This window comes from Harpia harpyja, chromosome 4 (genome assembly GCF_026419915.1).
Source record: "Harpia harpyja isolate bHarHar1 chromosome 4, bHarHar1 primary haplotype, whole genome shotgun sequence".
Taxonomy (NCBI): Eukaryota; Metazoa; Chordata; class Aves; order Accipitriformes; family Accipitridae; genus Harpia; species Harpia harpyja.
Window position 1 is genome coordinate 44,990,618 of NC_068943.1, and position 142,941 is coordinate 45,133,558.

At 39.9% G+C, this 142,941-nt stretch overlaps 7 protein-coding genes across 10 annotated transcripts in view; 6 read left to right on the plus strand and 1 right to left on the minus strand.

Annotated features, from left to right (window-relative positions):
• Positions 1-7,048, plus strand: part of LOC128141094 (NF-kappa-B inhibitor zeta-like) — an 11,732-nt gene extending 4,684 nt beyond the window's left edge. Inside the window, exons 5-12 of one of the 2 annotated variants that reach the window (XM_052785652.1) lie at positions 1-108; positions 1,962-2,067; positions 2,353-2,499; positions 2,710-2,770; positions 3,010-3,176; positions 3,258-3,368; positions 4,443-4,554; positions 4,876-7,048. The exon at positions 1-108 is cut by the window's left edge and continues 551 nt beyond it. In XM_052785652.1, the coding sequence (XP_052641612.1) occupies positions 1-108; positions 1,962-2,067; positions 2,353-2,499; positions 2,710-2,770; positions 3,010-3,176; positions 3,258-3,368; positions 4,443-4,554; positions 4,876-4,886 (823 nt within the window). In that variant the 3' untranslated portion in view covers positions 4,887-7,048. Of the gene's footprint in view, positions 109-1,961; positions 2,068-2,352; positions 2,500-2,709; positions 2,771-3,009; positions 3,177-3,257; positions 3,369-4,442 lie in introns of both variants that reach the window. The other variant, XM_052785651.1, reaches the window with a different exon arrangement.
• Positions 7,049-18,441: 11,393 nt separating this feature from the next.
• On the plus strand, positions 18,442-20,371 carry LOC128141480 (uncharacterized). The gene is made up of 4 exons (XM_052786217.1): positions 18,442-18,597; positions 19,025-19,248; positions 19,622-19,786; positions 20,023-20,371. The coding sequence occupies exons 1-4, from the start codon at positions 18,456-18,458 to the stop codon at positions 20,263-20,265; spliced, it is 774 nt and encodes a 257-aa protein (XP_052642177.1). The 5' UTR covers positions 18,442-18,455; the 3' UTR covers positions 20,266-20,371.
• Positions 20,372-20,981: 610 nt separating this feature from the next.
• Positions 20,982-53,176, plus strand: LOC128141605 (uncharacterized). The gene is made up of 37 exons (XM_052786560.1): positions 20,982-21,454; positions 22,412-22,580; positions 23,567-23,729; positions 24,064-24,252; positions 25,189-25,378; positions 25,559-25,698; positions 26,472-26,609; positions 27,417-27,637; positions 28,206-28,363; positions 29,198-29,425; positions 30,009-30,347; positions 31,056-31,454; positions 31,751-31,921; positions 32,422-32,579; positions 33,046-33,186; positions 33,671-33,809; positions 34,107-34,297; positions 35,388-35,513; positions 36,721-36,898; positions 39,086-39,236; positions 39,495-39,627; positions 40,040-40,297; positions 41,612-41,752; positions 42,062-42,310; positions 42,622-42,813; positions 43,302-43,469; positions 43,644-43,787; positions 44,094-44,312; positions 44,766-44,976; positions 46,139-46,225; positions 47,011-47,133; positions 47,636-47,787; positions 48,494-48,580; positions 49,249-49,395; positions 50,416-50,610; positions 52,191-52,315; positions 52,676-53,176. The coding sequence occupies exons 1-37, from the start codon at positions 21,397-21,399 to the stop codon at positions 52,905-52,907; spliced, it is 6,510 nt and encodes a 2,169-aa protein (XP_052642520.1). The 5' UTR covers positions 20,982-21,396; the 3' UTR covers positions 52,908-53,176.
• Positions 53,177-55,751: 2,575 nt separating this feature from the next.
• Positions 55,752-57,364, minus strand: BTG4 (BTG anti-proliferation factor 4). Its single transcript, XM_052785902.1, has 4 exons — positions 57,192-57,364; positions 56,455-56,592; positions 56,085-56,280; positions 55,752-55,928 (listed from the first exon to the last, which is right to left on the minus strand). The coding sequence occupies exons 1-4, from the start codon at positions 57,362-57,364 to the stop codon at positions 55,752-55,754; spliced, it is 684 nt and encodes a 227-aa protein (XP_052641862.1).
• Positions 57,365-67,190: 9,826 nt separating this feature from the next.
• On the plus strand, positions 67,191-78,591 carry HOATZ (HOATZ cilia and flagella associated protein). Its single transcript, XM_052785666.1, has 6 exons — positions 67,191-67,530; positions 67,939-67,977; positions 68,278-68,363; positions 72,212-72,271; positions 74,994-75,046; positions 78,374-78,591. The coding sequence occupies exons 1-6, from the start codon at positions 67,335-67,337 to the stop codon at positions 78,432-78,434; spliced, it is 495 nt and encodes a 164-aa protein (XP_052641626.1). The 5' UTR covers positions 67,191-67,334; the 3' UTR covers positions 78,435-78,591.
• A 2,526-nt stretch (positions 78,592-81,117) lies between these two features.
• On the plus strand, positions 81,118-89,937 carry LAYN (layilin). 3 transcript variants are annotated; one of them, XM_052786561.1, is made up of 8 exons: positions 81,121-81,597; positions 82,919-82,942; positions 84,111-84,408; positions 86,700-86,857; positions 87,227-87,265; positions 87,635-87,718; positions 88,456-88,558; positions 89,284-89,937. In XM_052786561.1, exons 1-8 carry the CDS (start codon positions 81,531-81,533, stop codon positions 89,639-89,641), a joined length of 1,131 nt encoding a protein of 376 aa, XP_052642521.1. In that variant the 5' UTR covers positions 81,121-81,530; the 3' UTR covers positions 89,642-89,937. The 3 variants fall into 3 exon arrangements, with proteins under 3 accessions (XP_052642523.1, XP_052642521.1, XP_052642522.1); XM_052786563.1 differs by lacking the exon at positions 87,227-87,265 and having other exon boundaries at positions 81,118-81,597; XM_052786562.1 differs by lacking the exon at positions 82,919-82,942.
• Positions 89,938-98,054: 8,117 nt separating this feature from the next.
• SIK2 (salt inducible kinase 2) overlaps positions 98,055-142,941 on the plus strand; it is a 63,499-nt gene continuing 18,612 nt past the window's right edge. The window contains 7 exon segments of the mRNA XM_052786564.1: positions 98,055-98,078; positions 98,080-98,205; positions 108,706-108,822; positions 111,959-112,022; positions 126,814-126,975; positions 140,328-140,452; positions 142,606-142,729. Of these exon segments, the coding sequence (XP_052642524.1) occupies positions 98,055-98,078; positions 98,080-98,205; positions 108,706-108,822; positions 111,959-112,022; positions 126,814-126,975; positions 140,328-140,452; positions 142,606-142,729 (742 nt within the window).

Genomic DNA, 142,941 nt, shown 5'->3' on the forward strand with positions numbered 1-142,941 from the left:
GGATCTCTCTGCCATCTCTTTCTTCCAGTTCCAACTACACAGGGAAGAAAGTTTACTGAGAAATATCCCAGCGGATAAGCTGCTTGCACCTGACGAAAACGGCAACAGGTCTCCAATTTTTCTATTGAAATATATTGACTTCTATTTCCTGGGGCATCAGTTGTCCTGAGGCTTTGCTCTAACTTCAACTGCTAGTTTTGGGCACACCTGTAGCAAAGGCTTCCTTGCTCAATGGGAAGCTCAAACTTGCCTCAGTACACACTGTTTTAGGCAGATAGTAAAAACAGAAAGATTCCATATTTGCAGTAGTATTGCCAAAATACAGCTGACATCAGGACAAATTCAGAGCGTTAACAATATTAAAGACTGAGTTGTATATGTAGGTATTCACAAGAAAATTAAAATCAAGCAAAACAAGTAATTGCTATGGAAAAAAAAAAAAAAGATATGCAAAAGATCTTTACCATGCTGCAGACACTCTCAGGATAATTACTTGTATTATTAGTTGGTAATAAAAATGGGTGGGAGGATTACACCAAAACATACATACGCTGCTAGTCTAGAGCACAGACTTCCAAAGAACTAGGAGTGGCTGTTTTGTTAGAAATGAAATGAAAACAAAGGGTTTACAGATCCCATTTTCCCTAGAATGGCATGCTTATAGAGAAAATAGTTGTTTATAAAAAAAAATATTAAAATCTCTTATTAGGTTCCATACAGTTCAGCAAGTTTGGGGAAGCTGGTATCAAGTCAGATCGACAGAAAGCGTGACATAACTGAAAAACTGTCCTAGTCTTCGTGGGAAAGAGATTAATTCCTGTTCATATAGACAATCCTGTTCCCAATTTAAAGTATTTATAACCCGTGCAAGGAAAGCTAAACACAGCACTAGCCTCTTCCACAAGGTACCATGTTCCATTCAGAATATTGATTTTCAGTGCAATAATAAAATTACAGGCTTCACTTTTCAGCAATAACTGTAACAGAGTTACAATAAGCCACCCACTACCATATTTCCTGCGTATTTTTAAACAATACAGAAAAAATTCTCACACATGAACAAAATTAATTGCAATTAAGAAATTAAGACATTTCTACTACCATGTTTGTGTAAAATTCACAAGCTAAAATTTCCAGCAGGCCGCTTACCTCTATGAAGTATTTAATCATCAGATTACATGCTCAAAAGAACATACAAAGGCAGGACTACACATCAAATAAGGTAACTCTGAGTCTTACTGAATGGTGAACAATATTAGTTACCGTGTCAAAAAAAAAAAAAACAAAAAAAAAGAAAAGAAAGAAAGAACAGAAACAGCAATAAGTGTCAGAGTTGTTCAGACATCTTTAAGGATATCATGCTACAAAACAAGGGGTAAATAAATAAATAAAATCAATGCCTGCATCAATTTTGCCTCCAGGAGAAAAGGAAGACATGACCAAATTTACAAGGAAAAAAAAAAAGTCTTTTTCAGGATGAAATTCAGGAGAAACACTTGTACTAGTTTGAGTACTTCAGTGAGACTGAATAGACAGAAGAAATTGAGCTCTCTTCCTCCACAGGACTGAATTACAATTTGGAAATACTTCTTTTCTTTTAAGTGCAAGAGGAGGGTTTCCCTTCTCTAGATTTTTAGGTATCATACAGTCTTTTTCCTCTACTGAAGGACTCTCTAAAAAAGGAGGAGGAAATAGATTGTTAGCAAAAAGGAATCATGGAATAGCTTGTGGAGAGGAGAGGAATGGCATAATAGCAAGAAGGGAGGACCAAGAAATCCTGGCAAAATCAGCAACTCTATTATTAATATAGAGACTAAATAAATTAAACGCTTAAATATCCCAAGATTTCAGCATTTGTGAACCTCAACATTTCATGCTTTAAAATACATTCTCACTGTTACTTTTGAGTATTTTAACCACTGCTTTGTCTTCTAATTGTTTAAAACTGTGTTCTATTTCAGGCTGCTGCACAAGGCTGTTGCTCAGGGAAGAAGAGCTCTGACTTACGCACTTGCACAGAGATTTGCATCCCTAAATAAGATCAACGAGAAGGATGCAGAGAAACGGGTAGGATGCTAAATTGCCAAGAATAGGGTCATTTCCTATCACATGCAAACATCTTTCAAACCCCAGTCAAGCACCAAGCATGCTTTCAGACAAGGTGTGGCTACTGTCCTTGCAAAGAGGGGAAAACAGGAACAGGAAGAAAGTGATTTGCATAGAGCAAGTTATTAGCACAACTGGCAACAGAACCCAGAGTCCCAACTCTCCACTTCATTCTCTAACAAGCACTGTTGTTTTAAAACTATTTTTGCCTTTCACAACGAGTTTCTCCCATTCTTCTCTTCTTAGACTGCATTACATCTTGCTGCAGAAAAGAACCAACATCTGATGGTGAGTGACCTGATATCCCTAGGAGCTAATGTCAATGAACAAGACAGTTTGGGGAAAACGCCACTCCACCTGTGTGCAGAGAATGGATATTTGAGAGTTTTAGAGGTAAGCTGGCCATTTATGTTGTACAAAGACATGTGCAAGGGTAGAGCAAAGACAACAAATGCATCTTCTTTTGTTTAAAATATACAAGGGTTTTCCGCACATGAAAATTAGCTTTGGTCTGATGTGGTTAAAGTAAGATGGAGTTAGGGGAGGAGGGGGTATTTTGGCACTGCCAAAAATCAGCACTTATCTCAATCTTCTCCATTTCAGGTTTTGAAAAACTGCAAAAACAATGGCATGCATGTGGAAGTGAATCTGACTGACCACTACGGTAAGAGGAAAAACTTAACCACATAGCTGTTTAGTGTAGACTCCAAAAGTTTCAGACTACAGATTTAATCTAGGCCAAAGAATGTTCCATTTCATGTTTAAAACTAAAAGGTCTAGAAGGAGAGCCAATCAGTCTTAATAGGACACCTCCTTAGGATTAGCGAAGTGTGGGATGGTTGACTCCAGCAAGGTGTTCAAGCACTGGATTTGTTTGACTTCTCTGTGGTTTGTTCTGTCCAGGTTTAACACCGCTACACTGTGCTGCTCTTGCCCACACTGTTTTAGTTACAGAATCTCAAAAAACTGACATCGATACTGACATGGGAAGGTTTCTCAGACTACGCAAAGATCAAATTCTTGAGGGAATTAACTGCTTATTACAAATGGGAGGAAAGCCTGAGTTGCAGGTGAGGACCAGCAGCAGGCTGTTTACTGTGGCCTTAGGTTTTGCTATTCTTTGCAATCACAGGTTTCACTGTCATTTACAGGTACTAAATTCATGTCAAATTACCACTGCCTCTTTAAAAATTGAGGAGAACACAGAACTCATGTGTTTGCTTCAGACTCACAAACCTAAAGGACAGAACATTCTTCAAGAGGTAACTCTCTATAGCTACTTTTACACAGGGTCTAGCATTCATATCCAAGAAACTAAATGCAGTAACGTGAGCTGTACCATCTTGTAAACACAGTATATGATGCTCACAGCCTTGCCCTATCTTGCATAGGACGGAAAATCCCCTCTTCAGGCAAAAAAGCAGTGCCTGAGCTCTTACCACACTTGGTCCCATCCCCGCTCTAGGGACTGCTATATTTACTAGTTTAGAACAGTCCAGTTACATGCAGGGGCTGCCAGCATACTGCTCACAACTGTCCCCATTCCAAACTCCTCCTAGCAACAATGCCTTCATTTCCAACATTTTACAGCACACCAAGACAGATGGAGGTATCTCGGAAGCAACACCAGGGCTTCCTCTGCTGATAAAGGAATGCTGCAGGCCCAAGTATTGCCACTATATTCAGTTACCTTCAGCAGCTTCTTGATGTCCCGTAGCACACACATTCAACACCAAAAACTACCTTACTGGGCCAAAAGATAACCAGATTTTCCAGTGGATACCAGCATCTCTTGCTAAATTTTTGGTGCAGGAAACAAGACACCAACACTGAAAAGCAGAAGCTTGAGTGCATAACAGAGTACTAAGTTTCTAGTGTGAAATTCTGCTCTATTAAAATAATGCAATATCCGCCACAGATTCCAGTATTCTTGTCCAAGATTGAGCAAATATTCAGTGCTTAAATGTTACAGCCCTTTTACCTTTTCTATGGTCTTTTTTGACTCTGTCAGGTAAGAGTTTCCACCAGTGTACATGTACAGAAACCAATAATATAATAAGACTTCAATTAGAAATACAAATTTAAAGCCATTTTTCAAGTCATTTAGGAACCTGTCTTCTTAACAGTTATGCTCTGTAGGAGATAAAACACAGGAAAAAAATAATTTCAATGCAGCTTATTACTGACTGAACTGTTAAGCATGCCACCTTCTCCAATTTTATGGTAAGGGGAAGAATCTAGACTTTGCATCTCAAAACAAGAACAAGTTCTTGACACAAAGCCTGCATCACTGTTAATGCTGGAAATTTACTGTTCTGGTTTCTTCACCTGTATAGAGTTACAGTTTGTTGGATGTTCCGAGAAGAATGCCCAGTCCCTCATCACCAGATAGATTTTCTGAACTTTTTTCCATGTCATCTTCGGACCTCTTTGACATCACTCTTAAAGGTATTTTGTGGTAGGAAATTAATTTTACCTAGTCAGGGTCTTTGTAACTCAACAGCTGTAACATAGTAGCTAGCTCCAGTACCTTCCCTGCATTGCTATATAACAATTAATCATCAGTTCATGTGGAACTAATGGAAAAATGCCCAATGACTTATAATAGATTTTGGATTAACTCCAGAGTTTTGCACAGAATCTCTTCTGCTTGCAGAACTCCTTACTCATCCAAAACCAGGTAGAAAATAAGGCAATAAATATGTGGCACTAGAAGGAACACTTAGCACATAGATTGAACTGAATATTTGTTGGTTTATTGCCTTCCAGGGAAATGCTGATAAGGGTCATTATCTGCATCTCACGGTCTGTGTGCTGCAACTGTTGCTGAAGAATAGACAGAGAACAGACAGTAAAAGTCTTCAAATGTATTATAGCTTGAACTGACTGTTGAAAATACCTCCTCAGTACCCAGAATTAGAGAGTAAACTAATAAATGTGGAAAACCCTCAAGCTAGGTTTCAACAGTATTAGGTGTTCAGTGTTATATGCTCTGGTAAATGAATAGGTCTTAATTTTCTCACAAAGCTGAGCACTTGGACTTCTCTTTTGAAGTCCGTTTGAGTTGTAGGTGTTCTACATTTTGAAGTTCTGACAATTTTTTAATGCAGGTGCCTAGCTTAAGAAAAAAAATCCTTAAACTTTAGCCTCTTAGAGCCTAGTCTTGAGGGTACCAGTGTAAGATTAGTCTCTACAGTCCGAACTTAATGTTCAGAAGTGTTGAAAATTTCAGACAATATGTAATTTTAAACATGAGCTATGGAAACTCAGAATCTGATGGGCTATATTGAATACTTTCTGCAGTCTGGCTCTGAGTTTGTCCAAGGCTGGAGTTGTCACACTTCAAGGCAGTCCTATTGGAAAAAAAAAAAAATCCCTCCAAAATAAAACATACCCCCACACTGTTACTGAGCATGTTTTTTCAACAAAAATCGAGCTCTTTATTTATGCAATCAGAATTTGCCACCAGTAATGGGCTGTAGGTGAAGTCTGGGACAGAAAGTGTTTTGAATCAGTTCCTTTCACTCTGGGTGATCTAACAGAGGAACAGACCTTTATAAAATTTAAGTATATAACAACACTTTACAAGGATCATTTTTTTTATACTAAGCAATTTTGCAAGTTAGAAGGATAACAAGGAGCTTATTATGTTCTGTGCTGCCAGATATCCAAGTATTCAGTAGAATTCCTATAAGTTAGATAATTATTGTCCAAAAAAAAAAAAAATTCTCTTCCCAGACTTAGTATCATTTTATTTTAACTTCTGATTGTGAATTAGCTGGTTTCTATGAAACTTCCTTGTTTGCTACATATGGAGCAATCTACATTTACATAACCTACAAAATGACTGATCCAGCAATCAACACACGTACTGAAGTAAATGGGAGATTTTTCACGTGTAACAATTGCAGGATCCAGTGTTAAGTACTCAGCATGTTTGGGGAATATTTTTTTAATGAACTCTTTGCATTTTCTTCTTGTAAAAATGGTTGCTTTCCTCTTATTGGATATCCTTAAGTGTTAAGCTCCAAGAGCTCTGTTGCACAACATGAATTAAGTTTTATTGAAAAATGTCAGTGTTTAAGTTAATTCCAACTGCGATTTGGGTCATATCCTATGTGTCTTATGCCCTTAACAGCTAAATAGTACTCTTCTGTATTTTCTCTGAATGAGACATGATAATTCAAAATTTTTAATTATTTTATAAAATTAAAAAAAAAAATTGTTATTCACATGATGAGTTGTATAACACTATGGAATATTCATCCACCTCCTTCCATAGGCATCCCTCACACTTTAATCATGTGAAGTCTTTTCTTTTCCCTTTTTGTCCCAGGTTTTACTTGGAAATACAAATATTTTCCTCTCTGATGATTTTTCTCTGTCCCCCCCATCACCACTCATTCTTCCTTCATGTTTGCATTTTAACTCACATCTGTTCTCACAGAACTTTTTATTCATTTGAAGAGAATTAATCTTCTAGGTTACTCAGCTTCCATTCATGTGATTTAAGGATCAGATCCAACACCCACTGAAATTAAAGACTCCTTATTTTCAGTGAATACTGACCAAGAAATTCTGCATCACATACAGAACCAAGAATGAAGCAGTATGGTGAACTAATAGAGAAGTGTATCAATAAGCATTCTCAGTGAAGAAAAATTAATTGCTTACAGGATCTCTTTAAAAAAAAAAAGTGTAGAAAACTATCATATAAGAATACAATATTAATCAAGTTTTTAGTCACATGGAAACCATTCAGATGAAAGGACAGGAACCTTAAGCTATTAATACGTATCTTTTATTCAATATACTCAAAGCTGAACTACCTTGTAAAGTATATTCTACAACAGTTATACATTAATTGCATTGACATTAGTAGGTACGTTTTACATTGTTTCATTGTTCCTTCCTGTCAATAAATACATTATTTCATGCAGTATGTAACATTGCTTTTTATGTACTGGTATAGCCATACTACCCTCACAACAGAAGTGACTATCATGAAATGAACAAATTAAGCAGACTTTAAAAGCTGACAAGTACGTAAGGGGTTTTTGTTGTTGTTTTGTTTTTTAAGAGTACAGTGGTGCCTGTGCAGAAGCACCAGCATTACCACAAAAAGGTGTGTGGGAAGGTGATTTATTTAAAAAAATTTTTAAAACCCAAACACCTCCTCCTTTTGAAGGCACATTCATCAACCCACTACCTCTAACTAGGAGCTAGACAGCTATTCTTTCAATGAACTATAAAACTAATTCTCAACATTTTTTCAGCACTAAAATTTTTCCCTACAACTAACTAATCTCAGACTAGAAAAAATAATCCATGGACCTAAAGAGATTAAGTAATATAAAAGAGTTCACTGAAAAAGCTGTGGCTTTTCAGCCATTCACTGTGGCAAACTGCAACAAACTATTCCATACCAAAAGATAAGAGGGCTTCGAATAGGAATTACCCTCCATAAAAGTAACTTGCATTTCTACAGCAAGATTTTTTTCTAACAATTTTTTTCTTTTTGCAAGAAAAGAGACCTGTTAGCATTTAGATAGAGGCTTTGCAAGCACTGCATATTCCCTGCTCCTAGTGTGATTGCTACTGCAAGTGATACAACAGCTCTTTACAGACAATTGTTCTCAACAGCTGGGCTGAAAAAAAAAAAATTCAAGTGAGTTCTGGGGAGAGGTTTTCTAGCCCAGTATAAGATAACAATTTGGGCAGGGTGGCACTGAAATTAACTCTGACCTGTATGTACAGTACTAGATAGGCCCAGTGATCTTGATGGTTCAGATTAAAGGCTTTTGTTTCGCTTCTCATCATGAAAGGAAAACCTCCCCTGGAAAGGCAGCTCTTTAACCTAGGCCCGTTACTAATTCAGGACTGTCTCAAAGAACAGGATAGCATTTACTGAATCATTAGCTTTACTTCCATCAGCCCCCCACACACTCTACAAGTCTGCCCACAGATCTTTTCAGACAGTCCCAGCTCAAACCTGCTCAGTTAGCAGCAGTAATAGGATCTTAGCAGAAGGTTTTACAATACTCAAAATTAACTCAATAGCTTTGCCCACAACAGTCTTTAAACTGAAGTTTTGAATACATACACATGAACACCAGCCTACTGTTCTGGAAGTACTCCTGTGTTCCCATGAAATCCTTTCACATTAATTATAGAAACTGGCTTCCATGTTCAGTCCTGTTTTTGACAAGATTTCAGATCACTGAAGTCCAAGGAGCAACCTCTTGACCTCAAGACATGTCCTGTGCACACAGGTTACTACCATGCCTGTAGTGGAGGGAGAGGAGTTACCATTCTGCACTTGCAGCAGGGCATGGCAGAAGCATCCCCGGCACAAAATCCATCTAGCACAGAGCAGAGGTCAGACCTATTCTAAGCTGCATTGACGTTATTAGTCTTGCTCAAAACTCGCTACCCCTGGGCCCTTTTCAAAAGCAGCAGCCACAGCAGCATAAGGTTCAAGGCGCACAGCTAGACTGTGGCATGCCTGGGACCAAGTGCTGTGCTTCTGACACCCAAGTACCAGTTATGGTAACCAGGCTAGTATTTGTGGTATGACTCCTACAGCTAATTCTTTTTAAACCAGATCACATGTGCTCCCACAGGCTATAGTCATGCCTTTGAACTGCAGCACAGGCCATACTTAGAGAAGGTGCTTTCCTTCTTTACCTCATTTCTCGCCCCATATTACAAAATGAGTGCCGTTCACTGGCTTACGTGGTTACTTAGGTTCCCTGCTCCTTTGAAGATATATGAGCATTGGCATGCATGATTATTTTTAAGAGCAGCGTAAAAGCTTTGCAACTGAATTAGTAGCAATTCAACAAATAAAAATAAAAATAAATAAATAGATCAGATCCAGCACTTCCAGCAGTCCTCGGGGATGCTCCTCATCAGAAAAGAGGAAACTCACAAGATATCTGTTGCAGATTTGTAATGGCTTGAAGAAGGCCCTGGCAAGGATGTAAGCTTTACTTTCCTAGCAGGGCTGTCTGATGGACACTGCATATATTTGTGATCAGTGATAGTCACAAGGCCACAGACCCTGTACATAAAGTGAATGACAAAGTAACTGTGGTCTTCAATGGATGTACAGAATCCTAAAGTATTCATGCCAGTTTTCTAGGCTTTCCTCACTAAGTCTTTCCATTCAGAGTTGTGTGAAAATAAGTATCAGAGCCCTAAAAACTGAAGTTACCCAGAAGACAAGTTGCAAGTTCCAGCCAGGGGATGAACAAATATATCTGTTAAAACAGCTTGAGGCAAAGGAACAGGAACTCTATCCTAGATGTTACCTCACTAGGACTTTGGCTGAGTATTAGATCTTTCTCCTACAAAAACAACATCTTAAGTTTGTAGAGGGAAACAGGACATTGTCAGAGATGCTTAGATACTGCTATTATAGTCACAAGTACAGCAAGTCCTGAGAACAAAAGCCTTCAATGCTAAGTTATTGAGCTCTACTGAACAGCTTTTCTGGTGCACACAGATGTATTTCCACTAGCTTTCAGAAGTTATCAGTAACACAACTACTTAGTATAGTCTACTCCAAAACGCTGTGAAAAACAAAGTACAAACATTGCCACTTAGCAGCCCATCTGTATATATGAAACACACACAAAATAAATTGCAGAGGTGACAAACAACATTGCAAAAGATTAAAAGATTAGGGAAGATATTCTATGGATTAACAAGAAACTGCATGACAGACACACAGAAGCTCTTCCAGGCATTACATAAATTGAAAGAGTAGAATCATAGAATCATTTCGGTTGGAAAAGACCTTCAAGATCATCGAGTCCAACCATTAACCATGCCCCCTAAACCATGCCCTGGAGTACCCTGTCCACTCGCTTTTTGATTACCTCCAGGGATGGTGACTCAACCACTTCCCTGGGCAGCCCATTCCAATGTTTGACAACCCTCTCAGTAAAAAAATTTTTCCTAATATCTAACCTAAATCTCCCTTGCCTCAACTTGAGGCCATTTCCTCTTGTCCTATCTCCAGACACCTGACAGAAGAGACCAACACCCACCTCACTACAACCCCCTTTCAGGTAGTTGTAGAGAGCGATAAGGTCTCCCCTCAACCGCCTCTTTTCTAGACTGAACAACCCCAGATCCCTCAGCCGCTCCTCATAAGACTTGTGCTCAAGGCCCCTCACCAACTTGGTTGCTCTCCTCTGGACACGCTCTAGCAGCTCAATGTCTTTCCTGTAGTGAGGGGCCCAAAACTGAACACAGTACTCGAGGTGCGGCCTCACCAGTGCCCAGTACAGGGGAACAACCACCTCCCTGTTCCTGCTGGCCACACTGTTTCTGATACAGGCTAGGATGCGATTGGCCTTCTTGGCCACCTGGGCACACTGCTGGCTCACATTCAGCCAGCTGTCAACCAGCACCCCCAGGTCTTTCTCTGCCGGGCAGCTTTCCAGCCACTCTTCCCCAAGCCTGTAGCGCTGCATGGGGTTGCCGTGACCGAAGTGCAGGACCCAGCACTTGGCCTTGTTAAACTTCATACGATTGGCCTCAGCCCATCAATCCAGCCTGTCCAGATCTCTTTGTAGAGCCTCCCTACCCTCAAGCAGATCGACCCTGCCTCCCAACTTGGTGTCGTCTGCAAACTTGTAGAAACAACACAAGAATGAAAGCAGAGAGATTCCAGCCCAGATTTTCAGTGGCATAATATTCTGCAGGCATGAAGACAGCCTCTTACAGACTGTTAACTATGGAAGGTGTCTTAAGCAAACAGCTCCTCTGGGAGCTCCTTTCAGTAGCTCATAATGGCCAAAATGCTCCAGCGTTGTCCTTTCCCACTACTTATGCCAAATGGAACAACAGGACAAAATTCTTTTTGGCAGAATGGTATCCTAATCTGGAGGGATCCGACAGCTTTCCAACCCTGTCACCCCAGCCTGGTACCACACCAAGACTGACCACAGCAGAAAATCCACCTCCCGTTTTGTCTTTATTCTCAAAATGTGTTCTTGAAATCACACTTTGCTGCATATCCACAATTATTGTATCAAAGACTCCCTAAGGCTGCTGGATTTTGCTTAAACAAGCTGTCATCTCCCAGATCCCAAAAAACTTAACTGAGAAGCATATGAACTGTTGCCCACTAAAACAGATAATGTTAAACAGAGAACAATACCATGACTGTAAGTAAAACACATACAAGAAAATAAATTACATTAAAAAAATTCCTTCTAACACACAAACAAAAATTCAATCTTTTAGATGAGGAACCAAGAAAAGAGTCAGGGGAAGGCTGAACACTGAAGAAAACCCTCCACAGGTCTTTTGAGAATATGTATCAACAGCTGCCATTCAAGAATAAACATTGACATTTCCTCTACACCACTCTGCATCCCATTTCCCATAACTCCACATCTCTCTCCACGTCATGACAACAAGGTTGAATTGCAAGCAGAGCTGGAGGAGCCAAGTTTCTGAGCCAAGCAAGAGGGAGAGGCTGAGCTCTTGGCTGATTCAGATTCTTTTAGAACAGTCTCACCCATCAAGTTTTATTTTTCCTGCTTTCTTTGTGGCTAGAGAAACTTGGAAACCAAATGATTCAGTTTGAAACAAGACATGTTTCTGCAGCTGTGCTGAACAGGACAGATGAAATAAATTTAGAGAATGGAGTCACACTAACTGAAAAATTGAGTGTCTTGGGCACTTTGAAGAGGGATCATGGTGGGGAGAGGTAAGAAAGGGAAAGAGGACAGGACATTGGCTCCCACTCAACCTGGACAGCAGAGCTCTCAAGCTGTAGCAATCACTATGACCCAGACTGCCCCAGCCACATATGCACACAAGCCAGGAGCTGCAGTTCAGTTGCTGCACACTTCATCAATCTGTTTACCCAGAAGTTTCACTTGCCCTGAGGATAAGCATGCTAAGTAGCTTAGCATGTGGAAGTTGCAGGATCAGCCCTAAACAAGCCCCTTCTCTCTTGAGACAGTCTAAGTAGGCTGGAGTTTCAGGCATCCCTATCTGCCCTGGTTACTTACATCCATGAGGAGCTGGTCACATGGCACCTGTGCCCCAAAGTAGCACATCATCATTTTCCTGTCTTTTTTCCCCATCCCTCATTCTATATGGTTTCTAGGAAGAGGAAAGTTTAAACTGAGGTTACCAGGATATGTTTTTCCTGAAGAAAGATGGTGAGGAGAAGGGGGTTCTTGTTGACCTTCCTGCAATGCCCAGGAAACAATGCTTATTCCTTCTTCCCTGGGTTTCCAGGTTACAGTATTTTATTTGTCATCTGCTTTGAAGCCACTTCACCTTTACTTCAGTGGCACAGTTTGGGGGTTCACTTGGCTTAGCAGCAAGAGTTTAGGCTCCAGTGGATACAACATCACTTCTCAGGTATAAAAACCCAAGAAGATTTTAACCAGTTGATATCAGGAAGGCCCCAGGCACTGCTCTGCTCCATGTTTGGCCATACTTCACTGCTACACCCATGAGAAGCCTGTCTGGATAGGTCCCAGCTCTTAATTATCTCTATTTGTTGTCTCTATCTATCATCACTAGCCAAATAAGTTTACAGAAGTCTCATTTTTTTCAAACATAACAAGGTCTCCAAACACAAATACTGAAATGCATATGGTGTGATAAGTACATGCAGAAATCATAACACCATTACCTCAGTAACCAGAGGGTTACTGTGTAACCCAGAATACTCACTTCAGATCTAAAGCAAAGCATGCAGCATGAATTAATACAACAATCTAGCGGCAAATTTTAAATATTAAGATTGGCTTGGTTTTGCTTTGTTTTAAATAAAACCTTCTGGATCCCTTTGCTACTGATGAGTAACCAGTTTTTGAATTGTTCACAATTACCTCTAGAAAGGTATTCACAGCTAATTGGTCGCTAGCGGCACAGAAACACAAAATAACCTGCCTTCAAAGGTCTACACAAAGGCCCAAAAGGACTTCCATTCTCACAAACCCTGAGACTTAACAAAGCATTTTAGAGTTCACCAAGCACAGCCCCCTTAAAACTTCTGTTTTCATTTTCTTCACCAGACTCTTATGCATCTCTTTCTGCTCCTTCCATAAAGCTTCTTTAGAGAGCAGGACTAAAAGGTATGTTTACACCTCTGCTCAGGCTGTGATGAAATCACATTTCAATTAAGCAAGAAATATCTGCCTGCTAAAAAGACTCTAGGAAACACCAGTGAACAGAAATTAATCTACTAGGACTTTAAGTAGTCGGACAGTTTCTGATTTCATTTTCTAATGTTTCCAGGTGTACATGTTTTGACTCCTAGTTAACATGACCTTTCCCTTTCACTGGAATTATTACTCACACACAATGGCAATCCCTTTTCTGATGTGAAAAAAGATAAGCTTCTGCAGAACCCAGCAGTTCTTCGAGTTCACAGCCAAATAGAGTGTTTGCTAAGGTGAAGCACGTACACTATTAGAGTCCATCCTGATGACATTTATGTATGTAATAGAGGTCATTTTAATACTGGATTTTTATTTTCTATGTTCACAACAGCCTACTTCCAAAAAAATACTTGTCTATTGTAAAACAAAAAACTCAGCTCTTACAGATTAAGTAAAACTTTAGTTTTTAATTCTCTGAGGAAGCGAGAGCCATGCACTGATATGTTCCCCACATTACCTCCTCTTCCAGAATCAGAGCTGAGCTGCAGAGGTGTTAATTTATGTCCTCCAAGGTTTTAATCTATCTAGCTATAAAACATTGCTATTGCAAAAATACAACTACAAAGTCAAAGCAAAAAAAACTAGCAACTTCCAGTCTCTGCATTGTCCCTTGGACCTGAAAAAAAATCTGAGGTGTCTTTGGCCTCTATCCTCATTTGTTTAGATTTAAATTATGATTCAGCTGACTTTTCAGTATTATCTTAGAATAACCTGTCTTCAGGTTTCTCTGTTTTCCAACACAACAATCAAATCCCAAGTGCCAGAAGCCTTATGCTCATTTGATTCCTCAAAAAGAACAAACTAGAAGAGCAGTAAACAGTGAAGAATAAAGAAATACATCAGAGAAGGCATGGAAAGAGGAAGGAAAATAAAACGAGAATCTTTCACATGTTGGATCACTTTCACCACTCCAATTTAATGGGTGGTGTTTGTTTTTCTGACGATGACAAATAACCCTGCAAAGCTCCAGGTTGTGCTGTCCCATGCTTGTATTTTATGCGGAGAAAGATTCCCTCTTCTTTTGCAGGGATTGAGTACATTTCAGACCAAAAAAAAAAAACCACCCAAAACCACCAAACAAAAAAACAAAATGCACCCAACCCCACCCCCCCACCGAAACAAAGAAAACCCAAGCACAGGAAAAAAAATACACATTGTATGTTGCAATTCCTACTTCTTCAAATAGGCAGTAGGGCTGCAGGAACGAGTTGTTAGTCTTTTGATTTTTTTCTCAGATTGAGGGCATAAAACTAACTTCAGCCTCCCCTCCCAATTCAGCCAACTGTGAAACAAAGGGAGCACAAGGAATACTCCAAGTTTGTCATAATGTCCTCACCCTGGAGCAAGGTGGAAGGGTTCAAGGTAAGTTGCAGTTTTTAGAGTAGTAAGTCCTCTGAGAGTCACTGTGGGTAATGCCACCTAAAATTACCATCAAAATTACCTTGGCTTTGTGCCAACTGTCACAGCCCAGCCTTTCACTGGAAGTCTTTAAAACTATTTCAGCATTTGCATAAGCTTCTCTTCAGAAAACTCATATGGTTGTAAACCAAACATTATCTAAAAGTAACTGGCCTTCTTTAGCAGAGTCAAAGGTTACTGTAAACATTATCTGGAGAATAAAGTTTATGTGGAAAAAATAATAACATGATATAACTATGAGGTAGGTTGGTCAAATATTTGCAGAAGGACATACACCACCTGTGGCTATGTGAAAACAGCCTTCCCTTTGTTTAGAAACCTTTATTCAATTTTACAGAGAAATAAGACCAAAATTTTGCTTGACTGCCTTACTCACTATAGGCCTTACAAACATATTGGCACCTACTTATTCAGATACAGTGTAATTAAAATAACAAATAATTCTCAAACTCCAATGCCCAGGAAGAAAAATACCTAACAATAATGTGCAGTTTGTAACATGAATCTGGTGTAGCATAGACTGAAAACACCAGTGATTAAGTTCGGGGGGGCAGGGGGGGCAGGTGGAAATAGCACTCCTTACCAAAATAATTACACAAGTTAAAAACCCGTATGTGCATCAGGGATGCTTTTACAAGTTCCATAGAAGAGAAGAACAGCAGGAGACAGCTTTGCTCTCTTCAGGAGCTGTTTGAGAAGGCGTGAAATCTCCAATTTCTGTGCTCAATAATATGGTGCTTTTAGAGGTTATTTATCCAATAGCTTGCTCATTTTTCCATCTTCTTTAAAAATTAAATAGAAAAACTGGAGTTTGTTGTACTTGCCCTCCCCCTCTTTTTTCTGTCCTTTTGCCGGACTGAAAAGTTAAGATAGGTAATGACTAAAGGGTCACCATGTCAGCCAGGCCTTTGAGAATGACTCAGGCACTAGTTCTTGGTCTTGATTACAGTCACGAAACTTTTTGTTGGATATTAAACTCCAGTCCCTGCCAGGAACGGGGTTGACACACACAGCAACATTGTATATCAATTTTGTGGAAAAAGGAGGTTGTGTATCTGCTCACAACAGCAAGCAATCACTAACCTAAGACTTGACAGGGAAAATTTTATCACAAGCTATTTCTTTATTCTAGGCCCATCGCCACTGGACACTGGTTTGTGTAGCAAATGGCAGTCAGATACATGACTATAAAATACTTCCTATACGAAGGGAAGCTACTAACTTCCTCTCATATTCTTTGCCTACAAAACCTAACGCCTCGGGGAAATCTCTGGGGTCATTTCCACAATGCTATGCATGCTGCATTCCCAAAGGCTGAACTCTATCAGACCCAGGACTGGGAGGCTTGCCCGGCCTAATCTTTCCATTGGGGGGGGATTCCAGCACCAGAATTTCTAGATGTACAGTGGAATCCAGAGCCTCATAGCAGCTGGCTGAAATACAGATGCACTGCTGGAGGGAAGGAGCTGAATACAACCACAGAACTACTCACTGCTTTCTCTAGACTATGACATTAGCAGCTGCACAGCTCCAGCTGAACAGAGCAACTAGATTAGGCAGTCATTCCTCTATGATCTCCCTTTTGCTCTCTTCCCTCTGCTCACAGATACTGACTGGCAGCAAGGCACTAGCTTATGAGGTAGTAACTTTATGAGATGTGGATTGAAACCTGTCTGGGAGAGAAAGGAATTGAAAGTATATTTCTGTGTGAGTGTTTCAGCTCCATGGATGTTAGCTGGCAGATGGCTCTGGCTTTATCTGTAATACACCACATCACCCCCACCCCCCCCCAAAAAAAAACCCCAAAAACCAAACCCAAACAAACAAAAAAACACCACCAACGACAAAGAAGAAGAAATGGCTGCCCTTAATTTGCAATTACCAGAATTTACTAGGTGTGCTCTGAGACTAGACACCAAAGCAAAACCCTGCAGGGGACAGGAGAATAGGCAGAATCAACAGCTAGTTCCTGCATTCCAATCTGTTTTAGGCAGGACCTATGCACAGAATTTCTCCAATGGAGGCAATTCCAGGCATGCTCAGAGACACAGATCTCTATGCTTGGGGAATGCAAACTCAAACAGGGAGGTGAGTTTAGGCACTTCCAGCATTAGACAGCCACCAAGTGGGAATGTTTTGGATTGTAATTTAAAGCGCAGGTAACTCAGATCTAAATCCTACTTTAGGAACCAAACTGTTTTAGTGTTTTGCACTTTCCCCTATAAAGCACAACCTTTGGCTAGGGACTCCAGCCATTACTGCATATATATTAAAAAAAAAAAAAAAAAAAGGTATACCAACTAACCCTTCACTGTAAAATCAGAGATTTGCCAAAGGGGCACCAACAATTTCTGACAACCTGCATATCGCCACTTAAGATGCAGTCCTAACTTTTGCAAAAAGATAAATAAACACCTCCTCTCTCTGAACACCCCTCTCTTTCTTCCCAGGCTGACTAGCCAGAGGAATAATGACTGACATTGAAAATACATCTAGAAACCACTGATTTATTGTGTCCCTAGAAAGTCCACCCAACTACAGCTCTTTGAATTAATAGTTGCGTGAAAGTTCTTTAAGAAACCTATGTGCATTTACTAGTGCCACAGGAGGTACAGAGAATAGCAATGGGAAAGGTCATCCAGAAACACTCTTGATCACATACTTCACAAGAAAACAGAAGTCTCTGCCAGATATACGACACACCCTTCATGACATGTGCAGGTAGGGGACTGGGATAGCTGCCTTTTATTACAGGGGCAAAGGTTTCAGAAGTGCCTCAAATGCCCAGCAACATAAGACGTGACGTTAACTCCCTTTACCCACATCTCATTACGCTTTCTCACCTGACCGAGAAGTTTATCACTTCCTTGTCCACATCGAGAAGAGCGCAAGGCATTTTATGCGCAACTGAAAGAGAAGGAAGCACCCCAGCTCTTTTGCTGGTGCCTAGCCCAAGGCAGCGGCTGCTGGGTGCCGGGGACCGCAGGGCTGCAGAGCCGGCGGCGGCTTCCCCGGCCCTGACGAGAAGCCCGGCTGCCCTCTGCCGTGGGAAGAGGTGCTCGGCTGCCAGGACAAGAGCCTTGCTCTGCTGGGGAGCGAGTTTAGAAGCACTTGCTGGGTTTTCCACCTTTAAAACCCCCGAAGAACGGAAAAAGCGGAGAGCGTTCAAAAGCAGGTCCCCGAACTGCATTCAAGGATCTGCCGCAGGTCTTGAAAGACGGAGGGGACAAAACAGCCATGAATAATTACAGTTGCTACAGTAAACACCGAGAAGACACAAATTGCTTAACAGTTTTTTTGTTTTATGCTCGTCACAAACTATACAGCCTATCCCCAACATAAAACCTAGCATATCCCATACTAACAGATGATCCCTTGTGGTAACTTAAACTTGGAAAAATCATAGCTGCTGTAGGGACCCTGAAAACTTCAGATTACAAGGTACAGTAGCAAATTGTCTATAGTTATAAATAAGCACTTATCTGTGCTACAACAGTAATATTTCATATGTAAATTCTTTAGACTGGACAGAGTACAGGTTCTGTTATATGACCTGTAGGGGAGTACAATAGGCTCAAGTAACTTCCATGAATATTTTACACTGATACATTAGCATGTTTTAACTTTCACTGGCCATTAAATATTCAGTGGCTGAAAGGAAAGCTCTCCTTATGCATGTCTGATACTTACCCACATTTGGCAATTCAAACTGTTCAGTGTGATAGAGAAATGGCCCTCTTCCTCTTCATTTTCTATATTTTTTCAAGCTTGCCTTGTGACAATGGGGAACTACAACTTCAAAAAGATGAGGACTGTCCAAGTGGAATTTACTGCAAAAGAAGAGAACAGAATGTGACAATTTGTCCAGCAGGTATTTGTAGATAATTTACCACAGATTATTAGCTTCTTTAGAATGTTTCTCAAACACATACTGCTCAATAAAAATGGAGTCAGACTTTAATTTTGCTGAATGCTACAGGACCCCTTAGGTAATCAATTGGGCTTGCTGAAATTCATATCGTAAAAGCTAAGTAAGCTTAAACAGCAAGTAGAGAGCATTCAATTTTATTCTAATAAGATTTGCTTATCAGAGGACTTCCTTTCTGTACTGCATGGTAAAATAATATGGAAATGAGAGAATATTTTTGTTGAAGCAGGATTCATTTAACTGATTTGAGTGTTATGACATAAATAAGCTTCAATATTTAAACTGGAAAGACACTAACTCATCCATCTACATAATACAGCTGCATTATACAAGAAAAATTGACAAGAATTTTTGTTGTTGTTGTTCAAAGGCTTTTTCTGCCCTGAAGGAAGCATCACACCAGTTCCGTGTCCCCCAGGAACTTTTCGTTCAGAAGGAGCAGCATTGATATCACACAGCTGCTTGACATGCCCAGTGGATTTCTTTAATCCCATGCCTGGCCAAAAAGCATGTCTTCCATGTGGCTCAGAGGCAGTGCAGCCTGCAGAAGGGCAAGAGACATGCATCTGTCTTGGGAAAGGTCAGGTGTTTCAGGTACAGGAGCAGTCCCGGTGAAAGCTGTTCAGTCTTTACACACATCAATATTATTTCACACTTTCTTCTTCATTCTCTCTACCTCAGCTGCACTGCCCTATTCAGTCTCTCTCTTTAGCATTGACAGCCTTCAGTCCTACACCTCATTTCCAACTACACAGACCACAGGGAGGGGGACGGGGACACCAGATCTATAGATGTTCTGAGTTTCTTCAATCCTCCCCCTTTGCTGGAAGGTAAAGGGTATGTGTATGGACATCAAGTTCCATCTGACCTTGGTCAGATAAGGTGCAATGCTTAATGCAGCAAGGTACAGAACAGTATTTGCATGAGACTATAGGTTCCTAAACAAATACCTGTTTTTTTCTTGCAGCCCCGTGACGCTCGCTGCACATGCCCTCCAGGTTATTGGACATCCTTAGGTGATGGAAGACACTGTGTTAGACAAGCATATGATATTTGTCGAGATTCAGCCTCCCGAAATCAGGAAGGACAGTGTTTAACCAAGAAAGAATGGGTTCATTATTGCTCGGAGAAGGTATTTCAATTTTTGCATAAGTTAAATCCAAAGACCATGCAGAAACTGCCCTAAAAGCAAACTCCCAAGCTCTTCCTTCAGAAGGCACAGACAGCATGGCAAGCGTTATTAGTGTTTTCACAGGAGGTTTTGCCTTTTCTTCAGCCTGAAATAGAAAGCCCAGATTTCCCTGCTCACTTAAGGAACACCTGGACATTACTTGTACTGCTATTTAATTCCTTTTTTTCCTCCCACAGGTTTGTACTGTCCCCAGAGATTATCAAGGCTATGACAAGGGTCTTGGCCTCTGCATTTGTCAAACTGACAGTCTGGAAAGTGTGTGTAATTCTCAGTGTAAAAGACAACAAAGAGATACTCTGCAGGTCACTTGTGCAGAGAAAAATGCTCAGCTTTTTATCACTTACAGAAATGGGAACAAGGTAAAAGCTGCGGTTATTTTCACAATCTACCTATTTTTGCTAGGCTTTCTAGACTTTTAGTAGTCTTAACCAAAGAACACCCTCATCCCTTTTTTCTTAGGAAATTATAGAAAGCAACAAACAAAACACCCAGGCACTATTGTATTATATGCATAGTGTATTTTTGTACCTGCTCTTATATTACAACTGTGTGAAAAATTAATGTAAAAAAATTTCTGAACTCTTTTTCTACTAGACTGCTGTTTTCTTAGAAGAATTAAGAACAGTTCTACTAAGACCATATTTCTCTTTAAAAGGCATCTGCACTTCAGAACAAAGCAAATATACCCATCCAACATACATCGTGAAAATGAGTGGTAAGGGAAAGAATAACAAGAGCTATAGTATTATTTGGGTATTAAATGGCTTTTATACATAACAAGCCTTCCCATGGTATTTATAACACAAACAATAAGAAATCTTGATGCTTATATCCTGATAGCATGCAGCAATACAAATTCATCACTCCATGCAAAATTCATCTCACTCAATCCCAGAACATTCATCTGAAATCTGCATATTTCCAGTATTACAGGAAAGGACAGATATTCAGAGATTTCTTCCCATTCCCTAAATTATGATAAACTGAGATGAAGAGTATCTTTGCCTGTCAAAGGACTCCCTTCTCAGGTCCTTTATCTGTACAGATTTTCTCTTGGGCTTCAGATTTTAATGTGTTTTTACCAAGTAGAATTAGAAGTAGATACATTTTTTTCCCCAGGATTCCAGAACCAAGCCATAGGCCAAGAGCACTATTTGCACAAACGTGAAAATTTAGTAATAACAATAGGATAGAATCATTTGCCCGTGGTACCTTTGCACTGTTTCCTTGACTTCAGCCAAGTTAAACCAGTTGCTACTTAAGGAACAGGTCTTGCAACACCAAACAAACCCTAAAGGCTTTGAGTAAGGCCCAAGCATTTTAAAGCACTGCCCTAGAATAAGAGGAATGTACTAAAAAGTATACCATTTGGGTTTAGATTTTGTAAGTCTTACTTGGGGTCTTTGGTGAGCGGATATTCTATAAACTAGAAGGAAAAGCAAAGTCCAACATACTGAAAACCAGAAGTGACCAATGTTTTTTATACAACTTCAGGGAAAGGATTTTTAGGGGTGTATAATCCTGACCCGCAACTATTTCACAACTTCATCATGCTAAATGAAGCTTCATCACACCACAAAAATAGGCCTTCTTCAGCAACAGCTCCAGGTAAGTTCTCCTGTAAAGCTCCAAAGCATGTATTTACTACAGCTTCTCTAACACTTAATTGTGCTCTGTCATATCAACCATATCCAGTGCTAACCTAAATAGGAAATAACAAGAGTTAAATCAAACAGACCTCACCATGTTCAAATTCCTGGAGAAGCTGTTCACACTGAGCATAGTGAAGTCAGACAAAAAGCTTTACCTTCTCTACAACCACAAAGTCAGAACCTCTACAATCACAGTCCAAACTCACTGGTCAACAGAATACTTCCCTCGAGCCCCCTGCCTTTTCCTCAGGGGCAATGAGGAACAACTGTGTGGGCAACTATTGAATGCCTCCACCTGGGTGTGCACATGACCTGGCACACAGCCTGCTAACACTGCTACCACCATCATGTCCACAGGTATGCAGGGAGCACAGAGCCCAGGAGCAACTACCAGAGCTGAACTTCCCTCATTTCCTCCCACATCTCTCCTTTTGCTTAGTAGTCCTGATCTGCAGTCTAGCTCCATTCTTCAGTTCTAATTTACACCATCCTCTCCTCAGCTTTGGGCATGTCAGATCACTTACTATTCCTTCCACCTGCATTCCTCTTGGAGAGCAGGACTCAAGTCCTCCTTTAGTGTCTGCAGAGATACCCTCAAATCTATAGGCATAAAGGGACAGATCCCTTATAAAGGCTGCTGATTTTGCAAGAAGTGCTGCTGCTTTACCAGATGCACCTCACCAGAGCTGTTGCAAAAAGACAAGAAAATGTGATGCACAATTATTCAATGTCAGGAAAATGCCAGTGGCATGTTTGCATGCTGTCTTGACAGTAAACCTTATTCTAGAAACCAAATGTGCATGTATAAAGCTTAGTCATAAAAATGAAAAGGAAATGCTATATCCTGCAGTTGTTCTGTAGAGAGAAAATGATCAGTAATGATCCAAACCTAATGAGGTCTGTGCTTTTACAGTTAAGGCTGGCCATGAGGAACGCAGGCCTTCCCGGGTACAAAGCCTGAGACCTTCAAACTCCACATCAAAAATCATATTTACTGGCATCTTAAATCCTACCACGTGCATTAATGTTAATGTTACCATCATGTTCATTGTCTCCAAGGAGCACTACCCAGTTTATGATGTGTAAGTACAAATGCTGAATGTAGAAGAACTTAGCTAATGCACTTTTACTTAAGCTAGGAAACAAGGCTGAAGCTTTCACTTTTTTCAACATAGAATTAAGGGAAAACATGACTAGGAAAAGTAGAAATCTCATTATTAAACATACTTCAGTGTCTTTTTGACAGAGAAGACATTGTGGCACAGTAGGAAACAACATGTAAGTTGTTAAGAGAATAACATTCACTTATTAAAATAAGCAAAATTAAATATATACACACCGTTCCTGATGTCTTGCTGATGCTATTTCTGACCTGTGTTCACACTCTTTGCAACTTGACTTCTCACTGACTTATGCTGTATAGTCCCTCTAGCTGACCTTAAGTTCTCTTTCCTTTCTTGTAGTTATTGAGTTTTAGGATCTTAATGGAGCTAAGGTTTAGGTTTTGGTAAACTAGCCCAAATGGGAACAAGTAGTTCCTACTGCACTGAAAGCCTTAGGAGCTCTCCCTTTGTGGCTTTTATTTGTGTGGGTGGTTTTGTGGGTTTCTTCCCCTATGGCCTGTTTTTATTTCATCTCTGCCATTCATCCAGTTTCAAAGCATACAAATAAAACCAGGGACAGGTAATCAATAATAAAAACTACACGTGCTTTCCATGTTCTCCATGTTGACATCTGTGGTGATTAAACACCTATAAGGGGTCCAGTGAATATTTCTTCACTGCTAAATAAACGTCCATGCTGCTTAGGGTTAATTCCTGCTACTTCACATTTGTTTTGGAGAGAGCTAATTGGAGCAACCCAAAACAAAGCAGGGGGTGAGTAAACAGTGGAGCTGTGTGGGCAATTAGAGGTTGTGCCTAAACTCACACTGATCCTCAGTTATTTAGTGGTGTTGATGAATCTTGAGTGACAACTATGCCTTAGTAAATCTCTGCTGTAATTATGAGCCTACACAAAAAAAAAAATGGGTAATGACAAGAACTGACTTTTGTACTTTTGCTTCTAGAAACAACCTGTACAACACAAATGCTGAATTTGACTGGGGAGACCTTCGAAGCCTCAGAGAGCAAGTAAGAGAGGCCTCCCAAAAATTCTTCTTCTTCCTTTTCCAGTTCCAGCACCCTGGTACCTACGTGCTACAGCTGAGTAGCAACAGGCACAAAAGAATGGTTTGTATCAAGGAATTCTGTCTTTGCGTTTATAATGTCCCTCTTAGTAAAGCATTTCATGTTCCATATGAATGTTTGGAAACACAGGAAATTTTAAAAATAATAGTGAGCATCTTTTCATTTTTTACATGATACTGTACAGGTGAGTACAGCAATAAATATGTGAGTTTGCATGCATGTGTGCTATGTGTATGAGTTGAAAATGGTGCAACTGCTGCAAAGCTTTGACTGAGTGTAACAGACAAAATAACACTTTGTATTTAAATCAGCATGCATATTTAAAGCAGATGCAATATATGTGACTGGCCTTTCTATTTATGCTCATTTCATTAAGTATGTTAGGGTCATGCCACTTGGAGGACAGTGTTATGAAGAGGGACCATTCTTCCCCACAACACCCAGATATGCTGTACAGGTGGGCATTGCAAAAAACCGAGACCTCCTACTGAAACCTGACTGGACAGCAATTACTGGAGTAATCACAGGACTTCTCATATTGCTTATTGCCTCTGTGGTATTGGCAGTAAGTAACAGTTACACAAAACTTGTTTTTAAAGGATATTACAAGATTTTGGGCAATGAACCTGCAAGCTCTCTATTCCCTTAGGCATCACCTATAAAGCTGAAAATTTCTAATTGTAAATTGTAACTCAACCTCATGTTTTATATATGGGGTAAAATTCATCCCTATGAATTGATCTAGCACCACCAAAGCCCCAGTATATTTACCTGTTACATAGGCCACTTTGAGACCCTCAAGGTATAGGTGAATTTAATTCCTATTTTCTGATTCATTAGATCAAACCATAATAAATTTCTTCACAACCCACATCTCTTTGGGAAGGAATGAGATCATCAATGAGAGGATAATTATTTTTTCTTTAATGTCTGACCAAGCCTGCCTCAAAATAAAGAAGACATAGATAAGTCCTGGAAAGCTATTATGAAGAACTGTCAGTCATGAACAAGTTTCTCCAATGGTCATTCATGTGACATTCAGTTTTGTACTCCTTATTCAGACAAAAGTCCCAGTAACCACAGCATACCTGAGATCAGATGTACTCTTTCGCAATTAAAAACCAAGATGGTCCTTCAGACTGTTAATCCCCCAGACAGCCATTCCTTTATGTTTCTAGGATGTTCTGAAATCAACCGGCTTTTTCTGTAACCAGACTACAGAGGTAACAATAGAAAATGTGATTTATTCATCCAGCAGGTCCAAACAACAGATAACTATACTTCCCTCCCCTTGGTTTCAGCCTTATCTGCTGGGATTGCTATTCTTCTGTTTTAGAACAGATTACTTTAATGAGGTACTTAGAAAACAGACCCTCAGGGTCTTTGCCTAACAGGTGATGATGCATTCTGCTCGTTGAGTGAATAAGGTGTGAATCACATTAATACAACATGTCAAAATAAGAAAAGGAACTTATTTGTTTAATTTTGTTGTATTTTGCAGCTTCTTTGTCAGGGACTTAGCTGGTCGCAGAAAGGCACTACCTGCCCTCCATTTCGAAGGCAGCAGCTGAAGTATAATCTGGACAGCTATTCCTCCAATGTATCAACAGTCTTTTCCATTAAAAAATGTCACCCCTCACTGCAGAACAAAGGCAGTATGGATGATGACTCTTGCAGCACTGGTGGAACAGGTCAGATAACAAAAAGGCTAAACAACAGTGGGTCTACCTGGTTACTTGCATATAATGGAGCCAGAATCCCATGTTTAGCAATGTGCAATGGCTGCTAAGTTCAGTGATTTACACGCATCCTTTGTTCAAAAAACAGTCTTAAATGAAAAAAAAACTAATAAATGAATATCCATGTTTCAGCCTGCTTCCTGAAAAGGGGTAATGTTTGGGAGCCTGAAGAACAGATTGACCTTGAATCATTTAATACCAATGTTTTCTTTGAACTTTTGCTGAGACAGTCACTATCTGTTACAACCAAACTGGGCCATTTCAAAGAAGAGGTAAATTGTGTTATGGGTCTACTCATATTTATGTAGAAAGAGCCTAAAACATGTAACTTTGTCTGTTACCATTGTTTCATTAGCCTTTGGTTATTAGGTACATGCTTTATTCAAATTTTCATCTTATTAGAACATGAAACACAAATATGTACCCATATTCTTAAGCATGTTGTTTATACCATGTAACATAGTAGGAAGAGTAGTGACCTTAAGGCAGAACATTTTGGTTTTCTTATGGTTCAGAACTGAACTGATATAATTTTTGGAAAGTGACTTCATCTCTCAGCCTCAACTTTTCACCTGTAAAATGAAAATAATATGGATTTCCTAGTCAAACACTTGAGAGCTGCAGATTAAATTGAGGAGAAATATAAATGAATAAATGAATACACAGTAACACAGATATGGAGCCTCATTCTGTTATTTGAATTTTATAATAATCTCTCAGCTGAAGTCAATGGGATAGCATTTCACAGCCCTAATGATAAATCTATCTGTAATACTCATCTAACTTCATTTGTGGTTTAAAGGACAGTAAAGGGAGCTGGCACTGCAGCACACAGTTAACAGATGAGTAGCGTGGAGAAATCATCAAACCCTAATCTGAGACAAGCTAGCATTAATGTGTTTTGTACTGAAAACTCGGATACCAGCATGTGTTTTAATTACATAGAGGCATCTATTTTGAAGAGAGACTTCACCATCTACAAACCATCTCTTACAGTCCTAATATATAATTTTTTTTCTTTCTTTTTTTTTTTTTTGGACCTCAGGTGAAAAATATATATTGCAAGCTTACGAGTGAAATATCTTCACTGAAAAACCTTTGGATAAAGACACTGAGTATCCCAGAAGAGATGGAGGCTTATGAGAGCACAATGACAGAGGCTTACTTAAAAGCAAAACAGCAGGTAGAGCCCAGTTCAGCAACATTTACACATGGAGCAACAAATGAAATTCTCAGTACTCTCTTTTCATAATTATAGGCATGGTCATGTAAAACCTCATTTTTGGAATTGTAGACATTTCATAGGCTGCAAAACAATTAACATTGTAATGTCTGTGAGCAACAGGCTACACTGGGCCTTTAAAGCATTTAAAGTTGCTGTTACTGCTTCGTGCTAACACAGAAACATATCTCTGAAAGATTACTCATTTTTTTTCTTCTCTTTTCATCATCTGATACATCCATGCATCCCATCTCTTCTTCTGGGAGCTCTTGTCTCTCTGCTTCAGTAGCAGAGGTTTCAGCTTTGAAAACAACATAAATTGCATGTTTGAGCATGTGTTGCAACTTCTTTTTCCACATTAGAACTGTACTTGTTTACATTGTTACAGAAGTTCTAAGAACGACAGATTTCATGTCTTGAAAACAGAAATATACTCATTGTTTCACTTGGGAAAATGTGTATGCTACACAGTAAGGAGTTGCAAAAGCTAATTCTTTCTTATGGACTTAACATCACTTGTTAAAAGGATACCCCTAAGTTATTAGCTTACTCAGATCTGGATGCGTGCTGATCACTGATGTACTAGATAATTGTAATTCAGCATATTAGAGCTGTCAGCATGTGTATGCTCAAATTCAAATGAACACATCAAAATTATTTTAAATTTCTAATCTTTGCCATTTTAATAAAGGGCAGAAAAGTTGCTATCTCTGTTTACATTTGGATTAAACAAACAGAAGAGATGTTTGGATTTTATATTCCACCTAGGCAGAAGAAGAGATGCAGCAAAGGAAACAGTTGGCTGCTGAATATGAGGAAAGTGTGAACAAACAGATGCACTTATTACAGCATGATCTGAAATGTCAGGAAGAGCATTGTGTCATGTTCAATTCTGCCTTGAGAGAGGTGGTGAGATTGGCAGAGATGCTGACAAATAAAGTGGCTTGTAAAGAAAACCAAACAACACTGTCTCAGCCAGACTGTGCAAGGTAATAAACATACTGCAAAATTCTGCTACAACTTTCTTTTTGCTAGCTAGAAAGCATTTGTGGCAAGCAATTAGGTTGGCTTGTGGTTGGCAGTACATATACCTGGAAGCTGAAAACTGATTCTTGATCCAGAAGGTCAGATGATACAGATCATAATTTTCATGTTTATGTAAAGCAAGCCTAGAAAATCTCAGACAGACACATGAACTCTGAAGAGACTCCCATCATAATCTCAGGGACAACAATATTTTGAGCGTCCTTTCTCATGCTACCAACTGATTTGGCTCTGGGATATCACACAAGTTCTAGACAGTGTGCCATCCATGCTCTGACGTGTCTTATCACTGTCAGAATCAGAATGATGTCATTAACAAGAAAACAGAGAAACAGGAAAGTGATCTTTTTTACTGCATTAGCCAAAGCAAATACTCATCAAGCTCTCTAATTGCCAAAGTGCAGATATCATTTGCATGTCCATCAAAATTCTTCCTTTACTGCTCCGTTTACATTGTTTTACCTTATCTTCAGATGTTGAGTAGAGTAACCATCTTTATCTCTTGAATTCCAGCCTGTTAGCCCAGATAGAGGCTGCAAGCAGCAAGATGTCAAGCATAATAATAAAGGAGAGTCACCGCCTCAAAGCATGGGGAGTACTGGGTGAAGGAACAGGAGCTCACCTTCTTAACAAAGCTAAAACCAGGATACTTACCAAGGAAGAGCTAGTGGGTAACTACAACCTCTAGAAATTTGTTTGAAAATTGTTAGTGTGTAAGGAAGTGTAGGCAGGCCGGTGTAGCATAAGTCACAAAATATACAAAATATAGGTCACAAAAATAGCTAGGTCACGAAAGAGCTAATAGCAAAGTCAAAAGAGACTGTACATAGAAAACTATGTCCTCACTGAGTTCCCACTAACAACTTGTGCATTAAGGGGTTGTTACAAAAGCAAAGTCAACAGTAGAACTCTTCTACATTGCTTCTTAGGAAGAATGTCAGATTTGCACTCATCAGGATCTTTGACTGGGTACTTGCTAATTATCTGCTAGCAACAGAGAGGGAAATGAACTCTTCTGTAGGCAAGTCTCAATTAGTTCAATTGATTTGCTCCTATGTGTTTGTCTGCTTTCTAATATTGTTGCACGTGTTTTGGTATGACAAAATGTAAAAGGTACCCTGACACCAAGACACCTCTTGCTTTCCCCCTTCTAAAGGGAACAGAAGTAAAAAAAGGACAATGAAACTGACCTTGGATGTTTAAATGAACGTTGCAGACTGAGGCAATGAAATCTAAACTCCTGAAAGAACATTCATGAAACATCAGTCTCCTCACTGTTATGAAACTCATGCAGACATGGTAGAGAGATAATCAAATTGCCACGTACTATAGACTTTTCCCCACAGTCATCTTCTGTAAAAGGCAGTAGAAAGATTAGTTTATTCTCACCCCATCTCTGCCCTTGCATACGATTTCTGAAAAACTAGCAACCCCCCACCCTCCTTCTGCAAGGCCTACAGGCTGTTTCTTCTCCCCCACCCCTGTCTATTGTAAACTGCTCTTAGACTCAAATGGCACTGCCCGAGCACCTGATGTTGTCTGCGTGGATCCTGTCACTGGATTGTTAACTCCCTACCCACACTGCACCATGCTGCTGACCAGTCAGTGCCCTGGGCCGGTACCTAGCAATCATTTTCTGCATCCTGAGACTGGAAAGGTACTTCACGTAGCTGGTAACGTTGGTTATGATCCCATCAGATCTAGGCTGGTCTGTGCTGTTGATTCTGCTTCAGGTAAGTGCCACAATGCAATGATCAATTGATCCATCTGTCTATTTGTGCAGTACAGTTATAGTGGAGGTACTGGTTAAAACAAACCAAACCAAACAAACAAACAAACAAAACCCTTCAACTTGCTGTACTCGCATGTACTTTTGCCATAAGAAAACCTAAAGAAAATCTGAGAAAACTTCTCATTAGCATGACACTAGAAGATAGTGGTGTTCAGCTTGATATAAGACTTGCTGTGGATAAGATGTATTAGATGTTACAAGGCTTGTATACAAGGAAGCGTTGAGGTATTCCTCATTTCTGACAGATTTCAGCCCCTCTGTTCATTAAACTATAAAAACCATTATATCTTGAGAAACTTGCAACTTTAAGGGAATGGCCAAAGCAAAAATTAAATTTAAAAAAACCCATACAATTGTCAGAAAGGGCTTACATGCATTCATTTAATTCTGGACCTAAAGACAGCAAACCTTTACTATCAGCATCCTCTGAAAGCTCCATAGTCTCCATTCTGAGCTCTAAGGTTTCCTTGCCATTAGCATTAGTTCGCATAACCATGTTAAATTTCTTCCGGTTCTACATGTAGGTGCTAAGCGTCATAAGCCTGAAGTGCCCATATTTCCCTACATTCCTTACCCAGTTTGTCCCAACACTGGCCTACCCGTGAAGACAAAACTTCCAGTCCTGTGTCCTGAAAAAATGTTTGGTATGGGAGGACTCATGCTAGATCCGGTGACAGAAATAGAAGTTCCAGTGCTTGGCGTTACAATCCATCCTCACAGCGGGCAAAAGCTGACTGTTGGTGGGACATACCTTAACCCTCTTACTGGCATGTTGACACCTCTGGAGATTGGGGGTCCTATGACTGAGCCAGAGGGAGGCAAGATTGTTCCAATACTTGGAGTCGGTTTGGATAGTAACACTGGTAGGTGAATGCTCTTCATGATAAGTTTGGTTCATTTAACCTGCCCCTGACTGATTTGAGGCACAGACCAGAATGAGCCTAAAAAGTTTATGTTCACCTCACACCTTTGCCTTTTCCTGTCGAGCCAACTGTGAAGCAGTTGTGCAACTTAGCTTTTACAGACAGTAATTCTTCTCTTTTCTATAGTTTTATTTTACAATTTATCACTTCAAAGGTCGATAAAACTATCTATTGAAACTGTGAGAGACATCTGAGGTCATTATTCATTAACTATGACACAAACTACTGAAGTTGATTTGACTCTTAAAGATGGTCCAATTGCTCTACTAAAATATTAAAAGTAGTATGAAATGCATTATTTAGAGGCTTGGGGGGGGTTGAAGTTCTAGATTTTTAAGAAGCATTTTCACATACCTATATTCTTTATGACTCAAGTTAGAAGATATACTAGACCCAAAAAAAGGAGTGGGGACCTTAATCTTCTTCTAAAGCAGAAACTAGGAGACCTATTTAAGAACATTTTTTGTGAGCCAAATTATTTTATAAACAACCTCAAACCTCCCCCCACTCCATGTGTCCTATTAGACCTATTTCTGCTTCCATTGAAGTAAATGATCATTGTGCCTTTTTCTGAATGGGAAGGACTGGACCAGAATGATGAGTTGCCAGGTGATATTCTGAATCTCATTTCCCATTCCTTGACTGCAGGAGAAGTTATACCTCTAGGTGGGCTGGTGGATCCTTCCAGAAACCTAATGCTTCTTGGAGATTCCTTCACCGAACCTCTGAGTGGGAAAACAGCGCGGGTACATGGAGCTCACCTTCGGCAAGATGAGGTGCTGCCCCACAGTGGAGGTTACCAAGCAGTGTTGGAAGCTGAATGGCTGGTATCGCAAACCGATGTGGTGAATGCTCTAAAGCAGTTTAAGGCATCAGTTTTGGAAGATACCTGTCTAGCAGCAGACAGATTAGCAGCACTAAAGGCTTCAGTAGAAGATATGAAGAAATCTTTCACCACTAGGTTTTATCATGCAATACATTGCTTGCAAAGCCTGGAGAAAAAACGGGAAATAGCTTCAAGTCTCAAGAGTAACGGTGGTAAACTGGGTAGGTATAAACCAACCAGCCTATTTTAAGGAGTAAACAGGTGTCATTACACTGAAGGCTACAGCTATGCACACATTTCCATCACAGGATTTGGCCAAGACATCAGCACTTCAAACTTCTAGGAAGTTTTTTGTCAAAATAGCCACTCTAGCAAATAGTATGATGAACTCAGCCAGGTATTATTTGGAAGCTGTAGCAGAAATAACAACATTGTAAGACTCTGAAAGTGAAAGCAGTTCTTTTCATCACAAAACTATTTAATGATTTATGTTTCTCATCTTTTTTGAACAAACTAGGTATGATCAAATATCCTGGCACAGAGATGTGGATCCCTGCAGTGTTTGGAATGAAAATCCCAGATCCTGGTGGGTCCAGTTTGATGGTGCCAATTCTGGGAATAGACTGTGACTGGAACACTAGGCAGCCTTCCCCTCTCGCAGGAACAATGGAAGACAGAAACGGAAAAGGTAGAGTAGGAAATTCAATTGGGTGATATAAACAATAAAGAGACAAGAACATGTTATTTTCAGAGTGAGAAAATCACCCTACCAAAACAGACAGGTTTCTACCTCAACACTGAATGGAAAATACCAATTTTCATGGTGCATACATTCAAAACAAGCAACACCAGAATAACGGTGAAGAAGAGCTAGGACTGAGACCAAATCATACTGTGGCTTTCAACCCTTCAAAAATCTACTGTACTCTTTAGGAGAACTATTCTGATGTTCTTCTCAGTGATGGGGCCATAAATAGATGCTATGTGAAGGTGTAGCTCTGCAGTGCCTTGGTCCAACACTTGGTACATAGCATTTACAGCTCAGGAAAATTCAGTTTGTTTTTCATTAGGCAACTTGAAAACATTGTCATTTCCTTTTGAATTTTAATAAAAACTGCTTACTAGGGCTGCAGCTGGAAGTAATTATCTAAATTCTAAGCATTATACTTAGTTTTTCTTTATCCACAGGCCTTGTCCCCATCACTATTGGTGCCAGAACCATAAGTCCAATTACAGGTGAAATTGGGCCTGTTATAGGTGCTCAAACCAACCCCTGGACACACAATGTAATTCCTACTGTTCAGTCTCTTGGAGTTTTACCAAGAAGAGCTACAGATCCAGATCTGGTAATTAGAGCTCCAGCAAACTATCTGTACTTATGGGTTTGACATCTGTGCAAAATTCTTTGCTGATGCTTTTCCGCTACTGAAAGGAAATTTCAACTTTCTATGCCCCACAAGTAGTATTCTCTTACAGTGCAAGATGAGCTGAAATATATGTATGTCATTTTACTTACCTCTCCTCTTTTCATTACCTGCTTTTTCTGTCCCTTCTATCTGTATCTTCTTCTGCTGATCTTTGTACCTTCTATTTCATATCCTTCCCCTACCCTGAAACACACATTGCACTCGGACATGAATTATAACACGCACAGATGTAGGACTGCAAAGCATTCATCCCCTGTGGCAGCAAAGTTGTATATATGCTGTCAAAAGCATTGAATGGAGATTTCATCACTAGCTTCAATGAAGTTTATAATCTTCCTTCAGTTTCCTGCAAATCTGAGCTATTATGTCTGTCATTGTTTTACAGCTGGACTTTCTAGAAAAGGAAATAAATTCAAAGCATATATACTGGCATTGCAGAAGAAAAAAGGAAGAAGGGCTTCTTAAAAATCTGATCTCTCTAATTCTTCATGTCCTTGATGCTGCAAAAGAGGGGAAGGCACAGAAGGTATGGTGCATTCTTTTTACAGCTGGCTTCAGGAAAGTTCTTTAAAAATTCCTTAAGGAATATATGTTCACACATATCAAATTCAAATATCACTGATGCTGCACCCAGGATGGTGGTGTTCTGAGTGCAAGTCACTCACCACCCCAGTACGGTGCAAACCAAAAATGTAGATGGAGATGTTGTGACTTCAGTGCAATCATTCCCAGTATAAGGGAATGGTGTCAGGTGTCCTAACAGAATAACCAACAGTTCAAATTCAGCATCTGTCTATACACAGCAAGGACAACACAATTCATAGCGGTATCAGTAACAGGGGGTTTGCAATCAGTTTCTACACAATCAGAATAATTAAAAGGCTAGGAAAAAGCAGTAATCAAATGAGCCTCTTGCTCTCATCTGTCAGAAGAAAGAGTATCACAACAGGTCAGTATCTCACAAGTTTGCATATTATCTAAAACTCCTTCTCCTCTTCCATTTCTTACAGATAAAATACAAGGAAAAAGTAAAAGACATTGAGGAAATGTGCCATTTTCTTAAAGGGTCCTCTCTGCAGGAAGCTGAGAGACGAACCTCAAAATATTTCAGTAGCCAGATGGCCACCGAACTATCCTTACTATTCAAAGGTACAAAAGGGTAGCTACAACCAGAAGAGAGGGAGGCAGAGTCATACATCATTTTCTGTGATGTTTGCTACCTCTGACAGGTTAGCTTAAGCCTTACAAACTACTTATGTCCTCCTGAGGCAAGACAATACAAAGGTAGGATCTGAAAATTGGGCTGTTCTAAAAGATAAAGAATGTAGATGTGGTGAAGCACATTGAGAAGGCATATTACTTCAGATTTGCTCTCTGAATTTCCAGTAGATTATCAGATGGGTGCTACTGCTAATATTTGCTACTGCTAATATTTGCTGTTTACAGCTGACAGAGATGAAAAAGAACAGGAAATACAGGTTCTGTTGGAGATCAGAAAGGCACTGGAGAAGCTGATGGAGTTCATCGAAAAGATGCAACTAGAAGAAGAACGAGTATACATGCAGCTGATAGAGAGAGAAAAGCAAAGGAGCCACATCTCAAGTATTGAGACAGTAACAAACTTGAAGCTCAGAAAGGTGAGGTCCCTGCTGGGTTGGGCTGAACATCCATGGTTTCAGTCCACAGAACACTCTGGTCTACCTTTGAGAGGCACTGTAAAATGTTCCAGGAACTGCTATTTATAAAGAGTTTTCCCTTTCCCACCTGGCCTTCTCTCAATCCCAATCAGAAAAAAAGAAATTAAAAAAAAAGTAGAAAGACAGACATCAACAACAACAACAAAAAGAAATGGTGAAAACCCCAGTCATCCTAGACACCCATCACTCAGATATTTAATGATAGACTTTTGGCAACAACAATGTCTCATTGAACTGTGTAATTGAAGCTGGATTTCATTAAGGAAAGAATTCCAACAGAATTGTAGAACAGCAGTGGCTGAGCTAGGAACGGACACAGGCTGGACTTTGGAGTTAGAGAAGACACCTGACAAAAATGCTATGCTTTCCTTTATTTTCCTGAGTGGAGAAGATTCTCCTTATATCAGGAGCCGAGCAGTCATTGACAGAGAATAAATGCAACCTACCATATAAAATCACAGCTGTTAAAGCTGGAACAGATCTAGGAGATCAGAAAGTATCATTCTGCCAAAAAGCAGTTCATATCCCCTGTAGGGCTGGATCCAGGTGCGATCCAGATAGGGTATTTCCATAGCTGAATTTCTCTTCCTACACTCTTCTTTCTTGCAGGGAATGCTAAGAAAGATCTAAAGATTTATAAGACTCCCACACAGGTAAATCCATATTCAGCCCTTGAAAACATCATCAGTGCTTCTCATCAGTAAATAACTGTTACCTAGTACTACAGAGAATGCATCTATTTTTGTCCAAGCAATACCAGCTGAAGTAAACACAAAGCTTTTTACTGACTGAACAGACGTCAAATAGAGTTTATTGAAATATATTGCCAGGAAGCTTTTTTTTGGCCCTCATAATTTGCAGTTTTCATGACTGTTCTTTAAGGGCTACCTAGACACTAGTGCTCTAGAGCTGTTACAGTTACACTGGCTCTGTAGCTAGTGACTTGCCAGATTATGTGTAAGAAAGCAAATGAAAGCCAGGAGTTGCAATTCATTTGAAGCGGGCTTACATTTTGTATCATTTCTTCCAGGTCATACTTGCCCTAGCCTCTGAGTCTCAGGAATGTATACTGAAACAACAAGCTAGTGTGGAGACTGCATACACCAAACTGGAATATTTGAGGGACTTGTCAAATATCCAGATGCAGCAGGCAAAGGTACCAACTTCACTTTAAGGCAAATAAAAAGCAATCATGTTACTTACTTTCTAACAAAAGCATAAGCAGTTGCCATGTTCTGAGAATATCTATCCAAGAATACTGCTGCAAGAAATCAGAGCCCTGTAAAATAACAAAAAACGTAAATAAGAATTGTAGAAGTTGATTTATAAAGTACATATCAAAGACTTTGACACCTGGAAATTCAATTAAATTTCACTTCAAAAGGCAGTTTTTCAACAGCAGTGCTAGAAAAAGTTAGAATAGAATAGAATAGCATAGTTCACTCAGAAGGGACCTACAACAATCATCTAGTGCAATTGTGAAATTGTCAGTTTGTCTATTTGCAAAGAGATTTTAAACAGCGGGACACCTGAAGTTCTGTACTTCCTAGGGAAGAAGCAAGATATTAGACACAGCACAACTCCTGCAAACATTTTTTTCTGGATGCAAAATGATTTTCAAAAATGCATGAGTGCAGAGGATGAGAAGTCCTCCTCTCTTAAAGGGACCTTTCAAATCCCATAATCTATAATGTCTCAAGAACTGTAGATCCAAACCCTTTTGACAAGAGAGTCAGTGAATCTTTCCATTAATTCAATGGTCTCAGGATCTGATCCTTACTCTTTGCATTAACTGGTTTCCACATTCCATTCTGGACTAGTTACAATAAAAAGATTAAAATGAATGCACTTTCCTAATCCTCTTCCCCTTTCTTCGGTGTCCTTCCTTTAAAGTTCCCTGGGAGGTGTTTCTGTCCTCCTCTTCTGCTCTTCCATTCCCATGAGACTATCACTATTAACTAAATTTCAGTTTATTAGTCCAAATGAGGATTATTAGACCACAATGTTGAACAGAAAACATTTTATCACATGTACGGCACTTACAAATGGATTCCAGAGAAACTGAGGACATTATATACAAGCAATGCAGTTCAAATCATATCTTACAACTTTTACACCAGCTTGAAGGATGTGGAAAAATCTGACTGGACAGCTGTGGGACCATAACCATTGCAAAAGGCTTTTAAGTTGCTGAGGCAAAGTGCCGTAGCATTTTATTGAGTCACTGGACAATTTGCATAGGATGGGTATGAACTGACAATATAAGGTTTTCATGAGAAGGCAAAGAATGCCAGGATGCTTTTTTCAATGATATTTCTGACAAGCATGAAATGGCCTTTGTCTGCTTTGTGTTGCTGTTTCAGATGCTTTTCTCTGGGTCACAACAGTGTTTTGAAAACTATCAGACAACCAAATTTTATGGCATTAATGGGATCTCACATAGTACATACAAGATCATCCAACAAAACCTGATCCCACTACTCAAGTCTACGGTTCAGATGCTGGAGGAAAATAGCAATAGTGTATCACCTGAGACATCAGGTAAGAGAGAAGAAAAAGGTACTGTCAGTTACCTTATTTTATTCTGGCCTTGAAAAACACCTTGTTGGAACCTTTCAACTTTGAAAATCTAGAAATAGATTCTCCCATCTGACAGCTGAAAATTAGACTTTGGTTCCATTTTTTAAGAATTAAAGATCTCCTGGGACTTAATGAATAAGTCCTTTATCATTTGCATAAACTTTCTGCAGGGTGGGATCAGCCCTGAAGTAATTTCTAAGGCTCGAAGTTTCTCTTGCCAGGCCTCACAAAAGTTAATGTATATTTTGCAAAACAGCTATTGTCTTTCTCCACATTTAGAGTGTTCCTATAGGTATAAATGCAACTTCATTAGACTAAGTAGTTATAAGCTGAAAGGCAGCTAACATTCAAAGGGAAGACTGAGAAAAGGGTGACACAGAATTTGACTTCTTGCATTTTCTATGCATCAGAGTTGAGCTGGTTTACCTGGAAAACTTAAGTATGATGCTTTAATCTTTGGAAATAAAAAAATGCATTGTGTTTATGCACCAGAACTAGTTCCATGTTTTTAGTCCTGCAAAATGGAAAATCTAACCTCAGTTTGACAACAGAAAATGCAGTAGAAACCTGGAAATCAATAGCAAAGCTTTTACTTCCCCTGCTGAAAATATTAAAAGTGTAGATTACATTGTGACCAGGCTTTTAGTTACATACAGATCTGCCTGCCATATATGAGCAAATGGAGGTGAAAAATACAAGTTGTTCAACTGCTGAAGAAATTTTAGTATGAAAAACATGGAGTTATTATGAAGTATGCTTTTCTGAAACCCTAGAAACAAAAAGCACAGTGGAATTTCCAGGGAAGTTCCTTTGATGGTGTTCCAGCAAAAGTACTACTTGCAAAAAAATGCATTTCCTTCTTCATTCTGAACAGGCACAGTCTTTGCTAGGGCAACTATCTGTACAGCTGGAGTTTGAATCATTAGTGCTTCAAAGATCTTTTCATACAGGATCTCTTCATTACTATCAGATCTAGTGGTGATGTAACTCAGAAGACTGCTGTCTTCATGGAAATACACAGTGGATAAACACAAATTCGGCATGCATACTGCCAGTGGAAATATGCACAATGGAAATGGGGTATTTGTTTTTAAGCATATAGCCTTGTATCGCTGTCAGGTACTTCAGAGAATCAGGAATTAAGTAACAGTAGTTTCATGATGCTGCTACTACTTTTTCCATTTTTCTGTCACCTCTGGTTCCTTTAGAAATTGTTGTTGAATTTAGCTAAATTGAGAAGCCTGCAGATTTGTCAGCACTTTAGTGGCTATTTAAGCAGCAGGACTGCATTAAAATAATTGATTTTACACAGAATTAAATGGTCTTTTTTTTTTTGAGGCAGTATTGCTGTTCATTTCAGTAACGGTATTTTAGCTCCTGCAACTTGACTATTTCCAGCATAACTAAGGGTGGCATTATCATTATAATATTTCCAGTACAAGAAGATTTATGAAATCATCAGTTTTATTTTAACTCCAGTAGACTAGCATTGGTGATTACTAACAAAAATTAAATTAACCAGAATAAAGAGATGTGCACTTTCAACCTTTTTTCCTCTAAAATAATCCCCTGTAAAATTCCTACGTCAACTGCAGGCACCTCTTAATTTATCTGTCTGCAGCAAAACGTTAATTGGTGGGTATGCCCTTATGTTTTTTTCTATCTACTCATTTATGCTTGGGGCAGATTCTACAGTGGAAATGACTGTCTGGATAAGCAGCAAGAAGATTCTATCAAGTTAAAATTTATCTGCTGTTGAAGTTTATTTGCAGCTGAAAAGGAACAAGTGGTATAAACCAGGTTTGCTTTCTCAATAAGCAATATAAGCACTTTCAGAATTCTCATATCCAGATCAAGATGACTCTCAAGGAATTATTGATAAAACACACTTCTTTGTTAAAAATATAATCCTGTTCTGGTAAAACACTCTTTTGTGGAAATGTAACTGGAATGGACTGATAAATGACTTTTTGAAAGGTCATTTGGTTTCCTTCCAGCCAGGAACACTGCTACTTTAACTATTGAATGCTGTAGAGTTAAGGGGGGGGGGGGGTGGGGTGTGAATCCTAAGTAGTGTGTAACAGGGTTTGACTGTACCTGAAATTAATGATTCAGCAATAAATACATTCTCTCATGTTTCTTCTACAGGCTACTCATCAAGGAGCACTTTAAATGCTCATTCAGAGGCATTAAGAGCTGAAGCAAGTCAGGAAACCGCTTCAGCTTCCATAGTATCACCTGTTCTGCCCACTTCACATTCAGAAAGGATCAGCCACATACAACAAGAAATCCATACAAGGTAAGAAATCCTTGTTCTGCCTTGTTTAATTGCCTCTGCATTTTTAGTTACAAAAATATCTTCTTTGCAAGTTTGGAAGGTTTTCTCCCCAGAAGGCTTATATTTGGGGTTTGTGTGTGGCTCAACAGAAGATACCTGTTACAGTCTACTGCTTGTTCTCCTGAATATGTATGTATGAACATGACAAGTGCCTCAGTAATGACTATATAAAAAGTAGCAATCTATCTTCACTCCTGTCTCATGGATATCTGGTTGTAGGTTTTTCTTTGAGAAGCATGCTTGTGAACTGGCACATCTGGAACTGTCCCTACTGACAGAAGAAATAAACGCTATCTTTTCCTTTTATGAATCATCCAAGGCTAAGGAAAAGGAATACCATAAAGGAAATTGGGTAAGGCTGGCATTGTGTCATCTTAGAGTTCTCAGCTGATACATAGGAAAAGCAAGTTTTCTGTTTCCTTTTTGAATTCCTTTCAATTTTCCCACATCATTTCAGAAAGGGAAATTGAAGCAAAAAGGATTTTATTAAAGAAGAAAGAAATCTTCTATTCTGACTACTGCAAAGTAAAACAGAAACTAAACTAGTTTTCCTTTCTTAATGTTAAGGCACAAGAAGCAGTGACCTTATCTTCAGTAACTCTTGAGTATTTAATCCCAGAGTAAATCAGGCTACTTATGTTACTTAAATGAACATGGACATCTAGTTTCTGGCTATGTTTTTTAGATCTCGGGCTCAGTATGACTCAATTCTCATTCCTTTGATGCTCCTGATCATGAAGATGTTTCAGTTGGTATGTCTATAGTTTCAGGGGATGAAAACCAGTAAAGGAACAGAAGCAACCACCACAAAAAATTCACTTCTGAAAGAACTGTCAGAACACCACCACCACACTGAACAAGCCCTCCGTCAGAAACAACTGGAAGAAATCAAGCCTTCAGGCCTCATCCCAGAGTTAACAGTGCCCAAACAGACCCTACATTTTCTGGAAGAAATTCCAGATCAGTTGTCAATTTGTCTTCTTGGCTTACAAATCCCAGATTCTAACTTCATTGAACAGCAAGTGAGTTTAAGGCATTTTCCTTATGCTACTCCTGCTATTTTCACCTCAGTGCTTTGTAAGAATGAATGTAATCTTCACTGGGTGATACAAACATACACCCTAGCTTTAGGCATTACATGGGTGGCTGTATTATCAGAGCAGCTACAGGCGTAACTTAAATGTTTCAGGTTTCCCTGTACTGGACTATATATTTTACTGCCTCAGTAGAGGTGGCAAAGCACTTTCTTTATCAAAGAAAACCAACTCTAAGTTTTAAACTGTCATTACACAAGAAAAAGTAGTAAGTGACATTACCAGTATGAAGGGGTTTTTGTTTGTTTTGGTTTTGTTTTTTTTTTTTAAAAAGCCTGCTTACTGTTTTTACTGCCCATGTTTATTTCTTTTGCTCACATGCCTAAATGTAGTTTTTCTTTTCTCTTCACAACCTGTCTTTTGGATTTCGGTGCTTTAATGGTCCTCATTCTGTCCTCCAGTATCTGAGGATTTTATTAGATAGGATGAATCTACAACTATAACATGCTGGTTTTCCTCTAGCGTGTCCTGGGTTTTGCTGGAGCGTAACGCTAACAGACAACCACTGAGGCTTTGAAAGTAGAAAAGCTCCCTCTTCTAAGAGCAATTTTTCCACAAAATATTTTGAGTTAACATCTCCTTTACACTCGTTCACTTTTTAGAAGGGCCCACTGCCATTTCTGCAATCTGAGTGCCCACCAATAGTGGGGCCTTTTAGCTCTTACCACTCCACATACCCACAGATCTCATGCTACTGTCTGACAGGAAAACGTTGCTAGAGAAAGCTTAAAAGGTGTTTAGGCAAGTTGTAGAAAGTACTTCTGTTGTGGGTAAATTCCACCTCTGAGATAACCTTGTTTATACAGGCAGCTTTTAATATGGCAGGGAGTCATTCTACAGTCAGATTATATAAATATGTTCTGGGAGCAGATGTCTGCCTATCTCTCATTAAGCTAATGCCAAACTTTTTAATCCATTTCCTGATTTCACCTAACTTTGCAGGGGCATAGAGGAGTTGGAAAATAAAGCACTTACAAATTTTATGAAAACAAACAGGCAGGTAGAGGATAAATGCAGACTTTACAAACCCCTCTGAGGAAAAACTGCAGTGTGACTCCATGCCTTACTAGGTAGGAAAAGCTTCCCTTGGAACCTCTATAATCTTAGAGAAAAGACTAGTCCAAACTGACTTGCCCTTCCCATTACAATTCTGTAGGAAATTGGACTTCACTAGTTCTGGTGACCACAGAGCTATTTGTTGGTGTAGAAAATCCCTACTCTTTATTCTCTTTTGTTTAATAGAAACTACATTCTTGGGAAGTCAAGCATTCACCAGACTCTCTAACTCAAATACTACAAGTTTCAGCAGTGAAGATAGTAAAGCTGGAAGCTCTGAGGCAAGCATGTCTATACAGAGTCCTGGATCTCTACAGCAACCTTCAGGTAGAGGCATTTCATGCTTTTCATGCCTCCCCTCCCTGCATGAGCCTCATGGTAATTTACAAAACCTGTAAACATACAGATGCCCATCCTGACTGACAACCTACAGGATGTGCAGGGCACACAAGCTGGGGCATATGTGCAAACACATGGCAAAGTGCAGTTACGGTAGCCTCCTACACAGGTCAAGCCAGCAGAACCCCACTATCAAAAGTCCTGCCAATTATGTCCACTACAAACCCAACGCTGGAAACAAGTTCACTTCTATAAACAAAATTCATTTGCTCATATCACTGTGCTTACCTCCTTCAGATTCTGACTTGCCCAGAAGCTGTGACAAGGATTCTGAACAGTTTTGACTACAAAAATACTGGTGAAGAAGTAGCCCGAGAGGTCGCCCAGACTAGAGAGAAACAGCAAGTAGCAAGAGCAGTGGCCTTTCTTCACAAGCATCATCAGGAAGGGGATTTGCTTAAAGGTTTAAAGGAAGAATCAGAAGCTGAGCTGAGAAACATGCAGGCACAATTTAGACTGGAACTTCAAACACAGACAGAGGAAAAGGTACATTAGCTAAAGCATTGGTATTGTGATTTGCTAACAGCTATACAGAGGGACAAGACTTTAGTGAAATGTCTGGCCATGTTATTTTAGGTTCAGCAATGTTTTATGTGGTTGACAACTATTTGACTCATGCTGTCAAGGGAAACTTTTAGAAGTCCCTTTTAAAATTGATGGGTTCCGTTGTTCTTCGGGGTAGTTAATTTTTTCCCCTCTGGATTCCTGTTTCAAAGCCTGCAGTGAGAATTAGAATACTTCCATACTTTCACAAGTCTACAAGTAATCTGTAAGACTCTGTAATGTTTTCTTGCCAGATGCAAGCCAAAGAAATGCAAGTCATCCAGGAGACCGAAGGAAAGAAGTTAGGGAATCTTGTGGCATATTTCATCCTATCTCAGAGACACCTGCGGCAAACAGTCATTATGCTACAAGATTGCTACAAGCTCAAGAAGATTGCCTTGAGGTCCCAAAAGGAGGGCACAGGCCTGGAACAACTTGTTGTAGAAGTAAAATTCTCTTGATAGTTTGGTTTAGAATCTGGAACTCCTCCAGTGTGTTGTTACAAAACTTTAAAGTTTACAAACTTCTCAGGAATTGTGCCTGTTTATAGCAATGGGACAGCTAACTCCAGATAACAGTATATTATAGTGTTTGGGGTTTTTTATGCCAAAAAGAATTGAAAATATCTTGAGCTTAGCTACTAAAGATCAGACACTTCAGATCCATTTCTTAACATAGACTTACTTAAGGCTCCTTTGACCACCTTAAATTTATTTTATATAGTTGCATTTTGTTATTTGGATATTTATAAACAACAACAATAAAGGATGTATAGGACTGCAAAATACTGTTACCTAGCTTCCACTAACTTTGATGGCACTTTCAAACACTCTGACTCTTAAATCTATTCTCAATGTATTGCACGGAAAGTAAGATAACCAAAGAAGTTTCACACATTTCATGTTATATTTCACATGACAATTCTACCTTTCAGGAATTATTGATTGATGATGACACAAGGGACATTTCACATCTCCTGAAGGACAACACAGAGTATATATTTTTAGTGCTGGAATTTATACAAAGTCTAAGATTGTTACAACTGAGGGAGACACAGTTTAAGGAAATAGTCAGAAGCCTAAAAGGCTGCATCCAGGAAAAGGTAAAACTAAAAATATATTACCTAGCAATTTTATTCAGAAAATGCTAAATAATCTGCATTGCTATTGTTACTGCGCAAAGGACTCTGTTCTCCAAATATTGCTCTTTCCAGAACAATACCAGGATCTTGTGGTTTGTTGTTTTGTTTTGTTTTTTTCTTATATACGTTCTGTAGTTTGTGGATGAAGCTAACATCACAGCCAATGAACTGAAAAAATTCAGAGAGCAGAAAATGAGAAGGCTGGAGGAACAGCTGAAACTCTTCCTGGAAGATAAAACAACAAAGAAGAATATTTCAAGTAATCTTGATCCATTGCAGGTTAGAAAACAGCAAATCCCAAAAGTTTTCTAATTGAACAGGCTTTATCAAATGCACAGTACATAAGATTAATGGTATAAAGCTAATGAGACCATGAGTGCAGCTATATTGTGTGGTTTATGTCCTGTACTATGAGATTCACAACAGACATACAAAGAAAATGTTTGAATGTATAGATTAGGAATGCAATACTTTAAGCAGCTGGAAGGGGATAGGAGAAGCACAGCTTTCAGAAGTAGGCTATTCCCCAAGTAAAAGTAAAAGGGAACAAAGAAAAAGAGCTTAACAGAGTTTTCTTCTTTGCAGAAGAAAAATGCCACCTTGAAAACAGAAGAAACAACAGAAAAAAGACAAGACCTCTGGCAGACTTTCCAAGAGAAGCATCTGGACCTCAAAGAATCTCACATATGGCAAATATCAGATGAAAGAGCAAAGCTGCAGGATCATCTGCTCTGTGGAGAACAGGAAAGCAGGATGAAGCCCACAGGGTTTGATTCTACAGCATACATTGAGCAGCATAATAGGGTACTGTGTGACCACCTCCCTTCACACAACCCCCCTCCAGCTTTTTGCCAGGGGGGAGGGGTTTGCTATTTTCTGATGTTCAGACTTACTGAAAGATTGAGAGGACTGGTACTTCAGAAATGCCATATCTAGTACAGACTGCTAATCATTATAGAGCCTGAGAAATTTAACAGCGGAAAGCATGCTAAGCAGCTAGTGTCTGCCCTAAACAAAGTATGTACTGCCAGAAAATGTCACTCCATAAGGTGACGGTCTGCTGGAGATCTCTGTATTTGCTGCTTAATATTTTTTTCTGGCAATTGAGTAATGCGAGGGAGCAGAAGTTTCTAAAATACAGACCCTAAGTTTATGCAAGGGGAGGAGTAAAGAAAAGGTCACATAGAACCAAATGCAAAATTTCCATTGTGCTTTTTATAGGTACTTACTTTTACATGTCCTTACTTTTCCTTGTAGTACTTGATGAAAGAATGCAGTGAAACAAAAGCTTTCTTAGGAAAGGATTTTCATCCAGATTTGAAGAAGGTAAGAATGAGACCAGAAGAAGAAAAAAAAGAAAAAGAGATGCAGCAAAACAACAGTCCTCTATCATCTATCACCAAGTCTTTCTGGGTTCCAGGGATACATCATAAGGCAGATGACCAGCTCCTATTGTTCTTGACTAAGAGTAAGTCTGGTTTGTCATAGGAAATTCAAGTGACCTATGATTCTTTTTCGATACGGATGCATTGCCTGGGGTGCACATTAATGCTCTGGAAATGGAATGAACAGGGAAGTGATGGGGTGGAACTCAGACTATAGTTAAAGCACAAGATGAGGAAGACTGATGCAATTCTGAAGAAAAAAAAAAGTCAGTCTCATTCTCCCAACTAACCATCAGCAGGAGAACATCTAAAGCACTCCTAGAAACCGAGTAAACAAGCAGGAAGATTTTAGGTTAAAAGTGCATTTTTCAGCTCAGAAAATGTCAGTTTTCCACCCTTTCAAGTAAAGGGTATTACCAAAATTCAGATGTAAAACTGGATACTTACATGGGTGCTTGCCTTTTCTACGACATACATAAACATCATCTAGGTAAGATATTTAATTTTATTCATCTGCAGAGCTGAGCTTATTCCATCCTTAGGGTTAGCAGGTCTGTACAGGTTTGCTTGTGACATCAGCAGCTACTTGATAAGTAGCAGAATTTCCTCTTCTTTGGACTGAAAAGATTTCATCGGGATCAGGTGAACTATTACATGTGATCAATTGCTTAATGTTTCAGAGTCTTTTCCAGAACATTCTCTATGAAGTAAAGAACTGTTCATTTACGCATTAGCTTGATGAAGTGGGATAGCACAATCCTGGAATTGAACTAGACACAAAGAAATAAAGCAAAAGAAAACTTAATTTGAAACAGCGCTCTCTGAAAGAGATGAAAAAGAATTCCTTCATGCAGCAAAAATGGAATTAGAGAGCACACACCAAGTGCATCGAGCAGCCCAGTTGGCCTTGTTGCTCTTTTATCACCCCGTAAGCAATTCCCAGAGCTTCCTGAACAGCAAACAGTACAAGAGTCATGCAATTATCAGAATGCCAGAGAAGGATTTCCTTATCTAGCCCCTTAGAGAAATTCCAATGCACTTCTGTATTTTTAAACCTCTTCCCAAAATTAGACATTTAGTCAAAAAGTACAACTTCTATTCCTGACATTTGATTTTTAAATTGATGTCTTAGGCCCAAATACTATGTAGAAAAGTCAAGGTTAGCTTATGGAACAACAAGAGGAATGGACACAAACCTCTCCGGAATTATTTGCTGTCATTAATTAGTATATACTGTTCTCACAGATATCAAGGTGCTGAAGCAGGCAGAACACCTGATGGTATCCAGAATCATTCTTCTGAATCCACAGTTTACAACACCTTCACTGTATGGTAAAAACTTTAAGTCACTTTATTGACTACTGCCCCACAAACAGAGCTGCATAAAATGGTCTCACAAGAGGCTTCTTTTCCTGCCAACTACCTCTTTTTTGTCTGCTTAACAACAAAATACATGAGCCACGTGATATCTGCATAAGTAACTTGCCTACGGCTGTGAATTATCAATGATGTAGTCCTTATAATAAACCAAATATTGGGCTTAGAGCACTTAAACAGGTAAATGTTGTATTCATTAGGTGGAAAAAAACCTCCTACCAATTCTGATGAGATACGGAATTTGACACTTTGATAGAAAATCACTATTTATAGAGTTAAGGGCAGCTAGAAAATTTTTTCTCATCAATAAAAATGCATTAGTGACAAAGACAACTTTGTTAGGAAAAATTTCGAGAAGTATTCTTTAAGCAGTCCAAACAAGAAGTGTGGGAACAAGAAGTGGTTGGACTTGGGGTTTATTTGTTCAGTTTGGGGTTTTTTGTTTTAATTTAACATACCGTTCTTCCTGTTTAAACAGAATTCTACGTAATATTTGAGATATATGAAAAAGGAGAAAACTAGTGAATTGGATAATGTAAAGAGTTTTGGAGGGAAAGATTATCCAATTCTCTGCAACATTAACATCTTTGCCCAGACTTCAATGTCGTGCTCCAAACAGCAAAACTATCTGTTTCACCTTACTTGTCTACATAATTCCAATGTGTGAAATGTTTGCTCAGAAAAATATGGTAAGAGATGGATTGTTTAAGAAAGCAATATCTCCATATTTGTTTACACAGGTGGTGATAAAGCTAAGTGTATAAAAACATCTTTTCTTCTTGGTCTTCTGAAAGACGTGAATGATGAGCTCCAAAGTCATGCAGTGGCAGCTGGACTACTAGAAAGCCAAAGGCTGGACAAAAGTAAATCTTACCTCCATTCTTCCTTATATGAAAGTCAGAATTTGAGTGTAATGTGAAGATTTCTGTTTCATCATTCAAGTAGCTGTTCGTTGTTTTTATTGTGATAAGATTTTGCTGGACAGACATCATAAAGTTACTCTCCTCTTTGGAGGAAGTGCTCTACCAGTGAGGGAGAAAGACTTCGAATGCAGAATCACCCCTGAGTTTGCTGCTGATCAGCTCTGAGGCACACATAAGTACTGTCACTTTTCTAGGCCTTAGTTATCAGAAATTTCACTAGGAAAAGTGAAGTTTTGGGCATTGCCTAACGGTATCAAGCACTTTATGACTCTTAAAAGAATTCATAATGCATCAGAAGGGCTTCATTTTATACTGAACAATGATAATATATTATGAGTTGAGAAATGCAGTATATTAGACACTTGTATTGCATTCTTACCTCTTGGACAACAAAATCAAAATAGAAACCAATTAGTCTAATGAAATGCTACTCTTCTTGCAGAAACAGCAAGTACTTCTCAGGGTATACAGGATGCCTTGATGACCCAAGAAGGAGAACTAACAGTAGTTGATCCCACAACCCTTTCTACAAGAGAGTTTGTCATATATCAGTATGGCATCTCCATCCTACAGTTTCTCAGATTTCACATTGATGTAAGTTTTTAAGATACTGATATTTAGTAATTAGTGCTTCCAAAAGACAGTTATCAAAAAAAATTCTTCAGCCAACAGGCTGCAAAGTGTCTACCAAATATAAGGTAAGATCAAGCAGAGAATGACCAGTGTGCAAACATCAGGTATTGAATTCCATTTGTGTTTTCACCACAATGGTGTAGGACTGTTTTGAAGTCAAACCTCTGTCCCACAAGATCCACAGTCAATTCTTATATTTGTTGTGGCATCTTTCTTGATCACATCACTTAATTCTTGCATTACCTAATCCCTGCATACTGCATAATATTGTGTTAAAACCTATTTCTTTTATAACTTGGAGCAAGGATTCTCTCATTTTCTTTGTACAGTTCTTAGCACACTATGGCTTTAGTCTAGGTAAACTCTCCAGGGTCTTTCATAATAACGGTATCAAATAATAATAAAAATCATGGTGACTACAGCCAGAGATCCAGGGCTGGAGTACACTTTCATTTACTTAATTAGAAAACTGGCAAGATGAACTACTATGATTTGCTAAGGTTTTTTTAAACAGTTTCCATTTTCATGTGGTATTTGTTGGCTCTGTGTACCCACTGCAAATCAAAGCTGACATTTAAATGAACTTATATCCCATTAATCCCTCTTACTTTGCAGATTTGATGTGCATACACACTTTTTACAGAAGCATTTTTCCTTCTCTTTGCAGGCTCCAGAAATTAATCTGTGTGTTGCCTCCAGTGTACCTCTTAGTAATGCCACAGGCAATGCCTTCAGAAACTCTTTCTTTTATCAGGTTTGTCAACTTCACATCTAGTCAGCCTATGCAATATTTTCATATCCATCAATTTGTGGGACTAAGAAATAAAATGCAAAAATGTTTCATACTTTTCAATGATATAAGAAATCCTGAAATGTTAATGGCATATTCAGATATATCTGGAGCATAAACTTAACAGAGCACTCTAGGATACTGAGTTTGAATATGTTAATGTGAGGGTCATACCCAAAGCATGTTTAATAAATCAGGTCTGGTTACCCAGTTTCTCATGTCCCAGTTCTACTACTTCCATTTCTTCCAAATTCTCTATAGGTCATTTTTATAGAAGTCAGCAGTGTATCAGCATTTTAGTTGCTATAATTAAATTACAGAATCTGACTATTTAGTATTATTTATTTCTAAAACTCTGGGATGTTGAGAAAGAAGTTTTCTGAGGTTCATTATATGTAAATATAAAACTGCCTAAAAACACAGAATGCAAGAATGCTTTGGATTCACATCATAGGGTATTAAGAGAAGTCTTATGACAATGCTGCTGCTCTGTATATTCAGATATTCCCCAGCACTCTGATTTAAATCTTTTAACTTTCCTAAAATTGAGACGAACCATTGGAAGAGTTGCATCAGCTGAGCTGACTACAGCTGTGCTCTTGTCTCAGCTCTGGATATTTGTTCTTTCTCAGAATTCAAAGAACAAACTATTCATTTTAAGGGATTGCCTGAGCTCTGCTGGAAGTTTCCTTCTCCTCCTCGTGCACTGCTTAGCTCATATCACTGCTGCTGACTTCAACCACGACACCAATCCACTCTTTCTGAGGCTTTTTTATCAGGTACCTCAATATGTTCCAAATGTAATTACATTATAGCAACATTCATAAAAAATTACCATTTTAAAGGGGAGGGGGTAACAGGTTTGTACAACTTCCGATAATAAAAATCAAAAGGAGAGATTAAATAAGATAGTTAACTATTACCTGGACTGCCATTACAGTTACACAGTGACTGTTCACAGAAAGATTCACAGTCAACATTCACAGAACACTGCTTCACCCTAGGTGAAGGCAGCGAGATGGCAGAAAAATCCACCATATCATGTATTAACATCCTGCCTGCATACAAACAACACTAACTCAGAAATACCCATTTGTTCTACCAACAGCTAAGGAGATAAAACCAGACAACTACATTCTAACCACCAGTTGGCAAGTACATGGGAGAATCAAACAGAAAATGCTCTTTCATAATCATAGTCCTGACTCAGAGAACACAGTTATACCAGACACAGAGCTGTTGAGAAAGAAAAATGAAACTGCATTGTTCTTCCCATAACACCTCAATGTGATGCAATCCTTTCCATTCAGCCTTCAATAAAGTGCACTTATGTGTTGCAGGGGATACCCATCATCATCTCATTTTCCCTAAAGGTATTCCCAATGTACACACAGTGATTTTAGTCCCCTACCGAATGCTACCCTTTATGAAAGATGGTTCTCCTCATGAGTGACAAGAACTATCAGCATTGTCTAGAAACCAACACAACACAAATATCCCAAACAGGATTCCGCTCATGCATGGCACCATGTTCTCATCCTAGTTCCATCTTTAACAGCCACATATTAACCACATTATGCAGCATATTTGTGGTCTGTATCAAATCCCCATGAGACTAGTGAAGTTATTTTTTCAGAAGAAACAGGCTTCCAGAAGTGAAAAATCTGTCTTGATACCCTACTATTATCTGATATCATCCCCCCCCAATATCTCTATTCAGTGGTTAACTGTAAAGAATTGTTTGACTGTGTCCAGGTTTTCCAAACAGTTTTGGTTTTGTTTTGGGTTTTTTTTCCTAGGCACTAAAGGCTTGTCTTAGTGAAACATTCTCTCTCAGACTCCAGTTGTCAACAGTTCTCCAGGGTGATAAATCTTATGGGATAAGTCAGATGTTGCTAAAGGAAGAACCATTCTGCAAGGAGGAAATAAATCTCATCTCCCAACTTTTTGAGGTGAAAGTGAAAAACCTCACAGACATGGAAGGCTTTGAGAAGGTAATAAGAAAGATCATGAGACCTGGTCTGGTTGAAAGCTCGCCATCCCTGTTTTCTTACTTTATTACAAAATGGCAATTTAAACTGGCTTATAGATGCCTGCCTCTCCAAATCATTGCTTGGTAAGGTCAGACTCCTGTGGGATGTCAGTAGAAGCTCTATACATAATTTCAATTTCTGAGTTTAAAAGTACTCCTGATGTATTGGAAAGGCTCAGCATTGGCTTTCTGCAAAGAGATGTTCATAAGCCATGTAGGCAAAAACCTATTCAGCCATCCCTTGAGTATCCAGATCTAGGATTAACTATCCCGTCTGCATGATAGTAAAACTATTGTGATGCAAACTAGAGCTGGTGAAGAGAAGGGCCATTTGTACCATCAGAAACAGATGTACACTTAAACATCCTCAGGGATACAGATAAGCACAAGCAGTTTGAGCTATTTGCATGTAAGCCAGCTCAGCCGGGATCCAGAGGGGAGACTGCTGCCATTCAGGGGAACATCAACAAGCTGGAGAAATGGGCTGACAGCAGCCTCATGAAGTTCAACAAGGGGAAGTGCAAAGTCCTGCACCTTGGAAGGAACAGCCCCATGCACCAATAGATGCTGGAGGCTGCCCAGCTGGAAAGTACATTTGTGCCCTTGCTGAAAAGGTGACTAACAGTATCCTGGGCTGCATTAGGCAAATTATTGCCAGAAGGTCAAGGGAGGTAGTCTTTCCACTCTACTAAACACTAGTGAGGCCACCGCTGGAATACTGTATCCAGTTCTGGGCTCCCCAGCACAAAAGTAAAATGGACTTACTGGAGAGAGTTGAACAAAGTGCCACAAAGACTAGAGCATCTCACCTGTGAGGAAAGGCTAAGAGACCTGGGATGGTTTAACCTAGAGAAGACTCAGGGAGAATCCCATCAATATATATAAACACCTGCAGGGTAAGTATAAAGAAGATGGAGCCAGGCTCTTTTTCAGCAGTTCCCAGTGACGGGACAAGAGACAATGGACACAAACTGAAACACAGAATATTCAGTCTGAACACGTTTTTACTGTTAGGGTGAGTAAGCACTGGAAGAGGTTGCCCAGAAAGGTTGTGGATCCTCCCTCCTTGGACACATTCAAAAGCCGTCTGGACACAGTCCTGGGCAACAGGCTCTAGGCAGCTCTGTTTAAGCAGGGGGGTTGGAAAAAATTACCTCCAGAGGTGTCTCCACCCTCAACCATTCTGTGATTCTGTAGGAGGCCATAACTACTGTTTTAAGTATGCTAAGAAACCTTTTGCTTGCTTTAATATTTTAAGAGCACACATCCTGAAGACAAAAGTGTGCAAGGGTTGAAGTGGGCTCCCATATCTTCAGCTATAGACACCCAGCAAATATAAATGCATTCAAATCTAAAAGCTATACAAGCAGCTTTGGTTGTCATCTGAAAAACCTTACATCAGGAAAAATTATTTAGCTTCATAGAAATCATTAAGACAGCATAAAAAGCAGTACCATGAAAAAAGTATTTAAGGAGTCTATAAAAAGTCTTTTAAAGTTAACATTGATCTCCACTTCTGTGCTTATTGTATAACACATGAAGAACAACCTCTTGCTCCATAAGAAATCTGAGGAACTACTAAATGACAAGTTGCTTGTGAAGAAAAAAGAGCATTTCCTTTGTGCCTCGAGCAGCTATGAAAAGGGCAGCTTTGGATGGAGGACATGGTAAGAATGATTTGACAGCAGGTATTATTAACTGTTGTATTAAGACAGCAACAACTGAACAATTTGGGGGGGTTGATACAAAGCAAATCATGACAGCTCTCCATCATGACTTCACTTTTATACTACAAAGCCAATCTCCGTAACCTTCAATACCTAGGCACAGATCAGATTTGATGCCAGGGTATGTCACAGAAAGACTGATTACTTCTCTGTAAGCTACCATCACATTCTCAGTAACAGAGAAGTTAGGTTCCAGTGAAATATGTCTTTCTGGTTTGCTCTTATGAAGAGTCTATGTGTTTTACTTTAACAGTGGTATTTCTACTGTCTGATTTTAAGCATTCCTTTCCATTTTTTTAGCTTTGAAGAGGAAACCTGCGCTTACTTGTCCCTTTCAGAACTTGAGGATAAAGTGGATGTGTTAACTGAAGAGCTGGTACACATCATAGAGGATGAACACCAGTTTTTAAACAGTAAAGGCAATGAAGACTTGCTTTTTTACTACCTTGAAATAAGTAGTTTGGAGAAAGACTGTTTGGTAAAACAAATAAATGCATTAGAAGAGAAAATAGCCCTAGGCAGAAAGTTGTAGTGGTACTCAAAAGACGACTTGGTGCTTTGGTTCTAACTTGGTCCTCTGCGTTTGTCCTCAGGCTTTAAGCCACAGTAAATCTTGTATTTTTATTTTAACTATAGTGTATTTTTCCCCTTCATACAGCTCATTAAATTAGGAGTGAAAGCAATGTAGTAATTTAAGTGACAAGACTTTAAGTGACTGGTGTTTCTGGCTATATCCAAGCGGTCAAAAGACAAACATTGTTGCAAAAGCTTAGACTCAGAGTTTTCAGGAACAGAAGCAAAATACAAAATCAATCATAAGCCTGCTTAGCATTAAAAAAAAATAAATTTCTAAAACTAATATATCACTCCACTACATGTTCTGAAGCCTCTGCAGACAACTGATTTTTACACTTTTCTTCTGACTTTGAGACTGTGAAAGCTACAGATATAATCAACCCAAGTAACGGTATCTACATGATTACACATCAAGAGTGAGAAATTATCTCTGCCACTGAAAGTGACTTGCCCAGGCCAGACAGCCTTTACTTGTTCTGAAGTCACCATATTTCATCTCCTCTGTAGTACTACCTATACAGGCATGCAGGTCCTGAACTGTTAAAGACTAGCCCTGCTCTTAAACTGAGAGAGACAGTGTTTCCTCCTCTCAAATTCAAGACCCAAACCCTGAAACATTCAGTATTTGCTGATCAATGAAACATCACCTCTTCTCTGCCACCACAGCCTCTGGTTTAGGTAAAAAGCAAGTGGAGAAAGAGCAGAGTCACCTAAGATCCTTCCTTCCCCACCAGTACAAGAATTCACAGAGGCATGGGACAAGATTCAAATTATTTCATGAGTCACTGAATACCCTCAATACTAATGCCATTACCTCATTTTACATCAAATATTCAACACTGAGAAGTGGTTGGATTATTACAACTTCACAAATTATGTATCCGTTCTATTCTCTCAGAATTGCTTAATCAATTGTTCACACCTTCACCCCCATACACAGATGCTTATTTTGATCTTGCTAGGAAAAAAGCCCACTACTGATTACAATAAATGGATTAAACTGCTAGAGTGCAAGTTCTACTATCAAAGCTGCAAGAATTAGTTGGAAACACTGCTTTTGACTTACAGTAATGAAGAAGCCTCTCCTCACATCTTATTTACTCTGTTTAATCAACACCTCACAGACTGTAATATTCATAGATTAAAAACAGTCTTTAAAATGACATCTTCTAAAAAGGAAATTGGCTCTAGTTATAGGAAGTGCAAGATTTTTACTTTGTGCACGAGTGATCTACCAAACCCTATTAATACCAAGTTTATTGCAAAATTCTTGTACAAAAGTACACGTGACTGATGTGGGTTTGTTCTGAAGAAATATGGACCAAATCATGGTGAAGCATGACTGAGACATAACTCTGAGAATAGTTGATTACAGCCTTTGGCTTCCTTTTGATTATTCCCATCCACATCATATTTGAAAAGTAGGTTAGGATACAGTTTATTGAGCACCTATGGCTTGACAGAGCAAATGGTACCTTTTCACACCTACTATGAGATTTTAGCTAAAATCTATACTATAGTTTTAATTCTTTCTCTTTGGATTCACTTCTGCAGGTAGCCCTCCAGTCTTGAACAGTTGTCTGCTTTTACAGGACAAACAATGCTTCCCCTTCAGGGCTATTTTTAGCAGGTTTTTTCCATCATTGCTTATTAGGTAGTAATAGCTGGACTGCAGCAAGTAGAAATGGCTGCAGTAAGTGACAACCATAGGTATTTACATGAGCTACTAAGTTTTGACAAACTAGTTTGTTCAGCATTTTGACCAGATTAACCAGCAAGACAGGACCTATTGATATCACTTCTGTAACCCTTATGCCCCACAGTTTAATCAGCAGGCAGTGATGGAGTAGGTGACAAGTAGAGTCAGTAGGAAGATAACTTTGCTCTGTTGACTTGCAGTGTATGTTGATGGTGACTGTCCGAGACCACATTTTTTACTCAGTACTGGAAACAATATCCCAAAGCATGGTTTTGAAGCCCAGTAGTATTCCAGTGAGTCCTTTTCCACTGAAAGGGGAGTCTCCATCTGTCTGGAGTTCTGGACTATCTAAAAGACAATTTGACTCAAGTTGTCCAGAGCTATAAGAAAAGCTTTCTATGGACCACAGTATTGCAAACTGACAGGCTAGACATCATTAGAGATAACAGCTCCATCATCCTACAAGGTAATATGTTATCTTACAGCTGTGGAAAGCTACACCACCATGTATTTGCCCCTCTCCTGCCCATGAGGCTGTGTTCTTCTGACAGGTAAGCTATAGTCTAGAGGCAAAAGCCTAGGTGGAGCCACAAGGTAGTCTTTCACAGCTGCATATACCAAAGCTTCACTCAAGGGGGAGCATAGAGGTGATTCTGCTTGTGATATATAGATATTTTGCTCACAATGCAACTGCCCTTGCTACCTTTGCCAGAAGGAAGCAGACTATCATTCAAAGCAACTTGGAGGATGTTTTTATCTTCCTTGACTTGCTTGTGTTTTCACCAAAAAGCTTTTTAACTCCCTTCAGGGCACTGATAGCAGATCAGATGGCTTTTTAAAAAAAAATGAGTAGGTTTATTGATATATGCATTTCCTTTTTAACTTACAAGTAGAGTCTCACATTAGTTTTCAATCTTATGTTAACATTAATAAAACATTTAAAAGGTTATATAATAAAACCCCAAAGTTTCAGATGTACAAAGTAAGAGATAGGGATTAGACAGTAAGTGCTTTCTGTTTTTATGAAACTTTGTAGTGCCAGCCTTCATCCCATACCATAGCTCAGTGTTTCAACAGCCTATAACAGGTGCAGCCACAGATCTACCGCTTGGTATTGATCCAGTGGTATCTATCAACACGCGGTCCTGTGAAAGCAGCTGTTGGCCTGTAGACTTTGTAACCCCTGTGCTGGGCATAGTATGAGCCATCAGTCATATAGGTCTTCCTATGAAGATACTGAGACCAGGGCTGTATGGGTGCCTTGCAGTAGTCACTGAACTAAACAGCAAGAAATGAGATAATGTTAAAATGTGTTCGGGAAAGAGGGGAGATTAGTCTGGCCATCAGCTGAGTCTGTTGCATTCCTTCATGAGGGAACCTAGAGGGCAGATGCCAGCTCTTACTGAAAGCCACATACCATTACCACATGCTTACCTGGTAGACACTGTTAGGATTGCTGACAGTAGGGATAGCTTTCGGCTCCTTGTAGAAGCTCTCTTCATCTGAGGAAATGCCAGAATGATAGTCTAGTGCTGCTCTGTCAACAGCATAACTGATCTGCTGAGGAAGCTCTGGGTTCTCCTCTCCTTCAAAGTGCGCAATTGTGAAGGGCCGGTTCTTCTCACCATATCTGAAAGTGACTGTATTTGTGTAATGCATCTCTGCACTAGCAGTGTGGACATCTGTTAGTAGTCAGCTGACACTAGTAAGTATGCCCTCAGACACTAAGACTCTAGTAACAGGCTTAGAGTTGAAGAAGTTTGTCCAGGGCACTTGACATATTAGCCACAGCTTCTCAACTCACCTGCAACACACCTCAAATGGATCAACCCATAGTGTCATCTCTTTTGGCAAACCAAGTTTATTAAAGTCCACATTACTCTCCACACAAGCTTGCTCCAGCAGTGGATCTCTTGTCTGATGTTTGTTTATCCTTATACACCTAGGTAAGAACGAAGTACAGGTGGATTTAAGATTTCACTGCAACTTTGCAAGTTCTGCTCATACAAAAGTACACTTAAGTTCAGTATTTTCTCTCAACACATTTAGCCTGTTGATGCAAGGTCTGACTTATAACCCCAACCACCAAGTTAGCCTAGCAAACTGATTTATAAACCCACATGAGATTTTGTTTGTTTTAACCACATAATGCAGCAACTTACTTCAGTAATGTAAGAGAATTGAAAGCAGTTACAACAATTCCACGAGTCAGTTTAAGACCACTTGAATTCTGCATTCAAGTCAGTCAAGTCAGAGGGCTACCCAAGATACTTCGGGCATGTTATCTTAAGATTTCCACCTCAGCTCTCTAGTCAAACCTACACAGGCACACACTGTGAAACCACTTCCAAAATAGGTGCATTTTTACCAGTTAATAACACTTCTTCCCTCAAGCTTAATGGATAGCTAAGTGGTTCTCTTTCAATTTTGTGTCACTTATTTCCAATTTAAGGGCTCCAGGCACTGAAATGGCACTCACTGCATCTTGAATATCATGCAAAGGCTCCATTCCCCCTCCCCCTCTACTGAGGGTCCTCTTACCTGAAGGCTTGTCCTCTGGATGGATTGTCCAAGTACCAGTGATTCTTATACTTTTCAAACAGTATTGTTGTCAGCTTAGCTGCAAATTTCTCAATTTTATGCTTGCTCAGCTTGTCTTCCCTTTTCACTAGCCTTGTGATGAAGAAGACTGTGGCAGCAATTTCATCTTTCATTTTAAATTGAAGTGCACAAGGTGCTTTAGCTGTTGGATAGTCATCAGTAGAGATGAGACACTACACTAGAGAGATTTAATAACATTAAGGTACTATCAAGTTCCAAGGATAGAGATTGTAAAACCTGCATAAGCCATGACAGATAGAGCCTAGACAAGCCCAACTGCCAAACAACTGATAAATTTAGTTTTGGGTAGTGAAACCAATTTAATGCATTACTAGAAGGCACTGACACTAAGCAAGTTAACAGAGTATAAAAAAAAAGAGTTTAGAAGATAGTACTTGTTATATATTACAGTCAACAACCAGCAGTTCTTACAATTACATAGTTCTTTTATATACAACGAAGACCACAAACACTACCTTCTCAGACCAGAGTTGTTGAAAACCTGAGATAGGCTTTATAAACAGCTTCAAACAGCCACCAAGGAAACAGATCTAATGCTACAACAGCCTTTATCACTTATATAAGAGAAAAAACAACACCCAAACCCTACCTCACACTTCCTCTAGTATAGCTTGCTTAAGGCCTATATAGAGGAGGAAATCATGCGTCTCTGACGAATGTAACAATATTCAGGTGTGCACCATTAGACTAGCTAACTACTAGTTTCAAAGCTATTTCCAGTTTGTTTGGTTTTATTCCAATACCAGCTCCTTCTTTTAGGGTATATTTAATTGATTCAGTACTATATTCTGTTGTATCCATCAGTCTATCTCATAAACATCTGTGAAATATTTGAGATATTTGCCATGAGAAAAATAGTACTAGACTTATTAATTAATTACTAAAATTGCACTTGACTGCTTCTAGTAGACTTTACACAACACAGTTAATTTCCTTATGAAGCCCTCACATTTGGTATTCTTTATTTTGAAAATTGCATGACTCTGTATTTATCATAACATTAGTCATGTATTTATAAATGTTCACATTGTTAGTATAGCTTTATTTTATTTTTGAGGCATTTCGTACAGAGCGTGAATGGCTCTGTTAAAGAGTTCATACACAAGCAGTTTCTCAAATGTGAGTGCTTCATTGTTTAAAACTTCAGGCAATAATTAGCTGGGGCACATTCAGAGAACAGCTGATATGTTTTTTTTTCCCTTTGCTGTCTCAGGAAGTTGTGCCTCCAGTGTCAGATATCAGGAACTGTCAAGACAAAAGAACAAATTAAGGTAAAAAGAGCTGAGTTTTTAAACTGGCTCTTAATTTGACTGTAGATGTTGCAGCCAAGCAATTCAAGTGCTTACATTTCAGTCTTGTGGATAGATTGTGATACAAGACAGGGGATAAGAAAAATAAAGCATGAAGGCACAATTTTTTAAAGTACACATATTTACATAAGTGTACCCTAAACCATGAATTTCTGGCTATTTCTGGATTTCTTTTCTCCTCCACTCACCTAGTTAGTTCCTTGCTCTTTAGTCTCCTTCTGCATCATAAAAAAAAAAGACTTACCAAGTACAAACTCTGGTTTTAAGGAATGAGTAAAAAATTACAAAAGAAAGGTGTCTTAGCTTTCTTTTTCTCACATATCAAAATACTTCCTTAATGAATGGGGACCTTTCAATAACCACTCAAATGAAAGAAAAATCAAAGTCTGAGATAGATAATGAATCTTCAGAAAAAACATTCAGCAGTGCCAGGACTTGAGATTTAATATAGTACACCAGTATTTTGACCACAAGACTATCCTTATCTTGTGCTCTGCACTGCACTTGGTTGCTTGTGATGACACATAAGGATTTTGTTCCATACACAAGCCATGAATCATTCCTTCCCTTTCACATATAGCATGAGGGCAATGGTAGCCTCTTCTCTGCTTTTTGGAGAATGATGTAGGACAGCAGGAAACCACTGCTACGCGTTGCTGGGAAGAATTTCCACACATTTTTTTAGGAGTTGATTAGCCTCTTTCTATGCAGCCTGTGAAGATTTTTACTCGCTGCTGACTGTCTGCATCCAGCACACCAAAATTAACTCTGGGCAACAGATGAGCATTCTTGAACAGGCAAACTGGATTTTCATGCCTGAGGCCTGATTTTTATTCTAGAGATTAAACTTGCTTTGAAAATGTCAGGCAATTGATGGGTCATTTTCTGATCTGAATGGATTCCCTTGTAAACACTGAAGACCATGTTTACAGCCACATCAGTTTTTCCTTGTTTTTAAACTTCTGTTGCATGGTGGCATGTCAAAAGAACAAAAAAAAGTTCTCAAGTGACTTGAAACTTTTGATGACACAGATTTTGCTATAGAGTGTAGCTGAACTGCATAAGAAGTGGGCGTTATAAAAAATGGGGCTTTGTTTCTCATTTTAAGAGTGAATCCATCCATGAGGGGGTTTAGACTAATAGATACAGCTAGATGCAGATCTCCTGTAAGCAGGTCTTCACAGACTCGTTCTTGACTCACTGTATGACTTCTGGTTGATTGTCAGCTCTCTGAACAGCACTGGAACAATCTTCAATCCTGAGAGGCAATGTCTTGTACCTTTCTAACCCTGCAGGATTTACCCATAGCTCTGTCAGAGCTATATATTCCTGAAAAGCATTCCACCATTCTCACCTAGCCACCCCTGAGGTCCCCACATATTATTTCCCCAAGAGATTACACTTGCTTCATGAAGTATCTTAAATGTCTAAGAATTTTCTACTGGAGTTATGAACAATTATCCCAAGGCTTTGCAGAGGAAAAAGCTGGGATACATGCAAAGTATGAGGCAAACGCAATGAACCGATCCCTTTCCTAGTGTCTTTATTTCTAAGAAAATGCAGCTGGGAGCAACTACCACAGATCTGGGGTTTTTTAACTCTGCTGACAAAATCAGTATCCAGGAAAATATCAAATGAGAACAAGATTTGCCACCTAAAAATGACAGATAGTGCACATAATTACAGTTTTTGAAGTTCTTCTCAATAACAGTTTAGTCCACTCAGGGTTTCATGCACAATCACAGACATACAGATTATAACTCTTCTAGGGATGATGCTGTCTTTCTTGCCAAAGCTTAGGAAGTTGCTATTCAGTCTGGTTTCTTTGCCTTCATGTCATTTTTTCACAATATCATATTATAACCTAATAAAAGATATGACTTCTTCCTATAAACCTTGTTTTCCTGTTATTCTTGAACTATCAAGGCTAAAATAACAATCCCACTGCAAAACAGCAGCAGGCATCATAGGGAGTCCATCGCCTGCCCTGGAGTCCATAATTTGATCATAATTTCCGTGTGGGACCTGACCCTAACACAGTTCAGTCTCAGGAATTATCCAGTTACCGTCTTTTCCTCAATAAATGCCAAGCTGGTTTGGGTCAGCGGGACGCATGAGTTGATGGGACTTTGAACTGTCTCCTGCCTTCCTACTTTCTCCAACTTGTCCAGGCAGGCCCTGTGAGTTAGGAAATTCTGTGACAAAACAGTGAAGTGATTAGATTCCACAAAGAACAATCAAAGAGAAGTCTGAATCCCTACAACACTTCCTTTTGTTGAGCTACTTGTTCCCATGGTTAACATATAAACTGCAAGTCAGCAGTAAACAAACTCTTCACCTGAGAAACCAGATTACAGCAGTGCAGTCAGTCACATAATAAGGTGCTATTTCTTGGATGTTAGGAGGCAAACTCCAGCCCAAACAGCACACATTTATAACAAAAAAACACAGGAAAATTTAAGCAAAGTTCCTGGCAATTCATCCAGTTGGTTGTAATTAAGGTTGTCATTGATACAGAAGTAAGGTTCTGAGAACTTTTTAACTTTGTATTTTTAATATCATGCAGGAGTTCAAAAGTATTTCTGTTAATGGCACAGAAACCAGAAAAGCAGAGAGTATTTGTGGCTTCCCATTTCAGTGACAAGAAAAACTGGCTCTTTTAATTAGGTAGATTCATTGAACTCAAATCCTTCATAATGCTGTCAGTTGCCACTGACTTGAAGAAAACGTAGCCCTGGTACTCTATTTGTATAATAAGTAGCTAAGAAACAAAATGTCAAAACCAAAATTTGGACAGTCCATCCCAATGTGAGATCCATTAAGTAACAGTCAACAAATTGTGCTCCCACTCATTCCCAGTTGCATCCAAACAGAAACTGTTAACATCCCATCAGATTTTGCGAAAAACATGATGAATAGCCAAGGGTTCTGACTGACATGATGCATGAGATAAATGAGTAGACATTTGCGCCTTTTGTTAAATGGTGCTGTTGTTTTTTAATCCTTATTAGGAAGAGAAAAAAACCCACTGCATTACAGTGCTTGGACTTTCATGGGACTGATCCAGAGCTCACTGAAGTCAATGGAAATCTGTCCAAAGGCTTCAGTGGGATTCAGATCAGGCCCCTAACTCAGCACAAGCATTCTTAGCCAGATTAAATTATGGGTCTCCTGGGTCACCAGGCAAGCCTAGGCATGAACTACAAAGGGAAAGAGTCAGACACAGTTTCTCTAGTAACTGCAGGCCAAACCAAGAGCAAACACTCGTTCCCTAAACACACCACTGGCAAGAGTCACCCCTGCAGAATTTTTTGCAGTTTTCTTGCTTTAAAGGATTGAGTACATGGAACAAACATAACAAAGTGCAGCTTGCTAGTAGCAATCTTGCTTCTACAAGCCATTTGATTTTTGTGGATGATGGATGACAGACAATTTCTCCAGGTAAGCAGCTGAAGTTCATAACTATTGTTATAAAAATCAGTAAGCCTGAGTTATTTCCATATGGGAAAATACCCTAGGTGAAAATCTTCTTAGAGAAAAGCACTTTGCATTTGTTTTGTCAGGCTATATAATGTCCTGATCACATTCAGAAGTATCATGTAACAGCAATGTACAAACAATAGTAGTGCTGCATGAACACAGCACCAATTCAACTGACTATGCCATTATATGGGAGGGCAGAAGAAACCTCATATTTGGATGTTAAAAACTTACACCTTTATTTAAATCATACAGTCTCTGTGCAAAGAATTATTTTTGACTGAAACAAGACAGAAACTGATTCCAAGTAAAGCCACAAACTAAAATTTTAGTATGTTGATTGCTCACAGATTCTTCCCTTTCAGCTTATATAAGTAGACACATTCTGGGCCTGATGAAAGGGCTTAAGAATAGGTATTTCAGAAATGAACCATGTTCTGAATAAGGTTTTCATCTTTACTTGATTACTTTGTTATGCAGTGGGTGTTCTGTAAAAACCTAAGTGATAGGTACTTACAGATAATTTTTCTGTTAAAGATTTTACCATGAGTACTGTATTTTATTATGCAAAGCACATATGACAGTATGACCGTGCTAATTACATGGATCAGGAGGAGCCTCCTGCCCAAGGAAAGCACTCGCTGGTGTAAAAGGTCTTTAAAACAAGGTCTGTGAGAACACCCATATTGTGCAGGTAAGCAGGCAAACCACGATGGTATGAGAAAACAGTGTCGTACAGGGCAGATGCAGGAGATAAGATGTAACTGCTAAGGAGGCATATTCCACAAGTATAGAAGATGTTCTGAGTCACAACTCCATCTTTAACTGTTGATTTCAGGACCTGCTTTTACCCTCATTCTGTGAATTGTCATCTTCCTTTGCAGAAGAGAAAAACTCTGCAGTTCATGGGGCTATGTAGCAATGTTTAGCACCTTCTAATACTTCTAATTCTACTCATATTACAATATATGAAGCTTAAATTTGCTTGAAGAGGATCTTAAGTGTTTGAGCACCACATATTGCTAGAATTTAATTTAGATCATCAGTCTTCAGTGACTTAAGCAATAAAATAAACTTATAAAAAAAAAAAAGACTGGTGCTAGTCTACCATGTTCTAAAATTAAATAGCAAAGGAAAGACTGTAAAGCTACGTGGGCTTATTATACATAGTCTAAGAGCTATTGCTGTAGCCTTGTAAATTTTTCTGCTAATGTAATCGAGTGTTGATTACTTTTCCAGTTCTTTCTTCCTCCCTATTTGCATGTCAGAAATTACAAGAGATTTGAGCCATCCAGCTGGACACAATTTACGTGGGCCTTATAGAGGTATGCAGTTATCAAAGAGGGTGGAATGCCCAGAAATTTCTGAAGGACAAGCCCTTCAAAAGCATCTCAGGTCAATTAGATACCCCAAATCACTAGACACTCTTGAAAGTCTTACTCTTACAGTCTTTGTGGATCACATCACCAGCTAAGAATCACATCTTGCTACTGTTGCTAACATACCAGAGAGGAGCATGTTGTTTTTCTCTTGCAGTTCCTCCTCCAACACAAGAAGGGGCAATGCAGAGCACAAAACATCTTTTCTCCTTCTCTGCCTTGGTTGCCACTGTGGCTAGCATGGAGCAAAGGGCAGCATACAGTGGGGACAGTCAGCATTGTACCAATCCATACGGGCTTATCTATCTGACTTCTGCTCTCCAAACATAAGCGGCAGCAGGATGGGGCTGTGTTGGTGCCGATTGTGAGGAAGAAAAGAGCAAAGGGTTACTTAGAGAAACAAGACCTGAAATGCAAGGGAGTGAGAGGACTGCAGCGAGCTGGACAGGTCAAGAGCAAGCATACAGAAATGGCTGGCTAGGCCCCCAAGAAATAGGGAGAGAGGTGGTGTGGGTGACCGTTAGGTGAAGATGTGCAGCATGTGCCTCCCAGTGCAGCCCAGTGCTAGGAGCACAAGCCGTTCATTCTTTTGAGCTGTTAAGTCTGCCTTTTTTGGGGCCTCCTGCTATGGCAGCTAGACTCCTGGTATGAATAAAACCAGGCTGAAGCCCCAGTATCCAGATATCAGCCTAGAGGCGTGTGCCCGGACTGCCACATGTGACACTAAAGCCTGCATCACCTTCAGTGTCTGTGACACAACCTGTAGCCATTTGTCCACAGGAGCAGGGCGGAAGCTCCCATGTGTGCTCCGTATTGACTTTGCCCATAGAAACCTCTTTTGCAACAAAGCTTCCTATGGTGAGAGCCATCTGCATGTTTCAAAGCAACGGTCCAGTCTCCATGCACAAGCCCCAGCTGAGTGACCATGACGACAGAGTGTACACAAAGGTTACAGGCATGGGGCTGACCCACAGCCCAGACTGGGGACACTCCAACCCAGGAGTCCCAGTGGAAGAGATGGGGCACCCAAGGGCCACCTAAGGAACCATCCCCAGAGGCATGTCTGCCAGTGAAAGACTGCTCGGTGCCCAGTGAATACGTTGCTGTGCTAGCCATGGAAAAGGGAAGGAAATGAAGAGTGAAGAAGCTAGCCATTTTTTCCTTTCCATTGAATCTTTTTAAGCGTTTTAATATAAATGCAGTCCTTATCAGGATTATTACAAGGTAAGCTTCTTGAGGGCAAGTCCTGAATTCTTTTTATGCATTTTAACAATAAGGCATTTACGGTTAAAAGCTAGCAAAATTGTTTAATTTGCAGACAAATTTATGCTTGTAACCTCACAGACTCTGTCTCATTCCTGATTTAGGAATAGCCTGATAAATCCATATATAATAGTTTTATCACGTTATTAATTGCATACACATGTATTAGACACAAAGCATAATTGATTATAACTATTTACACATATTCAGTTTTGTTCTGCAGAACAGATTTGCTAATTTCTTTAGCTACCACAAATTAGTGTGAAAGGTTTGAGCAGCCTGACATCTGACTATCAGCACGATCTGTGTTCCTATATTATTCTGGAAAAAAAAGCTTTCTGAAGTTCAGGGAACTAGTGAAATTCTACCATTCTTACCGCTGCTGTAGTTACATGCAGTTTCTTCCGAAAACCTTTAAATGGAAATTGCACGAAACCTGTGCTGTAGGACATTAACTCAAATGCCCCAACTACAGAACAAAGATAAGTCGGATCACTGTGACATAAGCACTAAGCTGACATCCTGTAAACCAGGTAGAATGTTATTCATGTTGAACATTTTGTCTTGGCCCAAATTTGCAGCTGTATTTGCAGTTCCACCTCTGCATACAGCTACCACTTAGTCCACATTCATGCAGCAAGGACTGCATGCCAAGGCTTTTGTCATTTCCCATTTCCATTGTGGTGCATTATATTAATTTCAATTTTAGTATTTCATTGCTTTGTCTTTGCACTCCTGAAATTATCTTTGTGATGCATCCACTGCAGTTTTTAATTATTAAGAACAATTAATTTGTGATATAAAGACTTTGGATTTAGTAGAATAATATTAAGGTTGATATGACCAATGTTTTCCATTATTGTCAATTGCTTGCTGGAGAGAGTATGTTAATATAATTATGGGAAGTGCTTTCTTTTTTTCTAGGTTTGAATGGCATGGCCCCATCACAAGAGTAGTGCTTGGTTAGTAGGCAATGTAAGAGTATGTTAATATGATTATGGGAAGTGCTTTCTTTTTTTCTAGGTTTGAATGCCATGACCCCATCACAAGAGTAGCGCTTGGTTTGTAGGCAGTGTAGGTAGCTGATTGTATCCATTGCTTCGCAATCACTAACTTCACTGCCATCAAAACAAGGCACAGGATGCCCTGCTACAACCTCATTATAGAAAAATGCACCACAAAACTTCCTTACGACATCCTTATTCCTAGTGCAAAATTATTAATAATGTTTATTCATTTACAGCTTTATTTCCAGAGTTTTAGCTGTCCAGCAGAAGCATATGGTATATGTTGGCAATATCAAGCAAAGTCTTAGATTTCTTGAAGTTGATGCTAAAATCCTTAGGAACTTTCCCAGAGCAATAATGCTGTCTGTTGTGTTTAAATTGTTTAGCCACATGAAGACTTATTGTATAGTTAATTGTTTATGCACCAAGATTGGACTAAGAATTTTTTTGGTTGTACCATTCAGTTTAACTCTCAGGTATTGGGAAAATAATTTTCATTTCTTTTTCCTGTCTTATTTAACAAGCTAGTAAGTGAAGGGAGGTTTGAGCAATGAATAGATATTAAACTCACGGTATGCTATAAATGTTTTTTACTCTGACCACTTTACTTAACATTCAAGAATTTTAACAATGCAGAAAATACTTAATAGTGCTAGAACCTGCTCTAAGATTCTTTTTTAACAAAACCCCAGTCTTCATCAAAGTAGGAGTTGAAAGGGAACCATCTCTTACATCAGCCTAGTTACTAGGCAGTGTAGTTAGCTGATTGCCAAAAGTAACAATCACTAGCCACACAGCCAGGTAAAAAGGTTTGGAAGATATCTCAATGGAAATCAGATGCATGGGAATTTTGACAACGGAAGGCAGATTGACTAACCTCTTTGCAGAAGCATCTAATAGACAGGCAAGACAGTGGAATAAAAGAAGTGAAATGTACTGGATTGCCTGTCACGCATGCAAGAGACATCAGTGCATTTGTCAAGCCAATTTAACTGCACCTTACTGTGTGATACACTTCATTCACAACTGTTTTGCATACAGGACACTGAAAAACATGATAACAAATTGAAACGGTTTTTTTCTTCCCAAAATTTGCAGACATCAGCTCCCATTCTGGTTGTGCTTGTCTCAGCCTTACACTTGTCAAAGGCCACTGTTTTCACATTTACCTCCATTTACTCTTGTTGAATAAATAAAATTGAGGCCTGTGGTGGCAGCTATTTCCTGTTCATAGAGAGGCCCAAGGCTAGACTTGAGTGAAAATGGCCTGAAGACACTTGAAATGAGATGTACAAAGTGGTCAGCCTTCTGGTCTTCCATGTTTACTGTGACAGGCAGTGTGTCCCTTACCTTGCAGCTGGGTCCAGGCTCCCCAGGCATGTCTGTGCTGCTGTGTCCCCTCTGAGATGGTTTCACCCCTTCACTACAGTCCTCCCTCCTGGCACCCAGATGCCAGTGATGGCAGGGAAAAGTGAAGGGCCCCAGCAGAGAGGTCACCTACCACAGCAGGTGGCAGTGACAGGGATGTGTCAGTGGCACGGGCAGCACCAGGGTCCTGCTGTCCTCTTGCTTCCTCTTGGCACAGGGCAGGAGCAGACAGCCTGAGCTGGGCAGGCCCACTTCATGGAGAGGGGACACCATGACGCAGCCCCCTGCAGTGCCACAGGGACGGGGACAGAACAACATCTGATGGCGCCCGATGGGCCCCTTGTCTTTGCTGGCTCAAGCCCAGCCAACGTGGGCTTTGCCTGCACCTTCTGGACCTCAGCTGTGCTCCCACCACCATTCGAGTCCTGTCTAGGCCCTGCCACCCTGCAACATGAGGGGGCCCTGCCCGGGAAGGGACCCTGCTCTATGGCAAGACCCTGCCCTGTGAGGGGACCCTGCCCCATGAGGGGACCTTGCCCTCTGAGGAGACCCTGCCTGCAGCCCTACACCATCTCTGGGGCCACACATCTCTCTGCAGGGTCCTGCCCTTCACCTAGGGCCTCATGCTCCTCCTGGGGCCCCTCTCCAGAGCCTCACACCTCTCCTGGGGCCCCCACACCTTCCCTGGGGCCTCACACATCCTCCCAAGGCCCTGTGCTCTCCCGGGGACCCCACACCTTTTGCCTGAGCCCTGCACCCTCTGCAGACCCCCCCCACCTCTCCAAGGCCTTGTGCCCTCCCTGCACCACCCACCCCCACACACCTTCCCAGGCATCCTTAATGTGACTTTACTTTCCAGAGAGAAGTACTGCTCTCCAGGGCCCACAACTTCCTAGAAGTAAGTATGAAGTACTTCGTGCCCCCATCTTGCTAAGCCTTTGTTGCCTAGGTTTCTGGGAGGAATTAATTCTCAGGAATGAATAATGACTCATGCCAATAAGCTCTGGATGACAGAAGACCCACAGCCCCTAGTGTGCACAACTGAGATATTTCAGCTGATACCTACTGTTTGGGATCCACACCCTGGGATCACTAACTTTCTGAACAGCCCCAAAGTACACTGTGGTTCAGTTGCCCTCTCTGAAGGACAGTGGTAGTAGGAGCACTTGCTTATTTGCCTCTCATTTGTCTTATTTAGAAAGTGAGAAAAACAGTGAGAAAGAGACACTCTCGAAAGCTCAAAGCGTGGAGAAAACTAAAGTAAAAGAAAAACATCTTCAGCAGGTAAGAACCACTAATCCTGACTCTTTTTTCATAAATATTTCCATTCACTGTGTGTCATTTGGTGGAACACTGGAACTTTGGAAGTGGCATGATGAACAGTAATGAAAATCGCCTGGACCTGGCCCACTGTGTGGTTTGCATGATGCAGCCCATTTCTTCATGGTTAGCTTAAACTTATTCCCAACTGGGTCATGCTGGCTTGGGGCAGGGCTGAAGGCAGTAGGCTGTGTACTTAATTTCTTCATAGTAAGCACATAATGTCTGTTCTGATTTAGTATCTAAAAGTAGCCAACTGAGAGTGCCCAGATTCAAAAGTGGATAATTTGGGGGGGGGGGAACCACCAGTGCTGAATGCACTTTCACACACAAAATCCTGGCACAGAGACATTGAAGCACAGCTCAAAGTGTGAGTTTATTTCTTAGTTGTCTTAGTTATTAATAGATCTTCTCCATTAGCCTGTGCCCAGCAGCAGCTAGTGCCAAGAGTTCATTGAGCGAGAGATGTGGAAAATTTGGTAGTGGGCGGCTGTTAAATCAGCTTCCATAGAAATGCTTCTGCCTTAGCCTGTCACTCAGGGACAGGTTTAGGTGATATTTTTAGAGAGGTATAATTCAAGAACCACTAGACCAAGCCATTTCAAATTTTGTAGAAACTACTTAGCTGCAGAACAAACTGTAGATTTTAGCAACCAACATCAAAACTGAGTTTATAGATGATGCTGTCTTTCCAAAGGAAGGCGTAAGTGCGATACTGTAGCGCCTTTCAGGTTGGATCCTTCTGGACCACGCAGAGCCTTCTGACTTAGTGGAGTTTTACAAAAGCTAACATTGATCTGGCATGCAACCGCCCACTCAGCACTTTAGTTAACAGTTCTTGTAGTCTGTAACTGGTGGATAGGATCAATAAAATTTAGCATGCTATGAGATATATATACTCATGTTTATGCAGTGACTCAAGCATTAAATTGGCCATGAAAAGAAGCAAAATAAGTGACATGGTATCCAGATCACCTGAGGTTCATCTCCTGCAAAACAGTGGGATTGGACCAAGTACACAGAGCTTGGGGTTTCTCCTACTACTTTGCCAAGAAAAAGAAGATGCAGACAACAGTTGTGCTTGCTATTGAGACACTGATATAAACTTCTACTGAAGCCCCTATTAATCTAACTGGTGAATGAGTGTTCCACATATATACCATGAATACAATTCACACAAGTAATGGAAACTAAGACAACTAGTATTAAATATTGTAATAACATTTTCAGCCTGACTCTGTAATTATACTAATTTTTTTCTCATTTTAGTAAAACACTCCACATTTTTACTGAAAAGCCTCTAGCCTATATTTGGGAAGCAGGCCAGATGAGAGCAATCTGCAAGAGGTGCAGAAAGATCTGCAAGTCTTCCCTGCAAGTCAGCAAACCTCCTTTTCCAATTAATAATTCCAAAATGCATCTCATCCATTATAATCAGTTAGCCTTCTTTCTGAATTCTGGTTGAAGCTAGCAACACTTCCCTGAATCTTCTGTTCATTTTTTAAAAACTCAGTAACAATAGATGATAGCAAGGTTTTGCAGCTTTGGGCATGTGGCAGCCATAAAGGTGACTGATTAATTTCAATGAATAAACTACTTTATACAACTACAGGACATGCTATAAGTCTCACATAAGTCTAAGAAAATTAAAATTAATGCACTGAATGAAATAAGAATAATGTTCACATTATTATCAGTCATAGGTGTCATTTACTGTTCAAATCCAGATTTCAGACTTGATTCAGACATTCCGCTCCTGCAGCATGTCCCCTGGGAGAGCAAAACCTGGAAGCTCTGTTGTGTAGATCTGGGAAGTGAATGTTGTCTCCACAGTGATACAAGGACAGGTTTTTTTAGAAAGAAAGCTTAGCTGCATTAACATTGTTATTTCACAAACTGACAGTGAATTCATTTATTAGAAATGCTTATTTTGATTAATTAGCTAATTTCATATGAAATAGTAGTGAGGCACATGGCAAAAAAGCTGTTGTCTTTCAGCTGTTTATTTCACTGGACTATTCTGTAATTCATTAATTCCCACAGGCTCTACAGGATAGTTTAAGATTAACAAAGACATTTCAATATTATAAACACTGCAAATCTGAGTAATCAGTTTAACGCATTTAAAATAGGAATGCTTAGCTTGTCTGAATAAATCTTTGTATTGCTAGACATTTTTCCAATCTGGCCACTTTTTCTTTTGATCTTGGTCTTATTTGGCTACCTTTAGTTAGTAAGTTCTAAGGTACCATCACTGAGCCTGACTTGTGGACTGCCTTCCTGACTTGAACTTGTATTGCATCATCACCATGAACTTACCTGATGATCTGGTCTCTTGGTTGAACCTGGTTCCCACTCCTAGGCATGCACTGCTTGCCTTACTTGGGTATTGTGTTTACATTAACTCCCCATACTAGTGAATAAAACTACAGCTTCCTACTGTGATCTAAGATGTGGCTCTGTTTTGCTTTTCTTTTTATCATCTCAGGTATTTTACTTTCCTTTTGTGAAAAGGGGAATAACAGTAAAGGATAAGAATTCGAATTCTAGAATATTGGGTGGGTGTTACTTTTCAATATCAGGACTCTCAAACATCTAGAGCTTGGGCTTTGTCTTTTATGCTGTCATTTACATTAATCTGTTGAGGAAAAAAAACGGTAATTTTTTTTATAAGACTTAAAGCTGATTAAAACTTAGAAAGGGTTGTTGAAGAAACAATTTTAAATAATGAAGATTGCTTAATCTCTAAAATCAAATTGCATGGAAGAAATTGTCATCAGACAAAAGAATACGCTGCACTAAAAACCAGGGGTTTTCCCCATCAATTTTACATCATCTTTTCTTGACCACTTCTAGATGGAAAAGAACAAATAAGAAACTCCTTTTCTTTTCTTTTTTATAAGTTGTATGCTGAGATGTGCTCCTTTCTGGCATTGGTTGAGGGTTTTCTCAAAATACTTCCTGGAATGTCTGTTTTGTAACATATTGCTAGGAAATTATGAAAACGATTTATTATGCTTTTACTCAGCTTAAACAGTGATGTCTCCTTGTAGCCGAAAGATATTCATTTCGATAAGGCAAAAATATACAGATGTGCTCAGATGTCTGGGAATCAGAATATTAAAAAATTCTCAGTAGGAATGTATTCTCCCTAGGAAATTATTTTTTCTTGCAATTGTATAAAGAGACAAGCTTTAACAAGTTCTAGAATGTGTACTTCTCTTCTTCTAGAGTGAAGAAGCTGGACCATTGATTGAAAAGAGTTATTAAATGTTCTGTAGCTCAAAACTGGACTAAATTCTATCACCTTTGAAATTATCACAGTTTTAAATCACTTCTACAGAGTAGCAGAGACTGGCTTAATCCAAGGATACATAATGAAGGCAAAAGTTATCTCTGTTTGCACGTCTCAGATGAAAACGTTTTTGTAATGAGTTATTATGCATATGTGAGTCCTGAATTACCCCAATTTTATAATTGCAAGATGCTACAGGATAGTATTTGCTAACTTTAGTATGTATATTCATCTTGACATTTGGAGTGATTCCTTCTGATTTGAGGAAAGTGATTATTTCAAAACTCATGTAAATCTAGGAAGAGAAGGTTGCTTTCCCAAGTGGTGTGTTTTCAGGATCTCAGGAAGAAAGAGAAGTCGAAGTACTTTATCCAGTAACCTGTTATGCCTATTTCTGCTGTATGTTCACTCTAGTTCTCAGCTTCAATGAGGAATTTAAAGTTTACAATCAAGTTAAGTATTACATGTTTTTAATTTATTTTTCTGAGCTTATTGTGGTAAATATATTTCTTTTCAGGCCAGGAGAAGAGAAGAAGTACTAGCTCTCCAGAGGAAACAGAGAGAAGAAAGGATTGCAGTAAGTCTGATTCCTTTTTATTATGGATGCATCTCGAGGTTCCTGCATGCTGACAATACGGACAGCTTTCAAAGGACCATTGTCCAGTGTATGAGGGTTCATGGGGTGTTGCAAACTATACCATAGTATCAGTCTTGCATAGCAAAAGCACCTCAGTTTGAACTGAGTAAGCATGCAGAAAAGTTGGCTTTATTCAACCAATTCCCTAAGCAAAGAGGATCTTGTAGGCTGTGTGATTCTGAAAGTCTCAGACCAGACAGTAGGAAGCAATAGGCATAGAAGCTAAATTAAGTTTAATCGAGCTAAATAAGGCTATTGGACCATTTCCAATCTGAAAACCACAAGGAGTAAGACAGTGATATTATAAATACATTAAAGTGTTTGAAGGTATAACTGACTGTTTCTTGATGCTACATTTTATTTTTGTATGGGTATATCTATAATTAAGTCAGCTACAACACACTGGCCTTCATTACTTTCTCCAAGACAACAGAATAGAATAGTCATTGAGAATGGATTTCATGTCTTCTTGCAAACTATCTCAAAAGGATACTTAGTACATCAAAATTTTCACAGAAAACTTGGAGATGCTTGTGGGAGGAGCACACAGGAACTGAAGCTGACCTCACTGGTGGAGGCAGATAGGGAACAGGGCAAATATGAGAAAGTGTGGAATCCTGAAAAATAGAAGAACTTGGGACTGAGAAGGGAAATACAGCAGAAGCAGTGACTATAGTGCTGTCAGAATGGCAGTAAGGGCTGTGTCAGCACTTCACTGAAGGTCCTGTATTCTATATAGCAATACATAATGAAAGGACCTCAGTTATTTAAATTAAACCAATTTTAATACAACTATGTGTCAGTTTCTAAATTTCTCAGTTTAATATGCCAAAGGAATCTTTACAGCCTGTCCATTGTTAGTTGCTTTGATTTTTTTCATTGTTGTCTCTCAGGTTTTTTCCACTGAAACACTAAAACCCAGTTTATAACAAAGTTATTGTGTGGATTGTCCAGCTCATAGTTCACAAATGAGTTTCACCATGTCTAGTGCACACAGGCTACTCATGGGGGATTACAAAAGTGACCCAGCCTTGGATTGCCTTCAGGCCCTGTCCCTCTGCAGAGATGACTCACGGGGAGCTGTGTAGACAGCTTAGCCCTGGGTTGTCTCATAAACCCTAAACTAAACAGGGCAGTGGCTGTGCAATTCAAAGAACCAAAACCTGGACTGAGCCTTGAAGTTCCTTAACAAATAGTATGCCCTGAGTCTCAATCCAACCACTATTCAGTTGCCTGAGGAAGCAAGGTAAAAAAAAAAAACAAAACTGGAGGGTTTCAGCTTCAGTTCCAAATGACAACCTTGTGTATTCAAACAATCACAGACCAGGAAAGGAAACATAAGGGGAAACTCCACTCAGATATACATAATCCCTTTAGGCATATATCATAATCCACTCAGACACAGTCATACACACCATTCCACAAGTCAGGGGATAAAAACTCTTAAGATTCAGGTTGGAAATCGGAGAGTCACTTCTCCAACTATACAGTTGGCTTGTGAAGGAAACCCTTCCCCGCCTTGATCGGGATGCCAGTCGAGGTAGCTTCCCTGGGATTGAGAGCCCTTACCTGGAGGGGTAAGTGAATATTGTTTATGCTTTAAGTTTGTAAACACGTGTGTGCTTGTGGTTGTCTCTGAATCGCTTGTGGTTGTAATAGTGTACTACTCTTGCCTTAAAAATTGCAGTAGTGCATTCCTCCATTGTATCTGTAAAACCTGCAATAGTGGTGTGTTAGGTCTGTAAGTGAAGTTCAAATAAATCATTTGCTTGAACCTTGCAGTTAAGTCTGTGAGTGAAGTTCAAGTCGTTTGCTTGAACCTTGCAGTTAAGTCTTTTTCCGCCACAGTTATTAAACTGGCTGGAGATTTCACATGCTCTACTCCCTAAAAAGCTCTCATAAAGTAAATCTGAGCAATAAAAGGAAGAACTCCATTTAGAGATTTTTATTATTATCAGTAGTGAACTCTAGATTTACTGTTTATAATGGTTTTGCTTGGCTTGGCCGGATGTTTATCAGGAGAAGAAAATTCAAGAATAAGAGGTCTGTATTATATTAAGGCACTTCTTCCCTTCAGTAGTAATTCACAAGATACAAGGCAGAGATAGATGAGTTTTTACCCCATATAAGTTTAAACAGCTGTCCTTCTGAAGAACTACATGTCCTAATTAATACAATTTCATTACTCAATAATACAGAGTAGAACTGAAATTTTAAAGCGGATAAGTGTAGTGATTTGAAAAGTAACTTGGGAAACAAGATTTCAAAGGATACTTTCAGAAATGACGTATTCATTTTAGACATAAAAGCCTCCTTTTTTCTTCCTCCTTATTTAAGCTTTTAAGTTGGTTCATATTAAGTACTTCCTCTTCTCAAAGCGTATTAAAATGCTGACACAAGTATATCTGCTTTGTCCAAATTCTATGCATTAAAGCTAGGCCTGAAACAAAACATGAGTCTCCTTCCTTCTGACACAATAACTCATATGAGTTTTATACTCTGGACTACTCAGGTACCACATTAGCACATTAAAAAATCCCAAATTCTTTAGTATTGCTAGTGTAGTCTTTTGGTGCAGTGTTTGTATAAAGCTGTCTACCAGGATAAACAGTAAGTTTAATTAACAGTAAGTGATAATTAATAAGTCTTTCTCTCTTTTTAGAAAGAGCTGATGTCTCACTCACATAAACCAAAGGTCAAAACTGATCAAGTAAGGTAAAGAAAATACTTAAAATAAGTTTGCTTTGGGGTTTTTTTTTCCCTCTGTCTAAATAGTCAGGCCCTATTTTTGGGGGAAAGATGTTCTGGCTTTATTATTATTATTATTAATACCCATTACTATAAAATTTAGACATTAAAAGGCTAAAAGTCTGCTTCTATTGTTCTGTACTTTACTCCTTTACTTTCTATATATGTTCCATTTATTTCTAAATAGTGGTTAAGGGAAAGAAGTGGAAGCTTAGATGTTTTTTAAAAGTTATGAAGACTTTAATTTTGCTATTCTGATTGGAATTCAGAAAGTCAGGAAAAAGAGCACTTGTCAAAGTGTTTCCATATTTCTGAAAGGGCCAGGAAATACCAGAAAGCCTGTTCCTTTCCAATGCATGTCTTGGCTGAATGAGGGAAGAAGCACCAGTGTGACCTTGTCAGTAGTATCACACTGTATGGATGCTTTCTTTGGTTATATTTTTCCAAATTTTAAGAAGTTTCCATGTTTATTGCCCTGCTGTAGATCCAAAAATAGAACACCAAAGCAGAATATTACATCATCATGTCATGTTACATGAGATGACTCATTCAAATTCTTTGGAAAGTCAGCCTTACTAATACTGACACACAAATCCAGAGTGAGGGTTTGATCCTGAAAATTATTCTGCCTGGATGCACTGCAGCATTCTTGTGGAGCCCTGTTGAAATTGCCAATGTCATCAGACACATGTCTGTAAGATATAGCTGGTAAACTAAGCCTTCAAGAATACCTGAAGGCTTTGGAAATAGGTGGGATGAAATGACCTGAAGTAGACTTCCCTTAAATTTAGGCCAGTGACATAGGTGCAACAGTTGCTAAACCAGGCAGTGAAGGATTCCTTAATTTGTAACAAACTTCAGGCCTTAGAGTGCTGACCATCTGATTATGTTAGGTAAGACATTTTCCTTTCTGGCATTTGTCCGTGACCTCCGGAATGATGCAAATGCTGTTAAAACTGCCCCACCAAAACTACAACAGGATGTTTTGGCTATATGCAGTGTTGCACTTGCTTTCCTTTTATGCTGTCTTTGCCAAAGGGATCCTCTCTTTTTTTAGATTAAAAGGCAGTTAATATTTAACTGGCCTTGTATATGTAAGTCATTTCTCAATTCAGGATAGACAGGATTATTATTTTTAACTAGTGGATTGCTGATTCTTTTCACATTTACTGCTAATACTTTCCACTCTGTACTGTAAAGCTGAGGAAGTTCCTTTTACCCTTAAAGTACATCAGCACTGCCCTGTCTATCCCAAAATCTTAATCTCCTTCCTCAAACATAGTTGTGTCAGTCAGGTGGGAGCTATGAGGGCAGTCCTAAAGGTGTTTGGGCCATGGGCTCAGCTACAGTGTGACAAGTTAAAGAGAATAGCTACACTTACTATGAAGTTATTCTTTATTCCTAAAAACCATCTCATCTTTGGAAATGCTGACAAGGTACCTCACAGCCCTTGATTCAGCAATTTCTTCCTTTTAATGAATGCCATTTAAATTATTTAAGTGAGGCCATTTTTCTCACACTGGCACCAGTTTAAGCAAGATGGTGTCATTGAATATCCACAACTTAAAGACTAAGCAATGAATCTGCAGCTTACATCTTCCTTCCAACTTAACATATGGATATGAAAGCTGAGAAATGACTGACAATAATTCATTTTGAAAGCAAGTATCTCAGGAAAATACTGGGCATTAGGTGGAATTAATTTCTAGTATAATTATTACCTCCAAAGTTAGCTATAAAAGAAAAATACAAGTATCTGGAACAAGTGAAAAGGCTGAAGGTGTAATGTCCGCTGAGGTAGCAGCTGCAGGAGTAGGTATAAGGGGACGACCTACAGAATCCTTCCTTCCATCATCAGATACTTACAGAAGGAAAGCTTAAGCTGTCTTGAAGCTGTGCCAAGGACAACTGTTGGAGCTCGTCACCTGAAATGATAGTTAATTGCATGGGGAGGGTTAAGATTCATGCTTTATGTAGCAGCTTATGGCCTCTGAAGAAAACTGTAGTCCAGTTTATTAAACTATTACATTTTTTCTTTTAAACATTTTAATCTGAAAAATATGCATCTCTGTATTTACTGAAGCAAACTCACCCAGAGCACAGGGTATTGATTACTGCTGTATTTAATTAGAATAATTGTTTTTTTGTAATGGTCTGTTAGCACTCATTACTAGGAAATATGATCATACCAATTTTACTAATGTCTCATAAAATATTTATAGTCTGTATTGACCAAGATGATCCCTGTTTCCAGTGGCAACTCAGATGAATGGCTGAGGAAATATTACGTAATTTGAGAAGAGCTACATTTGTCAAAATATTTTCCATGGACAGAATACACTCTCTTCCTGATTCTTTTTTCCTTCACTAGGTCCTCTTTTTTCTTGTTGCTCATATTTTTCCTGATTTCAGCAGACTCATGATTTGTGTACGTATTTTCATAGGCCTTCACTTTCCAAGTGTTTAAAAATAAAAATAATGATTTTTTCCTTACCAGTATTCAGGGGAAATAGCTTAAATAGTTCAGTGCTTTGGGTTTTTTAGCTTTGTTTAACCAGCAGCTTAGGGTTTTTGTAATGAATTTGTATTGCTTTAAATCTACAAACCGATCAACGTAAAGTTGTATGCACTGATAAAAAGAAAAAAACATTTCCTTAGAGAAAGGCATTAAGCTAGTATAAAGCACTTCTATACTGATATATAATTACATCCTTATTGGGAATTATATTGGAATAGCTTTCAAAAAAATCTCCCAATAAGCTATATACCTTTAGCAATATAATTACATGAATGCAATATGTGTGTGTTGAAAAGGTTTCATCCCACAGCTTTGTGCCTGAGTGTAGAACTTACTGAGGAATTTGGAATATGAATCCTGTGCAGTACTTCACCTGATGAAATGTGCTTTTTCTATTAGCTTGTATGTTGCCTTTGAAGTTTTTCTCAGTGAACTTTCCTGTAAGTTTTGATACTTGTATGGGCATTCTTTTGTGTGGATTCTGAACTAGTGTTCTGTGATTTTTGCTTTCTACACATAGCTAGGCATTTACAAGGCATCTCTGTGTTTAGATACACATATAAGTACCTGACATGATGACATAGACTGGGCCAAAGAACTCCACTCTCTAGCAGCTGTTTCACACTGATTCTTCTCTGTATTACTGGCCAAAAAGTAAAAATCCACACCATTTTCATGACATTAGTGTGCCTGTAACCAATTGATGTTTCACGTAGATCAGCTGCATCTGCCCCATCCACAATTTACTTTATCTGATATAGTTCTGTTATTTCCAGCAGGCGGAAGGTGTCTGAAGCTGACCTTATGGATCAAGAAGCAGTAAAGGCCCTTAAATAGTTCAGCTAAATTGTCTGATGGAGAGAATAAAGTGTTTCTTTGCCCCAGAAAAAATATCCTGCTATCAGAAGCATGCTGCTTTGGACCTCAAGCCATGTACATTCCTCTTTTGACTACATATCTAGTTGCTCCTACTGAGACATGGCATGAATGTGACAAAGGCTGTGGATAGGCTTGCAGAAACTTGTCAGCCTACCCATAAATTTCTTTGTTTTGCTAAAGTTAAAATAAATGCTTAATTCAGAAACATTTTAAATTATGTAATTTATTTACTTAGTAAACTGTTAGTTCCTAATGTGCTGCTGTTGATCTTGGAAACACCAAGTTTTTTATTGTCCTCTTGCTTTCCTGTTGTCTTGGCACTACAGCAGTGAGCAATGTATGCCAATAGCTGCTTATCGAGGCTCAAAATCACTCTGAATTCTGTTATTTATTGGCATTTTACACCAATGTACTGTGAGACAAAGTAGGGCCTCAGTTTACTGCCTTCTCCGTGTGCAGGAAATTAAAATGCTTGTTTTGTTTATGGTTATTTTGAAGTTGTCAGCATGAAAGGAAAAGAGCAATAAAGTGCAAAAGTGTCAATTAACCATTTGGGATGCTAGGAATTCTAGAACTGGAAAGACATATGCTTACATCTTTGTACAAGAAGATAGACTATATATTTTCTTCAGGTTTGTGCCAGATATCATATATTGATATAATTTGCTTCAGGAAAACACATTTTCTTTTCTGGTGCTCTCACATGTGCACCCCTCTACCTCAATTAAAGTACCAGTTTTGCCTGGCTAACACTGGCATAAATCTTTATCATCAAAGTTGGCTTTTGAAATATTAATGCTAAAATATTTGGGCGCCAAAATATGTACCTGGGCAGTTGTAGACTTGTATTCGGTGGACATCTGTGGCCCTGGGATTTTTGACTTGCAGGATTTGAAATCTTCTGAACTTACTAGACAGCTTTCAAATGGCACACTTCTATGACCTGAAGAGGCTGTTGAACTGAATATATGCAGTTCATGTGTGCTAAATTTACCAAAATTATAAATGGAGAGCAACTGCTATGGCTATGTTAGGAAATTTCTTTACAAAAGTAGAAACCACATCAAACAGAAGAGTCTGTGGCTAGTAATATTAAGGTTGCACAGTAAAGACACTAAGTTTTGTTATCAAGTGTTATAGCTAGTGTTTGAATGCTTGCAGTTGACCTTTGTTAAAAATAGATCAACAAAGGCTTCTGTCAGCTACTACCATTTTCCTGTTGAAGTTAGCAAAATCTTTGGTAATCACTTTGCTGCTGTTGTATGACAGTGTATTCCTCAGTTGTGCTTTTGATATGGGAGAGGCTGTAAAATGCAAGAGGCAGAATATTTATTCACCAGTAATTCAAGAAAGCATGTTGATAATGCTGCTACTACTTGCCATGGATATATTGAAGAATTTTTTTTTCCTTCAGAGCCATTACAGAAATGCTTTCCAATGGATTTAGAATACAAACACGCTGAAAAAAGGATAGACTTCTAAAATGATTAGCAGGGCTTTTAAACTGTGTTATAAAAATACCTACAGCTGTAAAGAAGGTGAGGTTTTGTTTAATTTCTAGAAACACTGTAATTATTTTGGTTACTTTGGTCTGCAAAACAAGAAAAAACTCCCCAAAACAGGATTTCCTTTGTCAAAAGTTCTCCAAAGAATGAGTGTATTAGTGGAGCATCAAGATAATGAAGATTGGCTTGATAAAGGCCTGGCTTCAGTCTTACAACTCAGGCTAGCCAGTTCAGATGCTCGGTTCTTCCCTGTATTTGAGGCATTTCCAATTGTATTACCTAACAGTTTGGAAACAGTTAAATGCGTATGTCACTTTCATGGACATACCTCACTTTGAGTTGTTTTGTCTTCTGAAATACATGAAATTAAGGGCAAAACTGTCTCACCAAAATATTAGTCCTGAGTCAGGTTCATGAAACCAGTTGAATTGCTCATGTCTGTAAAGTTGCTCAAGTGCCTAGTTATTTACTAAATTCAAACCTTGATCACCAAGGACTTAGGAAACGTAAAAGTTCAGTTCTAGAATACCATTGATGTGTGCGTTTCACAGACACGACACATGTTGCAAAGCCATAGCCTTAGTTCAGCTCCAATACCTACCTCTGAGATTCCTGACTTCTGGAGACCTGGAGTGGAAGGTCTTAATGATATTTTAAAGGATCTGTCTCTATCTAAGATACTGATTTCAGAAATAGTTTCTCCAATCGGACTCCCAAGAGTTGGTCTAGGTTTTAAGTCTTTCATAAAATCTTTAATTTATTTTAAAACATTGACCCCAGCTAGTATCTGTGTGAGCAGAAACTATAGCTCTTAGAGCTCCTGCATTTGTTCGTTTTGGTGCTCTGCCCCTTTCTGCAACCTGCAAAAAAAGCCCTTGGACGCTGAGCCATTGAAATCTTAGCTGGAGAGCTAGTGTTCCCGGAAACAGGTGTGCATCAGCTTCCGAGCCACCAGGAAGCAGGCTCAGCATTTATTAACCTTTGAAACAAAGCTCCCGTGTTCTGTTTTCTGCCCTGACGCGGTTTCTGAAAGGCAGCTGCACATCAGTACGGGGAGCGTCAGCCTTTGGTTTCAGGGCCTGCAGGTGCGGCTTCTCTCACTCACACGTTGTGGTGGAGGGAGGTGTCTCCTCTGCTCGCGCCTTGTCGTTTACGTGTGGGACAGGGAAGGTCTAAAGCTGGAGCGGGGGGCAACATGCAGAAGCGATGAGGTGTCTGAAGTGCGGCACAGGGGAGGGTTGAGAACGGAGGCAGCGGGAAGAGGTGTGGCCTTAGCGTGTGCCCCGCAGCGGGACAGGCAGATGCCTGCGGCGGAGAGATGCGCAGCGAGAGCAGCGGGTCCCGTCCCCGGGCTTTGCCCGGGGGTGTTCGCCGCCGCTGCCGCCTCCTACGCGCGTAGGGGCTGAGCCGGGCCCGGCCCCTCCTCCCCGGAGGACGGCCCCTCCCGGCTCCCGCCCCTCTGGCCCGGCAGCTGGACCCGGGCCACTCGCATGGGGCTGGGCGGTGGAGCCAGCCGGGCGCCCCGCGGACGCCGACGGAGCCGGGGAGGATGCTTGCGGCCGCGGCCCTGTGCGCTGCCACGCTGGGCTGGGCTGCGGGGGCACGGCTGCTCAGCGGTAAGGGGGTACGGGCTGGCGGGCCCTCCGCTTGCCCGGCTCCGCGGAGCGGGGCGAGCGCTGAGCGTGCCAGGGAGCCGGGCACGGGGCTCGCAGCCCCGTCGAGACTCGTCGCCTGCCCTCTTGCGCTGGGAGGGTTTGGCTGCCTGGGGCGGCCGTCGCGACATAGGCAAGGACGTGGCGGGAGCTACCTGGAGTAGTGATTTTTCCCTCCTAACTCCCCAGCGGGAGCTAGCCCTGCCCTAGGGAGACGTCCGCATCCTCCGCGTTGGGTGGGAGCAGCTGGTCGAGAAGGGGACACGCCGGTGGTCCAGTTTCATTTGCCCTTTCCCCTGAGAAACCGTTCTGCTCTCCCTACTGCATTTTTGCCTGCGTTATAGGAATCTTAAATGCTGCCCTGGCTAACAGAACTACTCTTGTCATCCCACCCTCAGTGGTAATTACCAGCCTGGCTGAATTTCCAGCCCACACTAGTTTGTCTTAGTCTTCCTCTACGAAGTCTCTTTTGATTATTGGTCTGTCCTCCCGGTTTTGCGCAAAGGAATGTCACCTACTTAGACGCCTTTCATACTAACAGATATATGGCAGCTCAAGGTTGGACCAGCAGTATTTTTGGATGTAGTACCCAAACTAGGTAGTCTAGTCTGCTTTTAGGGCACAGAATAGCCAGTCTGGGGCAAGTTTCTGCCTGACTTGATAGGCTGGTATGTTCAGCAGAAAGCCTGAACACTGTCACCTGTGAGATGTTCATGTTATTCCAACATAAGGCAAGGAGTTTTATTATATCTATAAATACATTTTTAATTCTGCCATGCTTTTGCCGGCAGTAGGACTTTTGTGGGAGTGAGTTAGAGGGCTCAGCTGCCAGCTGTGGGGTTGGAGATTTATTTCTTTTCATGAATTTTTACTTCTCAGTATAATTGACTCATCCCTAGTCTCGCATTACCAAGGCTCACTGAAGTCAGCACGCTTGGAGGCAGATCCCAGGTAGGCAATGAGGAGATAAGGGGAAAATACGAGGAACACTTTCAGCATTGGTTATAGCTACATATCCAATTGTCCTCTCTTACCGGAACTATATTTGGGAACCTAATTGGCAGTGAAGTCTGGACAGTAATCAACTACAATAAATTTTTCCTTAGCTGAAAGCAATGGCAAGTTTGGCTGATAAGACAGAGACTTTCTGCCAGTTAATGGCGAAAAAAACATGTTTGTGTATCAGAAAAGAACCCGTGTGCAGTTTGTGACACTCTTTCTAGACAGTTGCTGCAGTTTTTTAATAAGTGTGCCATCTGTGTTTTTCTTATGTCTTTCACAATAGCAATGGACATATCCCTGATAAGAGGTAGGGGGTTTTGCCTTTTTCACCCAGCCTGCATGAGTGTTAAGTTACCAAGAGAAACACAGGTTATGCCTAGAGATGTATTATTAAATACTGCTTTTGCAGTACAGCCAGTTTTAATTTGTGTGTACAATGTTAGCAGGCTCTGTGATTCTGAGTACTTAACTGTTCAAAAATGCCAATACGAAAGTTGTTTAAATTCCCACTCTAAGAGAGTGGCCATGCAGGAACATATAAGAATAAAGCAAAGCCAGCATATATCCCATGGAGGGGTTTGTAATGACCTGTCTTCACATCCCATTTGTTCTGAGTACATTACAAATGTTGCTACATGTTCTTTTTCTGTAAAAACATGTAGGTTAGCAGATTGTGTCTGCAGTGTGTTTGAAAAGAAATATTTACCAAGTAAAACAAAACTGTTTGTTTCCACAGTCTAAATATTGGGACTCTTCTGCTAAGAAACAGAAGTGCATAATTTTAGGTTATGTATCTTTTCACTTTGATCTTTTCCTTTCTTTTTACATTTCCTTGTAATCAAAATAAGCCATGCTGCTTCACACATGAGAAAGTCCTTGGCTTATGACAGTCTGAAAACAGACATTGTTTACTTCCTGGGCAGTCAGTAACATCTACAGTGCAGAGCAGTGCTTACAATTGGACTGTCTGAACACATCTTGATACACTGCAGTATATACTCCATGAAACTATTACATATACCCCAGAAGATAAATTATTATCTCTGCTTGTGTAAGAGGATCTCTAATTTCAGCCCTTTAAATTCCTTAAAAATAATTTTTAAAAGCCTCCTTGAACCCTTGTAAAGGAACTCACTTTTTAAAAGGTTGCACATGTCGGCTTGCTCTCTGGTGCAGCATTGCTTCTTTGTAAGGAACTCCTAGGGTCTTCAAATCGTGGAAAATTCATGAGGGAGCTGAGAAGTGCAGGACATGAGAGAACAGTGTTGTGCAGACCAACCTAAACTGTTATGTGCAGTAAGAAAAGTTCAGAGGTGCCACTTGCCAGTCCAGTAATACAAGAGGCTTTTTAGCTGTGTTGTATTTTCTACATAAACTATGGTACGGTGCAAAACTCAGCCAAATGGAAGTATTGGCATTCACTTTTGGTACTAACAGGCATAGTTTCTGTAACAGGTTTCTCTCCATTTCTGCAGGACAGACAGTTTGCCGGGGTGGAACACAGCAACCATGCTACAAAATAGTTTATTTTCATGATGCTTCACGCAGGATCAGCTATGAAGAAGCACACCTTGCCTGCAGAGCTGATGGCGGACATCTAGTCAGTATTGAAACAGAAGCAGAGCAAAGACTGATTGAAAAATTTATTGAGAGTCTCTTAGCTTCTGATGGAGATTTTTGGATAGGGCTTAGGAGGAAAAAGGAGGAGGTAGACAATAGTGCAGAGTGTCAGAACCTCTACTCCTGGTCAGATGGCAGCTCATCCAAGTTCTGGTAGGTACCTGTGAGACTGGGAAGCAACCTGGTCAGGGACTGTCACCTGTCTTTAGCAATCAGAAAGGATTCTTTCAAAAGAATCAAGCAGTGTTGCCCCAGCTGTCATCTGTGTTCCTTCTGCAGTCACTGAAGAGTGGTAGTATCTCCAGAGAGTGATTCATCCCATCCAGATGTAATGGGTAGACAAATTACCCTTTAGAGGCCCTGCTCTCTCTTTGTTGCTCTATGTAAGACACCTAGAGTGTCTAGCTTGGGCTAGATTGATAATTTTTGATTGCTAAAAGGAGGTGGAAAAACAAGCAATCTGGTCTTAAAAAAATCTCTGATTAGGCATGTACAAAATATGTGCTTTGACCTGAAGGTTTCTGCACTTTAGATCCCCTGAAGATTTGTCCCTGATGTCCTGAGTGATGGGCCCTTCTCCTTTTACTTGCTGAGAGAATAACGTTTTTTTCCTGTGAGACAGTAAAATTGGAAAGCTGCAGTATTTATTGTAGACATGAAAAATTAAAATTTTCACACCACTTGTTAGATTTCTGCCTCCTTGTCTTAAGGCAAGCAGAACCACAGCATTTGCTGTAATTAAAATATAAAGGCAACAACATTTATAACCAATTACAAGTTTGCTGGAGTTGTTTTCACTACTTTCACATTTCTGTTCAGCATAGAACCAAAATGTGTTTAGCCTCAAAAGTTCTGCTAAATTATGATTTATTTCAATCATAAGTCACAGTTTGCTAGATGAAACATATTCTTAGATCCAGGCCTACAAGGTCTGCCTTTCTGTGATATGGAAGTAGAAAATCTGCTCTAAATATTGCCAGTTTGATGAAAGCCTTAGCAGCAAGGTGCCAGCTCTGCAGTGAACTTCAGGTTCAAGGGAGTTTTGCCTGGTAGATATTTACTATTGAACCTGTGATTAAAGTAATTCTAAAAAATCAAACTCTACAATGTTTACTCATTATCCTTAACTACTTGCTGCATTTACAATGATTGAACTGCAAATTTCATGAAACAACCCAAACGTTCTTAAATATTTTATGACAACGTATCATATGTATGACAGGTCTGCCTTTGCGTTCTTCTTTGTATTGGACATGTGTAAAAATACCTTGTTATTGTGAGCTTTATGCTTTGGGAACCCATAAGAAATTTTAGTTGCTTTGTGCAGGAATGAATGAAACAGAGCTGCTTTTAGTACTGTTCAATATATTAAAGTTTCTCCTGTTGTTCAGGTACTGGGGGTAGATAATAGGAAGCTAGAACCAGATCTGCTGCTGCTAAGAAACAGACATAGCTTTATTATTATTTTCGTTGGTGAGACATAGCTTATTTATGCTAAATGATATAGCCAAGGAAAGATCAGGGGCATGGGGGGGGGGGGGGGGGGCGGCACTAGGAGGGGAAGGAAGTGAGGGAGGAATACAGCATTGTGGTGATTGAAAAAATACTTCTTTAACATGTGTGGGTTTTTTCCCGTGTTGAATACCTTGGTGTATCTGGAACTATTTATATTGTATGGATCAGCTTTCAGAAAGTGCTTGGCATGCAGAACATTGCTTGTTCCAAAATCGGTGGGTATTGAACATTTTTCAAAATCAGGACACAGTCTTAGAAGTGTTTCTCTGAGATGCATAACATGCCTCTTCAGTAATGGTTGTATTATAGAGCACTAAGTAGTGGAGCCTCTTTCCTGTGTTCTACTTGGAAAGGCCTACACAGTGGTGAAGTTTACTATTAAAAAAAAAAAAAATTATCCACGAGACAGGGTTTTTTCATGTTAGTGTTTTTCTAGACAGAGAAAAACAGATCGTGCTTTAGCTTTTTCATTTTCTTATTGAATAAGTGTCAAAATTTTGCAGGCATTGGCCACTGAAGTCAGAGAGCAAAAATCATTTTGATAGATGATTTTGCACAGGTGTGTAAAGGCAGAATGGAGAAAGTCAAAGTTCTCCTGAGCTTTTACTCAGCCTCGCAGAGGAGTTTCAGGCAGTGAGGTATTCAGCCCTTCACTCCCTAGTATTTGTTGAACACCTTGCTTGCTGAGTTTTCTTTGAAAATTAGGAATTCCAAAGAGAGAAGATACACTGCAAATAATTGTATTGTTATTGTTCCTACTTTTACACAGTGGAAGCAGGGGCGAGGGTGGGGTGGGGTGTGCTGAGCTGTATTCCTCTTTGATTCTGCCCTCTGTCATGCCCTGTATGCTGTATTCCCACCTGAGCTCCTGCAGTACCACGGAAAGTGATGTCAAGTCTTACTTGACATGTTTGTTGTATTTTCTTTAGGAACTGGTATGTCGATGAGCCATCCTGTGGGAGTGAAATCTGTGTTGTGATGTACCACCAGCCATCTGCCCCACCAGGTGTCGGAGGTCCTTACATGTTTCAATGGAATGATGACAGATGCAACATGAAAAATAACTTCATTTGCAAATATTCTCTTGGTAATGAGTCATTCTGTAGCTTTAGAAACCAACCTGCTCCCAGTCCCCAAGAGGAGGTATGAGGAGATTGCAGTAACAGATAGGGAAACCCTTTCTTAGCTTCACTGGAAAGATGTGGTGGGAGACAGATATCTTTAAATTTAATGTGAGTCCTGGGGAAAACAGTCTCAGTATCTAATATCTGTAGCTACTTGCCTTGTGACTTATATGAATTCTCAGAGGATTTTTATAAAGTATTTGAGATCTCAAATGGGGCCTGAGGGAGAGAGAACACTAAAGAAGGATGCTCATGTTATTAGACTATATTCAGTACACTTGCTCTCCCTACTCAAGCTTATGAGGAAACTGCGCGTATCTTTTTTCTTTTAGAGAAGCCAATGAATGCTCCAATAGAGAATTCTCAAAGAGGTAAGTTATAGATATTTGTTTGGGGCTTTTTTTAATTATATGCTAACTTTCAGTAGAAATACTCTCCGTTACATTCATTGTCAAGGACACTCACAGACTGAAAACTTACTAAGCAAGAAGCTTCCCTGCAGTTTGCACTTTCCTTGTGCTATTCTATAATCCATTCTTCAAGAACACAGTCTTGCTGTTGTTGATGCAGTATCTGGGACTGTTGGTCATGTTGCAGAAATCTAAGCAAAAAGAGTACCAGTACACCTTACACATCTTTGCAGCTGGCAGTCTCTTCAATCTCCTCTCACCTTCACTTTTTATGATTCTTAAACTCTTTCAAATAACATCTGCAGTATTAATTAAGCTGCTTCTTTCCAGATGTTGCAACAGAGCCCTTGAATCCAGTATTCCCAGAACACCACCGTAAGAAAGATGCTAATCTAACAGTTGTAGAAGCCAAAGGTATGTTGTGCATTCAACAGCTGGCCTGCTCTCTCTCTAACTATGCACACCCACATTTCTCACATGTGGCTGTAAACAGTCAACATTTCAGTTTGAAGTGTTTGACCCTAAATGTAGAAGACTGAATTTAGGCAACTGCATCTGAAAAAAAAAACTTCCCTCAAATCCTTTCCAGGACAAATGTAAACTGATTGCTTTGGCTACCAAAATGTTCTAAATCTAAAGCTGTGCAAAGTATTTTGGGTCTGAAAAAGGTACTTTTAATTTATTGAATCACTTCAGAATGTCTAAATTGTTAATGTTTTGTTTGTAAGTCTATTATTAACTATGAAAAACTTTCTTCTTATCACACTGACTTTCCCCCTACAAATTCACAGATAATAAAAGATATTTTGCGCTCTGAAATCTTTTGGCTGGGTGTTCCTAAGCTTTTAAAAGACAGCATATCTCATTACCTTGTACCACCGTTGCCTTCTTACAGTGGGACATTGAGGCTTGTTGGTTCCTCATCTTGAAGATTTGAGCTTACTTTACTTTAACCTGCTTAACTAGATGATCGGTCTCTGTTAGGCTTGCTGCCTTTGAGAAGTAGATACTGCTAGATTATGAACAAGACTAGAAGCCTGTTGAGGTGTGATGATGCTGCCTTTTGCTACTGTTAGTTTTTCTATGAAGTTCTGTGCATGTCAAATGCAACTGGAAGTGAATAAAAGCCAGAATCTCATTTTTACCCCTAGAACCTGTTCAGAGTCTTGCCTACATCCTTATTCCCAGCATTCCTTTGCTGCTTCTCCTGATGGTCATTACAGCCATCTTCTGGTTCTGGCTTTTTGCGAAGAGGTAAGTGACATTTTTCTGTAAGAATTGAACCTATGATATCTTGTCCTGGCAGTCATTTTACAGCTAGCTTCAGGATCCTGTAAGATACTCTGGAGAGGACTGCTTTCAGCCAAATAAATGTTTAAAAAGTGGCATGGATGCTCCAGGCTGAGTTACTTGTGAAGTAAAATTTTAAGTAAATGACATTATGCCATTTTATTATGTTCACAGACATATAGTAGTTAGGGGATAGCATGAAACAAGATGATGATTTTGAAGCGTTAGCACTTAAGTTTTCTTATTGAAGAAAAGATTTGATTTATCAGAAGATCCCCTTCAAAAGTGAAAAACAGAGTAAGAGAAATAAAAGGATATATGTTTGGAGCAAATAACATTTACCAGTTTCCTCTCCTTGCTTTCCCTGTGTGCACAGTACCTCTGGTGGGGATGCTGGCTGTGGTTTTGGGAGTGTCAGTGTTGAGCTTTGCTGCTTTAGCATCTCAGCTGGCAGCAGAGTGCAAGGGTACCCCAGCAGGTCCTGCCATGGAACTACCCCAGGTATGCAGCCTGCTGCCGCACACCTGGAATGGCAAGTAATAACAAACGTCATCCTGAGTCCAGGCTCTGAGTGTCTGCTTTCCTCAAGGGTCATCATTAAATTACTGTAAGAGAGGTGTGGTATTGTTTTGTATTTGCCTCTGTAAAAAAAACGTATTATGACTTGTCCTCTTTCCTCCGTCCCTAAGGAGACAGGAGCAACTAGATGCAAGCCCAAAGGAGGAAGATGCATGGCTGTCTAACCCCAGGAGGAACAGTCCAAATCTGGATATTTACAAAGTAATCAAGAAGCAATCAGAAGCAGATCTGGCTGGAACCAGGCCTGGCGCTAAGAATTCTTCCTTCCGTACACAGGGAGATAAAGTGCTTGACGGCCTCTCCAGGGATTATGATGATGCAGCAATGAATACATCAACAAGCGGCTTTGTGACATTGGCCGGTACTGAAAGTGGCTTTGTGACCAATGATATCTATGAGCTGTGTGGAGACCGTGTGGGGAGGAGCAAGGAATCAGGCTGGGTGGAGAATGAGATTTATGGGTACTAAGGAAATGGACAAAAAAAGCCTGGAATGTGGATGACAGTGAATATCAGTACAAGTTAACCTGCCCTCCCTATGCACTTGTTTTAATGATAGTGTATGTGATTATCCTGGTTTTGCATTGTCCCTATATTCTTCTCTTTTTTTGAAAGAATGTGGGTTTTTAAAGATCCAGACTGAAAAGAATGTATATATTTTGCTTTGCATCAAGCCCCCTTTTGCCCCAGAAATGGCTTGTTAATACTCTTGGTTCTTTTTTGTACTCCAAAGATATGCCTTTGAAACTAAAGGACAATCCAAAATTCCCATTTATTTAACTGACCTACTCATCTTCAGAGATGTTAAAAGTCAAAAGTCAATCACTGCTCACACTCGGATTCTCACAGGTGCCCCCAAGAAAGCTGCCATGGTTGCAGGTTGGCATTGTTTCCATGTTGGAAACATGTGTTGGCCTCTCTCACCATTTACCTATGACGCTGACAGGCACTTCACGAAAAGGAGACTAGTGTGGTTTCTGCTTCTATCTCTCCCTTCTAGTTCCTACTGCCAAGGCAGTGTATGTGAGTCACAGCACATAACTGTGTGTTACTTACACCATTAGGTTGATTTTTAAAGAATCCCAGTAAGTGCTTTGGTGTCATAAGGCTAACTGTGTTCCCTCGCTTATCCTCTGGCAAAAGGAATTGCAAAGCAAGGAACAAGGGACTTCTCTGCAATGCTAAAGGAAGGGAATGGGGTACTCCAAAGCATTCTGATTGGTCTCGGGAGTTACAGCAGCCTGTGACGTACTGAATTCCATGAAGACTGACATCCTGATATTAATCCCCATAGAGATGGAATTTATTTATTCCATAGAGATGGAATTTATGAAATGGTATGTGAATGTAAAGAACTGGATTAAAAACAGCATTTTGACAGGTAAACTAAAGTATCAGGCTAATCAGTTATAATAAATTATCTGTTGTCTATTTACAGAGAATTCACATATCCCAGTACATAGATTAAATAAGTATTAAGGTGAGGTACTGAGGACAGTTCATGGAATTTCCTCTCTGACAGTGTGAGGGAATATCTTATTTTACCATAGTTTTTAAGGCATTGTTTTGAAGCCAATATTAGATACCTCCCATTTTCCTGCACCTTTGGAGGAGTAGAAATGAATGGCAGCAGGGCATAGCAACTGCCACACAACAAAGTATAAATTCAGGTGACATGAGAATTTTCCTGTTAGATATGGGGAACAAGCAAGAATATGAAGGAACACCATTTAACTCAGAAAGAATTCACAGTCTGTAGTTCACTGCTTGACTTCTAAGGGAAAGAGAGAAGAGATGATGCTCCACACTGAGGTTTTTTTCAGATCATTATCTCTGTTTCTCTGTTATTTGCAGCACAGTTAATAAAGTTGTTAAGGAGCTAGGAGAAACCAAGAGTATGCATTTGCCATGGAAGTGGTATGAAGGATCTGTCCAAATGTCTGCAGAAGCAACTTCAGGCTGGAGTTTTATCCTCTCTAAGGTGTATAAGGAGCAAGAGCAGGCTAACAGGATATTCCAAGAGTTACACTGAGTTTAATTTCTCTTTATTGAACTGAGAATGTATAGTTATTTTAACCAACTGTACATAAATACGAGATTTCTGGTGCAGAAAGTTAAAAACAGCAGTGATGAACTATTTATTCCAAGATAAACTGAATTTAACTTGGTCATTGGTATGTTTTAAGGCCTTTTGAAGCACACTGCAGGAGATCACTTGCATCACAAGAATAAGGAATATGTATTGGAAAAGTGAGAAGGGTGGTCCCATGCATCTTTTTTCACAGCACTGTCTTTTCTGCTTGGGAGGGTAATGTCATTTATCACTGAGAATGCAGAAAGGCAACTAAATGAGAAGTTGGGTGCCTAGCTTTAAAGTGTGCTTGCCTAACTGTGGTTTGGTGAAGAGATACCTAGACTTACCCACAGCAAGTTGAATACCAGACAACTTTACTTGGAATTAAGAAGGTACAGAATTTGCCCATCAGCATGTATTCTTAAGTAACTAGATGTCTTTGATTTTGAACTCATTACATGGACAAGTCTTCCATGCACTAGACAGAGGTCATTCCAGCATCTCCCCTGTAAGCTTGTAATTTCCTATGCCATGTAGTACAGAGAGCATCACTGTATATGATGAGAAGAAACACAGCAAAGGGGACTCAGGAGCAGTGCTGACAACCTGGAATCATGATTACCTTGGTTTTTACTAGGGCTTCCTGATACATATTTTGTTCATGAGACTTGATCAGATCAATGTTTGTCTCTCAGTTGTAAGGACTCAACAACCTTCATAGGACCTTGGAGCTAACTCCCTGTGGCAAGGTCTCTGCACTGTCGCATTTGTCGGTGCAGCTAAGTGTAACAGGAGTTTGGATAAAAACTGAGATTCATATTGACTTGAATACGCTCAGGGCAAAATCCCATGTGCTGCTGGATATGGGCTTGCTTTAGCTGAATTCCATTGTAAAAGTTAGTTTACATTAAGTCGGAGGTACTTGCAATTGCCAAGGCTTTTGGAAAGGAATAGGAAGGGAATTCGAATTTATCAAATAGTCATGTGATCTGGTTCCATAAAGGACTACTTTCTGTAAAATGTTTAATGTTAATACTGAGATCTGCAAAACTGAAGATACATTTACAAATGTAAGATTCCCCCCACTGAAATGAACAGGCACAATCCATTCCTGTGCTCTGCAGCTGCTTCAGGCTATAGACGGACAACACAGCATTGTTTTGCACTTTCTGCTTTTTAAAGATGTTTGTCCTTACCTGAACACATTGGTGCTAAATGGACATGTGGAGTCTGGAGCACAAGTTCTGCAGCAAGTGGCAGATTCTACGGCAAAGTCAGAAGCCATGAAGTACTGATAGCAGCAGTGTGGCCTCTGGATTTTTTTTCACTACAGGACTAGTCTGCGTTTCTTATGGGAGTGGAGTCCTGCTGTTAATACTGAAGTAATGAATATGCTTAGAGGTTTGCATTCAGAGCTGTATAGCTTCTTGCTATGGATCTTTGCGTGTTCATAGCTGTGTATTTGTAGAAAGCACTGCGAAATTAGGCCATTAACATTTATCTGTCCTGTCTGATCTGATATCTCAGCTGTTTCATATATTGGTTTATATATTCTCAAGACAAATATGTTCAGCTTTGAGTAAACCAGCACATTTTGCTTTGTCTGCACTTACTCTGTTTCCAATTATTCCAGCAATGGAGCTGTTCCTTAAAAATGGAGTTCTATTTGATTGTATCCCATTGAACTGAGAAAGAAGTGGGAGTGTCACATAGAGAACCGAGTAAACTGAACATTGGGCAGCTGGACATCTGCTCTGAAAAAAATAAAGCATTTGCAACATTATCATGTATCTGGGGCCATTTGGATTCAGCTCTGTACTCCATCTCAGTCTGATCTTAACTACCGAGTGTCTCAGTCCCATGTGAAAAACAGAAATAACAGCATTTCACAGGCTTCTAGGGATGCCTGGAATCTAAGAATGAGTGACTCTGAAGTGACTTTGAGACTTACAATTTTGAGACATACAATAATGAGGCCTTGTAATTGACAAAAATTTAATTTTATTGTCCGGCAGATATGTGCAGCAATTTTGAAGCATGTCTAGACGAAGTCATTATGTATAAAAATTTATTTAATTAAAGATATGGTTTGGTCAAGCAGTTCTGGTACCTGGCCCTGTGTATGGCAAGTAATCTTTTTTACTTACTCTGTCGGATCACGTTTGACCTTTCACAAGCCAAATAAAAATAGTAAATGCCTGTTTGCCTATCTGTCTATGTATTAAAAAAACCCACAACACCCCAAGTTTTGCCATTCTGTATTTGTTGCAATTTTATCAACTTTTCAACAAAGCTTTTGTCCATAGATCTCAGTCAAGCATAGGACTTCTGAACACAGGAGTACTTACTGCGATAAGACAAAATAGTCTTCAGTGTTACGATTTAAACAGCCAAGGGAAATTTTTAAGCTTTGTAGCTCTGTCTAGACTTCTCAAATCCTTAGTTCAGATTTACTTAGTGGAGTCTTAAGCACTCTTGAAGATTGCCATGTAACTCTCAGTCATTTCTCAGCAAAACATCCCTATTTAATAGCCTGCAGTATTGTGGCAAGGAAAGACTTCTGTTCATCTCCTTTCCCTTGTTGAATGTTTTTGTTAAGAGTATTTACTTTGTTAGGATACCTTGTGTACGCTGTGATGGACAGAAGTGTGTCCAGTCTTCTGCTGGATGAGTTTTGCCTGAAGGCATGCAAGATGTAATGCAGAGCTAAAAGAAAGGTGCCAGTTGAGGCAATCTTGGCACTGTGAAATGCTTGCTAAGGCAGAACTCTTCAGAATACATTGTTAAAATCACAAAGAATTCTATCTGTCTGCTTTGTCTGGCTTTACACTAGGGATTTGCTAAACTCTGGGTTTTGGATCCATCTGGTTTTTGGCTTTGCTTTTTTCTTCTTTATCAGAGACCAAGTAATGGAGGGAAAATAACCAAGCAAATGAAGCATGCCAAACAGGAGCACAAATATTACTCACCTATTGCTCTGCAGGTGAGTATTTCCAGCTCCAGAAGAGCAACAATTCACTGCCAACCAAGTCTGTCTATGAAGCACCTGAAATGAATTTAGCTTTTGACAGGGTTCCCTAAAAGTTTGCTCTTCTCCATTGCATGGAAATAAATAAATAGGAAAATGAAGCAAACCCAATTTGCATAAGCCACCAGGAAACAAAGATGTGCCAAAGGCTTTGGCAGAAGGTGTTTTATGTGGGACTGAAACAACAACAGAAATGAGTGCACGACATGGCTATGAGTGCATTCCGCCAATATGCATGCATAAATACGCAGGAAGACGTTTCTAGATCTGTGTGCTATTGCTGTCTATTGCAAACATGGAGATATATTGGTCAGTTGCCACAGCTGCTTCTCTCACTTCCTGAATGTTACAGGTGAGGTTGATGTGCACAATGGCTCTGTTCTGCATATCTGCAGTATCACAGAGTGTCTGCCAGTCTCACTCTGTTCCTCCATCAGACAGTGGTGCAAGACGAAGCCCTGAAAGAAGTAATCCCTTTAAAAAAAAAAAACAAAAAAACCAAAAAAACCCCTTGTACCTGTTTTGAAAATGACACGCAGTTAGTAACCATTTCTCCTGAAAAGCAAAATCCTGGTATGGGAGAGTAGTAATTGCTGGGCGCTTGCAATGTCCAGGGTTTCTAATGCAGTAATTAGTGTTCTTTTATCAAGCAATTGTGTGTCTAGCCAATTTTACTCTTGTACGCCTGGTCTGTTCTCTTTTTTTTTTTTTTTTTGGCAGGCGCTAAGCATCTTTTAGGCATTGAAAAACAGGAAATGAGAGGAAAATGCTCTTAGGTGTGTAAATATATAAAGCCATATTGTGGCAACTAAGAGTGTGCCCTGGTCTTATGAGCTGCTGGCTTACTGAACTCAGGCAAAGTCAGCTGCATGTGCTCAGCATCTCTGGAAGTTATTAGAAGGCGAGGTAATTTTATAATTTCTTTTCTTTGGCATCTCCGTTTAGTAGAACATCACAGCTGTAGTAGTCTGTACAGGAACATTGGCCACAAGAGGGCATGTGTGCTCCACAGTTTGTGTCATTGTGCCTGGCAGAGCTCCCCTGTACCAGTGTTTGTGAGAAGCACTCGAATCACTTTCCTTGAAGCATAGCAAAAGCCATCAATGGCCTTCAAAGGCTGCTGTACAAAGAATGTTTTTGTGACTGCGGTTCCTCTAGCAGTGTTATTAAGAAATGTTTTTGTAACCTGAACTTTCAAGCTAAAAATGGCATTGTGGTGTGCAGCACAAGAAAGTTTCTGCAAAAGTTTATTATTGCGAACACAAAATCTGACTTAATAATTGATTTTGCACCAGTCTGGTGAGGTTTTACATGGATGAAAGTGGGCAGGAAGCAAATAAATATTTTATGACTAAAAATTTTATTTTTAATAAAGTGACTAGGAAGGAACATTAAGCAATGTTTTGCACAATGTAGAAAAAGTTACTTTTAACACACCAAGCTTGCATCACGCTAGAATTATTCTTTGGTCAGTGTTTCAGATTTCTGAAAAAAATGAAGCATCCTATAGGGTGAAACAGGAGTGAAATTTCACAAGTAGCAGCTTGGGATGACACCATTTTCTATTCAAGTAGGATTATGGTAAGCTTGCTCATGCACCTATCAATCATTTAAAAGGGTGGATGTCTGACTAACTGAAGTCATCAGTTAGTCATTGCCAGAACTTCTTATAGGGATAAATAGAACAGTAACAGCACGGTTATTATCCATAGCAATCTAAGTCAGCGGCATCACCTCAAAATGTCATTTCTTAGAGGAATCTCATGAACTGCAAGTACAGTGAAGGACAAGCATTAACTTTTCATGGAGGTCTTCAGTTCCCTTTGCAGAACAGTCACTGCTGTTTGACATGTAACAAATTTTACCAACTTTCCACAAGTATGAGGTAGCTTTACATGTAAGACGTGTATACAAAGGGAAAGCAAGAGACAGAAGTTTGTTTCTTGCATTCTTCCACTTGCTTTTTGTGGCCCCGCTCTGTTTTGAGCTGTGTTTGTGTCCACTGTACTCTGTGTTCATAAGAGGTCTGTGACTGTTGCTGAACCTGCAGCTGATTCAACAGACACGTGTGTTCTTGTACCATCAGCTTTTGGACATGCCTTGTTCAGTCAGTGGAACTGAGCAAAGCCTCCAGGGGTGATTCCTGATATCCAAATGTCAGAAGGTACCAGTCCTCCAGTGTGCAACGGGTCACGGGAGAGGGAGTGATCAGAGAGGGACAGGCGTGAACTGGGAAAGATTGCTGCAGAGTTGAAATGAGCGTGGCATTTTTAAAATGAAAGCAAGCTAATGTGTAAGTGCAAACGTAAATCAGACTAGGTGGACTTAGTACCGGAAAGGAAATTTAGCATAAAAGGCCTTAACTTTTTTCACATGTACATTGCCAACTCTGCAGGGCCTCTAACCATTTTATGTCAAAGGGCCTAACAAAGCTTCCAAATCTGTCTTTCCAGGTGTGCAGGAAATGAATAGAATAGAATAGAACAGAATAGAATAGAATAGTTCAGTTGGAAGGGACCTACAACAATCGTCTCGTCCAACTGCCTGACCACTTCAGGGCTAAAAGTTAAAGCACGTTGTTAAGGGCATTGTCCAAATGCCTCTCAAACACTTGACAAGCTCGGGGTATCAACCACCTCTCTAGGAAGCCTGTTCCAGTGTTTGACCACCCTCTCAGTAAAGAAATCCTTCCTCATGTCCAGTCTGAACCTCCCCTGACACAGCTTTGAGCCATTCCCACATGTCCTCTCACTGGATCCCAAGGGAGAAGAGCTCAGCACCTCCCTCTCCACATCCCCTCCTCAGGAAGCTGTAGAGAGCAACGAGATCAACCCTCAGCCTCCTTTTCTCCAAACTAGATGAGCCTGAAGTGCGCAGCCGCTCCTCACAGGACATGCCTTCCAGCCCTTTCACCAGCTTTGTTGCTCTCCTCTGTACACACTCAAGCACCTTCACGTTCTTCTTAAATTGTGGGGCCCGGAACTGCACACCGTACTCAAGGTGAGTTTTGCGTGATGTTGATCGGCGTTTGGGGAGGCTGATGTACTAAGAAAAGGCATCTTTCCGATCTGGAATAACTTAGTCCGCTGGAAATGCTGCTCACTGCCAGGGAGAGGGTATTTCTGTCGGGAAACTACTACTACGCAGACCACCCAGAGAGTCTCTGACCCAGGTGCGGCAGCCCAAGCTCTGCGCCCCGAGCACCCTCGGGGCCACGGAGACCCTGATTCAGGGCTGGAGGGATGCCTGGGGGCAGACTCCTCGTTTCTCCACGTCCCGCTAACGAGGAGCTGCAGGTGGCCTCGCCTCCCCTCCCCTCCCCTCGCAGTGCGCGCAGGTGCGAGGGGCGACGGAGCTGAGGGCACGAGGGGGAGCTTTCCCCCGGCCGCAGCGCAGAGGCGGCGCGCAGCCGAGGCGGGCAATCCCCACAACAACGCGGAGGGCCCTGCAGCAGCGCGGAGGGCGGGTGCGGGGAGGGGGCACGCGGCGGCTGGAGCACCAGCGGGCGCCACGCCGACCCGCCGCGGGGGCCGCCGGGGAGGGGAGGCCAGGCCAGGCCGGGCGGCTGCCCCGCCGCGGTGGCTGCGGTTGCCATGGCGAGGCTCCGCCCCCGCTGACGCGCGCTGTGACGCGCGGTTGGTGGAGGAGGGCGGAGGGGGCGGGGCGGCGCGGCTCCAGAGCGCCGCGGGCAGAGTCGAGCCGCCGCCGCTCGCGCTGGAGCTGCCACTGATCGATCGATCGATCGACCGACCGCCGCCGCCGCCGCCCCCCGCGCCCAGCATGGTAATGGCCGAGCCCCGGCGGCCCCCCCCCGCTGCTGCCCCGCGGGCTCGGGCCCGTCCGCGTCGGCTTCTACGACATCGAGGGCACGCTGGGCAAAGGCAACTTCGCCGTGGTCAAGCTGGCGCGGCACCGCATCACGCGCAGCGAGGTGAGGCGAGGCGAGACGCGGCGAGGCGGTGGGGGCCGCCGTCGCCCCTTGCCCCGGCCTAGCCCGGCCGCGCCGCCGGGCCCCTCCCGCGGCCCCTGGGCCTCTCCCGGCCGGGCGTGGGGCGGCAGGGCTCGGGTGCCCGCAGGCGCGGCAGCTCTCGGCGTTTGGAGGAGGGCGGGGGCCGTCGTGAGGCGCTGCTGCGGGCTTTGGGGGGAGCTGGCCGTCGGGGCTCGGCTGGCTCAGCGGGGCGTGGAGGGGCGGCCGACGTTGGGGCTACGGGGCTCCGCTCCAGGCTGTGGGGTGGGGGGCGGGCAGCTGGCCTCGGGGCTGTGGGGCTCCGCTGAGGGTTTATTGGGGGGGGCGGCCTGGGTGGCTCGGCGGGGGCGTGCAGCAGCGCCCTTGCAGGCTGCTTGCGCCTTTTGTCCCTGCTAGCACGGGAGGGAGGCGGGGGGATGTTTTATTGACTTGAGGTGTTGGGCTGCGGGCAGGCCTTGGAGCAGGAGCCCTGGCCGCCCTTCGTGTTTGGTTTCTTGCTTTCATCGTCCCGGCAAGGGCAGCGATAACGGCTCCTGGTGTGGCTGTAGCGGGGTGCCCCTGTGGCTCAGGCCCCAGACGGTGTGTTGCTATCGCAGTAAGGATGCTCGGGGCGGGAGGGGGCAGGGGGCGGGCAGGCAGCTGTCGGCTTAGTTCGTGAGGGTAGCCATCAGATAGGGGTAACTCTCTGTTAATAGGGAAGGTTCAAACCTTGCCTTGTGCCTGCTTTCGCGTCCTGAACGTTTTGCGGTTTCCTGACCTGGACAATACTTGCAGATGAGCAGTCCTTCTGTGTCGGTAATCTGTTTTAGCAAAGGAACTTTTGTGTGTGTGTCCTGAATTCTTCAATACATCATCCTGCCAGTTAACCAAATTCAACCATTTTTAGCCTCTTTGTTTAACCACCCACCACCACCGCGTATGTTACCAGGTGATTACTAGCCTGTAGATTGTTAGTATCTTCTGCTTTACCTAAAACAAAAACGGTTGTAAGCCTGTGTGGACAAAATGCAGTCATGTTCACTTTTTAAAAACAGGTATCTGATGAGACCAATGGCTTTGAAAGGTCAGCTTCCTCTTATATTTTCTTCTTGGGTAGTTTTGGTCGCTATACCTAGAGGTAAGCTTTTTGTAAGGTTCTGTTATGGTTGCTTTCATTGTTTACTGAAGAAGAGCTTACAGTGCTGCTCTGTACCAGACAAAAATAAATAAAATATTGTCCGAAGTACAAGGTAGAAAAACTGAAAAGACCTGCAATTATTCAGGTGCTGTGGTCTTGTGTGGTAAAAATCATTCCTTACAGGAATGAAAAGTGCCCTTAGCTTGGACTTAAAGAAAAACCTGCAATGCTAACCTTGTTCTGGCCGTGCAGTGATAGATGAGCTTTGCATCCCAAGTATTAAAAGAAATTTCTCTTATTGTCTTATTTCTCAAATGTCATAATAAACTGTTAATTATTTTAAAATCCTTCCTGGCTATTACTGAAGAGCCAAGCAAAGATCTTGCAATGTTAGTGTTCTGTTCCTAAGTTTGATGCCATATGCCAACCTTCTAAACACTTCACTTGAAGACAGTAAGTTGTTTACTTTTTAGTTCTCATTTCTTTGGCAGACTTTGTGATGGGGATGAAAACTTTAATCTTTATTTGTAATTTTAGAAAGTATGTTTGTTTAGTATTGTTTAAAATAACAAGGTTACAGGAAACTTAGAGCTTAACAGCTCCCCAGATCTGGTATGATTCTTCCATCTGTGTTCTAAGAAATTGCTGAACTCCAGTGCATTTTAATACAGTCTTGAATTTTTTTAATCAGCTTTCCTTTTCTGAGGAGCCTTGTGTCCAGTCTGAAGCCTTTTTCATCATCTGCATGATTTTTTACAGCAGACTTGTCTGTGGTGGTGATTTTTGTCAAGGTCTCTTGATTTTTCAGTACACCTACGTTGACTTTCTGCAGTAAGAGATGCAAGAATGTTTATCTGGAACTTAATTGCTGAGTTAGTTGCTGGAAGTATTTATGTGGCCTTTGAGGAAGGGGAACCCTATTAAGATTACTCCTAGTGATGTCAGGGGAAATTAATTCTAGCTAAATACTACTTTGAATAAGCACTTCAAGTTTGGACCATCTCACTTGATTTAGTGTTAGTTCACTATGCACGTAAAGTGGAAGTCCTGCTTATTAATGTTTATAGATGGAAGGCTGTTCATATTTTAAGCTTGCTCTAAACCGTTGCTGACGTTTCTTGAGTTGCTAATTCCTTACATTCATCTGTGCCTTTAAACTTAGTGTGGAAGGATATTCAGCTTATTAGGTTCTGGAAAGGCTGTACCTGTGTACCATAAGGTCTGTACTGTGGGAAGATCTGTGCTGTGTTGCTGTTGAGACTTCCTCAGAAAGCTTTTTTAAAAAGGACTATTTCCTTGTCTGAGTTTCTCCTGAATCTCCATATTTGAACCCTTTAAATTTAGAACCTGTTTGTTGTTGGGCTTTTTCAGCATTGGTACTTTGAAATTGTATTTTATCTGGTTTTGACCTATAAAAGTATTTGGCTGGTTTTTTATATAACTCTGACTAGCCAATAACTGTCAAATTAAAAAAAAGATGGGATCTTATTACCTTGAAAGGTCAGCACTTGTGGATTATATACAGAATCAATCCTTTTTATGGAAAACCTACATGTCAGAATATAAAATTGTAACTTGAACTGAAAATAGTAAATATAGTTGCCATAAATTCTTAGCAAAGTGTAGGTGAGAATAAAATGAAACCAGGCATGAAGTAGATGATACACATAGGACAGGGTAGTAGATGGTGTATGCAAATGAACTCAGAAATCATAACTTGAATCCTATATTAATGCAACACTAAAAATGCATTACTAAATAGTCAGACAGAAAGAAGTGTGAAAGTTAAGAAAAATGGGGGGATTGATATGTCTTTGTAGTAGTGGAGGTAGTGCATGACCCTCTTTAATGATAGTCCATACAGGGTGCCCCAGAGGGGGCTACATGGTTGAATGTGACCTTTGCTTTGCTGCTTGTGTGTTTGTTGCCGTTTAAGTTAATGACACATGCTTTCCTGCCATGCTAATTTATCCTGTTGCCGAGAAATCCTGTGATCTCAGGGTAACTTTTGTTAATGAGGCATGCACAAATAAGCAAAATTTCTCTTCAGAAGGAGAAGAGGAGACTAAGAAAAGAGAACAAAAGTAATTGGAAGCATAAAGTTCAAGAAGATGAATATTTGCTTCTAGTGAAATATGCTGATGTGTGAAATAATGAACAATAGTGAAAAGCTCTTGGAACAGATGAAGGTACTACTTGGAAAAAAGCAATGCACTTTAAGGATGAAGGAAAGTCTTTGTGAATAGGCTATGTGTGAAAGTCTTGTTCCCCACCCACCCTCAAAATTCTGTAACTAATACCCCCTAATGATTAGTCATCTACAGAAGAATACTAGCCATTGCTCCTCAGAAGAAAAGGAAACCCTTACAACTAGTATGTCCTTACGGTTCCCAGTTATGCTTTTAGCTGTCTGATATGTTACAGGTGGTTTGCACTTTTCTCTGAAAATTACCACCTCCCGATACAAGATGTGATACTAGTTTAGTTGCGAGTGCCTGATCGAGTGTGCTTAGGTATGTGTAAAAGTGAACGATATGAGTGGAGACAGCAACTCCCTGTACTATATAGCACACAGTTTGAGTTAGTGGAGTAATTCAGTGAGAAACTGATGCTGTTGCCAAAAAAAAGGAAGACTCAGGTTGCTGATTTAACTGCTTGCAGCTGTGGGCTCTCTAGATCTGTTGCAAGGGGGTGAGAAGGAACATGTATCTGGAGGCAGAGAGTGGGAGCTCGTAGGCAGATCAGGTTGAACATAATATGCTTCACCCTAAGGGAGGTTAATGCCTTTATAAATCTGTGATATCCAAATGCTTTGCTGTTGGAAATTGGAGTTGCTCCAGGTTGTAGGAAGTTGTGTTTGTTAATTTTAATGCAGTTTATCTACTTTTAGGATGTATTGGGTTAACAACTCAAATCTGAATTTCTGTAACCCACATGAAACCTTAAAGCTTGCGCTGACATGGACAAACCTCTTTTTGTATGTTAACTTGTTAGGCCATGGTGGGGGGGGGATTGTTTGGTTTTTTTGGTTGGTTGTTTTTGTTGGGGTTTGGTTTTGGGTTTTTTTTTTCAAGACTAGTTGGAGAATTAAATGAATAATATAAAAAGTGAAAATTGAAAGCTGGAGTAGCTGAAGGATAGAAGAACTTTCATCTTTTTTGACAAGCATTTCACCTTCACTGCTTGACAGTTTCAATTCCCGGATGTCAGATGAGGATTGAGCAAACTCCAGTTCTCTAGGCCTTTAGTAAAAGAGGGAAAGAAATGTGTGCTATTCCTAATATTTTTAAATGAAAAGAAATCATGAAAGTTGCAAAGATATTTTGGAATACAAGTCTTTAAGCAGAAAACTGGTGACAGGAAGACAAGGGAAGGAACAGGATTCCCTGTTTTTTGTCATTTGAAGTATTTATTAATACTAATATTGATGTTTGGTTGGGATTTTTTGGTTTGTTGCCTTTTATTTTCCTTAGGAGAAGTGACAACTATTTAAAAAAAAAAAAAAAAAGCCAAAACTAGAGTCACAAAACTTGTGTAATTGTCCTTAGTTTGGCATGTGCCAAATTAGAGTTAGTTTGCTTGTGCTATGGCAATGATTGACCATACTAGAGAAATGAGAATTCATTTCTGTGTGCAGTCAGTCCCTCTGTCTTATCTTCAAAAGATTAAAGTGATGTTCCAACATATCTGCAAGATGCTAGTAGTTGTTAGCAAGCTGTATATTCAGGAACAAAACACACTTTTCGGATAGGAAACTGTTCCCTATCTTGAAGCATCTTCTCCACCTTTAAGAATTACTTCCCTTTTTCCTGTCATCATGACACAGCTGAGATACGGACAAAAGTGAGCTGTTGCTATTGAATGCACTGTTCCTTCTCACATAGTTTTGAAGAAGTTCCTGGATTTTAAGTATTTCCAAGTGTGTTTTCTCTAAATCTTTGATGGCCCTGGCAAGATGCATGAAAACTGAAGATTCAGAATAGACCAAGATATCTAATCTGCATTTGACTGTAGAAGCAGTGGTGCCAGCTGCTACTATGCTCCTTCTCCTACAGAAGCCTGCCACTATGTGCACGTATATAATATACATGTTGAGAGTCATGCAGGGATTGCAAATAGCAAAAGTTTTTCCTTCAAGTAGGCACATACTCTTACTCTCCCTGTTCAAAACCAACTGCTTAATAGTACCAAATAACTCCACATTGTAAGACAAAATACGGTTTGATATAATGTAGTGGGTTTTTTAAACTAAAAACCTATTTAAACTGGAAATATAGCTTGTTCTTCATTGGTTTGCATCTTTCTTGCATCTCAAATAAGATACTCTTGATTAGGAGAGAGCTGTGCTTAGAATTATTTCAGATATCTGAGAAACCAAACTAATGTGGTTACACAACACACTTATGAATATATTAGGGATAGCTGTCAACTGAATGAGCTAGCTAAGGAAGTCTTGTTTGTGTTTTTTTGAGCAGATTATGGATGTAGCAGCACAAAATACATCTCTTAACGTGATGACAGAGGTAGCAAGTAGGCTGCTGAGACAGTGGCTCATTCTGTAGTGCTCCATAGTGCACTCCAAAAGTGCAATTTGTTCTCCAACATTTGCAGAGTCACATATAACATAATTTTTCTAGCTCCATAGTTGCCTCCAGGAGGTCAGTATTAACTGACTTAATGAGCATTTTATGAATGCTGTCATTACTATCTGGTGATATCTTCATAAAAATGTTTTCCTGGAATTATTATTGCAAGTCCCTGATGCATTGTTGTATCTGAATGCCCAGCGTGTAAACAAAACAGATCTTTTCAGACTCAAAAGCTATAAGTGCAGAATACATGTTAATGTTATAATCTGGGGACTAAGTGGGTGATTGTATAGACAATACAGTGTTACTGTGTGCTTCTGTGGGGTGTTAACCTCTGTGACTTGTTCCAAATCTACGATCACTTTTTAGTTGTGGTATGGGGAGGTAAAGAAATCTTTCAAAACTATTGGAAGAGGATTTTTCTGGAGCCATTCTACTCCAAGAAATGTGTGACCTGAAGACTTGTTTTCTTGCTCCCATACTTTCAGAAGAAGGATTTGTTTTCGGTCTTTCAATGCTCTTTGGGAATTGTTGTATTTCTAAATGTGTGCAGCAAGGAAATGGGATAGGAAACTTCTGGAAAAGGAAGAAAGTAAGAAACATTGGAACATGAGGCACTGTTCTTGGCCAGAAAGTGTAGTGAAGGTTATATCAGGATTTGTAGCCGTGCCTCCCAAACTTATGAGACCCATTCTTTTTTTATTGTTTTTTTGAAATGCTTCTTTCCTCTAATGAAATCTTATTGGTTGTTGCTCAGGAAATAAGATCTGTTCAGGGATTTTAACCATGTAAAGATGAAAAATGTCTGCTGCACATTTTTATTTTATATAAAATTACTTGCTTTTTAGTAACTGAAGTCATTGTATAGTTGGATAGTCTTATTAACCTTGGAAAACATAAAACTATAGTAGGCACTGCTTATTAAGAAATTGAAGTGGAAATGGAAGATTTAATCTTTAAAACTGAAGAAGGACAAATGAGTTATCTAGGTTTTTCTAGGGAAATGGATACTTTTGTTATCTGGGAAAACAAAGTTAAAACCTGATTTTTTTTCTTTTTTTTTTTTTTGGAACTCTTTGTGGGTGATAGAAGCTAGGAACTGCAGTGTTGAGAATAATGCCTGGTATCTCTGGAGAAAGTTGACAGCATAGACACTTGTGGATAGGTTTGGAAGTGGCAACAGTCTGTATTTGAAATATTTGTACTTCCAGTAAAAGGAATACTCAAAATTTAAGAGCAAACTGTGGAAGTGCCAAGCTATACTGCAGAAAACACCAAGAGTCAGTGCACTTGTAAAGCTAGATTTTTCACTAGGATAAGGCGATGGGAATAAAGCTCCATTGGAAAAAGTAGCACTAGCAAGCCATACAGTTGCAGAATTCTCCCCCTCCCCACTAGGAGGGGGTGAGAAGTATAGAAGAAGGAAGTATAAATATTTGTGCTAATCAAACTGATGATAGAGTGATGGATAGACAAAGGTTCAGCATGAGCCCCAGAGCGCAGGCTGCTGTTGTGTTTTTTGGTTGGATTGTTTTTTTTCAAATTGTTCAAACCCCCCTTGATTTATTGCTTTGCTGCAATTTCACTTGTTTGGTGTTGGGCTTTTTTTCCTCTTCTATGCTATACCTAACCTCTTTTCTTTGAAGTCCTGTATAGCTTTGCTTTTATTAGCTTTCCTGTGCTGCACACATTTCCTATGTGCAAGAAGTTACTGTATTTTTTTTTTTTGCTTGCATTTGAAGAGAGCTTCATAAAACACCTACCTATGGAGAGAAAATGCACCGTAAAGTGAAATTAAATGAACCAGAGACAGGGAAGGAGGCAGTCTTAAAAGTTGCAAGTGGTGTAACTTTTCAGTTAAGCTTCTACACTGTGTTGCCTATGTGAAGAAAGAAGCTACTGTAAATACCTCAAGTTACTGAGAGGCTGATGCTGTCTGTGTAAATTGCTATTCTAATTAGATTGCCATTAAATTTTGAATAAAAAAAAAAATGCAGCAGGATTTTTTTGCATTGCTCTAGATTAATGAAGGAGGCATTTAGACTTTCCTGAACACATTTTCTGTCCAAGATTGGCGATACTTTGTTGCTTGACTGAAAGATGTATTACCATTTTGTGATAGGAATGCAAGATTGCTACAGTTTAATATCTTCATTGGTTTGTAAATTAAAAAGTGGGCTCTGTTCTTCCTAAATCTGGAGGTCACCCAAATAATGGGTAAAAACTGGGATAGATGTGGAGAATGTCTTGTGTCTCTGGTTGATTCCAGAGAGACAGTACAAAATAAATTAGAGTAAGGGGAGAAATATGATGCATGGGTTGTTTTTAATAAGTATTTTCTGAAGTATAAGAATTTGGTCTGGCTTTTGTGGCTTGGTTTGATTACTTTGACATTTTGTAACTTTCTAGTGAGGTGATTTCTTCTTAGACTAATAAATTGTGCCTGCAAAAAATAAACAATAACCAGAAGTCATTTTATTAGGTGTGATCTTAAATTAGGCCAGGAGACTTAAAGGTATGATTTTTGTGTGTTGCTTTTTCTTAAAGCTGCATGAATGATTGTTTGCATCCTCTGCTGCCACATGGCATATAATCAGACCAAATAAGGAAGCAGCTTGCTGTTCTGTCTTTGTAAGTGAAAGGGGACCTGCTGAGAGAATAAGCAATTGCTGTAGGGAATAGTCAAAGGGAGTGCAAATCTGGCAAGACCAAGTAGGAAGTATGCATTTGGATAGTCCAGCCCCACGCATGTTACTGTTCTTCTTTTGCCTGTCCTTTATTCCTTGCATGTGTGAAGCCAGGCCTTTGTTACCAAGTTTTGTACATACACCAAGTGTAAGACAGCAAATTAATACTGTAGTTGGAAGGAATGGGAATATGATGAGGGGGTAACAGATAGGAGCAGAAGCAGGTGATCCACATGTTTTATTTGCATAGGTTAGTGTCTTCGTAGTCAAAAGACAAACTTTCAAAGGGAGATCTGTAATCTTTTAGGACCTGCCATCCTGAGCATCACTGTTCCTGTATGCTTCTCAGTGTGCAATGTAGTGTAATGTGAAAGAGGGCAGAGTAGATGAGTTATGGAGAGTGCTGTAAGTACAAATAGCTATCAGAAGACAACAGGGGGAAGCATGTTCTGAAAAGATCAGGCATCAGGATCCCCTAAATTGCTGTATGTTATACTAGGATATAAGAAAGTTGGTGACAGCTGGGGAGGAGGGCAGTGTGGAGTGGTTGAATACCATTTTAGGTAGAACTTCTTCCAAAGTGTCCACTGTAATGTTTTGAAGAATAAAGGCTATGGAGTAATTCATGATTAATGGTGAAAATGTTGTGGGATGTGAACCTTTTTTCTTGTTTTCTGTCTAATGGCTGTATATATCGTTATTATAAATGTGTATTGGGTTTTGATAAATCTAGTTTCAGTGAGTTCTATGTTAATTGGACATTGTTTAAAAAAACCAAAAACCCTCACACCTGTCTTTTGAAAAAAGTTTCTTAATATTGTCTGTTTGCTTTGGAAAATAGTCTTGTTCTGCTTCAGCTAAAAGTGCATCCTGCATCTTAAAAACAAAACTAGCTTTTCACTGATTACAAGGCTAGATCAGTTTATTCACTCACAGCAGAATCTTATTTTCCTGTTGGTTGGGGAAGACAAGTGACTTTTGAAGAGGTTATCAAGCAAAAGCATACTGAAATGAAGTCAATAAATAGTTAATTCTGAATTCAGGTGGCTCCATAATCAGCCTTACTGGAGATAATGAGGTTTACCTCCTGTGGATTTTTGTCTCCTGTATAGCAGCTGTCTCCTATAGTTCAATAATTTGTGAAATGCAGTTATAATTGGAAGCATTTGTGTGACTTAACATTGTTTGCTACTGTTTCAGCATTAATAATGTGATAGGGTGAATAAACACCATTTATATATTCAGTACTCTTTAGTATTGTTATCCTTTGCATGGTTATAGCAGCTATGTTTTGATTTCTTCTCGGTTTAAATTTTTTTTAAATGCCTTCTGTTTTGAAATTTTTAGTCTCATAGGCATGTGTAGTTGTAGTTATCTGTAATTCACTTTGCAGGTACTGGCTAAAAACAAGGTCAATAGGACCAAGATCTGTTTTCTAAACTAACTGAGATCTGTTTGTGAGGTTTGACTGACAGACATATCTGTACAGAGTTTTTCCCCTGAATGGATGAACTGCAGATGTCCTTATGTAGCAGTGTATTAATTACAGTTAAAATAAGCATGTAACAGTTGGAACTACATGGATCCACCATGTTTTGATTATTTGTGTTGAGCCAATGGTTTTTCTTTTAAGATACCATTTTGCATTTGTGGGATTCAAATTGGCTACCTTGACTCCAGAAATGGACACCGCTAGGCTTTTTAAGAAGATTTTTGTCTTTACAACACTGGTCCATAAAGGGTCCTCAGTTGTTTCCATCTGCTACTGATATAAGAGTATTCTGTACCTGGGCTCATTGGAGGACTGGCCTCCATCACCTGTTCTGTGTCTTCCATTTCTTGTAAAACTCTTTCTGACATGCTGATGTAGGTGATAGTCCTGCGGCCACTTAGTGGGACTGTTGATATGTTTAATATTGTGCTGCTGTATTTTTAAGTGGGGGATGTGTATTTCTGAGCTAGAAGAAAGCCCCCAGTTACCTGGGGTTGCATTATTCCCTTTATAATGAGGAAAAAACTAATGAGGAAAATGTTGGGGAGTTTTAATGTCACTTTTGCTATTTGTCTGCAGGTGGCAATAAAAATCATTGATAAATCTCAGCTGGATGCTGTGAATCTGGAGAAGATCTACCGAGAAGTGCAGATAATGAAAATGCTTGATCACCCACACGTTATAAAGCTCTACCAGGTATGGTTAGTGGTGCCTTTTTTCCCTTCTCCCCCTCTTTTGCTCCTGTATGAAGAGTTTGTGCTATACCAGTGACTTCTGGCAGATCACCAGTCTGTGACAAACTTAGCTTCTCTGGAATTGATTTGCATTGGATAAGTGTTTAACTTTTTTGTAAGTACATCAGTTGTTGTCTTTTTCATTCTATGGTACCAGTTAGGCTGGCCATATTAGATACTCAAGTGTACCTGAAATCTGAAAATACACAGAAGGCTGTAAATTTTATGTTGGTGAAAGAGCTGAGTTGGAAATACCTCTTGATGAGACTTTGTTGTCTGTTACTAGACAAGGTACTATGTAAGCTAGAGCAGGGTAGGAATATTCAGCATAATGTGTCTATAGTGAGTACTAGCTGGGAGGATCTGTGTGGATATAGTGGTTTTCTTTAGTCGAGTCTTGGCTCAGAGTGCAGATTGAGCAGTACTTGCAGCCTTCTTGTATCCAAAGATAAGACATGAGGATACGTAAATCCGGATTCTGCAGACGTGCTTGTGATGTAAATACATGCATCCAGCAAGAGCTTCCAAAACACTTTATCTTGCAGTGCATTTACTAGGAGATGGATAACTAGTTCTTTGGATTTTTTTTTTTGTTGGAATCTTGCTTTTCACTTCTGTTGTGGATATGGACTGTTTGATATTTATCTTAAAGTGAATTATGTGTGTGGTGGAATTGAATGCATCCGTTTATAACATACAGGATGAATAATTATGGTACAACAATGTGTATTTACATAAGAGATAAACCTGTACTTGTGATAATGCAGACAATGAAAACTTCTGAAGGTTTTTAGTTGTGACTTTTTTTAGTGTGCATAGTTTGTATAGTAAAATATAGATTTGTTTTATATTGTTTCTCTTCTGTTTCATTTTCTGTTCCTGCTAGCATATGGTAAAATGTTTGAGGCTGCTGGCATTTCTGCTTCAGTTGGCTCTTGCTTTTAAGGCTTTCCTGAGAATATTCCCTTAGGGGTCTGTTTGTTCTGTTTCACAAATCACATGGTGCTTCTGAGGTACTCTTGCTTGTTTCAGATAAACCTAGCTCAACAAACAAATGAAGATTTGTGCATGCTAAAACCAAACTTTGAATTTAAGTTCATCTGATGATGTCTGTAAAGGCAATGTGAGCATAAGGACTTGGACCTATGGTGTTGGAGTTGTTCTGAATAAAGATGAAGATCCTGGTTTAGACTTGTTGAGCTTTAATTTCATCTTATGGGGAAGAGACTGGTACTTCCTCTTTAAAATACTGAGTAGAGGTGGACATTAGGGAGTTAAATTTCTAACTAGCTTGAGTAATATCTACCACAGTTCCTTCTGAATGAAAGACAAAACACAAAAATGGTAGAGGAGAGTCTTAGAGTAGTTAAGTTTGAAGATCAGCAAGATCACTTGAAGGGAAGGGTAATTATTATATAGTGCTTACCCCTTTACTATTAAGGGATTGGCTTTTTAGAAATGCATTTGGTAGATCAGTGAGTTTATTTTTAAAATAGCCTTCAATCAAATTGTCTCACTAGTTTGCTTGTATAACATGCCCATCATTGTACTGTGTCCACACTACAAGTTTCTGAATTGTCTCATGTCAAGGTACTGCTGAGGGTTGTCAAAGTTAGGTAATGAAGCTAACAGTCTTGGCTTGATTAAGAATGGTTCCATATATATGTAATCCACAGGCTGTTGCAGCTTCTTGTCTCCAAATGTTGGTTTAAAACAGTCTTTCCAAACTGTTTTGCCTTCCAGATACAGACATTTCAGTCATAATATGCTCAGCTGTTGTAGAATTCAGCAAGGGTACAGCAGAGACTGAAGAACTGCCATCTTGTTCTGTCTGCTGGCTTGTCAGTTTTTTAGTAATTCTGTTTTTATAACTGTGTATCTTTCAGGATTTGTCTTTTTTTTTTTTTTTAAGCATTCCTCTAAAAAGAGTTTATTTGTGAGCAGTCTTCTAGTACTTTCAAGCTTGTGCATAAAGAAAATGCAAAAATCAAATTCAAGAAGGTCTTGTCCACAGACAGCTCAGGCTGAACTATTTTACTGTGGTTGTTGAAATAGGCCCAAAATGTGTTGGGTGTTTGATATTGTTGGATTGTACTGACGGGAAGTCCTAAATGACTTTTTTATTTTGAAGTAGAGGACTTTTCACTTTCAGTGTATCTTTTGATTATGCTATTTGTACAATGCATTCCTGAGTAGCTATTTAAGCAATTGAGGAGTAGATCATTAGGAAGAAAGGTGTAAGATAAGTGACTGGGCTGCCTTTTCCCAAGTTATGTCATGGAAGTATGGAATTCTGAATTGCTGGGTGAAACCTTTCTGTTCAAGGCCATCAACAACTGTTCATGGAAAAGTTTTGAAGTATTCCCCTTACCTTCTTTTTTTCCTGTTTATCTCTCTCTGTTCCTTCTCGCCTCCCGCATTTTTGAATTGTGAATAGTCTGTTCTTGTAATAGGAAGGCTGGAAGTTACCAGAAGAGAAAGTAGATGCTTAAAGTTTGGGTTTTTCTTCCTTCCCCCCACCAGAGGATGTGATAGTTCTGTAGCTGTACTGTCCAATTGTACAATGGGATCCTGTGATGTGGTGCTTTTACCTGAATTTTGCCAGGTTTTAAGACTGCTCATCTGTGTTTTTTTCTTTTTTTTTTCTTTTTCTTTCTAAAACTAGAGAAAGGTTGGTAACAAAGGTCAGTATTATCCCCAGTCTTCTTTCCCAAGCACCAGCCATTAGCATGTTAGAAAAGTTGAGCAAGGGGATTACTTGAGGCTGATTCCTTAAAGGAAAGTCTTTAAACTAGCTGATGAGGATACTATCATTTTGTGTTAGTCACTTGTGGCTGAGAATCCTGTTCACCTCCTCCTCTGTACACTGGCTTTATGGAGTATTTAAAGCTTATCCTTGTGCTTAGCATGCAAATGCTTCCCTTGAAATTGTTGAGGTAACTTGAAAAAAACAAAGTGAAAGATTGTGATAACTGTATGTGCAAGGCAAAGACTTTCACATCTTTACCAGAGAAGAACAATGAAAATAACTATCCATTTGGGTGTTTGCTTTTTGCTCTTCCCACAAACAATCTCATGTGCGATTTCTCCATCAACAGGTGATGGAGACCAAAAGCATGTTGTACCTTGTGACAGAATTTGCCAAAAATGGAGAAATTTTCGGTAAGCAAGAGAATATTTTCATGTTCAACATTTTAATGTTAACTTCCAAAGTTTGTCAATTGTATTTATCTTGCCCAAGGATCCCTTTTACTGTAGTATGTCACTTTATTTTTCAAGAAGTGTGTGATAACTGTCAGTTCCTCATTTTAGAGCTAAGAACTTTAGGGAAAACTGTTACAGTGTACACTAGCATAAGAAAAAAGTTAAAAATTACTGATGTTCCTTTAGCAGAAGACATAGCTTATTAAACAGAACAGTGCAGGATAAACACTCAGCTGACAGAATTACCAGGTTTTCAGTATTGAGTTGAGATGAAAAATATATTTAAATATTCAACCTGATAATGACCAGTGGCCCAAACAGTATTTCAGGTAAACTTAAGTATCTGTTTCTTTTGGAGTTATGTACTGATTTATCAGACATGTTTTTTAATATGTTTTCAGGAAGAACATGGTGAGTAGGAGGGGGTGTCAGGGTGACTTGGAGTAACACTCATAATAAAAAAATTTAGGTTGTGTGTGTTGACCTGCATGGTCAAATTCACATTAATTCTTGTTCTTTGGCTCAAACTCATCACTCAAGCAGGACTTCAGTGTTAAACCTATGTGAAATACAGAATTTTTTTAGTTGTAATACTTCACAATGCAACTTTTTTGTTTTGTAATGCTCAGCTTGGACTACAATAGAGATCTCATTCTAGTATTGAAGGCAATTCCTGCACACTCTCTCCCTTCTTGATTGTGGTAATGGGCACAGTAAAAAAATCTTCTACATGGATGTAACACAGACCTGGTTATGGCAGCCAGGTTGTAGCCTTTGACCTTTCCTTCAGTGTAGCTTGAATAACTGTCATAACTTAAAAAAACAGGCTTATGGCATCTGCTGTGCCATTATTGGTTATCTCTAGGGCATTTTGTCTTCTGTGATTGTACTGTGCATACATGTCCCAAGTTTTATTGTCTGAGATTTTTCTAAGCTTCAAGGAGGGACAAGCTGAATATTTTTTCCAGAACTAGCTATATATAGCAGTGCTCCTTTTTAGGCCACAAAGAAGAAACACATGAAATGTGACCCTAAGTAGTTAAATGCATTTCATTTTGATCTGTGTTAGTGCCTTTAACTTAACTAAGCTGTCTTAGTGATCAAAGTAAAAATGCTTTTTTCAGCTCCTGCACATGCAACAAAAAATTTGGGTGAGCCTGTGGTTTTCTGACCAAAGACAAGCTTGCTATTCGTAAACTTGTTTGAAATGGTTGACAACCTGCAGAATAGCAAGACAGTGTTCTAATAAGGCTGGGATAATAAAATACCAAGACTGTTACTCCCATTGCTGGGTACAGCATGTTAGCATAGGTCTATTTGGGGGTCTGGTAACCTTTGAATATCTTGTGCGTTTCTCAGGAATGTGGGTTTGGTTGTTTTGGTTTGGTTTTTTGTGTTGTGTTTTTCTCTGAAGGAACAGCATGATTTGCTTTACAGTGATTACCATCTGGAAACACTGAATAAGAAGAAAGGGGATTCTGTTTTTCTTGTGTTCTAAGCTGCTGTTCTCAAACCAGTGCTAATCTTGAAGCCCAGCCATGAGCTGCAGACTGGCCTACAACTTTTGTTTCTTTTTTCTTCTGAAATCTTTCCATTCATCTTATTACTTGCCTTGGGAGCTACAACATTGGAGGTTGTTTATCTTTCAAGATTTGTATGCAGGCTTACATAAGTGATTAGTATAAGCCAAAAATCTATCTAAAAATTACCTTTGTACCTACATCAAGTTAAGTTTTTTGTATTTAGCGTCGTTTTAAGGTTTCATATATGAAACATTCTCAGTACTCAGTCAAGATTCTATAACTATTAAGTTGCATTTACATGACCAGAATTTTTTTTTTGCTGCTGCTGCTTTATGTGAGAAAGTGAGGTGGTCATAGGGAAAAAGAAATTAACAGAAGGCAAAAAAATATAAAACTTTAGTCAGCGTGGCTAAAGTTTCTAGACATAACTTGGATGGTGACTCCTTTTGCCTTCTTATTTGTCTTGGCTTTAATGTGCATCATTTCTTGTAAAACTTTGACTTAAACTCTTAGCGCATTCTGAAGAAGCAAAGCCTTCTGGGCTCTGAGACTTTCCATGTTTGCAGATCCTTTAATGTATGTTTCTGACAGTTTAGCTAATTCTCTTAGACCTTGTGTTCTCATGAAAATAATTAAGGAGTCTTTCTGGGTCCATTATTAGAGACTTAATATTTCTGTACAGGTTTTTTCTAAATTAATCATTTTTTTCTGATTTATTGGAATTTCTCAGCGTGGCTTTTGCAATTAAGGATGGGTTATTCTGCTGTTGTTGTATGTATTTACCACTATTAGATGTTTTTGGAGAAAGAAGAAGAAATGAGGTAATGGCAGAAACATGTTAGAATTTTGGAGGGGGGGGGAGTCTCAGTGCACTATGATAGCAAGTGCTAGGTGAAGAGCAAATGGTCGCTGTCTAGCAATATGTAGTAACAACTGTAAGTTTGAATGGTACCCAGCACAATGGGTTCATTTTCCATGAATGAGTCTAGCATGTCCTAGTAGAGTAACAGAAGAAAGGAATAGAAAAATAGCAGAAATATTCTCAAAGGTAAAGAAAATCTTTTTAGCTGAATTAAGTATTTCATGCATAGCAGGTACTGTTGCTTTGTTTACGAATTGGACTGGGGTGTTGAAGTAACAACCTTTCTTGTTTAATAAAAACTAATTTCATGAGTTTTATGCTTGATATCCAGGCACTTAGAGTTTTCACATGCATTTTAGTTGTTATACCAAAATTGGAGTTGCTGCGAAGGTTTCTCTGAAACTGTCAGTCAACATCACCAGGCAGAATGAACTCAGAGGGCAATGGGATAGAGTTCAGCACGTAGGGCCCTGGTGATTGGAGCATGGAAGAGGTGGAGCCTGGCTGATCTTTATTTTTCTTACACTGGGGGGTGGGGGGATGGATTTTTTATGGAAACAGAACTTGTATTCAAAGTCCCTTCTTGTTGTCTCGGTTGTTTTTTTTTTTTTTTCCTACCTTTAAGTCCTCATCATTGGACTGTTTGTGTCTTAAGCAGGATATCAAGTGCAGGGCAACTTTGATGTACCTAGAAAGTAGAGAAGACAGGGTACTATTTAAAAATCCCCAAAAGTAGGAAGATGACTCCAACTATATGAGCTTTTCCTCTTCCTGTCCTGATCCTTCTTTGTGTGTATTGAATTTGCCATGTCAAGTCTAACAATGTGTGAAATAGTCTCCCTTCTATAACATTAGTTTTCAAACAGCAGAAGTAGTGGGATGTTCTTCTGGAGTCCTGTACCCAAGCATCTTCAAAGTTTCTAACACTTTGCCATGCATGATCCTGCTTTTGGGGGTATTTTACTTTGTTTTTCTCTTGTGAAGCAAGATGGTTAGAAACTCGTGGAACCTGCTATTTCTTTAGTTAACCAGTCTCCTGACAGCATCTAAGTATTGTGCTCCGTTTTGTTCTTTGACTAACCTTTGATTGCCCTTGAAGGGGGGCTTAAACAACAAAACAACCAAAAGCAAAACAAAAACTTGCTCTAAGTTTGTGGCAAGAGCAGCTTATTTAAATTCTTACTCAAAAGCTAGTGAGGTGGGAGAAGTATAATGAGAAAGACAAACTTAAGTCTGTTGGGGCTGATCTTCCTGTATGTTTCCTCTGTAATCAGTGAGGAGTGAGAGGCCTCTCAGGAGGATGGTTCAAAACTTTGACTCACCTTCCAGAGGAGCCTCTCTTCCTTCTCTGAATACAGGAGAAGCTGAGAGAGATTAGACTCCCTAGGTTGAAGTTAGCCTTTGCGATAGCTCTTCTGAGTAACTTTGCTACTCAGTGATGTACAAAATCTGTGATAGTTTATAGAAGTCCCTTGTTTATCTTCTTCTTGAATAAGATACTTTAAAGAACAGAGCATGCTCTTCAAGATGGTTGTCAGTAGTGGGTAACTGGTAAATGTTCTCTTAGTACCATGTCAGGCTTTCAAGTTCACTGTGAGTAGCCTGGTATTAAACCTCATCGAGTCTTTTCAGCTGTGCTAAACCATCATTTCATAGCGCTGACTGGTAGTTCATGGACAGGGTTATTTTTAACCCCTGTACTAATGTTCTTCACTGTCTTCATAGCTTCAGTGAAATTTTCTATACTCAACAGCAGTTTTGAATTTGCCTTTTACCAGTTAATGGTCATTGCAGTAAATAGTGTGTTTAGCCTAGACACTGCTGTTACATTTTAGACTTGTTTTTTAAAAAGGTCTTTAGACTTAATAAAACTTTTTAATTAAAAAGGTTTCACTTGTGCTTAATACTGTACAGATCTATGAAGTTTTTAACTAGCCGTTTCCTCTGTTTTTTTGTGTTGGGTTTGCATGGCAAGGTTTTGGTAGCGGGGGGCTACAAGGGTGGGTTCTGTGAGAAGCTCCTAGAAGCTTCCCCTATGTCTGACAGAGCCAATGCCAGTCATCTCTGAGACACACCTGACACTGGCCAAGGCTGAGCCCATCAGCAATGGTGGTAGTGCCTCTGGGAGAACATATTTAAGAAGGGGGGGAAAAAGCTGCTGTGGCACAGAAACTGCAGCTGGAGAGAGGAGTGATAACTTTTAAGAGAAACAGCTCTGCGGACACCACGGTCAGTGAAGGAGGGGAAGGAGGTGCTCCAGGTGCCAGAGCAGAGATTCCCCTGCAGCCTGTTGGGAAGACCATGGTGAGGCAGGCTGTCCCTCTGCAGCCCATGGAGGTCCATGGTGCAGCAGATCTCCACCTGCAGCCCGTGGAGGACCCCAAGCCAGAGCAGGGGGATGCCCAAAGGAGACTGTGACCCTGTGGGAAGCCTGTGCTGGAGCAGGCTCCTGGCAGGACCTGTGGCCCTGTGGAGAGAGGAGCCCACGCTGGGGCAGGTTTTCTGGCAGGATTTGTGACCCGGTGGGGGACCCATGCTGGAGCAGTCTGTGCCTGAAGGACTGCAGCCTGTGGAAGGGACCCATGCTGGAGCAGTTCATGAAGAACTGCAGCCCGTGGGAAGGACCCATGTTGGAGAAGTTCCTGGAGAACTGCCTCCCATGGAAGGGACACCATGCTGGAGCAGGGGAAGAGTGTGAGGAGTCCTCCACTGAGGAGGAAGGAGCGGCAGAGACAATGTGTGATGAACTGACCGTAACCCCTGTTCCCTGTCCCCCTGTGCTGCTGGGCAGGGTAGGTAGAGAATTTGGGAGTGAAGCTGTGCCTGTGAAGAAGGGAGGGGTGGGGGGAAGGTGTTTTAAGATTTGGTTTTATTTCTCATTACCCTACTCTGGTTTGGCAGTAAATTAAGTTAATTTTCCCCAAGTTGAGTCTGTTTTGCCTGTGATGGTAATTGGTTGAGTGATCTCTCCCTGTCCTTATCTTGACCCACAAGCCTTTTGTTTTATTTTCTCTCCCCTGTCTAGCTGAGGAGGGGAGTGATAGAGCAGCTGTGTGGTGCTTAGTTGCTGGCTGGTGTTAAACCATGACAGTTTTTAAAAGTATCTTTACAGCCACTGTCTTGTAATCTTCAGCATCTCTCACCTGGAGTCTCTAAAACAGCTGAGGTGCAGATGATCTGTTAGCTAAACTAACTACAGTGAACCTGTTCTGTAGGGCTAATTCTCTAGCTTCTCATCAGTGACTGTTTACATTACAAGAATCCAGACTGTGGATGGGGAAGCTGACTATTAAGCCTAGAAACGTAATTGTTCAGCAAGGGGAAAGGGAATAGCCAAGCTTTCAGTTATGGTTGTTTCTACCCCTTCTTGCTTGCTGTCTGACATAGTACCTGTGCATTTTAAAAGCAGTAAACATGACAAAACTACCAGCTTGTGTGATTTATGTCTAGCTTAACAATTGTAACTATTTAAAGGAATGTGCTGCTTTTGGCTGAAGTTTAGGAGCTGTTATTTTGATCTTGGCCTTCAATTTCCTCATGTGGCCTCCTGCTGGGTTTTAGCATGAAACTACCAAACAAATTATAATAGCACAATTTCTTCATCTAGAGCTCCAGTACAGCATTTGACATGTGACAGAGTGACTGCACCTATGTATGTACTTTTCTGGTACTTCCTTTTTCTACTTCACACAAGAAATGTGAAGGAGAGAAAGGCTAAGGAATAGTTAAGAGGCAAGCATTTCAACTGCCAGGTGTGGTGCCTGGGAAGAGCAGCTTAACTGCATTTGCATTCTCACTCTGTTATCTTACATCTCATTCTTTCCTGATTGTTTAGGCGTTTCTTACAACCTTCAGTCTGTTTTGCAGTTGGACAGTAGGTTGCAAGGACCTTGCTGCCTTTCAGAGAACCTACAGGAAATAATAGGACACTGTTAGGCTATATTATTGTGCTAATACTCCTACTGTTACACAGGCATCTCTCTGCCTTACTGTGAAGAACTATAAGATTATTCTGAGATTTTCAAAAGGGTTCACAATGGAAACAAAATGTTTATTTCTTACTCTTGCCAGATGCCAGCCAGGGCATCTACCACCCCATTTAAAAAATTACTCTTGTGGAATGATAGTAATGCACAGAAATGCAAAATAAGCTCATTTAGTCAGTCCTGTTTATGCTCTGCCTCTCTTGTCCCAAAGGGTACCTTGGGACTTAAGCCTGTTTTTGGAAGAGGCTCTTGTGCATTCACAATGTGTGCCCAATGGTTGTATGGGAAAATAGATCAGCCCAGGCAGTCTCATGGGTCTCATCTTCTACACATGCGAAATCAAACATCCCTGAGAAGTAGATTTCAAAGTAAATCTGACTTTGGAATAGCAAAGCACTGAACTTGTAGAGAGGCTGGTAAATATTTGGAAAAACATTCCTTACATAAAACAGCAGCTAGATGTGAAAACACTCCTGCATTAAATATGTACAGTAACTAGTCATGCAAAGTGTGCTATGGTTGTGCAAATGAAAAAGTAACAGTGCCATTATAATTTTATTAACACTTTTCTGAATGTTTCTCTTGGAAACACGCAGTAACTGATGCACAGTTTAACCAAAGTGACCTAAATTCTATACTAGATTTTGTTCTGCTCATTAGGGAAGCAGTAGTAGTGTTCTTTTGTCCTCAAGAATGAGATTCCCTTCATAACTAGTCCTTTGCGATATTGCCATATCCCTGCTCAGTTGATATAGAAGACAGTCTTACAAGTTTTCTAGAGTATTTCAGCATAAATTCTAAGCCTTAAGGAGATGTTTCATTGTATAAACCTCTGTCCTTACAAGGTCAACTTCTCGGCATCTTGTGCCTGTTTGTGACGAATAATCTTGAAGCCATCTCCAGAAACGCTTCCACATGAAAGAGACATTCAGACCAGACATCTCTTTGATTTCTTAGAGTATTGGTATTTAATTATGTCTGTACCTGTAAGAGCATAGTTTCACCTAGCAGTTTGTCCTGGACAATTTCATACATGTTTTGAGCAGAGATGCAGAAAGCTGGACTGGAATGAGCTTGAGCAGCTATCTGCTATGTCCCAGCCTTGACGCAGGTTCAGCTGCACCATTCTTGGAAATCTCCCTAGAGAGAGAGAGATTCAGTAACCTTCCTAGACAAAGCTATTCAGGATCTGAGTTTTTTTTAATTATAAAGGTTCTTTCTAATGTTTAACATAGATTACCTTAGCTGAAATTCTAACCGATTATTACTGTTCCTGTTAATAGGCATTTGTAAGACTAGAAATACAATGAGTCCCCTAATAAAGCATTACTTGTTCGTCACTAAGCTTGAAGTGGACACACTGAACCCAGATCACAGAAGAGTTGAGGTTGGAAGGGATTTGTAGATAATGTCTAGTCCAGCCCTGTGGCTCAGAGCAGGGTCAACCAGAGCAGGTTGCTCAGAACCATGGATGGAGACTACAATCTCTAGCCAACCTCTTCCAGCATTTGACCACCTGCATAGAAAACACCCTTTTTCTTAGGTTTAAATTTAATTTCCTGTGTCTCAGTTGGTTCCCGCTGCCTTTTGTCCTTTTGCTGGGTGATTTTGCAGAGAAGAGTCTGGCTGTGTTGTCTTCCTCCTGCCAAGTATTTATATACATGATAAGATTCCCCTCTGTACCTTGTCTTCCCCAGGCTGAATGCCCACAGCTCTCTTAGCCTCCCCTTGTATGACAACCACTCCAGTCCCTTAATCATCTTCATTATCCTTAACTGTACTCGGTATGTACATGCCTCTTTAACAGGCTTAACATACCAAATCTAAAACCTAAATGAAGGACTGTATTTTAAATGAAAAACATTGACCACTGGGTTTGCCAGACAATGTCTCCGAGTCATATGTTTTGAAGTAAATACCATCTTAATCTTTCAATTGTCGAGTAAAAAATGTACTTTGGACTACTGAAAAGGCTGGACAGGAGGCTGCCTTGTGACAAAAGTCCTGCTGCTTTCTGCTGTGGATCCAGCTGAATCTAAAATAGCTTCTGGTTTCTATTTTATTATAGGAAAAAAAAAAACAACCTACCATAGAAATATGTAGCCAGAGGGTATGACATGAGGGTAAGATTTGTCAAAGGATACTTTTATGAAAGCATAGGTAGCTTTGCTATTTCAGTCTTTGCAAGGTACAACAGAGTGCTTTGCTCTAGGTATCTGCAGTAAAAACTAAAGAGTCGTGGTTCTTAGATCCAGAGGTATATACGCACATATTCAAACAGTGTCCAGATTCTAGCTATTGTGGCAGAATGTCTGTAGCAAGTTTCAGCTGTCTTAAAGTGGTTTCTGTAACTCGGGCTGGCACACTGCCCGTATCCCAGCTTTTCCTATTTGCAAGCTAGTTAATGCATAAACGGTATCCTTGCCACATACCATCACCTATTTGGATAGACTGTGGTATGTTCTGCTTCTCCAGGAGAGAAAGAGGTGTATTTCAGAATAAATGACCTGTTCCATGCAGACTACTAGACTTTGTGGAATTCTTAAGGCCAAGGTGGTTTGGAATCTTTAAATAAGTCCTGACAGGCTAGAGCCATAAAAGCAAATGACAGCTTGGATTCATCAACTTGTTTGCTGCATTGCTAACAAATGATGGATTAACAGCTTAAAGAGCTGGCTTGCATTCAGTGTAATTTAGTTTGTGCCTTTGATATCTGACTTCACCTTGATATCATATGATTTGTCAGTCATTTTGTGACTGAATGATATTTAGCTTGCAAATATTATGATCTCCCCTTACTGCTAGGCTTTTGTTTGTTCTTGTGCTTTGCCAAGTTAAACCAGCTGACAGTGTATTAAGACTTAGGTAGGTTAGAAGCTCTGAGGAGAGTTTTCAGTTCTGCAGGTTCCAGAGATCAGATCGAATGTGCTTTGCTTAAAAATGTTTTTTGAGGGATGCTGAAATAAGTATACTGCAACTGAGATCTCTAGTCTGCTGCTTCAGATGGCTCAGGAGCAGCCATCTCTGTGCTTGCAAAATGTGTTTGGGAGGTGGTAGCAGCAGTACATGAAATCCTTTCAATCCCACCACAAGTAAAACAAAGTTAAGTTACCTCAGTAATGGGCTATAGAACTTTTTCCTAAATAATGCCCCTATAAAACATCTTTGAAATAAGCCTGTTTTACTGAGCATATTAAGAAGATGGTATATTAATGATTGCATTTGTTTATTTAAACTGTATGAGTGAAAATATAATTCATAAGTCACTTTGATAATCATTATGACACTGTCTGGAGCACTTAATGGCAGTGTAGTCTAGTGACCCAAGTGGCAGTGGAGAACTCGTGATGTATAAGACTGCAAGGTCAGTGAAGTGGTCAGTTTTATACAATCCAACAACAAATAATTTTTTTAAATGTTTTTCTGATATTTGCAAAAATTCTCATGGTTTGTGGGTGGGTCTGTGCTCCCCTCCTCCTGAACAACGTATTTCTTTGTCCTTATCTGTAGTAATAATGAAGCAGAAGTGCACCATCGGTGAAGTTTTACTGGAAATGTATTTTCAGGTTTTAGAGTGTGCTTAATGTGAGCTGCTCAAGCTGCCTCTGGTGTCATGGTTTAACCACAGCCAGCAACTAAGCACCACGCAGCTGCTCACTTGCGCCCCCTCCCAAGTGAGATGGGGGAGAAAATGGGGGGGGGGGAAGTAAAACTTGTGGGTTAATATAAGAACAGTTTAATAAAAACAAAAAGGAAGAAACTAATAATGATAGTAATAACATTAATAAAATGACAATAATAATAAAAGAATTGGCATATACAAAAGAAGTGATGCATAATGCAATTGCTCACCACCTGCTGATTGACACCCAGTTAGTTCCTAAGCGGTGATCCCTCCCAGTCCTACTCATCCCAGTTTATATACTAGACGTGATGTCACATGGTATGTAATATCCCTTTGGCCAGTTTGAGTCAGCTGCCCTGGCTGTGTCCCCTTCCAACTTCTTGTGCCCCTCTAGCCTTCTTGCTGGCTGGGCATGAGAAGCTGAAGAATCCTTGACTTAAACATTACTTGGCAACAACTGAAACCATCAGTGTGTTATCAACATTCTTCCTGTACTGAACCCAAAACATAGCACTACATCAGCTACTAGGAAGAAAATTAACTCTGTCTCAGCTAAAACCAGGACAGTATCCACCCCTTATTCTGTACCATCTACGTCATGCTCAGATCCCATACTTTCCATTACAACCTAGTCAATCATCATCACCTTTTCCATCCTTTGAGATAGATATCTACGTATCACACATATATATGTACACACACACAGAGATATCATTCCCTTAGTTTATGGGCCATGTTTATAAAATGTTTGTTGAGTTCATTTAGTCCCTGACTTTGGGCTCCAACTGTCATACCAGTCTTTATGGGCAGGAGGGATGGCGCAAAGTCCTCTCAGTCAGCAGAGCAGGATCAGGCTTCAGTGCAGTATGGCGAGTGGGTGACATTGGGTGCAGCAGGAGGATGGTGCACAACATCGGATTGTTGCATGCTGAAGTCAGTTCTGGTTCCATCACTACTGCGCTTCGCTCAGTTTTATCAAAGTTCATCTTTGCTTGATCTAAATGATTCTTACTGTAGTACCATGGATATAGCATATAACAATTATAGTGATGATAACCTACAGTGGCAGGGTTATATAGCAACTAACATAATACAATTTAAGTCTGGCTATTCTCACCTAAAATCAAATCCCCTTGAGGCACACATTGGACTTCCCCATCTTTTAGCATCACCCACCAAGTGCACCCAGGTCCTTGAGCAAAAGCAATCCCATGAATGAGTTTGTGTTTGCCTGAGGCAGGAGTAACCCAGACTGTCTTCCCTAACATATTTTTTTATGTGCACAACAGGGACTTTATCCCCTTCTATAGGATGCAAAAGTTCTGATTGGGCAGGGCCACCCCGATTGGCAGATCCTCCGGTGTTGACTAACCAGGTGGCTTTTGCTAAATGTGTATCCCAACGTTTGAAGGTTCCACACCCCCCCCCCCCCCATTGCTCTCAATGTAGTCTTTAACAGCCCATTGTATCGTTTGAGTTTCCCGGATGCTGGTTCATGATAGGGGATGTGATATACCCACTCAGTGCCATGCTCTTTGGCCCAGGTGTCTATGAGGTTGTTTCGGAAATGAGTCCTGTTGTCTGACTCAATTCCTTCTGGGGTGCTGTGTCACCAGAAGACCTGGTTTTCGAGGCCCAGGATAGTGTTCCAGGCAGTGGCACGGGGCACAGGATATGTTTCCAGCCATCCAGTGGTTGCTTCCACCATTGTCAGCACGTGGCGCTTGCCTTGGTGGGTTTGTGGGAGTGTGATATAGTCAATCTGCCAGGCCTCCCCATGTTTGTATTTCAGCCACCTCCCTCCATACCACAGGGGCTTTAACCACTTGGCTTGCTTAATTGCAGCACGTTTCACGTTCATGGATAACTTGCGTGATAGTACCCATGGTCAAGTCCACCTCTTGATCGCGAGCCCATCTGTATGTTGCATCTCTTCCCTGATGGCCTGAGGTGTCATGGGCCTAGCAAGCCATAAATAGCTTGCCCTTGTGTTGCCAGTCCAGATCCATCTGAGCCACTTCAATCTTGGTGGCCCGATCCACCTGCTGGTTGTCTTGATGTTCTTCAGTGGCCCGACTCTTGGGTATGTGAACATCTACATGACGTACTTTTACAACCAGATTTTCTAACTGGGATGCAGTATCTTGCCACAGTGCGGCAGCCCAAATGGGTTTACCTCTGTGCTGCTAGTTGCTCTGCTTCTGTTGCTGTAACCACCCCCACAGGGCATTTGCCACCATCCATGAGTCAGTATAGAGATAGAGCACTGGCCAGTTTTCTCTTTTAGCAATGTCTAAAGCCAGCTGGATGGCTTTCACCTCTGCAAACTGACTCGATTCACCTTCTCCTTCAGCAGTTTCTGCGACTTGTCGTATAGGACTCTATACAGCAGCCTTCCACCTCCGATGTTTTCCCACAATGCAACAGGACCTGTCAGTGAACAGGGCATATTGCCTCTCATTTTCTGACAGTTTATTGTACAGTAGGGCCTCTTCAGCATGCATCACCTCCTCCTCTGGTGACATTCTAAAATCTTTGCCTTCTGGCCAGTCCGTGATCACTTCTAAAATTCCTGGGTGACCAGGGTTTCCTATGAGAGCCCGTTGTGATCAGTGCGACCCGCTTGCTCCACGTGGCATCAGTTGCATGATGTGTAGAGGAGACCCTCCCTTTGAATGTCCAGCCCAGCACTGGCAGTCGGGGTGCTAAGAGGAGCTGTGTTTCAGTACAAACCACTTCCGAGGCAGCTCAAACTCCTTCATATGTGGCCAACATCTCTTTCTTAGTGGGAGTATAGCAAGCTTCAGATCCTAGATATCCCTGATTCCAAAGCCCCAGGGGCTGGCCTCGGGTCTCCCCTGGTGCTTTTTGCCAGAGACCCCAAGTAGGGCCATTCTCCCCGGCTGTGATGTAGAGCGCATTTTTAACATCTTGTCCTGTCAGGACTGGCCCAAGGGCTACTGCGTGAACAATCTCACGTTTAATTTGTTCAAAGGCTTGTTGTTGCTCAGGGCCCCATCTAAAATCATTCTTCTTCCAGGCCACTTGATAGAGGGGGCTTACAATCAGACTGTAATTTGGAATATGCATTCTCCAAAAAGCCACAACACCTAAGAAGGCCTGTGTTTCCTTTTTATTAGTCGGTGGAGACAAAGCTGCTATTTTGTTGATCACATCCATTGGGATCTGATGATGTCCATCTTGCTTTTTTTTTTTTTTTCCTAAAAACTGGATCTCCTGTGCGGGTCCCCTGATCTTACTTTCATTTATGGCAAAACTGGCTTTCAGAAGGATTTGGATTATTTTCTTCCCTTTCTCAAAAACTACTTCTGCTGTGTTGCCCCATACAATGATGTCATCAACATACTGCAGGTGTTCCAGAGCTTCACCTTTTTCCAGTGCAGTCTGGATTAGTCCATGGCAAATGGTGGGGCTGTGTGTGACCCCTGGGGCAGTCAATTCCAGGTGTACTGGACACCCCTCCAAGTAGAAGCAAGTTGGTATAAAGCAAGCAGAAAAGCTTAAATGAAAATGTTGCAAGCACCTATAAAGCCCATAAACAATATTTTATTAAAAAAAACCAACCCACAACCTAATAAAGCCAGGTATTCTGCTTTGGCATTGTGATGGGCAAGATGATTCTTTTTGGATCACTGAGATTACATAACTAGCTTAGAAGATACGATTAATCATTTTACTTATGGATTTTGTCAGAGATTCTTATAAATAAACAGAAGTAGGCTCAAAACCTCCATTACATCGTGTGCACTTTTCAACTTGCAGAAGCAGCTGGTTTAACCTGCTAACTGAATTCAGACAGAAATGTTTGTCAGCTGGTCTGTAAATGATGATTCCTGTTCATGGGACTGTCTCTATAAATGATAATTAGGAGGGGCTGGCGGCAGCTCCAGCCGTTTAGTTCCTGCTCACTGTTTGTTGTTTATCTTCAGTAGTAGCTGTGATGCAGCAAGTGGTTGGAGATTGCTACGTGTGTATATGCTCAGCCCTGGCTTGTGATCACTGGGTACAATATCTATATGCATTTGCTACGCCTTGGCTGTTAACTGCATTCTTTGTAGGATGTTGAAGGCAATTCTGAAACCATCCTAACAGTTGAATCTTTGATTTTATGCCTCGTAAGAGAAAGAATAGAATTGGCTATAGAAGCTGTTTCTGTCAAGACTCACACAGCTGCTGCTTCACTTGTTTTTGTTCCTGAGGATAAATGAAGTCTTCAGTTTCAGAGCTATCATTTGTTTTAGGGCTAATGTTAGTTTTTACAATGTAATCAAATATGAAAACAAAATGTTCTTTCTGCTTGTGATGCAATGAAGACAGAGGTCAGGATGGGTACCTGATGGGTACTTTTAGCCACCACACAGCCTCTGTTGAGGCTTCAGAGGGAGAAGTGTGGAGCGAAGCTTGCATGAACTGATAAAAGGCTAAAGTTTTAATTACCTCATGATGGTGAAGCCAGTTATTCCAAGTATTACCCATTCCACAGGAGTTGTGTTATATGAAAATATTTATCAGAATAGTCAGGTAACTATAAAAGAAGGAACAGAGAGTAGAGTTTCATTATACAGCAGATTTTTCTTATTCTTTTTTCCCATTCTTTTGGAGGGGACGGTGAAAACTGGGATTGGCTGAAATACTTTTTGAGTTTCCTAGTGCTAATTATTTGAGATAAATTATTTAGTTTCAGAATTGTTGCTTGCTGTCTAATCCATTTAAACCTGCTTTATTTTAACAGATTACCTCGCCAGCCATGGCCGTCTAAGTGAGTCTGAGGCCAGGCGCAAATTCTGGCAGATCCTCTCAGCAGTGGAGTATTGCCATGGTCGAAAGATTGTTCACCGTGACCTGAAGGCTGAAAATCTTTTGCTTGACAACAACATGAATATCAAAATAGCAGGTACTCAGAATATAGATGGTATTCAGTAACACCTTATTTTTATGAAGGCCGTTCCAGTAATTCAATTGTTGCTGCCTAGGATATCCTGCTGTGCTTAAGGTACAGAAAATCAGAGTAGTAATACATGTAATATTTTTACATTATGGATATCACAGTACATGTAGCTAAAATAATTCCTAGATTAGCTCTATTATACTTTCAGGAAAAAGAAATGATTTTTAGAGTTATAGTCACTTTTTATGGGTGTCATAACGTATCTATAATGCTGCCAGATGTTCAGGTTAAAACAGAGTTGATCAAATAACTTCTTTCAACATTAGAAAAACTCAAAATGGAAGCTTATTGATTTTATTCTTTTTGCATGCATGATTTCATTTTAATTATAAATTTAGACACAGCAGATGTTGCTAGAAAGGAAATCATTTCGGGAGTTGTCAACTCATTACAATTCCATGAATCCCTCCATACTGACTTTAGCCCAGTGACACTTGAAATGGTAAAGCTAGATAACATCTTGATTTGGGGGACTGTTGAACTTCAGTCATCAATGATACGGGAGCCGGAAAGGAAGGCCAACTGCTGTAAGAAGCTGGTTTGTATAGGAGTAAGCTTCCTACTTCTGGGAATGAAGTGTGAATAGATAGCCAATCAGGCTGAGAAAGGTAAAGGGATAAAACATTTCTGAGTTGTAGATCACTGCTGGATTATTTTACCCTTGAATTTCCTCTGGCATTTCTGAAATGGATGAACTGAAAACGTATCTTGATCTTTAATGCTTTCTGTAAGGATAAAATTGCAGAAAAGTATTAAATGTGCCAGCAGCTCTCTAAAAGATGCACTCCTTTTTGTCTATGGAGTACAAAGACAATGTCCTTAAAGGTTTAAAAGGAAAAGTTAACACCTGTTTAACTGGTTAGCATCTGTGTCATAAAGATTCGACTCTTTCTCTGCAATACTACCACAAACATTGGGAAGACTGGGCAATTAATTCTGGGGATTAACTTCACCCTCAGGAAAAATATTTTAAATCCTTTCAAGTCATCTTTATCAGAACGGGAAATCTACACAAGCTTTTAAAATGAGCATTCACCTTTGAGATGAAAATTATTTCTTCAGCAAGAATTTTATCCTTTTTAAACTCAGAGAAAAGGAACCTGTAGTCATTGCTATAAAAACCAAAACAAAACCAAAAAAACCCAACAACATAGGTTATCTTTGCCTATGAAATGGAATTTTGCTGATGGAATAAGAAGGATTTCTTATCAATGTATGTATTAATGGAGTAGCTGTCTCAGATACTGGATATGTTTGTTGCTTTTGTATTGACCTTTGGTTTTGTCTGTACATTTAAAACATTCACTTCTTCATTCCTTTACCACCACCTTTCCACGTCTAGCATCTTTTTCACATGGTTTAAGAGTTTACAAAAAGGTTAGGTGACAGATAAATCAAATTTGAGGAAAAGGAAAGTACAGCTATGTGCGTTCCAGAACCATGATTTTCATAAGAGTATTAGGCTACTGTTTGTTATCAAATCTGAATGTAAGGTGGGTTTTTTTGGCAGAAGGAACAGTGTGGAAAACAAATTCTCTGAAGCTAGAGAGGGAAGCCTATTAATCTGCTCTTTGGCATGTTCTCTGTATTTCATGGCCCTTTAGCATCTCAGTGTGGGAATTTTGCAGCAGGTTCAGAAAAGCTGTAAAAATTGTTATTTAACACTTTATATAAATTAATAGCAGAGTTTTTGCAGTAACCTCTTTCATTTCATTTGATATTAAACTGTTCATGGTTATCTTTTAATTTTCTCTATATTCTGTTGTGGGCTTTTGTACTAACGTTAAAAAAAAAAGCTATCATCAGATGAAGTAAAAGGGTTTTGCAACTTGTAGCAGGAAGATGCAGTTCTGGTATAAGTTCTTATTTAGGGCATTTGATACCTGAAGAAGGCTAAAGAAACAGTTTGGGATGGAGATGATGTCTGGACTTTATAATGAAGTGGCCCAAGTATAATAACTAGTAATATTGAAATTGAATTTGTGATGTCTCAAAATTCTGAAAACTAACAGGGACACCCACGCTGTTTGCTCACAGCTGTTGGTAATAAGGCTGTGAATTTGACAGTGAAAGTGTTTTGGTACTTTGAGCTTTAATTTAGTGGGTTCATCAGCACTACCATTTGTAGAGTATTTTCACTTTTCTCATTTCTGATTTCAAACTTGCATTTATTTCTAGCAGCTACTGATAATCATAGCACCTGGAGATTTATGACAGACATACAACTGTATCTACCAGGACAACGTATGGCTTCAGTAATTACTGTGTCTAAGGGCTGCAAGTCACATGGACCCCATTTACTATGAGTAACTGAACTAAATATAAGGGAATTTTTGTGCTGTTGTTCATGTGTGCTTGCTTTCCTCATCTTCTGATCAGCTGCTCTTCTCCCCATTTCCACCACCACATTCCATCCCTTCTAATTTCTCTTCCTCCGCATCAGTGTTTTGCACTGTAGCTTGTCACGTTCAGCCTGGCATAGTTTTTCAGAACTTGTCAGGGGCCTCAACTGTGCTGGAATGGGGCCGTATTCAGAGGTATTCCTTTCATGGATGTCCTTAGCACTGCGGGGATGCAAGTTCCCTGCCTCCCTGAACACTGCAGTGCAAGCGTGACACAGACTCACAAAAACACTATTTCAAAGGCATCTCAGGAGACCCGTTAACCGAAGAAAGGTTAGAGACATGAACTGTTCTGTCACAGGGAATTTCAGTGCATAGGTTCTCCAGGGACTCAAATAAAAATATTGGTAGTTAAAAAAAAAAAAAAAAAGGTAGTTACTAGATTCCATTAGCTGCTGCTGTCTCTTTCCTCCTCTTAGCTGCTCTTGTGTTCTACCTCTGTATTACAAAAAGTTAATTACAGGTGAACTGTATGTAAATGATCACAATAATTGGTGGTGATTCATACAGTCTGATTCTTTCATGTATCTTTGTCAAGATTGATAGCAATTCCCTTATGCAGCTTTGGTGATCACGTAGCTGGAGGAAAGTTATGACTGCTAGAAACTTTGTACTGATTTGTGCCGAGTCAGTTGTTTTATTTTTCTGTGTAAAGCAGGTAGATGATGAATTCCACAGAATGGTTTATCAGTGATTTTGGAGTTATCTGGTGCTGTGCAGATCCCTGAGAACAGTCTCTTTCCAGTGGTTCATTTATCAAACTGTGGAAGAACACAGGGCAGCCAAGATCCCACCTCTGATAGCTAGAATTACTCTCTAATTCGAATTAATCTAGGAATTGAAAAACAACACAGTAACTGATGAATTATTTTGACAGAAAGCTCTGCAGTGTCAGTGTTTGCATTGGGCCCCAGCACTACGTGCAGGGCTGTCCCTTGCTGATCACTCCAAGCGGCTATGGAATCCACATAGGTACTCGTGGCCATTCCAGGCCCTTCCTAACTTCCAGTGGACCTCTTGATTCATTCTGATGTTTCTAAAACTTTTATTGAAGCTTTTACTGTTTAAGAATACAACATTTTTAGTCAAATTCAGAAATGTGCCTAAAGTTACCTCTGTATTTCAGCTACCAGAATGAACTTAAGATTCAAAAATTAGTGTTCTTAAAACTGTGAGCTGATGAGACTGCCATCTTTTATGCTTAAACAAGGAGGCTGGACTGAAATTTAATAGTTTTGTGTTAATATTGCTCTAAAAGGAAGAGGATAGATATAATTCAAAGGATCTTTGTTTTCAGTCTTAGTAACTGGACAAGAAAGGGAGGATGCATAAAGATCTTGAGGTGAGAGCTTTGATAGACTATTTTCTAGAAGATGCTAGGTAGTTGGGAGCAAAAGCCTCAAACTTAAATTTTAGCACAAGTAACATAAAAGAAGGTATTAATCAGATAAAATGTCATCCACTGAGAAGGTTGTGGCTGAACAATGCCATACCAGGCAGTCTCCATCAGGTTTGACGTTGAATTTGTTTTTAGCACTAGCAAGGTAAACCTTTGTTCTTCTCGAAGTTATTCCCTGTCAATAGCTGGATTGTTCATGTACCCTTTACATTTTGCTGGCTTTTGAAGGGATCATAAAGGCTGGATTTCAGTTACTGGTCACTGATACGCTATGGTGTCATCAAATAAAACTTGTTCATTGTCTGTACAGTGAAATATCCGCGCATTTGTGAAAATTAAATACAGCTTTGAATTGAGGATGGAATAGTGAGCTTTTCTCTGTATACTTCCAGCCCCACAAAACTGCCAGATTAAGATGCCTTATAGATGTCTGCAGAAATCATGCCATCTTGATGGTAAAGCTACTGTGTTTGAACCAGATCAGGTAGGAGAGACTGTTATTTTGAAGTAGGTTGTAGTGCTGGTTTGTCTTGCTGGTGGACAGTAAAATATGCATTGACGTCAGAACTGGCTGATCAGCATTTAGTTCATGAAGTGGGTCAAGTTTGTTTCTAACACACTCATACCTTTCCTTTATCAGTACCTCTCTCCTGAGTAGCTCAGTATCTCTCCTTTGCTCATATTACTATTATAACAAAAGATCCATGTGGCTCTATGAAGCCAGGCAGATTGAATTCTGTTGGTAATTTTAGAAGAATGGATTAATTATAGCTCTGAAGCTAGTATCCCTTCTAAAGGATTTTTAGTTGTACAAATTAGAGACTACCTCATATTGCTAGATGCACCGCAGAAGTTGCAGTGGCTCTGGCAGGGAGCTTCCATTTCTCAAATTGCAAACTGGTCTGAAATCTTAGTCTGTTTCCATTTTTAATGGGAAAACAGATTCCATTTAAATGATGTATGTTCAAAAAATTATACCTTCTAAATTCAAGATTATTCTAAAGGGGGTAATGAGATTGAGAAACAAAATACTGCAAATGTTGAGAGCCAATATTTGCAGATTGCACAAACACAGAGTTTATTCAACTGAACACAATGCTGCAAATGATTGGGGTTTTTTAACGTGCAGATTCAGGGAAATGTTAAGAACATCACTCCATTATATAATCTCAGTCCTCTGGTAATGAGTCCAATTTCAGTCCTTTTAGAATTCTGTGGCTGGCATATGTTTTTTTGAGGACTGGCACATTTTGCCCTTAAACATCAATCATGTTCTTAAAATCTGTTTCTCTGGAATAAGAAATCTTAACAGTGTTCTTAGGGTAAAAACGATTACCTTTGATCCAGAATGATTATGGTAGATCAGCAATTGCAAAGTAGAAACAAGGTGACAGGGGGAAGAGAGAATGAGAGACTAGCAATTGTTTTGTCTTAATTGAATCCTGGCCATTCTAACACTCCAAAAAGTGCGACAACTAAACTGACAGTGCAATAATTAAAAATTGAGGAAGCCCAATGGACCAACCATCCAATATCCTATCTAAATCCTGAACTTTTTCTTTGAAATGGTTTTCATGGATGCTATCAATTCTTGAGTTCTTAAGAAATGGTTTAACGTCATTTGAAGATATAACCGTAGAAAGCATAATGGAAACAAAAAGAGGTAACCATAATAATTTATGTACCCTAACAAATAACGTTGATCTCCCTTCACAGGTAATTATTTTGTCCAACAACAGAATATAATTGGATTTCTAAAGATAAGAGCAGATTGCTGAAATATGCAACACTGTTTTTAAGTTTTATGTTACATGAAAAAGTCCAGTATGAATTAGTAGGTATCTGGCTCTTACTGTCCTTTGTATTATCAATGCATGCTATTTTTTCAGCAGAAATTTATAACTTGAAGGATACTGGTGTTCCCTGCCCATGAAAAAGGGAAGAAACTAATGTTTTAGAACTGCAGATCAAAGACAGAAGAAGGAACCATTTTCCAGGTTTATAAGACATACTCCTAGATAAGGCACACAGACTCATCAGCAATTCTGTACTCTGTCAGATCCATCTAGCGGTGACAGGGAGAGTAAACCAGGCTGGCCATTTTCTGCAGCCTATTCCCCTTGTGCTTGTCCCTACCCCCAAACCCCAGCAGCTAGTATTGTTGTCTTAGTGCTTATACAGAGTGCATCCTTGGCTGTTCCTTCTAGTATCAATTTATAGACCTTTCATTCATGGATTTGCCTGATAAAACTTAATCATCTACGCTGTCACAAGACCATCAGAAGCAAGCAAATTGCTGCTGTTCCACCCAGTGAAGCACTGCCTCGACAGTGTAAGTTCTGTAATTCTATTGCTGAGATAGGGGGCAAAGGTAACAGCCTTGCAAGGATCATGCTATATTCAGTTCTAAGATATCCTTGCTCTTGAGCTACTTTTGGTAACCATAAATAAACCTATTATGTGTTATGAAATGAAGCATGTAAAGATAATAGTAAAAAAACCAAAAATCCTAATTGTAACGTAAACCTGAAGCTTCTCTTACATTGATCAGTCATACTTAAGACTCTGTTCTGTCTTTTGCTGTTCAGATTTGTTCATGTTTCTTTTTGAAGTGGCTTCCACATGTTCACATTTACTAAAGAGCTAACTTTAAATCCAGTCTGGATAGGCAGAGTTTCACTTTCTTAGGAACTGCAATCTTGTGTATTTCCAAGCAGGTCATGCTTTCTATAGCTATGCTTACAAATATATGTACATGTACTTGTGAATCTGGTTCAAAGATTTGAGGGTGGCACCTGAGTAGGAGCTGTAGGTACAAGATATTGATATTTATCTGCAATACTAAGAGGATGTTGAAAATCGTGACAAATTCAAGATAAGTGAAGGGAGAGATCAGATTTAATGACACCTACACAGATGGCAGAATGCTTCTGAGAGAAGAAATTGCTTCATGTCTCCTGAAGTATCGTCAAGGTTGCCAAGCCAATTATGTGTGAAGAAAAGTCTCCTCAAAGAGAATAAAAAAAATTCACAACAGAAGTCTAGCTGTGATAGGAAAAAGGCAGATGACATACAGCGATTGTGGGATTTTTTTGGTAGAAGATTTTGTTGTTTTGCCCTCTTATTACAGCTGAAGTTGCAGTTGTTTCAGAATTGGAGGATGATGTAAAAGGAAGGATAGCATGAATATTATATTCAGTGTTTCCTATGTAGATTCGAAATCTGAGCTGACCTTGGCCGTATGCACCTCCAGAGTATGGTGACATGCCAGGAAGCTATTGTGTAACCGTTCATGCAACTGCTGGGCATTCTATGTGCTTGCAGAACATGACACTTGTGGATCTTGTGTGTAGTTTGACCTCCAAATAGTCCTTCTGGCATCGTAGCCTTCTTACTCATAGGCAGTGGGGCTCTTCTTTGATTATGGACAAGTCCCAAAAGTTCATTGCTGTGAGATTGGGTATCTGATTTTCTGACTTTGAGCTAATACAGTGACCTTGGACTGATGTTGGGGATTCAACCTCTTGAGAGTTCCACCTGTACCAGCTATTTAGAGCAGTGTAAGATATTGTCATGTAACAAAGTATGTTAATTATCTGGAATACAACATTAATTTAGGGACATTGGGTTAAAAGGGTAAAATGAAGCTTAAATATTTGTCTGTCTTAAGTTTCCAGTCTGATTGTTGACAATGCAAAAATAGATGAGGGATAAGAGTATCGCGTGTCATCACAAAAATGACAGCTCATCATTAGCAGTCAGGACACAGATACATAAATCTCTAAGGAGCTATAGTGATTGTAGATCTGATTTAATCAGTCACTGTTTCCAGCAAACTCAATCATTCGTATGTGAACTAGAGTTTATCATCTTTTAAAAAGCCCTCAAACTTCTAGTCAGATTTTTAAGTAATTGATCTACTAAATACTACTGTGCTGCCCTAGAAGGTGATTCTAAATCAAATCTGTTAAGATAAATCATGAAGTATAATGTTTTTGAAGTTATTTATGCCCCAGAGTCCCTTTACCAAGCAGTTTGCTTAAGTCTGAAGGCTCTGATCATCCTCTTTATTCAGTAGATTCTCATGAAATTTTTTTTCCAAACTGAAGCCATGGGCTGCAGCTCCTTATTTATCACTAGGGTCATTTTAGCAGATTTGATGTCAGGTAAGTCCTGTAGTTCTAGTCTTGAAGGGAGGATGACAAGGCTATCTAATGACCAAATCAGCTTTCCTAGAACAGATTTACTCATTCAGAACAAAAGCATTTTGGGGAGGAAGGGAAAAAGGTAAAACTGCAAGGATCTAAGAGATACACCTATTCCTGCTTTGTGTGAATGCAAAACAAGGTTATGGTTAGTTTGAGATTACAAGTAAAAAGGATTAATTCTACAACTGTGGGTGACACTGAAGAGCTCCATCGATTGAATTACTGTAAGCAGATCTTATTCATGGAGTGTTAAGGACCTGAATCTTTGCAGAATTTTTGTTGTAGAAACTTGACATGCCAAGTTTCTACGGACTTTAACATGTTGCTATTATTGTTAGCCCTTTATAATGACTTTGCAAATCCCATCTCAACAGGTGTTTTGAACTTTCCAGAAAAGAGCAGTAATATTCTATTCCATAGTCTCTCTGCTGCATATTGAAAGTGGGTGTCCCAAAATTACTCCTATGCTTAGGCTTTATCTGCACACAAGGGTTCCTGCAGCAAATGGTGCAGTTACTGTTTGTGCAATTGTCAGCTGTCTCTGGGACTATGTCCTGTGTAGGTGCACTGAGGCACTTTGGGATCACTTCCAGGACAGATAAAGAATGGATACTTTTTTTTCCTGCAAGAATTATGAGAATGGCTTGGGAGTTACTGGCACCAGAGAGATTTAGCTCTTGTCATTGCAGCAGAGTTACTGGACTTTACCTGGAGTGTACAAGGAGCCAGAGCAGTTAACTGCTCATTTGTCTGTGAAGCAAGACTGAGTTTTCAGGGTACCTGCAGGTCCAAATTAGACGTTTTTCTGGGTGGATAATTGCAGGGTTAGTGCAACCTGGGAAAAGTTTTTGACAGCCCAGTATGGAATTATCTGTAATGGGCTCAGCCCCTGGCCTAGTTTTTTTAAGGGGTCTAGACAAATAAAGAGCAGTCTTTTGGTGGCTCTAGGTTAGACCTAGAAGCTTCAGGTGTGTGGTCAGGTAGTTGAAAGTAGATGCAGCCCATTTTCCTATGTTTTCAACACGACCTTGTTGCTGTTGCTAATTAAGCCACTATCTTTATCATCCAATCATGGACTAGCCTGATACGAGTCTCCTGCTTAGTTTTAGACTTGGTCTTTTATGATAGCAAATTCAGAAATCTCTGTAATAAGATTTCACAGAATGACTAGTTTATTTAAAAGAAAAGGCAATTTCTGATCAATTGTTGAGACAGTGATTGAAGTATGTACAGAGTATTGGACTGTATAGTTACAACTGAGGGAAAAACAGGTAAGACCAATGCTTACAAAAGGAAATGAGACTTGGCACTTCTCCTTATACCCTGATGTATTTGGGTCACTGGACTGAGATGTGCCCAGAGCATGTGATGTACATTAAAGGTGGCAGAAAGTTTACAGCAGAATTACAGCATCGAATTTCAGGCTGTGGAAATGTTGAAGCAAAAGTTTTCAGCAGAGAGTGACTGGTTTCTATTTGTTGTTTCAAGAATGACCACGCACTTAGGCTTGGCCCTGGCCTGGATCAGTCACTGATTTGTTACTTGAGTTTGGGCTAGTCTATTAACTTCTCTGTTCTAGTGTCCTCACCTGTAAAAGTGGTATGCTGTTTCACACCCTAAAACCCCTCATAAGAGACACAAATTCCATAATCAATACCTTGAAATACCTAAATACAAAGAGCTGCTTTATGTATGTTGCAAAATATTTCTAAAGATGCATTTTTTGTGGAAGAACACCGCTGAGAACTGGTCTAATGGAGGTTAGACATTTAGATTGCTCTGTCTAGCTGTTCCTTCAAGATTACCACAAGTGATCTTTAGAAAAAAGGATAAAATGAGGACAGAATGACATTGATTTGTGTGTGTGTAACTGTGGCTGACCTACAGTTACCAGTTACATACCTGAACCAAATGGACCAGCAACACAAGGTATGTAAAAAAGGCCAGTTTATATTATGAATGTCCTCCAGTAATTGCTGCTAAATGGAATAGTGACTGGTTTTATTACCTTACAGTGCACGTTACCCACTGTAGAGATTTCCATACTGAGAGCTGGATAGTTGCATAGTCTTGATTCTGTATTATTACTAATTAGCGCATTTCATTAAAGACAACTGAAAATATCTGCTTTTATTAGTGGTACTGTTTAACACAATGGAGAGTCAGCAGCACAGTGCAGTAAGGAAGCAGAGATAAGGAAGGTATTAAAGAGGCAGTCTTTGTAATAAGAATTAACCAGTGGTACACAAAGACTTGAAATCTCTTTCTTAAGTCTTGTAGATTTCTTGCTGAAATCTTTAGTGACCTTGTAGTTAAAAGCATTAATGTAATCAGCCAAAAGGCCTATGAGATCATGTTGTTTGTGTATGTTTCCCAGATAACTTTTGAACCTGTAGCTTGCCCCTAACCAAATTTGACAGAGCAGGAACCTCAAAAGGCAAAAACATTCCTGCAGGTTCATGTATAGATGTTAAAGGAGTGGGTGGTATGTCTTAACCTGTGGAAACAGTTGCAGAAGGAGCCACAAAAATGATCAGAGGGATAGGACATGTCTCCTATGAGGACAGGCTGAGAGACTTGGGGTTGTTCAGCCTGGAGAAGAGAAAGCTGCAGGGAGACCTTATTGTGGCCTTTCAGTACTTAAAGGGGGCTTCTAAGAAAGATGGGGACAAACTTTTTAGTAGGGCCTGTTACAACAGGACAAGGGGGAGTGGTTTTAAACTAAAAGAGGGTAGATTTAGACTAGATATAAGGAAGAAGGTTTTTTTACAAGGAAAGTGTTGAAATGCTGGAACAGGTTGCCCAGAGAGGTGGTAGATGCCCCATCCCTGGAAATATTCAAGGCCAGGTTGGACAGGGCTCTGAGCAACCTGATCTAGTTGAAGATCTCCCTGCTTATTGCGGGGGGGGGGGGGGTTGGACTAGATGACCTTTAAAGGTCCCTTCCAACCCAAACTATTCTATACTTATTACATGCTAACGAAAATCTTGCAAGAGAGAAGGAAAAAAATGCTCTAAAAGCCTCTTCAGTTCTGGTGTTCCCAAAACTGCTTCTTCCACCTATGTTTATTTTTGATGTATGTTGCAGGAAGAGTTCTGTTAAAAGAACTGCTGGAGCTCTCCTGTCCTGTTAGGAAAGCAACCAAATACCTTTACTGTTAAGCTCGGTGTAAGTACTCTGATTCAATTTCCATACCGCTTCTCTAAAACAACTCCAGGTTAACTTTATCTAACTAAGCCTGGTAAGTTTTTGTTTAATATGTCTGTATTGCTTTGATTCTGAGGGTTCTCTTGTGGTTTTATAGCTCATGATGTATGATGAGAGAGCCAGGCTCTTTCCTCTGAGTAACACAACCTGTACAAACAGAAGTAAATGGAGTGGTACCAGCAGTGCCTGTACTGTGTCTGCTAACCACAGTGTTTATCAGTTTTGCATCTACTGATCAGTGCCGCATTGTATTAACATACCTCTGAGGCATTCGGTGCTTGATAGTACTAAATCAACAGCCTGATTACTGTTTATCAACACTGTTGACTTTCACAGGATTCCTTGAGTTGCACCAGCATGCAGTATTACTCTGCAGGAGCCTGGTTAGCTACAAGGGTAAAAGCATTATCACCTTAAGAAAAGAAACACCTTCTGTAACCTTCTACTGCATAGTTTACTCCAGTGTGGAAAAAGTGGCAGGGAGCAGTTAAATCATTGTTCACACAGGAGTAGACCAGTGACGAACGTAAACAATGTTGCAGTGCTTGACAGTCTTTGCATGTCACTTGCCAATGCTCCATTCTGTATTTCCTTCGGAGATACAGCTGACCAGTTAGTGAATTGAAGCCAGTTTGCCTGAAAGCCTTAAATCCAAAGAATATTTGGATCTCTCTCCTTGAGAACTTCTCCTTCTTTGCTTTAGTATTAACAGCATTTGTTGTCACAGAGAACATACAGGGTGGCCTGTAAGACAAGTGGAATAGAGAACTAAGCAGTACAGAGTGGTAATGCTGGGAGCAACAGGGAGAAATGTTAGCTTCATTGAATTCCATGAGAAAACTCCACTAGACTTTAGTGGAGCAAGTATTTTGATTCATGGTATGAACAGGTGTACCCAAACACTGTGCTCCAATGGCTTTTATTAAAAGCCTGATGAATAAAGAGCCTTGTATATTAATACTGAGGAGTGTCATGGAAGGAGTGTATTCCGAATAGGTATCTGAGTGGACGTAGGAAGGACTACTAGGATCGTGGCAGGAGGAGTAAAGAATGCTAAAGCAAATGGTGTATGAACTAAGCAAAGGGAGTGAGAGTGATGGCAGGATATAAGAGGAACTGGAGGATCTGGGCTGTGAAGAGCTACAAAAACACTGGGAAGAGTGGAGTGGAAGGCAAGAGAGCTACAGATTGGAGCACCAGGGAGTGGTAGCAGCCACCTGAAATTCTGCATTTTTAAAATAATCAGTTTCAGTTCAGTCATTAAGCCAGCTTCAATATTAATGTTGGTTGCTGTATTGTTCTAGTAAAAAAAAAAAAAAGGCAACCTAGGAGAGCAGCAACAGGGGAAGCTAAAAAAAAAATTGTATCAGACTATCTGACTTTATGTCTCTATGCAAAAGTGGCTGTCATTTTGCTTTTCACTACTAGATTATTACAAATTGTGACTAATACTGAAGTCCCATGGGACCCACATCTGGTCCCATATTAAGCCATAAAAAGAAACATTTAAAAGAATTGCTTACTTGTGGAGTGGTAGATTTCAGTTGTAAAGGGCTGTAGACAATCCCAGTAGCAGAGTTTCCTTCCTAGCAAAAGGTTTTGTGTTTTCCCATGCTTGTTGCTTTTGGCAGAGTTCCTTCCTCCCATCTCCGAAGTTGATGCTTTTGTTGTCAAAATTTGTTGTGTGTCCAAGGCTAGAGAGCACCTAAAGAAAACTCATGAAATCTCAGATATCTCTTGGCAAGTAAATAAGCTCATATATACGCATGATTTTCTGTTTGTTGAATTTTAGTGATAGCTGTTTATAAATTCGGATTTAGCAAACTGGTAGAAGTTTACTCAAAATTCCTACAGGTTGTGAAGTTTTGCAGAGTGTTTTAATAACTATGTAGTTGTCATGAAAATAGCAGTATAGGACAGTCAGCATCCCAATAAATATTTTCAGTGGGAGTACTGATAAAAGGATTTGTGATAGAGCCCTTCATAAATGAAAGTGAGCTTTCGAGCTTAGTCCATGCATACAGTTATTCTTTGTCATGCAACTGGAGTTTGGAGTGACTTTCCCCTTAATTTCTCAACAGATTTTGGATTTGGAAATTTCTATAAGAGTGGTGAGCCTCTGACGACATGGTGTGGAAGCCCACCATATGCAGCCCCAGAAGTGTTTGAAGGACAGCAATACGAGGGACCCCAGCTGGATATCTGGGTATCATTATTCTTTTTTTAACTGGATTCAAGTCAACTTTTAGGAAGCTGTAACAAAGGAATTGTCTTTGATTTTTCTTAAGCTGCAGACAAGCTGTTCCTCTTCAGCTTTATTTCTTGAGTGTCATAAAATACCTCTTAACATTGAATGGATTTGAAGTTACCTATCTGGCTATTAAATATACACTGGAGGTGTATGTTTAGCTCGCTAGAGGAAAAACTGTAGCTCCTCCAAAAGCTCTCCTGACTGAATGCAAGAACTTTGTGTTTTTCAGTGCATTTAGTCTTTTGTGTGTTAAGTGGGAATTGAACTTGTAAGGCTGTAAGCGCTTGATGAGGTTAAAAGGGATTCTGAGCCACTGAAACATAGAGATGATGACTGCTTTGCTCTTTGACCTGGAAACAAGCACATTTGTGCCACAAATGTGGCATATTTTTCAATCGGTGTGTCTCCATGTGTACTAACTACTCCAATGGAAGAGGATAGAGAGCGCAACCCACACTCATGCAATGGAAAAGGGACTAAAACAAACTGAAGAAGTTCTGTGCACCCTTCACGCATGGTCAGAGACTGCTTTTCATTCCTAATTTGGTTTTGTTTGGGGTTTTTTTTGTTTGTTTTTTAATTTTAGTATTCTGGTACTTACAATGATGGATTCAAACCCTAAAGCAACCAGAGACAGTACGATTTGGCACTCTGTGCTCTGGAATCAGGTTTGCAGTGATAATGTTGCACATAGCGTAACAACACAGGCACTGACAATTTGGTCAGAGCCTGTCATGCGAACAGGGCAGTTCATGGAAAGTCACCTTTCAGCTGCTAATCTAATTTAAATTAAGCTAATTGCATTAACAAATAAAAACTGTGGTTTAGATACACATGCATACACACAAATATTATGTATCTCTTTATACATACACGTATATATGTAGCTAGATAGATTTTTTAAATTTTTTTTAAAAAAGGCTACTGCTTTTCTGAACCTTTAGTAACTGGTAAATAGACATACAGTAGACCTCAGCTATGCTTACTGTTTCAAGTAGCACAGGCACTGTTTGAATGTCAGAAGTGAATCTCTGAACTTTGGTAAATAGTCTTTAAATATTTAAGATCCTAAATTGTTAACAGAATCTGCCTGCCCACAGAGAAGTGCACATGTGTTTATATTTAAGATAAAATCATCATCTTCACTTATCTTCTGAGTTAAGGATTCTGTGTCTTATTGCAACATCCAATCACAGAATAGGTCTGCTGAAAGTGCTAAGCTTGCAGGAGGAATGCAACAATGCACAGTTCAGTTTTTGGCAGGTTAAGGAATGAAGAAATTGACTTTTAAAAATATATATTTAATTTTAAAATCTCTGTGTATTTACAAAGTTTTAAGGTGACTGTTGAACGCCTCCTTTTTCCCCTTGAGAAATCCAGTGCTGTGGCTATCTATGCCAGCTGATTGGCGTGAGGGTCTGGTGTGGTTATTTCATCTAGTGTGGTGCTGTATTTTTTTGGCATATACTGCAAGACTATTTCCACTTGCAGTGCCAATTAACTTGCATACTTTTGAAAATGAGTCTGGCAGTTGGAGGACAGCTCTTGCCCAGATTGTCTCCTCTTGCTCATATTAAATAATCCCTCATGCTCAGCACTTCACACAGCAGTGCAGAATTATTAGTTGGTGTTCCCCTGAAGCTGACTGTTCATGAAGTTACCAGTGTGCCTCTTACCCAGGCTTTTGCAAATTGGTAAATGTAAAAGGTTACAATTTCTTATTTTGAGCAGCTGCTGTCTGAGGTTTGTTTTTGTTTGAACAACATTGAGATTAATAAAAAGTATCTCTAATTCTCACCTGAAGTTGGGACTCACTTTTCAGGTATCATTCAGTCATCTGCGTGGAGCTTCCTGCTAGCAGCCAGAGTCTCTAACCCATTACACTTCAGCTTACCTGCTTATCAGCACAAGGTACTGCAAGCCTAGCCATTTTGGGTTAGCAGAGTGTTCTTAATGTTTAGGGATCTTCAGAAATCTAACTCCTTTTTGTATAAATTTCCTGTTTCTGTTTTCTAATTTTAATTTTTTCTGTGACAGGATTTGGCTAGCCAACCTCAGAGACTTTGCTTGTAGCTTGAAAAATGAAATGAATATTATCTTTCTTACAGAGCATGGGTGTAGTTCTTTATGTTTTGGTCTGCGGAGCATTACCTTTTGATGGACCAACACTCCCCATACTGAGGCAACGAGTTCTTGAAGGAAGGTTCAGGATCCCTTATTTTATGTCAGAAGGTAATAATGTGTCCTCTTATGCTCTTGGTGTGGTAAACCTTGAGTAAATTCTAGAATAATCTCTGTTGCAATACAGCAAAGGATGGTGCACCTGCACACTAGATTATGGTATGGCAGACTTCATTTTGCACTGAAACATAAATAAGCCTAGGTGAGCTGTATGTCTTTGCAGTGAGGCTGCTGCTAGTAAAACCAACCCATTTTTCTCTGTG

What these genes read in the sequence shown, in the direction of transcription:
- HOATZ (XM_052785666.1), top strand. Translation starts at nt 67,335, where the DNA reads ATGGAGAGGGGACACCATGACGCAGCCCCCTGCAGTGCCACAGGGACG. An exon ending in AGGCCCTGCCACCCTGCAAC is followed by an intron (nt 67,531 to 67,938) that starts ATGAGGGGGCCC and finishes TTTACTTTCCAG; the next exon opens with AGAGAAGTACTGCTCTCCAG. An exon ending in AGAGAGAAGAAAGGATTGCA is followed by an intron (nt 72,272 to 74,993) that starts GTAAGTCTGATT and finishes CTCTCTTTTTAG; the next exon opens with AAAGAGCTGATGTCTCACTC.
- LOC128141605 (XM_052786560.1), top strand. Translation starts at nt 21,397, where the DNA reads ATGCTAAATGAAGCTTCATCACACCACAAAAATAGGCCTTCTTCAGCA. An exon ending in TGCTGTTGATTCTGCTTCAG is followed by an intron (nt 29,426 to 30,008) that starts GTAAGTGCCACA and finishes TTCTACATGTAG; the next exon opens with GTGCTAAGCGTCATAAGCCT. An exon ending in CAAACTTGAAGCTCAGAAAG is followed by an intron (nt 34,298 to 35,387) that starts GTGAGGTCCCTG and finishes CATTTCTTCCAG; the next exon opens with GTCATACTTGCCCTAGCCTC.
- LAYN (XM_052786561.1), top strand. Translation starts at nt 81,531, where the DNA reads ATGCTTGCGGCCGCGGCCCTGTGCGCTGCCACGCTGGGCTGGGCTGCG. An exon ending in GGGGGCACGGCTGCTCAGCG is followed by an intron (nt 81,598 to 82,918) that starts GTAAGGGGGTAC and finishes CTTTCACAATAG; the next exon opens with CAATGGACATATCCCTGATA. An exon ending in GGACATATCCCTGATAAGAG is followed by an intron (nt 82,943 to 84,110) that starts GTAGGGGGTTTT and finishes CCATTTCTGCAG; the next exon opens with GACAGACAGTTTGCCGGGGT.
- BTG4 (XM_052785902.1), bottom strand. Translation starts at nt 57,364, where the DNA reads ATGAAAGATGAAATTGCTGCCACAGTCTTCTTCATCACAAGGCTAGTG. An exon ending in CCATTTGAGGTGTGTTGCAG is followed by an intron (nt 56,281 to 56,454) that starts GTGAGTTGAGAA and finishes AGTCACTTTCAG; the next exon opens with ATATGGTGAGAAGAACCGGC. An exon ending in ATCCTAACAGTGTCTACCAG is followed by an intron (nt 55,929 to 56,084) that starts GTAAGCATGTGG and finishes CTTGCTGTTTAG; the next exon opens with TTCAGTGACTACTGCAAGGC.
- LOC128141480 (XM_052786217.1), top strand. Translation starts at nt 18,456, where the DNA reads ATGGCCCTCTTCCTCTTCATTTTCTATATTTTTTCAAGCTTGCCTTGT. An exon ending in TGTGACAATTTGTCCAGCAG is followed by an intron (nt 18,598 to 19,024) that starts GTATTTGTAGAT and finishes TGTTGTTCAAAG; the next exon opens with GCTTTTTCTGCCCTGAAGGA. An exon ending in GGAAAGGTCAGGTGTTTCAG is followed by an intron (nt 19,249 to 19,621) that starts GTACAGGAGCAG and finishes TTTTTCTTGCAG; the next exon opens with CCCCGTGACGCTCGCTGCAC.